At 48.4% G+C, this 140789-nt stretch overlaps 2 protein-coding genes across 3 annotated transcripts in view; both read left to right on the plus strand.

Moving 5' to 3' along the window:
- Positions 1–23381: 23381 nt before the first annotated feature.
- On the plus strand, positions 23382–89840 carry TOP1 (DNA topoisomerase I). The gene is made up of 21 exons (XM_009908652.2): positions 23382–23560; positions 24246–24270; positions 53200–53302; positions 64359–64485; positions 65049–65107; positions 67786–67881; positions 69023–69098; positions 70051–70148; positions 74486–74601; positions 77871–77992; positions 78643–78765; positions 80545–80732; positions 81345–81489; positions 82509–82652; positions 83906–84091; positions 85184–85252; positions 85874–85988; positions 86699–86826; positions 87889–87983; positions 88755–88904; positions 89268–89840. The coding sequence occupies exons 1-21, from the start codon at positions 23528–23530 to the stop codon at positions 89368–89370; spliced, it is 2301 nt and encodes a 766-aa protein (XP_009906954.1). The 5' UTR covers positions 23382–23527; the 3' UTR covers positions 89371–89840.
- Positions 89841–98695: 8855 nt separating this feature from the next.
- Positions 98696–140789, plus strand: part of PLCG1 (phospholipase C gamma 1) — a 53090-nt gene continuing 10996 nt past the window's right edge. For both annotated transcript variants that reach the window (XM_054173756.1, XM_054173757.1), the window contains exons 1-16: positions 98696–98974; positions 123291–123443; positions 125201–125294; positions 125806–125853; positions 131307–131391; positions 132134–132217; positions 133256–133278; positions 134027–134117; positions 135153–135254; positions 135995–136113; positions 137077–137162; positions 137454–137574; positions 138273–138441; positions 138883–139005; positions 139918–140019; positions 140224–140411. In XM_054173756.1, the coding sequence (XP_054029731.1) occupies positions 98773–98974; positions 123291–123443; positions 125201–125294; positions 125806–125853; positions 131307–131391; positions 132134–132217; positions 133256–133278; positions 134027–134117; positions 135153–135254; positions 135995–136113; positions 137077–137162; positions 137454–137574; positions 138273–138441; positions 138883–139005; positions 139918–140019; positions 140224–140411 (1790 nt within the window). In that variant the 5' untranslated portion in view covers positions 98696–98772. The remainder of the gene's footprint in view (positions 98975–123290; positions 123444–125200; positions 125295–125805; positions 125854–131306; positions 131392–132133; positions 132218–133255; positions 133279–134026; positions 134118–135152; positions 135255–135994; positions 136114–137076; positions 137163–137453; positions 137575–138272; positions 138442–138882; positions 139006–139917; positions 140020–140223; positions 140412–140789) is intronic.

Below are 140789 nucleotides of genomic sequence, written 5' to 3' on the forward strand. Positions count from 1 at the left end.
GACAGTGCCTTGCTTGAAGACGTTACAAAGGTTTCATTTCCTTTTGTGTAAAACTCCTCAAAGAGGTTTTGTTGAGGTTTGATTTATGGTAGCAGAAGGGGAGGGAGCAGGTCTGCCTGTGCCAGTCCTGCCAGAGCCAGCAGTGGCACAGAGGGTGCTGCCAGGCTGGCCCAGACTCACTATGCTCAGGAGAAGCCAAAGAACTGACCTTTCCTTGAATGTGAATTTGTTTGAACACTGTGCAGCGATTCCCTTGGGTGAAGGCAGGGCAAATGCTTCCCTGGTGCCTAGCACCACTAACCCTGTGTAGGAAGAATGGATGTGTGTGGGTGATGGGATGTCAGAAACACTGCCTGTCACTCCTGCAGCCCCTCCAGCACTGCAGAGCTCAGCAGTGTGCAGCCCACACAGCAGCCTGCAGCCCTGTCAGCAGTGTGCAGCTGCATGGCACTGAGCAGGGTGTATGCACTGCAGTCTATGGTGCCACGGGCCTGATCCTGTGCAATACCTTTACTGACCAGGGGATTGAGTCCATTAGCAGTAAATTTGCAGATAACACCAAGCTGAGGGCAGAAGTTGATCTGTCAGAGGGTAGGAGAACTCTGCAGAGGGACCTTGACAGTCTGGACAGATGGGCAGAGTCCAACGGTTTAGGAGGAGGCTCCTGTGAGACCTTATTGCTCTCTACAGCTACCTGAAGGGAGGCTGTAGCCAGGTGGGGGTTGGTCTCTTCTCAAAAGGAACCAATGACAGAATGAGAGGACACAGTTTCAGGCTCCACCAGGGGAGGTTTAGGCTGGATGTTAGGAAGAAGTTCTGCATAGAAAGAGAGATTGGCCATTGGAATGTGCTGCCCAGGAAGGTGGTGGAGTCACCATCACTGGAGGTGTTTAAAATAAGACTGGATGAGGCACTTGGTGCCATGGTTTAGTTGATTAGATGGTGTTGGGTGATAGGTTGGAGTTGATGATCTCAAAGATCTTTTCCAACCTGGCTGATTCTGTGTAATGTGTGGTGGGCAGAGCAAGGAGAAGTTTGTCCAGCACTGTGCTGGTCTTGGGGCAGGGCACAGCATGCACAGCAGTCCAGCTTGTCCAGCAGGGCACAGTCTATAATGGCACTGTGAGATCATAGAAGCATAAAATCGTTTTGGTTGGGAAAGACCTTTAAGATAACTGAGTCAAACCATTATCTAACTTCACCAAGGTATGGTAGATGTACAGCAGTGTGATGGGGTTGCTCAACATGGAGAAGAGAAGACTCCAGGGTGATCTCACTGTGGCCTTTCAGTACTTAAAGGGCACAATAAGAAATATGGGGACAATTGGTCCTAGCTGAAAGAAGGAGATTTAGAGTAGACAGGGGCAAGATATTTGTTACAGTGAAGGTGGTGAGACACTGGCCCAGGTTGCCCAGACAGGTGGTAGATGCCCCATCCTGGAACCACCCCAGGACAGGTTGTTTGGGTCTCTGAGCAACCTGCTCTAGTTGCAGACGTCCCTGCTGATTGCAGAGGGGGTTGGACTAGAGGAGCTTTGAAGTACCCTACCAGCCCAAACCAGACTCTGATTTTCCATCCAGCAGTGGGATGTACAGCGTGTGCCGAGCACACTCCAGCACGGTCATAGCCACACGGTGGTGCTCGGAGCTCTCTCCTTTTTCCCCCGCAGCCAGAGCCGCTGGGGCTCTTCCCATTTGCTCAGGGATTTCTCTCACTTTCTTCCTGAGTGAATGGAGAGTCTCAAACATGGAATCACTTCCCTCTCATGTTCTCTCTGGTTCTCCCCGTTGATGGACCCCAGTGCAGCCCAGGGAGGGGTGAAATTGCCGTGCAGCAGTGTCTATGGCAAGGGAGCACACTGAGCTTTAGGGTGACAGTGCCTCAGTAAGGACATCTGCTGAACCCCACAACGTGAGGGCACCCATCCTGCTACATCCCAACCCTGCTACCCTTTGTGTCAGATGCCCTTGTGCCCTGGTCTGGGAAGATACAGTTACAGGCACACCACCTCTGCAGACTGGCACAGCCCTTGTGCACTCACACTGTTCACATGTCTAGTTTGGGACTCTTCTGTTGCTAAATGCACTGTCCTGAGTTTGGGCTATCTCTACACCTTCATGCAGCAGCCAAACCCCAACGTTCTGTAGCTGTACATGAGATTAGAAACCTATTCATCACCTTGCTACAAGCATGAACACTGGATCTAGAGGAATCTGGGTGAAGACAAGGCTGGAGATTTTCTCTGGAGGTCATCTCACTCAGACTCCCCTACAGCATGATCAGCTCATTGCCAGGACTATAGACCATTATCCAACCTGATAGCAAAGCACACCACAGCAGAGCTAGTCCTCAGCATCACTTCTGCCACTTCACTGTCTTCATCAGTCAGATAAATCTTTGGACTCTGTGAATCCATCAGGTCTTGGTCCTAGAGTAAGAGGGCAGGCAGCCAGAGAGTGAAAAGTAGGCTTGAGGAGTGGTGAAGCCCCATGTTAAGTGTGTCCAGGAACCCCCATCCATCACTTCAGTGCAAAAGGAAATGTGGGAAATTGCATCCTTTGTGTGTGTGTGTGTGTGTGTGTGTGTGTGTGTTTGTGGGTTGTTTTTTCTCAAGTAGAAAGAGTTTCCCTTAGTAGAGAGTTAGTTGGCACTGGGGTCTGGCACTGAAAAGGCCTGGAGTCAGAGAGCTCAAGCTCAGTGCATCTTGCTGGCCTCCTAAGCAGTTGATTTAAGCTGTGTTTGAAAAATAAAGTGTGTGCAGTCAGAGCTGAGCAGCTCTGCTCTGCAAACAGGGCATGTCAGGCTGAGCCCTGGTATAGTTTTGACAGATGTTCACACTATGATGGGGCAGCTCATGGCTACAGGGGATGGGGGATCCAGTTAAAGCTGGAAAGGATCAGAGATGGCTTGAGTGGATCCTAGGGCACTGATCTTCAAAGGAAATAGCAAGCATTAGGTGTTCAAAGCCCCTTGTAGCAGATTTAAACATCTGAGTTCATTAAACTGCAAATATTCTCTTAAGTGATGAAAAAAAATCATGATTTTTAAAGCCAAATCTCACACACCTAACATTCAGTGATTATCTCCTTGCTGGGGCAGGGGAAGAATTGCATGGGGAAAATATCATAGAATGGTTTGGGTTGGAAGGCATTTTTTAAAATCATCTATTTTGCAGCCCCCTGCCATAGGCAAGGACACCTCCCACTAGACCAGGCTGCTCAAACCCTGCCAGAGGCATTTGTATTCCTGCCAGCTTTTGATCCAAACAGCTGAACTTCAGGTGGGCTTGGAGTGAAACCAGAGCCCTCCTCCAATCCGTGCTGGAGAGAAGGGTTTCAGCATCATACCAAATCCACTTGTGGCCGGTGCTCAGATTAACCAAACCCTACCTGGCAGCAGGCAAAACGCCAGCTGTGAGGTGATGACTTGAGAGACGTCCACAAGGGAGCGCAGGCAGCGCTCGGTGAGGCTCTCGGGAGGGTGATTGCAGCCAGCCCCACTGTAGGCAAGATTTCAGAACAAAGGCTTTTTCTCCTGAGTTAGCAGAAGCAGTGCTGGCTCTTCACAATTTATGGCTCCCTCATAAATTACATTTTTAAAGCAGGGATTCTGTGTCATCAGAAAAGACACGCTTTATTTTTTTATGTAGCATATTTAACACACACTTAAGGAGAATCATGGTGTTGTCAGGGGCCTGGGGTGATGGGGAGGATGATTTTTTATCTATTTATTAAAGCCCTTAAAGCTGGGTGAGGGGAGTCACAGCAAATAGATTCAAGCGAGGAGGCAGAGATCAAAGGAGGAGTGTGGGGCGCAGAGATCGTCCATGTGTGAGAAGAGCCATGGCAGATCTGGCCCCTGGATGTCTCAGGCTCTGTGTGTAGACCAGAAAAGTCCCTACCATGGTGTTAAGGTTTTCTTCTGCTCCCTGTCCAGCCCTTCACTCAGCTGTCATTTGAAAGAGCTCCAGGGTTCAAGCTGTGTTTGGGTACCAGGGGCTGTATCACCATGAGATGGTCACATTGGCACTGACAGGTTCTGCCTTGATGTGAGATATGGTCATTAGGTTTGCCTCCATGGACTGCCCAAATCTGATGTTGGGTCACCCAGGACTCTGGTCTGTCTCTGCAGGGACTCTGAGCTCTCTGTGGCCTGGGTCCATGGGTTGTGTAAGAACTGCAACTTTGGTAGGTTTAGACATCCTTCTTCAAACTCAGCAGCCACATGCTGCATCCTGGTGGCTCAGAACCTGGGAAGCAATAGCCTAGGTATGTTTAAAGTGACAGTGCTCTCTCATGCTGCAGTGTGAGCCTGATGATGTGATCACTGGGGATCTATATGAATGGAGCCCAAGACTTTTTCTTCCCCTGAGATTCCAAGATGATTTGAAAAAGCATGGAATTAACTGAGCAAAGATGCATCCATTAAACAGCTACCTTTTTCTCCCATTCCTCTCAGATTCTGTCCTTATGAACTAGCACATGGCTTATTCTAACCACAAAGAGAGCTGGTTGCTGATTACCAGTCCCTCAGCACATGTAGCCATGACTTCTGGTTCAGATTTTCTCCTAGGACTGAGGTAACAATCTCCCTAAGATCATTGTCTTTCACTCCAGAGTCTTCAGGGAAGCAGCTAGGACAGACAATGACACAGTGCTGGGATCAGTGTGGGTGCAGGTCACCTCACAACTTCCTGGGGACACTCCGAGCAGCAGATGGGTGTCCCACTCTCCTTTGGCCTGTCCCCTTCCTCCCAAGGGGCTGAACCTGCCTCCTGTGCCCTGCTTTGCCTCCTCCACGCAAGCAGATGGCAGCCTCTTTGCAGCCCGAGTCTCGACAGCTGGGGGGTGCATCTCCTGTCCCAGCAGAACTTTTGCAAGCCACGTTTGCAGAGATTCATTTTCATAACATCTCCTGACTGCGCCGCAGGTTGAAGAGCTCTGGAAGGGAAGGAGGAGAGGACAACGTATTGGGTCATCTCCATGGGAACGTCGGGAAGATTGATACATGCCCCGAGAGGCAAGTGCAGTTATTAGCATGTTCCAGATCCTCTCCTGCTGCCTTTTTGTTGTTGTTGTTTGGGGTTTGGGGGGGGGGGGGGGGGGGGGGGGGTGCGGGTGTTGGGTTTGCTTTGTTTGGTTTTGTTTGGTCGGGATTTGTTTGTGTGCTTTTTTTTCCTTGCTGAGGGGGAAGAAAGCAAATACCTGAAATGAAAGCACCACCACAGCTCCTAGCCCTTTGCAGCAGCAGGTCTCCATTACCTGCCACAAGCAAGCATTTGCCAGGGTAAAGCTGCAAGAGCTCAGCTGCAAGAGCTCCAGCAGCTGTCAAGACCGGAAGGAACTGGGTCAGTTTGCCCAGGAGAGCGATGGTGTTTGGCAAGGCATGGGGAAGGAGAGCTGGAGCAGCTCCTTGTCTGGTGGTCACAACTACTTGGTGCAATGAGTGTCTTCTCCTCTGCTCACTGCCCCACCAGCCCTTTCCTTTCCACATCACAGCATCATCCCAGGCATCAAGGTGGACTCAATTTTAGCTAAGAACAGACCTAAGCACCCAAATCTGTCTGGTGCAGTATTAGCAGGGGAGCTCAGAGGAGATCAACTAATTTCCATGTGCCTCAGTTTCTCTCCAAAGCCCTGTTCTCTTTGGCCAGCACTGAGCCTGCCTTCACACATGCTAACTATCTTCAAGAGTGATGATGGGCTGAAGACAAGCCCTTCAGTCTTGCTGAAGCCAAGAATGAAAGACCAGATGGTGCATGACCTGACAAAGCCCCCTGTGATCTTCTGTTTGTTATTCTCCTACAAGCACATTGCTCTGGGAAAAATCCAAGGGTTGGTTTCCAGGACCCAGACTCTTCATGTGCAACAACAACTGCACCTCCTCTGGCCACACGTGTTGCTCACACGTGGCACACACTCTTGCTGCAATAAGGGTTTTGGGTGCAGGAGGGCCAGGGAGGTCTAGAAAAACCATGGTTTAGGTCAGCATTCAGCTCCTCCAGGGCATGACTGCACTTATCCTCCTGCCCCATGTTTGTAGAGTACCTAACAAGCAAGAATCTCAGTCATGAGAGTCCTCCCATGGGTGTCCCTCCAAAATTACTAGCAAGAAGAATATTTCTAAAATAGAAACCTCTGCTCTGGGCTAAGTGGTAATTAATCATTTAAAAAATCTCAGTGCTCAGGAAGAACTTTAATGTTGCAAAGCTGATTTTAAGAGCTTGTCCAAATGGGCCTGAGTGCAGAAGTGGGTCTGCAACATGCTCCTAAAGCAGAGGGCGTCTGCTCCCCTCCCACCCCAATTAATTTCCGTTGGACAATGAAATGTGGATGGCAAATCTCTGCAGGGCAGGAGATTAGTCCCAGTGTCTGGGTGCAGCGTGGTCATGATTGGAAAAGAGCAAGGCTTGCCTTTGCAATAACAATAACAACAACAATAATGTCCCCAGAGTGACATTGCACATGCAAATGAAAAGAATGAAAATATCAGTTCCTGTTCTAACTTTGTAGCTGCTGTATATAAATCCAAGCAAAGACCTGAAGCTGTCCCCTCTGCCTGGCCACAGAGCTGTGATTATCTGTTTATTTTCATTCCTAGTCTGAGTGGACAAGGACTCAGCCATGAGCTGAAGAGAAAGATGAGGAGGAGCTGAGGCTGAAGAGAGACAGCCTCATGGTGACACTTCCCAGATGTTAGTCTAGTATCTGGCATGCAAAGTGAGAGGTGACAGCAGCTATGTTTGGTGTGACTAATAATTAACCCACCACCCTGAGCCCTGCAGTGACCCCTGGGACCTGCTCTGCTCTTGGTGTAACATGCTCCCACATCTCCTGCCACTGGCATTGGGATGGGAAATGCCTGTGGCCTGGACCCAGCAGGAAAGATCCCTTGCAGTTTGGATTTCAGTCAGTCGTAACAGGCGCTGCTCACCTGCACCACCCCATTGCATACCTTCTCTCTTCCTGTGTTAACTGACCCAGCTTTCTTTCCTGCAAAGCTCATAGAACAGTCTTGGGTTGGAAGGGACCTTCAAAGGCCATCCAGTCCAAGCTCCTGCAGTCAGCAGGGACATCTGCAACTAGAGCAGGCTGCTCAGAGCCTCAAACAACCTGACTCAGAATGTTTTGTGGGATGGGGCATCTACCACCTTTGTGGGGAACATGGGCCAGGGTCTCACCACCCTCAGTGCAAAAAAACACACATTCTTCCTTCTCTCTACTCTTGAATTTCCCTCTTTTAGTTTAAAACCGTCAACCCTTGTCCTGTCATATCAGCCTCTGCTAAAAAAGTCTGTCCCCAGCTTTCTTATAGACACCCTTTAAATACCAGAAGGCCACAGATGTGAGGGTGTTGGGTGTCTGCAGGTGTGTTTTGGTGCCTTTGCACAAATGCACATGATATATATATATATATCATTCAGCTTTAGTTTTTCAGGTAGAAACTGTGCACTGTTTGTGTGCCCTTGGAAGAGAGAGGGACTGGAGCACAGTGATTTGGGCTGGTCTGAGCCCAGTGCCTCCATCCTGTACACCAGGCAACCTTCCCATGCACTGCCCCACTCCTTGCTCAGACACTTGAGTTTTCTGGAAATCCAAAAGCATGTTTGTTAATCAGTTCATTAATTGCAAGAAGAAGCCCTTGGATATTTACCACTTAGGATCAGAGTTTGGCTAGCTGTGGGAGAAACTGGCAGCCAGGGAGCACAGGCAGGATTTACAGTCGCAGGGTGCATGGAGGTGGCACCTATTTGGGCCACGCTCCCAGGGAGGTTTCAAACTGAGACAGAGCTCTTTATCTGAAGACACATTTAATTTTTGCAGCAGAGAGATTGTCTGAGGATAAAAAGTGATGATTTTTTTTTAAATTAAAAGACAAAAAACCCCAACAAAGATGGGGGGGAGAAAAAGGGAATTGAAACTCCATAGGCTATTTTCAGCCCCCAAGATGAATGAAACGTAAAAGAAGACAAAACAGGTTGCAAGTTCTGAATTCTAAAAAAAAAAAGATCCATCTGAAATCACCTGGGAAGCCAGCCAGCTCCAAGGCTTGGCTTTTCTGGTGGCAAATAGTGGAAGATCTCAGCACGCACACAGGACAGCACAAATCTGCTCACCTGCAGGGCTCCTCGTTTACCGGTGGAGACTCTGTGACACCTTAACAGCTTTGCTGTGGCTCCTTATTCCTGGCTCCTGAGGCTGAGGCTGCTGCCAGGGAGATTAGACCTGCAACCTACCAAAGACTGCACTAGAGACCAGCAGAAAAGGAGTTAATGCATCGAGGGGGAGAAGGCGACCTGCAGCTCAGCCCTGTGACCCCCATGCACATCACCATCGTCACAGTCTGCTAGTCCTTCTGACTTCTGCTATCGTTTACCTCAGCATGAAGCAGGGAGAGATGATCAAGGTGAGAGGCAATCAGGGCTAGAAGGAAAGACAGTCTCTCCAGTGTAATATAACCCAGAGATTGCTACTCCCCAGGTCTGCTGCCCTCTCCCACAGCCCCCTGCACCACTCCAAAAGCAGAGGCCACAAACAATCATTTGGAAAAGATTCTGAGCTGCCCATTTCAAGGTGTTGCCCTGAAAATTCACTTTCTGCCACACAGCACTACTGTGGGACGTATGTGGAGAACTGGGCAGGCAGGACCTGCTGAGTGCTGAATGCCTTGGTGCACATAACTCACAGCTGACCCAGCTCTTGATGGCATCCGCAGCAAGAAGCATCTGCTCCAGCACCAGCAATGGAGAGGCAGCACTTACCCAATGGCAGCAGGTGACAGCCAGGCTCAGGGCTCTCCATTTTCACCTTATCTGCCCTTCAGCACTCTCAGCAATGGATGGGCTGCTCCCAGGGAGCCAAGGATGGGTTGTCCCCTCAGCTGGGAGATCCAAGGCTGCATCCCAGCTGTGGACTCCACATTTGACCTATGCTGCAGCACCTGACCACCAGAAAACCAGTGTGTGGTGCTAGCCTCTCCTCAGGGTGGTTCAAGCAATGGCAAGTTAATCATCTGCTGGGTGCTGAAGGAGAAGTGAAGGCAGCTCTGCTGCAGCAATGGCAAATTCCTCTTCAGAGGGTGGGCAGAAAAACATTCAGACAAATGAATTTGGGGACAGCTGAGCTGGCTCTGCACTAAGGTCCCTGCATTCCCTGCCCACATCTGGGCGGACAGATGGTGGCAAGCCAGGTACCAAAGACTCAGCACTGAGCCTCAGCTCTTCAGCCTTGTATGCTCAGGCAGAGACCTTGCTGCAGAGCCACTCTTCTGTACCATGTTTCCAAGCACTTTGGCTGGGACTGCTGCAACCCAGATGTTAGTACAAGGCTGTTCCTATCTATAACCCTTCTAGCAGCCAAAAGCTGACAGCAGGCAGACACCTCCAGCAGGCAGCAGCACTAGGACCCTGAAAAGCCCCTTCCAGTACAAAGCTCATGCTAATAGGAGACCTGAGGCCCCAAAGGTCACCCAACCGAGGGCTGAGGGGATTTCCAACTGGCTGCACTTGTATGTGGGGCATCTCCTGCCTTTGTCGGTGACTGTGACCGTCAGCTGCTCCCAGGGCCAGATCCCAACCCAGTGCCTGGCCATGGGCAACCCCCATCCCTGCTTAAGGGAAGTGATGTGATGGGAGACTGGTGCAGTGACACTGGTACACTGAAAATGCAGCACCCATCCTCCCTGCTTGATGCTCCCTTGCTGGGACACGCATTTCACTCCGGTGGAGCTATCCTAGTTGAAACAGGAACAGACTGAACAAAAAAGGGCAGAAGCAGATTTTCACCCACAGATTTGGGTTCCTGCTCAGAAGCCAGCAGAAATCCTTTTCTGGCTGAAGCAGAAAACCTTTCCTAGAGCCCTGCCCCTTCTGCTCTCTTGCTCATAGCAGTTTGGACTGGTGCTGTTCAGCTGCATGATGTTTCAATTACCTGTCGAGCAATTGCCGTGCATGGTCTTAAGCAACGTGACCACATCTGCCTGCCCCAGGGGTGTCTGTATCACCTGTATGTGCCCACACTGATGGCACTGATGCTTTTTGCCCTGGTGACCACGCAGACACACAAACAGAGCAGCCAGGGCTTTCAGGGACCTTGCTGAGGTTTATTGGCTCTTATAACGGTCATGAAAATAATTGGATCGCAGACACGCACCAGCAATTTGGTACAAAGGAGCAAAAAAATGAGGCCAGATGAGGTGTAAATCAGGAGTAACTGCAGAGCTGCTGCTCTGGGTTGAGCAGAGCAAGGTGAGCTAGAGAGACAGAGTGAGATGAGCCTTGGTGATGACATGATGAGGCTTGGGAAGGGTCTGTCCTTGGTGCAGTCTCACAGGTGCCTGGCCCAGCTCTGTGAGACAGGGCACAATGCTGAAGTGCCTGGGGTAGCTGCTGCTCCTAGTACCTCCCCCAGTCACTCCATTCACATGTTGTGAGTGTCACACCAGCACCCTAGATACTTGAGTGGGTCCCTTGAGGCACTACTGGCACTGCATGATGGCCGTGGGCACTGATAGAGCTTGCTCCACTGTCTGCCTTCCTTCCACAAGCCATCTGTCAAGCTTAGGGCTGCTGGCCTCTACTTGATGGCTACTGCACCAGCTATGACCCTCTCACTTTGCTCAGCACCCATCCTCACCCCTGCCCCAGGGCCAGTGCTGCCAGTGGCAGGCTCTTGTCCTCTACCAGGGATCTTCCTTCTGATGTGCTCCAAGGAGATCAGCATCATCCCATTCCATTTTGCACGTGGGGAAACTGAGGCCCAGAGAAGCAACCTCAAGCATGCAAGCAGTCAGAAGAGCCTGTGGTCTCTGGGACTTTGTCCTGTGTGCTGCCCTAAGGAGGTTTTCCCAGCCCCATTCCTTTCTGTGAGCCCTTCTGCCAGGCCTGCACCAAGGTGAAACAGGGGAGAGAGGCTATTGGTGTGTGCTGAGCAAGAGCAGGGGCTCTGGGTGCTGCTGGGAGTCACAGATGGGCTGAGCCACACCAAGAGCTGTGCAAGGAGCGGCCAGCTGGCACCTTTCAACCACAAAGCCACAGATCCTTTTTCCCCAGCTCCCTCCATATACATGTGCTCTCCACACCAGCTCCGTCACAACAAAGCAGCTCCTGTTCCCCACTCCATCCCCAGCTCCTCCCCAAGGCTTGTCCCAGGCAGTAGTGGATTTATGAATGAGTGCCCTGCCCCGGTGACATCAGGATCTGCCAGCCCAGGGCAGCTTGCTCCACGGATGGAGGCGCAGCAGGATTCTGCTGCTTTCAGGAGCAGCACATGGTGGGGAAGGCAGTGACCTGGGGGTGCACAGCCCTCACCCCACAGAGGGCATGGTGCCATGGTCCCCTCGCAGCCCCAGCCTGGCCCCATGCCCATCGGCTGGGGACTGTTTTGGATTATAACTCGTGAGCTGCCCATGCCGAGTTGCCAGCTGGCACGGCTCTACGGGAAACAGCTCCTGAGCCCTCACGTCCGCTTCCCTCCCTCCACTGGAAACTGGCATCGGCGAGCTGTGCTGGGAGAGAGGCATCCCCGCCGCAGCGCTGGGACCTCGGGCAGGTGGGCAGTGCCAGCAGCTGGCCTGCAGCCCATCCACACTGCCATGCTCAGCGCTTTGGGGCTTCACTCCTAATTAACAGAGCGCAGCTGAAGGAGGGCCGGTCTCAACACACTGCCTGCAGAAAGAAGACACAGAGCTGGCAAAGCGCTCGGCGGCGTCACCTCACGTCCAAGCAGCAGTGACAGCCCGTTCCCCTGCCCAGTGCCTTGTGTGCCATGAGCTCTGCCCTGGAAAACTCTTCCAGCACCTCCCTGAGCCAGGTCAGTGCTCATCAGCATCCAGGCACTAAGCTCTTTTATGTTTCAAACATTTTCTGACAGAGTTGACGCCCAGCACCCACAGCCTCCCAGGAGCCAGGATTTTACCCTGTGCTCCAACCACCTTGCTCCCTTCACCTGAGCAGCAGCTCTCTCGACTGTCCCCTTCCTTCTTTGAGTCTGGCATTGGATCCTGTCCTGGAGCCTGATGAACTGCAACAAACCTTTCTCGCTGGTTTCAAGTGGCTGCAGGTCAAGCACTGTGCCAGTAGCTGGCCAGGATATTTGTGCTTACTTCTTTTGCATCTAGATTGCTCTGTGTGTGATTACCAAGACTCAGTTCCCAGACCTCTCTCTCTCTCTATGCAGATATTTATTAACGCTCCAGATAGGTGTGAGGTGCTCACAAATCTAAAGCTCAGGGAAGGGGACAACATTCTTTTTAAAATACAAAAAATGCAAGGGGGAGAAAAAAAAATCACTATTTTTAAAACCAGTCTATTAGATATTGATATTAATGATTTGGATTCTTGTTTCCTTATAAAGTATATTCACCACTTCCTCCCTGACAAAATAACTTTAAAGCAGTTATTTCTACTTGAGGTTTTGGTGGGTTTTCCTGATCAGGGGTTCACCCTTCAGGCTTTCATAGCTCTGTTACAGTGCTACTATTGCAAGTTATTTTAGGAATTGTTTCTGTTGCTGCAAAACCCACAATAAATAAGTTAAAATCCAGTGGATCAAATGTACAGCTTTGCTCAGATTCACTCCAAGTGTGGCCCTTTAAACTCTGGTTTACAGAAGTCAATCAAGAAGCTGAAACAGCAGCTCACTGTGTTTTCAGAGCCTTGGTCTAAGAGCAGGACAGTGCTCAGTGCTAGGCTTAGACACAAGCAGCTCCTGAAAATCTCTCCAGCTTGTTGTGACCCTGCTGTGGATATTGCATCCCACTGGAACATCACATTCATGACTGGCACCTGTGGGTGCAAGTGCTGCTGCCATGTGGGTTTTCTCTGCAGGGTGACCCCTGGCCACCCTGTCCTAAATGACCAACGTCTGCCTCTGCCAATGCTTTGGTGCATCTTGATAAAGACCTCCTAGCAGCCTTCCAATACCTAAAAGGAGGTCTACTGAAAAGCTGGAGACTTTTTGCAAGGGTGTGTTGTGATAGGATAAGGGTTGATGGGTGGCTTTAAACTGAAAGAGGATAGATTTAAACCAGACATAGGAGGAAGTTCTTTACTGTGAGAGTGGTGAGGCATTGAAATAGGTTGCCCAGACAGGTTGTGGATGCTTCCTCCCTGGAAGTGTTCACAGCCAGGTTGAATGGACCAACCTGATTGAGTGGAAGATGCTCATGGCAGAGGGTTTGGAACTAGATGGTCTTAAGGTGCCTTCCATACCACTCAGTGATCCAATTTTTAAGCCAAGGATTTGCACCCATACTGGACCCAGGCATAGCCTGATGGGCTGCTCTTGGACTTTGAGGTGGTGCTGAGGTCTAACTCACTTCCAGGGAGAGAGTGGTCCTTAGCAGACACAACCTTGAGCTATCTCTGCTCTGTAATGTCACTATTAATCAAGCCAGTTAGTTTAGACCTGAAAATACCCTGATTCCTTTGAATCATTCTCACCTGATCAGCAGAGGACTGCTCCCACACTAGCATTTCTCACCTCATCACCTGTGCTGCTAGGGAGGAACCATGGGCCTCATTTGCCAGATGATGCACAGATGTTGAAGCATAGAGAGGTTAAAAGCAAATATTTGACTGTTTAGTGTGGTGGGTTTGTAACCTCAAAGGTTTCTATTTCAGCTTTATCAAGTGTTAATGTGTAAAAGACCTTCTGGATGATTGCTTTGTGCTGAGGAGACCAGGTCTTCACAGAACCTGGAAAGAATCACAGAAGAGGACAGACACTGTGTCTTCCCACTGCAATTTCACATGTCAGAAACCCTTAGTGCTGCAGTTGAGAGCCTAGGCACCTGGTAAGATCTGCCAGTGCCAGTATGGCTGTCCAAGGACAGCAGTCTGTGCTGAAAAGGATGCAGGACAGGACCTTCACATGTCATCTCCTGACTAAGGCATGAGCAATTCATGCTTCATTCAGGCTTTAAAGTCTGAATACACACAAGTTTGGTCAGGTTCCCCTCCAGCCTGCAAAACCAACTAGCAAAAGGGCAGTTGCCCACAGTCTGGGGGGTTTCTTCCATTAAGTTATCCAGCCTAGGCTAAACTTAGGGTATCTCAAAGCTCTCAGGCTAAAACAGGTCTTTGGTGTAGGTCAGTGTTGGATGGGAAGCTGTTCCAAGAACCTCTGATGAGTTTTCAGCTCTTGCCACCAAGATTTTTAAAGGCTGCATTTCCAAAGTGCTGTTGGGTTTAGCAGGGGAGGTCTCTGGGATACATCTGGCCTGGCGCTTGGAGTGATGAGTATCAGAGCTCCTGTAGCTTTTGGATGGGTTTAGGCTGCTTAGATCTCCTGGAGCTAGGCCCAGCATTCTTCATGTGGCACAGCTCCAGAAATGGAAGCACTCCAAGTGAGCAGTTTCTTTCCCAAAATGGGGATTCTTCTTTCCTTTGGATGAAAAACACTACAGACAGGGGAAGTATTATCTCACTGCACTGTGAAGGAGAGCCATTTATTAACTGTGGGTACCAAATTTAACTCTGAGTATTTTTTTAATAGCAGTTCTGATATGAATAGAAGTGTCTGGACCCTTTCCTTGCAATGTCAGGAATCTGCCTCGCAGGATTATGCCAGTATGTGAGAAATAGCAACTGAAATCAGCTGCAGGAGGAAAAAAAGTTAAAGCGGCTGAAATGGGCTAGCTTAAATTCAAGATAAATTCATTCCAGGGGCACAGATTATATGAAATGTCTCCATATCTCAGCCATATATGCAACACATTAACACTCAAAAAGAGCCATCCTATTGCCTCCTACACTTGCCAGGTTCTGCAAGGGTGGATTCTCTCATGTGCTCCAGGGCTCCAGGAGCACCCACGCTCTGCTGCTGGGCGATGGGGTAATCTCCAACTCCAAGGCACTGCTCTCTACAATCAGACGATCAGACAAGAAGGATGGGCTGAAGCAAGGTGCTGCTTACAGGTTTCTCGTTGCTTCCTCAAGCAGGAGAGTTGTTTTTATTCACCAGGAGCAGGGAGGCAATGTGGCAGAGTAGAACACATATGCCTGACTGCAGTCAGCATCAGGCACCAGTCATACAGCAGATGTGCATGGGTTTGTGTATGTTAGCTGGCTCCAGGAGAAAATGCAGTTACAAACTCTTTAGATTATGATCCAAATGTTCTTCTTTCCATTATACCAACTTTTCTGCCACTCCTAGCTCCCTTAACTATAGCAAATGAAGACATAATAAAGTTCAAGTGATATCACATGTTGTTTTCTAACTAATAATTGCTCAGGACCTCTGCAAGCTTCTCCTGTCCCAGGTGAAATTTGGTAATTAAGACTGACCTTTGAAAGCTCCCCCTTACACTAATATCTGCTGCTTCTGCTTAATTTGCTCCCATCTTACATATAAAACTGTGAATAATTGCTGCAGTTTATTAAAGTGGAAAATAAAGAGCTTTCAAAGCACTGTGATCGTTTAGTTTCAACACATTTGACAGTACATAATAGGTCTGAGTGTTGTGAGCAAGTAATCCTAATGAGAAATGAGAGGGGAGTCATATATCTGACTGCTCCTGTTTTGTACAAGTGTCACTTTGTTCTAGTGACAGCAGGTTTACAGGATTACACCGACTGGGAATCCTGCACATCACACAGGCCTCTCTGGCTGTGATAAAAGTGTAGACTAGCAATGTAAGTATCCAAACCATAGCTTTTACAGATGAGCTAAGACTCGAAAACCATGACAGGCTTTTAAAAATGAGGGTTTGGGGGTTTTGATCTGTTTTGTAACTGGGCCTTTGTTACATACTCATCAGCAGAATGCACTTGCTTCATATTCAGAAGTCTTTCCTTAATGTATTTTTTTTTCCTAAGAAAATGTATTTTTATATATGTAATATATATGTGTAATATGTATGTTTATATATACAATGTATTTTAATATATTTCTATACTATTTGGTTATTATAGTTATATTTTACTTATTAATATATTACTTAATAGCTTTATATGCTATCTATAAAATATATCACCTTTTTTTTTTTTCTCCCCCTTTAATGTAACTTGGATGTGTGGGACTGATAATAAAACTGCAGGACCTGACAATGGTGTGTTCTTCCACCTGCACTCTGAAAGAGGGTGAAACACATTTGATATTTTAATCAAAAATATAGATGCATTTAATTACCAAAGCTGCTCCTCTCTCAGACTTGAAATGCATCACGTAATACAATTGAATATAGAAGAGATTTACCTGAAGGAACAGAATATGTATGGCTTGGAAAGAGGGCTTTGGTGAGTTTAAGGGTTTGGACTGATAGGTCCAGCACCAGAACAAGGGGACACAGTCTCAAGCTGCGCCAGGGGAGGTTTAGATTCGAAGTGAGGAGAAAGTTCTTCACTGAGCGAGTTGTTCATTATTGGAATGGGCTGCCCAGGGAGGTGGTGGAGTCACCGTCCCTGGAGGTGTTCAAGAGGAGATTGGCCGTGGCACTTGGTGCCATGGTCTAGTCATGAGCTCTACCGAGACAGGTTGGACTCGATGATCCTTGGGGTCTCTTCCAACCTTAGTTATACTGTGATACTGTGATACTGTGATGTCCTGTATTGGACCTAGAGCCTCACCTTCCAGCTTCTTGGGCCTGGGACAGCATAGCCTTGTTTTGGCCTGGGCGCTGACTCCATGGAGGCAGCGCTGTTTCCAATGAGTGGGGAAGGCAGGAGTTCTGCTTTTGCTGTATGAAACAGTGTACAGCCTTTGGTGTCACCTTTGACAAGGTCTCTCCAACTGCTGCATGAGGGAGGCAGGTCTGTGGAAGCTGTTGCCCCCTGAACTCTCTCCTCTGTCATCCAAAAAGAAGCAATGCACAAGTGGAGGCTGGAGGCAAGCCTGGGCTGGCACCGGGATGCCCACATTTACAGACCTCATCCATGCACAGAAGAGGGAGCAAGGTGCAAGATCCTATCCTGACACGGGACTACAAAGCTGCTCAGGAAAAAAGCACACCCCTCCCTCTCCCAAAACAGGCACCCTGAGCACAGCAAGAAGCCCTGAGTATGCCGCGATTAAGAGAGTTTAACCCTTCATGAGTATACCAAATAAATCAAATCTCACGATCCACCAGGATCAAGAATTAGAAGGTTTCCTACAGGTTTTATATCCAGGACGATTTATGATTTAATTTAAACACGTAGTTTCCAGACGTTTCTTTTTGCAAGCAATCACCTAGGCTACATTAAGCCGTTGGTGATGTACAGCAGTCCCAGGGAGCCCCAAGGGAGAAAACAGCACTTAGAGGTGTGAACTTCCCCCATTTATCTTGATGGGGTGCTCACAGCCTCGCCTGGGAAGCAGGTCCAGGCCTGTTAACCAGTTCACTGCCAGCATTGCCACTGGAAGGGCTGGGTACAGCAGAGTGTCCTGTATGGGCCACTCCCTTCCCTTGATAAGAGCCTCCCCAGCAACAAAGGATGAAAGCTTGGACAGGGGATGAGGCGCAGAGTGCTGGATTGTGATGGTGCAAATGTCCCTGTAAGATCACATGTGGGTCTGTTGGGCTTTTTTACAGCCTGTTGCAATAGATGTGGCCACACAGGTGTTACACTACACTATACTGCTAAGCAAGTTACAATCTCTCTGTCTCTTGGGATCTAACAGCAGAGTAGAGGCTCCCTGCAGGCCCCACTTAGGTCCCAAGCCAACCCTATGGGAGACTGGAGACAAACTGTGGAGTAGGAAGTGATCCTTGAGAGACATTTCTGCCTGGTTCAGGCATGGATGTCTCAGCTGGAGGTTTTCCTCATTACAGGAGTGGTATTTCACAGTGGAGGCACAAGGTTTTGCTTGTCACTAATGATCTGGCTAATGAGCGGCTCCCACAGCAGAAGGGCCGCGGCCTACAAGTGCCCAGGGACACCCTCGGGCCAGCATCTTGCAATGCTGTGGCGCTGACAAGGTGCCAGCTGGAGCTGCCTCCCCATGTGGGACCCCCTCCCTGCCCTGCTCATCTCCCCCTGCCCCAGGGTGGCCCTGCCGAGCACCCCCAGCCCACCAACACGGAGCAAGTGGAAACCACAACCGGGCAAACCCCACCAGTGCCCAATGCAAGGATGAGACAGAGCCTGGGTTTGGAAAACAGAAACAAATATATTTATGGAGAAAGAGAAACAACTGTATTTACAGAAATACAGAAACATTGCTGCTCACCCTGGAGAAAAGAAGGCTCTGGGAAGACCTTACAGCTGCCTTGCAGTACCTGACACAGGCCTACAAGAAGGCCGGGAAGGGACTTTTGACAAGGGCTTGTAGTGATAGGACAAGAGGCAATGAACTCAAGCTTGAGGAGGGCACATTTTGACTGCATATGAGCATGAAATTCATTACAGTAAGGGTGGTGAGATGTTGGAACTGGTGCCCAGGGAGGTCACGGAAGCTGCCTCCCTGTCGGTGTTCAAGGCCAGGCTGGATGGGCCTTGAGCAAGCTGGCCTAGTGGAAAGTGTCCCTGCCCATGGCAGGGGGATTGAAACTAAATGATCTTTAAGGTCCCTTCCAACCCAACCCCACCGAACCCGACCCAACCCAACCCAATCCAATCTGTGAAGCTATGAATCTACAGAAAGACATCAAGAAACATATTTACAGGAAAATACAAGCAAACATATTTACAGGAAGATACAAGCAAACATATTTACAGGAAGATATAAGCAAACTTATTTACAGGAATACCTAAATAAATTACTGAAGTCAACAACAAAGGCAAACAAACAACAACTCTTCCTAAAACAACCTCCTTCGGCACCGCACTCCAGAACTCCGACGGACCTGGAAGCAAAGCCAGCAACAGAGCCGTTGGCCCAACGAGCAGAGCTGGGGGTTCCTGAGTGGCCCAGCTGCAGGTTGGGCTTTGTCCTGATGGGCACTGGATGTGCCACAGCCCAGGGACACACTGGCAGAGCAGGACTGTGCTGCCAGCACTGAGCCCCACTGGCCTTTGGGTTACACTTGGGTTGCTGAGCCCTAAGGAATCGCTCCCTGCCCAACGTGGGTGGCTGCTCAGGGCAGTGCAATGGTGGCAGCGGTGCCACCAGGACAAGGGGACAGGGTGCTGTGTCCCTCAGTGGGGACCACCCACCCCAGCCACACCCCCAGCCTGGCAGTGGATTACCCAACCCAGCTGTGTGCACAGGATGGGGAACACGTGCCTGTTGTTGTGGGGAGCTCTGGTCCACCTCCATTGACTCCTCTCCATCCCGATCCACTTCCATCTCCTCCAAGTACCGATCCACTTCCATCTTCTTTTCCACCACCACATCTACCTCCATCTGCTCACTACCATCCCCTTTCATTCCTACTTCCATTCCTCCTACACGGCTTCTTCTTAGGCGCATCCTAAGCCAAAAGTCAAGCAGGAAAGTTCATTGGTCCTGCCCTGGCCAGCCAAGCAGACCTGTGAGACAGGGGTTTAGGCACCCCTGCCCCCTTTCGGTGCTTGGCAAAAGCCATCAGGCAACAGGGACCCTGGGCACATCCCCAGCAGGAGTTTGCTGGAGCTTGGGTGGCTCCTCCACCACCAGCACCCACCGGCAGTGGCCAGCTCGTTTCTCCAGCCACCTTGTCCTCTTAATCTCCTTCCTCCTCATCTCCTTGGAGAGCTTAGAGCTCTTCTGGATCTGCCAGAGCAGAGAGGGCAGGGGTGAGTGGTACTGCTCACTGCCCTGTGGGCCCCTGGGCACAGACCCCGGCTCTGTGCCTGCCTTGGCACTCAGAAGCTCCTTACCCTGCACTGGTGGCTTCTGTGCTGTCTCTTGCACTGCGGGGAGGCCTGGGATCCTGAGGGTCCAGCCTGGAAAGGGGCAGCAAAGACACCAGCTCAGGCTCTGGGCAGGAGGCAGCTGCTCCTGGCAAGCTTCCCTGGGCCATGAGCCCAGGACACTCAGGGCTCCTACAGGCCCCTACAATTTCCCCAGAGGAGAGTCCCCACCCCATGCCATCCCCAGGGTGCATGCTCAGGCCTGCCCAGCCAGCTGTGAGGTGCCCACCTCCAGCAGTGCAAGCTTCCTCTTTCTCTGAGGCGCCATCATTCACTGGGACATTGACAGGGAAATGGGGAAGGTGCTGGGAGAGGTGAGAAGGGCTGGGTGTGGGTTTGAGGCACTGGGAGAAGAGAAGAAGGACTGGACAAGGAGCAAGAGTGAAGGGCTGCACCGGGAGCAGGGCAGAGGGTCTGTGTTGTGCCCGTTGCCAGGCACCGGCAGGCGCAGCTGGCCAAGGCAGTCCGTTACTGGCTGGCCAGTGGGGATGGGCACAACACCTGAGGCAGTTGCAGCTTCATGAGGAGCATCAGGGAACTTTTCCATCACCCTCAAGAAGGATTAAGCAGAGTTTTGTGCTTTAATTGATGTGTTGGGCTTGTGTCCTGCAGGGTTTTCGGGGTGAGGCTGATGCTATGGCACAGCTCAAACTGGACCTGCCTCTGGCCAAGGCCAAGCCAATCAGCACCTCTGAGAGGACAGCAGTGTCCTGCTCTGGTTGAGTTTGTAAATTGGTGCTTTTGTGTAAATTCAATTCATTTTCTTTCCCCAGATCAAGGCTGTCTTTTCCCCAGGACTATATCTGGGGAGGGAGCCCTCCCTGCCCTTTGTCTCCAGCCTCTTCTTGTATTTTCTTCTCCTCATCACACTGCAAGAGGCTCATTGGGAGAGAAAGCAGGCAGCTGTGTGGTGCCTTGGTGGGGCTGGAGGGGCTTAAACAAAGACAGTATCAAACAAAATGGAGAGTTGGGCAGAGTCCTGCCACCATCAACGGTTCTTCAAGGAGGCTTGAGAGATGTGTCACAAGCAGCTCCCTTCTATCCACTTGCTCCAGCACCTGTCCCTGAGTAGCACTTCAGACCAGCCCTGGGTCCAGCCCCTGGCCCAGCTCTGCTGCCCAAAGGTGGCCCCTGAACCCTCCTATCCCAAGGAGGCTGCAGGACAATGTTGGGGATGCTTCTGCTCCTGACCCAAAGGAAACCCCACTCCCTTGCAGAGAGTCCTGCTGGCTCTGCCATCCCTGATGCCAGCCAGCTTCACCCCTGCTGTGGAGAGGGCCTAGCCCACTGCCATGGCAATGGGCATTATCAGGACCTAAGCTAACAAACATGCAGCTCCCTTTGCCTTCAAAGCTCTCCTGTCTGGCTGTCAGCAAGCTCTGCAGACAGCACTGTGCTTCTCAGGTGCCAGTCTGGAGGCTCTGGTTTGCAACCAGAGCTTGCAAACATTTGCTCATGAAGATGGCAGCTGCTAGAAGAGATAGTGATCCTTCCCTCTGAACAGGGCTGGCTGCAGCTGCAGCTGGTGGCGGTTGCAGCAAGTCCCTCTCTTGTGGCAGCGCAGCTACCTGAGTGAAGCTTCTTTGGGGAGACAGAGAGAAGATTTAAAGTGAAATTGCTGCTTCAAAGAAAGGGCTTTCAGGAATTGCTGATGCTGAAAGCTGGAGGTGCCAGACTGCTTCCAGGCTGTCCCACAAAGGTGGACACAGCCTCTACACTCCTGGCTGGCAGCGAGGAGGGGCTCAAACCCAGAGCAAAGCCACCTTTCACCTAATTCTTCTGAGCCAGAGGCAAACACCTCATCCAGCAAGAGAGGTGTCTGAAACAGCCCTTTCATTATGTTTATATTTAAAAATCTAACAGTGACTAAAGCAGTTTGCATAATAAACAGCTCTAGAGCCAGAAATATTTGCCTGCTCTTGGTAAAAAAAAAAAAAAAAAAAAAAAGAAAGAAAAAAAGGAAGTCCTCAGATCCTCTTCTGAAGACTGTAAGAAAGTGACTGAGTTTTCCCTTTATAAGATATAAATATGCAGTGCAAATAGGTGGCTGCTGTCACTGCTTACATTTTGATGTATCTCTTCAGATACCCTGGCAGCACCAGATTATTTTAGCATCAAATCAAAGCTCTGGTGGTGTAAAGGAGCTGAGGAAAGGTACAGTCTGTGTTGCAGTGCAGGATGGAAGCTCCAAGAAGACTGGAGGCAGTCCTGAGAGACATGTACCAGCCATGCATACTAAACCTGCCATTTCAAACCCCTTTAGTAGAGCTGCTGCAGAGAAATAAATGTCTTCAGATTTGAGTTGGGGCAGAGGTGTGCATTTCCAGGGAGGTACATGATTAGTTATCACATTAGCTAGAATAAAATAAAGCTTTTGTTTCCTTTTTACTCTCCATTTGCTTGTAAGATAAAAATTAAAGGGGTTTGTTTACACTGGAAGAAAAATCTTGCTGGCTGATCCTTTTTTAAAGCAGAAAGCTCTTATTTGCAACACACCATTGCTGTCCTTATTAGTCAACACAAAGCTGCCCAGATTGCATCCTCCACAGCATCGCTCTTTGTCTGGATGCAGGGTAGTTTTAAAGCATGTAACACAGTGTAATCTCCTGGATGCAGTGCAGTTGTACAGCACCTAGCACAATGGAATCTCTGCATGCCTACCACGGCTTCTGTCGTTCAGCCCAATACAGCAGTGCAGAGTAAGAGGTCAGCCACACACTTGAGTCTCAGCAGGACAGATGTGCACACCATGCTCAGCTCCTTTTAAAATGCTCGAAATCAAACTGAATCAGGCCACTTGTGCTAATACAGGTTCTGCAGGTGTGTGACTCAGCCCAGCTCAGTTTCTCTGTGCAAAGCCGGCATACGGCTTGTGAGGCCCCAAGGCCCCTCTGGAGGGAAGACAACCCAGGTGGAGTCACCCAGCCTGGCCACCATCATCCACGTTTCCACATGCTGCAGCCCTGTCTCGCGTTGACCAGGATGCCGTAAGCGTTGCCATCACCAGTTCCCGGGCGCCGGGGCTGCTCAGCTACCGTGAGCAGACGTGCCACCCATGTTCATAGATAAAACCTGCCGAGGGTCGGGGCACAGGCCTGCCAGGCCCGGCTAGGCGCAAAGGCGGCCCCGAGGAAACCCTGCAGCCCATTCCTTTAATAGACGCTGCGGGGTCTCGCACGGTGATCACGGTGTGACTGTGCTGGGGGATCGAGGGGACCCAGGGGAGACCCGGAAAGGGGCCAGCACACCAATGGTACAGCCCGCTCAAGCGCCGCCATGCTCCCCTCAGCGGAGTAGGCAGGCCTTGGTATGCAAATTAAGCCGGTAGGGCGGGCATAGTGCATGCGCAATGCGGCGCACGGGTCCTTACACAATGCCCCGGGTGCCTTCAGTGGCGGAGCTTAGTATGTAAATGAGGGCCGACTTCTCCGTGCTATTTGGTAAACGGGGAGGAAAAGGCGGGACCGGATATGTAAAAGACGAGTCGGCGCAGAGCGGCACGATTGGGATGCAAGTTCGCCTGCGGCCGTTGCCCAAGTCCCGCCCCAGCGCTCCGCCTGGCGTCGCCGTGGCCACGCCCCGGCAGTAAAAGGCGTGGCGCCTGCGCAGTTGTCCGAAAGCGGGACTTAGTCTGTTACGCAACTGCGCTGCAGCCAGAGGCTGCGCTCTCTGTCGCGTCCAGGCTCGGCGCGTCCGCGGCGGCGCGTCTCGGCTCGGCTTTCCTCAGCTCTTCTCTCCTGCTTCGCTCCGTTAGGCTTCCCGCAGCCTCCGGTATGAGCGGGGATCAACTGCACAACGATTCCCAGGTGAGTGTCCGTTCATCTCCCTCGGGAAACCCTCTCCCGGGGGACCCGGGTCCCTCGCCACTGAGGCCGCAGAGTTCTCGCTTCCCCTCAGTCCCGTGGGTGCTCGGCTGATTCCTCCCCCCCCCCCCCCCCCCCCCCCCCCCCCATTACCCTTAGTGAGGGGAGAGGTGCGATGCTGCTGCTCCCTATCTGTCCCCGCTCGGGGTAACCACCGCGTGTGGGGAGAGCCCTGTCAACCCGGCCTGCCTCCCCGCGTCGTCGTTCTGGGGAGCCCCCATCACCAAGCCGCGCACTCCGGGACCCGTTTCTGCCCAGATCGGGGGCAGTGGGGCTGAGTGCGCGCGTGTGTGACTGCCTTCCTGCCTGGGAGAAGGGGAGGGGGACGGCTGGTCGCCTTCCCCTGGCTCGCTCCCCTTTTGAGGTGGGGGTGTCATGCCGGGAGCTGTGGGGATGCCGGGGGACCGTTCCTCCTACACCCCGCACCCCCTCTGTGGAGGGCACCTTCTGCATCGCGCCGGTCATTTTTCATTTGGTATTTAATTTCTCTGGAAATGTGACGGAAGGAAGAGGGGAAGGGAAATCCAGCACCCCTCGACAATAGAAAAATAAAATAAAATAAAAAACAGAATAAATGCCCGTCGGGACGGCGTTGCTGACGGTCTCTCCCTGTCTCCTCTCCCCACAGATCGAGGCGGATTTCCGAGCGAACGGTGAGTGTGGCCCCGGCGCGCCCCTCGCCTCGCCGCCGCGCCGGCCGCGCACAGACATGGCGTCCCAGAGACTAAGTCCCGGCTCCTCGCTCACCGGCCCCATTGTTCCCATCGAGCTGCCAAAAGCGGCCCTTTCCCGGGGGCCTCGCCCCTCCCCGACCCCCGCCTCCACTAGTGGGGGCACCGGAGGCCCCCGATCCGAGCTCATCGGCTCTCCTGGGGTCCCCTTTGGGCCCCGATTCCTCCCTGGAAAGTCGCCTTGTCGACGGTCGGGACTTAGTCTCTGCGCCATTTTCTTTTTCTCCTCTCTTCTGTGTGGCTTTCTCTCCTTCTCCTCCTCCCAGAGCTGCCGGAGGAGCCTTCTGCAGAGGCACCGGGCAGCGATCCCCGGCCACAAACCTATTCTTAACGGACAGAAAAGCAAAGTTTTTAGCTAAAATAAATCCCCAAGCATTTTTTTTTTCCTGTTACCTTTTTTTTTTTTTTTTTTTTTTAAATTGCAGCTTCCCTCCCCACCCCCCACCACTGCTCCCCGTCTCTGTTCCTTTCAGGGAATTACTCCCTTCCCCTAAAATGAAAGGTGATTGCAACATGTTGCTCTTTAAAAGAATCTGCTGCATCCATTTTAAGATCGGGCTTCTTTCTTTCCTTGCTATTTCATTGATGTAACTTTACCTTGCTGGGTAGGGCTTTTAAATTAAAATACCCTACCCACACGTTTTAGAAAAAGACTAAAAACACAGCAGTGTAGACAATTCCAGAAGGGCAGACAGCATCACTTCAGAAAGTTTGTGAGCTATGTGTTCATTTTGTTCAGAAGCATAATAGGAGTGCTGTAATTTTATGCATTTGTATATATTTATGTGTGAACGTATAAACTTTTATGCCTTTATATATTAGTATTTATATATACACACATAAAATGTTACCTTTTCTAATTGCCTGATGGCTGCTAACTTTTTCTGATAGTTTATTCATTTTTCTAGGAAGTAAGCTAATTGCAGCCTCCCCCCCCCCCCCAAGTTGGTAGGTGTCAAATGCTTAAGCAGGGTGGAGGGGAGTTGGTGACATGCAGTCTGCCTTTGTAGTCTATGTGTTACTGTCACTGTTTGGGAATTGTAAGGACCTCTGAGCTGTCCTCTGACTGGTGAGATGGGAAAGGACCAAAGAGTGGTTGAAGATATCTGTTTGGCTTCTAGTTATACTGATTTTTAACATGCTCCTTCTGGATGTCCATGTGCCTGGCTGCTTTGTAGGCTACCGTGTGTAAATATTTACAAGTCTACGTTTGGGTGCACCTTTGTTTCTGTCAGCCCATTGGAATGTGATTGTGTGTGTGCAGCAGGGGCATGCCATAGAGAATATGCAGGATTTGAACTTTTATTTCCATTCTGAATCTATAGTAGGGCTCTGAATTCTTAGCAGAGAAAGGGGTGCAGTGGATTTTCCAGGAAGTGTAGGAGTAACACTTGAAGCAACTTAAATATAAGCATGTATTGGAATATTTGTAGTCTTGTGCTGGGAAATATTTGCCTGAACATCATCTTTATTTAGGGAAAAGTACTCCCTGGTAAACTTAAGCTATGTGCTGGTTTACATAGGGAGAATGATGCTTCCAGAGGACCTCTTGGAGGCAATTTTCTCCTCTATTGTGAACTTGTGTGGTTTTATTCTTCTAAGGCTTTTAGACATACAGCACTTAAAACTCCTCCAGTTTTTATTTCTACCATGTGTTGGAGGAATTCAGTACAGAAATTCAAAGTATGACACCTTGATGGAAAAACTGAATTCCTGGTAACTGAAGCATACCCAAAAGATTCATGCCAGTGTAGGTACCAGCACTCTTCTCCTCTTTAATTATTTCATGGCAGTCATGTAACATCATTGTGACTGGTCAGAATCCTTTTCAGAGCTGAAAGGTGCATGTAACCCTGTTAGTCTGGTAAAGGGAATAATGCTGAGTAGATGCTGTCCTCTCTGACCTTGCGACCACGACTGATCTTCCTGAAAACCTGTCACCTCTGCTTGCTCCATGTCTTGTTCCCTCGACGCAGGAGTTCTTTGAGCTTCTGTGTTGGGAACCGTCACACGTGGATCTGAGAAGAGTGGTTCTCATTTAGGCATAGTCATGAGGCACTAGCTCTCATATTCTTGTTTTGATCCTGTTTAGTAGCAAAGGTCAGGAATGGGTGGTAGGAATCTCAAGTACTTCTTGGGGTTTTTTGTCCAGGAGTTTCAAATTGGTTTGGACTTTGATTATTGGTAGGCAGTGTTCAGCAGTAGAGCCAAAGTCTCCTTTTAAGAGGAAGCTCTACATTTGGGGGAAGGGAAGTTTCTCTGGAAGCTGATACTGACTCATTCTGGATGTTGAATGTACCGGCCATAAACATTTCTGTTAATAAAGAATGTTTGGGGTGTCTTCTGGATAATGTGTCAGTAATAGAGCAGCCACAGCACTTTGGAGCTTCCTGTTGTTATTGATATTCATATCTGGGTCAATGGACATCCTACCTCAGGTGGTGATCACACAAGTTGTTGCAGAAGTGAAGTGGATGGGGGTGGATCTGCTGATCCATTGCAGGTCACCAAGGAGCACCCTGGTTGTAGCTGAGAACTTGGATCTGATTACGTGTCCATTTCATTGATAGCAGGGTAGTGTTAGGTATGAGAGAGGATGCCAGCAGAAAATACGTGTTCCTGGCTATTTCTTGTCATTAAATAGCCAGATCACTCAAAGTAAGAGTGTCCTGGGCAAATTCCAACTTGGGTAATTGCATTCTGTCTCAATATCCAGATTCTTCCTGCTGTTTGATTTGGCCATAGGGGGTGGTTTTTTCCACCTTAACTGTATTTTTAGTATCAGTACACACAGCAAAGAATTTTCCATGTTCAGTCCTAAAACTGCCTGTTTGCAAACCATCCCGAGAAGAATATTGTGCTGAAACAACAAGTCTTTTTTCACAGGTGATGTTCTTGCAGCCTTCAGCTTTGTAGAAGGGATATGATAGTCTTAACCTGTCATTGCCAAGCACAGTTTGGTCATTGAAAATGACGCTTTCTTCACAGATGTGTGTGCTGGCTCACAACTATGTACTTGGGGAGAGAATCATTTGGATATTTTTTCCCTATTTAAAACTGCACATCACTTCAGATGCAAAATCTGTTTGGATTCTATTGAGATTCACCTTTCAGAGCTTTGTTATTAAGGTTAATTGTAACAACCTCTTACTACTGAGGGCAATGTTGAGACTCAAAGCAGTTTATCTTGTCTTTTAGTTCTCTCACTGTTTGCAGAGTGCAGTAGATAAAAGTTACTTCTGTTTGCAAAATAATGAAATTGTATTCCAAACTGCTAAATTCTATTTACTGCTGTTAGTGTCTTGGCTGTTCACAGGGCTGTGATCAGAACTGGTCTGTATAGGTCTAAATAGGGTTGTTTTTGACTTTACTCATACTGTTAAGGTGCAATTCAAGGCTGATGACACTGTGGTAACCATTCCATTATATTAACAGAAGTGTGAATTTGATTGGCCAGTGTCATGGAGCTGGCTTCTGGAGGTCAAACACACTTGAAGGAGGGGTTTGCTTTAACTGAACTTTTTGGGAGGAAAAATTAAGCCCTTGCTGCTGCAGCATCTTATCAGAAACTGGCAGGTTTTTTTATGTTGGCCTGAGCACTCGTGTGGCACCTCTGTATGCATCGGGTGAAGATATGAAGGGGAATGGGCAAGAGTGCAGAGCAAATGCCCTGCAAGTTAAGGAATCGCAGCACACTTTGTGTTTCATTTTAAATTCGTGTTTCATGTGTGATTGAGCTGCCTGCCTAGAAGATGGGGGTGAAGTAAATGCTGACAAACTGAAAAGTAACACAGCTTTCCTGAAGATTTTTCAGTGGCTGAGAAACAGTCTGTTGGAGACCAGATCTGTTCTTTCATGGCGCTGCTTGTTGCTTCCTTCTGGGTGGGTGAGAGTTTCTGGAAACAGCGCAGAAGGCCCTGTGTACCTTATTTCTGTCATTAGTGCCACAGCGCTGGACAACCTCTGTGAAGTTAGGGAGATGGAAGGTGAACTCTTGTGCTCTGTCTGGGTCTTGTACACAGCTTGTCTTTTAAGTTCCCTTGGAGCACGTCATCAGCGCCTTTAAATGTCAAATGTTTGGCAAGGGATCCAAACTACAAAAGGTGGTTAATGGTATTTAGATGCAGATAGATATCTCCACTGAAAATTTCCTTTCCCTTTTTTGTGATACATGGAAATGTGAATCGTGAAGAATGTCATTTGTTCCTTCAAACGCAAGCCTGGAGTCACTTCCCCTTCCAGACTGTGGTGCTGGGTGATGAGCCTGCATTGTGAGAAGTGCTGCCCACAGTCTTAGAACAATGCTTGGGCTAGTTTTAAGTCTGAAACCACTTAGTGTTTTTTTCATTTTAGAAGTACCAAGACGCCAATTGCTGCAAAATTTCTTGATTTAGTTTCCACATTGATTTTCAATATGCTCAGAGCAATCTATTGCAGGCCTTGGAGAGCAGAACCCTGTGGCTTTACTATAGAAGCCTTCAGGTTGTTAAGAGTGGGGGTCCTCTGGTCACTTACTACGCTTCCCAGAAACGTAAACAAATCTATTGGTGGCAAACGGCTCTTAAATACCATGTGTTACAGAAGTTTGCATCTCTTTTCCCAGCAGTACCCTCAGAAGGGCTTTACCAAAGACCTTGAGGTCTAGTTGTGTTAATTGTTCTGACACATGCAGCATTCAGGTTGAAACTTAATGGGTGTCTTATGTTGAACGCATTTCTGTTCATTGCAGCCAACTTCTGTTTTTGTTAAAACTCAGCAGATCTACTTCAATGTGCTGGAAGATGTGTTTTGGGGGTTAATGGCCTGTGTGCTTCCTCCTCCTGACAGATTTCCTTACGATGTTTTTCCTTTTACTACAGCATTAAGCACTATCTGTTATTGGCGTGTTATCAGGGTTGGTTGTTTGCTTTGTAAAACATGAAATGTTTGTAACCAGGGGACCAACGTGAAAGTGCAGGTGTTGGCTTGGGTAGGGTATTTTTTTTTTTCACATGTCTTCACATAAATTAGGCACACAGCTCATAAATGTGATCGAATACAAATCCACGTTTAATTTCATTTACAACTGCGACTTCAGAGATTTGTTAGATAGTTCATTGGATTCCAGCCTCCTGAGTTGCCCAGTCAGCAGAAACTGCAATAATAAGTAATTATAGCAAGTACTTAACATCTCATTGACTCAAATTCCTCTGTTAATGATTTCACTGGATTCCTGTTAAAGTAATACCTGCTGAAATAGCACAAGCCACTGCCCTGTTCCAGAGAGGCTCCCGGTCAGGTTCTTCCTGGTGTTGTAAATTGCTCTAGTTGTGCTAAAATCAGTGGAGCTCTGATGTTGTCTCTGCTGCTTTGTTATTGGACTGTAGGGATGGTTTTTAATGATGCACTGACTGAGTAAAGGCCAATTTCATGTAAAAAAATGGTGTAGATTGTTTTTCTGTAGCTTTTCAGGATGGGGCAGTTTTGAGTCTGCTTGAGGTGGCTGTGTTAATGTATTTCACATATCCTTGTAAGATATGCAGTCATTCAAAAGTATTTATTGGCTTATTAAATTGAATTGTGTTTTCAGCTACTAGTTTTACAGAAACTGCCCCAAGTTTTATGGAAAACCTCACATGGGAACAAAATGCTCTTTAGTGTTCTGCTCCTGCCTGAAGCTTTGAAGGACTGTCTCTTAGGTCTCCAGTCGTAGCAACGGGTGTTCATCACCTTGCTTTTCTCTCGCCTGAGGCAGCAGCAGCATATGACAGATATGTAGATGTGGTGCTGAGGGACGTGATTGAGTGATGGAGATGACAGTGTTAGGTTAATGGTTGGACTCAATTTTTGAGGTCTTTTACAACCTTTGTGGATCTGTGTGCTCAGGCATACCTTCTCCCTGCATGACTCTGTTCTGAGCTGTTTCGCTCTGTCAGCGTTTAAATGCGAATCATCAGGAGATTTCAAAATGCTTCCTCCTGTTGAGAGAACCAGCAGAAGGGTAGGGACTGGTGGTTGTTTCAGCAGCGAGTTTGCTGCTGGAACTCCTGAAAGGACTGCTAGAAAATCAGTTTTTGAAACCCATTTCTTGGCTACCGTAGGATTATACCTTTTAAACAGCATTCCCAGTTGCCCTTACTGTCTGCTGTAGGATGCTCCTACTGCAGTGTGCCCTCGGTGACTTCCACTGTGTCACTGGCTGAACACTGGAATGAAGTGCTGTTCTGGGCAGAGCAGAGAGCCTTTTCTGCTGCAGGCTCCAGCTCTTCAGTAAGTAGTTCAGTCAAACCAGTTGTAGTAGTGGTTTCCCTGTGTGGATGAGACTACAGTATTTTTAGCAGAGCATTTGTTCAAAATGTCCTAGCTGACATAAATACCAAATAGTTCCTGTGGATTTAATCAGATTTATAGTTAGAAATATTTTCATCTCAAATGCTTGCTTTTTAAACTACTGATCATGAAGAGTGAACTGCAGTAGTATCTTCTGGTGTCACAGTAGGAGTTAAAGCATTAGGAAGGTGATGTGAAAAGAGTTAATTCTGTGCTCTTATGACCTACAAGGTATGAAGAGCAGTAGACAGTTGCTGCTGGCTTTAGGCACCTGAGCATACATGCATATTTGCAAGTTGAAATTTGGTTTCTAAATTTGATTTCTGTATCTACTCAGCTGATGAAGAAGTGAGAGCTTCAGACTTGAGAATGGAGGTGGAGAGTAGGGAGCTGCGGTCAGACTTCCTGAAACTTGTGCTTTTGTAACACCTGCTTCATATAAATGGTTCTTGCACTACTTTGAGCTAAAAGTAGGATTTTGTTAAACCTCATTCTGTCTGTAGGAGTGGTGATGTGAAGTACAAAGTTTTGTGACAGTCTTTAAAATAAACAATATTCTTGGGAGAGCCTCCAGCACAGCTGGTGAAGATCAGACTTGAGGCTTTTGGAGAAGTGAGAGAACCTGGCAATTATTTCCCTATTAATAGCTGATGATGGAGATGGAGTCCTGTGATGAGGAATGATGAGTAGAATAGGGACAGTGATTCAAATAGGAATTGCCTCACAAATGTACTAGAGTGTTACCATAAAGTTCTGGTGATGTTTTCTATGGTTTCAAGGCCTGCTTGTCCACTAGAATAACGTAGCTGTGCCTGAAAAAGATGATGTGGTTGAACAGCTCTGGTGAATACTGCATTTGATGCTGTTCCTTCACCCTGGGGAAGATTCCTTTGTTCACTGCTGTTACTTAAATCTCCACAGCTTCACTTGAAGATGGTTGCAGTGGTAGCCCACTTTAGGTCATTAACTTGTACTGACAGCTGCTATGTGTTTTGAAACCGGCAGTTCCCAGCATGAAGGAGTCACAAGGACAGACAGCATTGAGCGTGCTTCACTCCTGTCTTGGAAAGCTTTGGAGGCGGGGGCTGGAAAATGTCTGAAATGCAGATCTTGATGGGATGGGGGCAGTGCAAGCTCAAATATAGGAGGCACAGCAGGGAAGTTAGTGTAGGTGCTTGTCATTCCGCCTCAGCAGACAATACCTCATCAAGAAAAACAACCCATGTCTCCACCTAAAGTACTTAAATCCCTTTTATAGTTAGGAGATGGTAACTTCTAAAATTGGGATGATTGGAGGGCAAAGAGGGATAGCATCAAGCAGTTGGGAAATTGTTTTATTAGAAGGCTCCTGTCAGTGTTAGAGCCAGAAGTTGCTTCCCACAGAGCTTCTGATCTGTAGATCTTCATGGATTCCTTATCAGTATTTTTGACGACGAATGTATTTGTTCATGATCACAAGCTTTGTGCAGTTGTGAGCTGTGTGGGTGTGCATGTATGTATTTTTATCTTGCACCTTCGTCAGAGCAGTGGATTTTAGGGAGCGTTGTAAAGACAATGGCTTCCTTCTCTAGCAGTATTGCAGAGTGCTGAGCTTCGTGGTGCCCACTAAAAGATGATTTGCTCCTTCACAATTCTGCCCAGCGTAGATGGCTGTGTGTTAAAGACCAGTGGATACTCGTGGAATTCAGTGCTGCAGCAGAGTGATTCTGCAGCTGGCTGTATCTTTCCATGACTGAAGAGAGATTGATTTCTGCCTCGGGAAAGCTTGGAGTGTACTTGTAGCTTCACTGAAATGTTTTGATCAGCCCATGTAACCCATCTTTGACTAGGTCATGTCTGTGTCCCTTAAAGACGTGCCGGTGGTCAGGGTGTACTAGCTAAATGCCCGTTAATGGCTCCTCAGCTGCAGCACACAGCTGACAGTCTGTTACAGGCACATGGTATTTAGCAGCTAGTACAACTTTATCTGGGGAGAAACCTGTTAGATTTTCAATGAAGACATAGTTCTGAGGCTTCAAAATGTCTCTTTTTCTCCTGTAATGCTATTTTCCAATTATTTGCTCGAAATAAGACCCTGGTGACTTTTACCACTTCCTGCTCATTTTGAAATCCCAGTCGTCGATGAGCAGTCTTACTAATTTTTGCAGCAAGCATCTGGGAGTTCACTAGTAGAGCATTTTGCTGTGCTAGGGAATAAATGTTAGGAACAAATGAAATGTGAGGTGTCATGTTCATCATGGATAAGACTGCATACAGCTTGTCCTGTCTGAAGCCCTCTGCATGAGCACTGTTTGTCTGGCAGCTCTGGAATGAGTTTTACCAAATGCACTGTAATTCCTGAAGCGTTGGGCTCACTCCACTACTCAGTGTACACAGCATGGCATTGGAAGCTGTCTTGTTTCCATCCAAATGCCTCGTTAGCTTGGTGCAGCTAAGAGATGTGCAGCAGTGGCTGCATAGAGTGATTCTAAGAATTTCATAGACCTTTTTAGACATTGACCAGAGATGTAACTTTGTGGTAAAAAAAAGTCACAAAAATAATGAATAGGAACAGAGCAATACCCAAGCACAAATAGAGTTTTCATTTTTCCTGGCATTTGTCACTTACTCTGATCTATTGCCTAACACTGCTTCTGACACATGAGAATATGAACTTGCGGAGTGCAGTCCAGAACATTTTTTTCCCCTTCTTTTATTTGTGACTTCTGTGCACCTTTCCAATTTGAACAGTGAATTGGTAGTTTTTCCTTTGCATGTAGCATGGAATAGATGACCTGTGTTACAGGGCCAGAGCAATGTACTTTAGTTGACCTTTTTATTGATGCCAATGTATTACTGCTCAAAGCTTGGATTCCAGTATTTGAACAAGGGCCAGGCTTGTCAAAACAGCTGCTGATCTTCCTCGGAAGCAGCAGTGTCTTGGTTTGGAGAGGTGGCCTAAAAAGGTCTTTTAGGGGAGAGGCTGAGGGGAAGGTGGGCTCTCACCTTCTGTAGGTTTTTTTGCCTTTGAAGTATAGTAAGCATTTGTGGCAGGTTTTTAAGTAGCTGGAGATAGAATTGAGGAATATGTAGTGGTCTTCTAACTGCAATGCAGAGATTTCTGGAGTTAGGGTAGCAAAATTAAGAGGCTTCTATTTTCGCGGTAAGAGTTTGGACGTGTAAAGCACTGGTGGTTGGCAGAGGACACCCTGCTATATAGCTCCTGACATAAGATGGTTTGGAGACCTGATAACCAGGTAGGCCTGTCTTCCTTCATCTGCTCTGTGGTGGATGGAGTCCTTTCTGTCCTTAGGGAGATTAGTAGCTAAGTGAGATGGCAATTATTTTGTGTGATGCTGTTTTTCCAGCTATCGGCACAGTCTGTATTGCCCTGGTCAGGCTGTGTGGAGATGAAGGGTTGAATGTGAAGAAAGATTCTTTGAAGCTGAGGACAGGAAGCACTGGGGAGGAACATTCTGTTACACACAGACACTATGCTGGGGATTAAGGTCCTTTGTGCTGTACAGTGTTATCCTGTCCTGAGGCCATATTGTTTAAATGGGCAACACAGTGGGGACAAGAGGCAGTACTATGCTCCCCTTAGAGGTGCAAGATCAAGAGCAGAGTGGGAGTGATTTCTTTCAGCACAGAAATAGATACAAAGCTGTCTGGCTAGGACTAAGATTCAATTCTAATCTGGACATTTGTTTTAGATTTTTAATTCTTTTGTCAGCTGAAGACTGAGGTGATTAGCAAAGGGCAGTGCAAAAAAAGAGGTGGCTTCTGCAGTTTTAGCATATGCTACCTGTTTTTCTTAAATGCACAACTCCTCTCCAAAGCTGGAGTATGTATTTTCTTTTCTGTGGTACTAAATACTAAAATGTGTGCTGTAGTGAAATGCACAGTCAGGAGATATGTGGTTTCCTGGTCTGTGTGCAAGGATCTGGCACCAAGTGCTTTACAGGGTAGTCTCTTGTACCATGCATGCCACCTTGCTCTGAGTGTCTCCTGACTGTGCCTTGAGCAATAGGAATAGCATATTATGTCTGTGCCAGTTTGTGAATACTAGCAGTGTGTGAGTAAGATCCATTATTGGAGAGATAAACAGCTGGGATGGGCAGGTACCAGTTTTGACTTGCCCCAGAAGGTACACTTACAAGTTAGACCAGCACTTGCCGTTTTAATCTAAGCCAGTTTGGGAAACTGGAAGCAGGAGCTCCTTGGAAATCCATGTGAGGGTATGATTCATTGCAACACAAGCAGCTTCTACAAAATGGAGGGATGGAGTAGTCCTAGTGACGTACTCTGAGGTTTGTATTCTGGATTTAATGACCACCAGATGGGGAATAAAAGGCTGCCTGCTCTTCCGAGGAGCGAGAGCGTCATTGAGGCTGTTAAAATGAGCTCCATTTGATGCAGTGCTGCTTGTGCACCGGAGACCCCTTTGTGTGTAAGTCATCGTTACGGGTGTTACACCTTGACACTTAGTTTTTAGCTTTGGTTTTGACTGAAGATTAGGCTCCTTCTCTTTGGCAACAGTGCACCTCAGGGATAAAGAGCAAAAAGACTTGAGTCCTTTCTAGCAGTAGACAAAATAAGGTACAAGTTGTGTTCCAGCACACAAATGTAGATCACCAGATCCAGAGGCAGCAGGCTCATGTGAACACAACTGCAGTGCAAGAGATGAACTCTTAATAACAGTGACCTTGATTCACGTCTTCATTGACTTGCCCAATCCTGTAGTAGGTGTCAACTTGATCCATCTTTTTTAGAAATCACTGGTACAGAGCAGAGTCAGGATATCAGTGCTGTTACCTCTGATATTTCCAAGTTGTCACATCGGAGTGAGTAGGTGTTGGGGTTGCTTGGTCTGGCTCCAGTGGACTGGAACATCTCTCTGGCTCTCTAAAATAGCTTTGGAGATGAATGTGGATAACAAGCATTTTTCAAGAGCCATTTTCACTTTGCTTTCTTATGTCCTCCTGTGTTCTTCCTACTGCAAACCCAGGGAGCCTCTCAGAGAAGCTGGCATCTTGTCTGAGTCATAATATCATAGCTGTGTATGTCACCTGCACTTCATTAGGGAGCCAGAAGCAAGCTGTCCTTGAAATACCTGTTTTTATGAGTAGATACAGTCTTCTAATTTAAAATATGCTGCTCTCTGGAGTTTAGTAGCTGTCATAAACAATGTTTTTCTTTTATCATCAAGTAGGCTTATTCAGCATCACTTGCATCTAAAGGAAGCTTCTTTCTGGGCTGCAGACTGTTCTCGTCATCTACATACAAGGAGGGAAGCGTGGTGTGGCAATTGATGCTCTGTACATGGCTTCTTTGATTGTCAGCATGTGGTCTGGGGGGAACCCAGCACTGGGTAGTTTTGTTTGCCCCAGTCCCTAGCTTGTCTGGCAGTGAATGGAGCTGGCCATAAACTGCATATTCTGTTAATTTACTTCTTAAACTGAATCTTAGAAGCACTTGACTGGATGAGTCCCTCAGTTTCCTGTTTCATAAATTAAGGTGTGAAGCTGTCATTCTTTGAGCATTGCCTCTGTGTCTAACAGGTTTGCCCCTTCCCTCCATCCCAGCTCAGTTGTTGAGACTCTTGTCCATAATCTTTGCTTTCCAGTTTCACTATCCATCACTGTCAATGTGTGGCAAGAGAAAGTGAAGTTATTGTGGAACTGTAGCCTGAGTTGAAATGTTCTGTCTTGCCCTGTGTTCTCGAGCAGGTCTCTCACAGCAGTCATCCAGGGCAACGTTTGCCCCTTTCAGAAATATGATAGATTTTTTCCTCAAAGTCACTGGTGTTGCCTTTGCACACCAGCTGAATTTGTTCTGTGTGCATTTGAGCAGACAGGTTATATTTGGTGCTGACAGCAGGGATGGCTGGTTCAGGAAGGGGTTGGATCTCCTAGAAACTAATCTGTGCTTGGGCTTTGCCATCACCTATTGGTAGTGCTTGGTTGGAATGAGAAACCATGCTAATGCCCTGGCTGCGTTTCCAAAGGATCCGGAGCTTTAGCAAGTCCTCGTCAACTTCAGTTCAAGTGTGTGTTTCTAAACAGATTCCTTTATAGAGGATGGAGCTGTGGAGCATTGTTTTGTGAAGTCAGTCCCCTGTAGCTGTATTTCACAAGAACATGAAACAGTGTTCAAAACAGATGTGAGCCTCATTATTAACAGCAGAATTTGTTTTTAATTTAAGTTCTTTTTTTTCCCCCCTCTCTTCTGGTGAATACCCCACCCAGGCACGGGAGCCTTATGCTCAGACTCTTATCCAGACTAAGAAGCCATAAAGGCCAAAGGGAACTTGTTGGTGTGGTAGTTGCAGGAGTCCTCTTTGCATAATATTAGTGTGTTTGTGTTTTGGGAGGAACATTAAGCAGGGGAAAGGAAGACTTCACAGTTTCATTTTTATTGAAGTCCTCTACTGACTTGCACATGGCAAATATTTACTTTGAGTGGAGCTGAAATAAAAATGCTATTTGATTTTCTTCAAAGGTGAGTTTTTGTACTGTGTTTTTGTGTGTATGAACAGTTTAATCTCAGCAGAGCTCTGGAATCAGCCTTTGGCAATGAGCTCCAGAGGAGAACTGAGGCAAAGCAGCTCTCACTTTGTTTTTTCCCCATACTGGGGAGGAAAAAAAAAAAAAGTATTTAAAAAAACGTGAAGTGCATGGACTACAAAGAAGTCTAATGGTGATTTTTATCATAGGTACTCCAGAGACTGGGAAGGTAAGTTTTCTGCTTTGCTTTCAGTTCAGATGAGACCTCATGTTCAGAAGGGCTTTCTGCTAAGCTTCCACAAAGTGTTTGGGTGCTTTTAAAAAATGAATGTAGATTTCTCATAGCTCTCTTATTTCCATGTTCTGAAGTCAGTGTCATTTGGTCACAAAGTGTCTGATGCTTGCTCAGTTCATCTTCCCACAAGCTATTTCTTCAGTCTGAGAAGGCAGTTTGTTCTGTCTCCTCCCCATCACAGCCAGTGATCCTAGCAGTTTACTGTAGGCTGTGGTTAGTACTTTGCTAACTGCAGGAATGTGACTGCCTAAATCCTCTGATACAAATGGGTTTATTTACATACAGAACTAAATTCAGGTCAAAACACTTGAGGAGGTTGGTGCTCCAAGTAGGCACCAGAACAACAGAAGCAGGTTGTCAAAAGTCTTTGTACACCAGGAGTCAAATGATGTTTCCTCCCTGTTGGTCACTGAAGTTTACCCTTGCACTTAATCAAATCAGAGTTATTCTTGTCTGTCAGATGTGCCTGGGGTTCATACAGCAACTTCTAATGCACCCCTTGATGGAACAAGTGCTGGACTTGACACTTAACTGCACACTTATCACTGCAGCGGAATTAGATTGTTGAGAAAATGGGATGCTTGATCTTAGCAGAATGTCTGCTTGTTCTACTTGTCTGTGCTCACTGCTTTCACTTAAAAAAATAAATGCAATTTCATATCAGGGTAGCTTCTTTGTGTAAAGTGCTGCAGCCAAGATTCCAGTACTTGTTACAGTGACTATAGCAGCAGAAAGGGTCTTGGTTATATTGTGATCACAATTACTTTAAAGTCTTTTATGAAAACCTGTGTTGAAATGTTTGTTTTTCTGTAGTAGTCAGAGACTACTGAACGATTTCACCTCTTAGAGATGCAAACAAATGTCTGAGGAAACCAGGTTGAACTTATATAATCTTCTGGAGTATTTAGTATTCCAGCACTAGAAGAGAAATGTGGTTGTTACAAGCTGTTCCCTAACTTTCAATTTTGTGATACTCCTTCCTCCAGGAGTATCTTGATCTGTCCATGCAGCTTCTTAGGTTTGGGAATGGCATGTCCTGTCATTTGCTGATTTTTCAGAAGAGGTTATGCACATTCATTCTTTTTATGGCATTAGGGCTACTCATCACATAGTTTTCCCATTTAAAGGCTTTACTTAGTACCAGCACTATGCACTGGTGAAAGCTTAATGCTCTAGTGCTGGTGGCTTTTTACCTCTGATAATATCAGGTAAAGCTGAGCACAGGTTGCAGTTGTGATCTCAGGAAAAAAAGAGGGAGTGTTTTTTTCTGGTCTGCTAGGGACTGGAGTACAGGTAGTAAGATAAATGCTATTGAGAAAAGATATCTGTGCTCAAAAATAAATTGGTGCATTTTAGAGCTTGCAAAACATCATCATTGAAATAGTACAAAGAAGGGTTAAAAGCATTCAGGAGCTTGTGGTTTCAAAAACATGCTCTGTGCAGCTGACGCAGGACATACTCTGAAGGGAGCAAGCTTGTGTTCTGCCACTGGGTACCTGGATGGTGCTTCCACTCCCAGCAGGGCTTTTGTCTCGCACAGGCTTGAAATACTTGGAAGAGGGAAGGAGGGAGCAGTACAGTTGCTGCTTGGGGCTGTTTGTGTGGGAGAAAGCTACTACATCAGCTGGACTGACTACAACTTGCAAGGTGGTATTAGTCCTGTGTGTAGAATTTTATGGATGCATTCAGCTAATTTGGACTCCAGTAAGAATTGTAATAACCTTTTAAAAATTTGTCTCAACATACATAAAACTGGCAGCCAAGAAACTTGTAAAAATAGTTTGTCCTAGTCTTAGAGTTGAATCATTCAGGAATAAATTATCAGGTTGTAAATAATCTTAGATGTTCCTCTTGTTTCCTTTGCCTATTTCTGCTGTCAGTCAAGTGGCATGAAATACTTCTTAATTTTTTTTCCTTTGGAGTAATCTTGAAAATAAGCTCTATAGTTGGTGAGGGTTTTTTCCTCAACTTTGAGTTGTATTAAAGGGGAATAACAAAGCATTGAATCCCTGTAGTTGCATCTGTAGTGCACATCAGGTTTTTTGGAGCATGTTTAAAACCACCTCACCAACCAGCCTCTTAAAATCTTTAAATAATGCTAGGCTTCGTGTTCAGAAGACTTGAAAGTAGAGTGTGATCTGTCGCAGCAATTAGAAAGCAGAACCTCTGATCTGATGGAAGTCATTAGTTAAGCACTTGGGAGTTTGAAGTGTGGTGATAAATGAACTTCTGATGACTCTGCACCTGCAGTGTGTTTCTCTCAGTTTTAACAGTTCTTTGTGATGGTGGAAGCCATTTGAAAGCTGAAAAATGAAGGCTGACTTTTCACACCTAGTTATAGCTGTTTAAGTGAAGAAAGCACTACTCTTAAAACTGAGGGAAGGGGTAACCAGAAGCAGTTGGTTAAATTCCTTTTCCAAGGATAGTGCCTGCTTGATTTTAATAGGCTTTAGATGTGAAACAAACAAGAGTAAATGTTTTTCTCCACTTCATGTCTGCCTCATTCAAGGCAGATGTGAACTTTGTGTAAGGTGAAATCTGAAAATTTGTTCTGTTTACTGAAATTTTGATTTCCATCCAAAGATGTAAGCCAGTAGTTAAAAAAAACCAACCCAAACCCACACAAAAACAACCCAACCAACCAAAAAAACCCAACAACAAAACCCCTCACCAAACTGATAATTTGTTGTGTTGAGCTTTCCTAATTGAAGTGACTTAATAAGAAAGTAATCATAGTCCGTTGCCCTGTATTACCAGGTTACTTTTTGGTTTCAAGTGCCTGTATCTGTGATTTAACAGTTGCCAGCTAGTGAGCCTTGACCTGGATTTAACAAAATGGAGAGCACAGGTGCATAGCTGTGACTTGAAGTAACATCTTGTGTCTACTGATGACAGTTGAAGACTTCCAGTACAGTTTCGTGCACCGTATCTAGGAGCTGTATGTGCTAGTCACTTAAGTGTTGCAATCACATCCTTATTTGAAACCTCACTTTTAAAGCTACAGTGACCCACACTTCTGTGGTGATGCCTCTTTTTATGTCCTCTTCCTTCCTTTCAGCAGACTCGGGAGTCTTCTGTTGGAAAGGTAGAAATCTCAACTGTCATTAAACATTTACTTTTTGTTTACTTGCTCCTGCCTTTTAGCCTGAATCAGTTTCCTCTGGTATGGTAATTGTGCTAATGTTCCCTTCAGGCAGGGGAATTGCCTTCCCTCCCTTGTCTCCAGAGTGGGACTTGTGGCAAAACAGTTTCTGGTGATAAGGTGCTTGCAGACAACCCTTGGAATGGGCCTGACCTGGGCAAGGGATCACTTAACTTGCCCACAATGGGAACAGAGGTAAAATTGGGCTGTATCCATCCAGTGCAGCCCTATACTTAAAGAAATTATTGTAGATAACAAAGCACCAGCTGGAATCAGTGTGGGAGTTGCTCATAGTGAGGAACCAGCTTGAGTGTGATCAAAATAATTTCAAACGCCTGGTCATCTGAAATAAAGTTTTTATGTCTTTGGCCATGCTTCCCCCTTCAGTTGAGCTTAGTAGGCATCATACTAAACAAGTAGTAGGAGAATCATCTGACTCCAGCATGTGAAACAGTGGCAGTGCTTGGCAGAGGTGATTTAAATTATTTACCAAGCATTTATCTACTTGCAGACTCAAATTATGCTCTAATACTGAGGATTGTGGAGGCCTGATGTTGTTCCCAAGGGTGCTGCCTCTTCAAGCCCTTCCTCCCTACAGCAGGCAGGAGACCAGCGCTGGCCAAAGCCACATCATGTGTCAAGGGATGGTTAATGAAAGGCTTTGAACAAATGCCATTAGAGCCTTGCCTCTGAGGACACTGAGCACAGCTTGTACCACTCCCATGTGTATGAACTGTGTGTGATCCTGACTGCTGACAGGAGGCTGCTCATTGACTGCTGCAAAGAGCTTCAGTGCAGCTGCTATTTTTTTTTTTTCTTCTCCATCTTGTGTAAAATTTTTGCTTGAGGGAAGCCCTTGTTCGGGGTCAAACCCGGGATAGTCAAACACGTCAGCCCTGTTCTCATGCATTGCTGGTGCAAATACAGCCTCTGTGTGATCTGCTCTTGAGACATCACTCCTGTGCTGAAGAAGTCTCAGAATTTCAGGGAGCCTTTAGGAGCTTCTTTTTAGTGAGTCCAGAAATGCTGCTCATCGAGACAACCAGCAAGTGAAAATATTTTCCTAGCTGACGTCACTGCAGTGTAATTACCCCTGACAAGGCAGCAGTTTTCCTGTTGTCTGGTGTGGTTTTTAGCCGTGAAACTTTTCTTCTGATGCCCCAAAGTTAGATCAGTCTCTTTTATTTTTAGATATAGCTGAAGTTTCTATTGTCCTCTCTAAGGACTAGGAATTATAGTTGTTTGCCCCTGTTCTCTCCTGATTCACCTGTCGTGAAAGTTTGCAGGCAGTAAGCAGCTGTTGACTCCGTCTCACAAATTGTGTTCTTTGCACCTTTCTAATGATGGTGTAAAGAGCAGTCGGAGGCGGAAAAACCTTCTGCTAGGGGCACTGACTCAGTCTGCTGATGGAGAACAGTACGTGAAGTTCTCTGTCTACAGTGTGAATTTGTCACAGACTGCACTAAAAAATCCTTCTCTGCTCTTGACCCGGTCTACTGAAGTAACTCTCAAAGCTGTTTCTCGGGCAGTTCTTTGTCAAAATTCGCCTGAAGATGATTCAGCCCACCTACCTGTGACAGCCGTGCAGGCAGCAGCACCGTCACCGCGCTCCTCGCTTCAGGTCTAAGCTTTATTCTTACACTACGTTTAGCGTTAGCTGAGGCTCTCTGAGCCATGAAGCAGGCAAGGAGCAGAAGTTTCCCTCCTGTTGAGTGCGCTTGGTGGCTAAGCAAGAGTGTTTTCCATCCACCCTGGCTTGCACCTCCTTCATGACAGGGGATTGATGAAAAGCAGCATGTTGTCCTGAAGATTTTGGAGCCAGGAACTCCTTAAGGGAAAAAGTTTCCTGCAGAGCAGGACAACAGGGGTTAAGTGAACCATTTTTCTTCAGATGGCATTGCAGTAAGGGACAGGTTATCTGAGCAGCCCCTGACAGCTCTGAAGTCTAAACATGACTGTAAATGTTGCACTTGCCCCACTGCAGCAAGCACTTTGGAGAAGCGGGGCAGAGGGTTGTGCGCCTTCTGGATCTCACTCTTGAGTGACTTGCCAGTCACCCTGGGCAGTTCTCTTTGTCTTTGTCGCCAGTGCAGCCAAATATCTCAGTGTGGTTCCTACATCCCTCCCTTTTGTCTCCTCTGGAGAGAAGGTTGTGTGTGACAGCACCGCGTGACAGCTCCTGTGCTAAGCCTTGGATCTGTGCTAAAGGTTGGCTGCTCCCTAACTCTGAAAACAGGATTAATCCCCCTTGCATTATCGATTGGAATGCCCTTAGAATTTACCTTTCATAATTCTTAAACTAGTTCTAAGCTCCTGGATGCTAGACTGGTTTGTGAACGATTGTCCAGGCTTTCTCAGTGAGTCTGTGCTTCCCACTGTGCTGGGTTTGTTAACTGCATCTCACACAGTGGGGAGGAAACTGGTATGAATCTGGAAGTACCTGAGGTGACATATTCTAGTAAAAATTGTCTAGTATTAGTAGATCTAAAAGAAATTGGCAGAGAACCTTCCTGTAACTACTTTTTTAATGCAAAATTTTCCCCTGAGCTGTGTTCACTTTATATACCCCCAAAGTCCTCCATGCTCTCAGGATGTGTCCTTTCTTTCACATCCATACAATCCTCTCTCTATATATGTTATTAGCAAATGGAATACACACAGATGAATTTAGTTGCAAGGAGTGTAAGGCCTTAGAAACTTGAGAGGCAATGAAGCTCAAGCTTATCATGGCTGTCCTTTGTCTGCTCTTACCTTTTGCTTTTTGGATCTGGCTGTGATAATCAGATACAGGCAGAGATGGCTTTAGAAAGAATCACTGGCTGCTACAGTAGCCTGGCTTTCCACTTTTCTGTCTGTTCAGATGCCTTCACTGGCTGTGGAAAGTAATTTCGTGCTAGTCTGAGGTGGGAGAAGGAGGAATAAGTGCCTACTGAAAGCCAGGCAGTTGTTGGATATGACCACAGCTAGGAGTGAATTTGGCAATGACCATATAAACTTGCCTGTACTTCTAACATGCCTTTATTTCTAGAGTGTCCTGGAGCATTCATGTATTGTCCCAGTGTTCACTGTAGGTTCCAACCTGGATCCTGCTCTTGACCTCAGCCTGGCCTCCCAATGTGCTGAGATGTGATGGGCCTTGGCTTTGGAAACTTGAAGAAAAATGTGGCTTTGGATTTGCTCCTTCTAAAGAGATGTACATGCAGTATGTAGCTTTGTTTATTCATGTGGCTGTAGACTCATAAAGCACAAGAAAAAAATACTGAAACTATTTCTGCTCCAGTAAAGGAAGTTCATAGGCAAGGTATTCAGGTTCTGAATGGAGGGGGCTATGAAACATGAATGCTTCTACTCATTAATGTGTAGCCTTGTAAGAATAAATATTGCCAGGAACAAGAATAGGGTTGCTTTCTCATCTCATTTCCTCAGAGACTCTCTGGACTTTTCCTCTCTCTATGCCAGCACAGCAGCATGTTTATCTGAACACTGATGATGGTCATTTCCCTGAAGTTTTAACTTGGTGTTCTGTTTTGTTCTGCTTTGTTTAGTGGAAACATACTAATGGGTTTCAGTCTCTGACTCTTACTCATACAATTACAGGAGAATGTTTTACATCTTGGGAATCCCTGGAAACACATGTTTCTTTTCACAATGAACTTTTTTTGGTTTTGAATGCAAATAATGGATTGAAACTTCATTGTTGCCTCTCAGTCGGGAGCCCTTTGGCATGTGCAAGAAGCAGCTATTAATTTAGCCTTTCTGTGCTGATCAAACGTGTTTTCATGCTTTATAAGGCATCCTCAGTCTTCTCCTTTTGTGTAATATCATCTACTGCAGTTCCCCTTGCAGTGCCTTTCCGCATTTGTTACACAGAACCAAGATCTGCAGAATAGGTGATGTGAAAGTGTCACCTCTTTCAGAAGAGACAATGTAAAAGGCACTGGCAGGTCATTAACTTGCTGCTGCTGTCTACATCATTCGTTGTTTTTCAGCAAAATACTTGCAGTGTAGCACTTTCTTAAGGTCAGCATCCCTTATATATACCTCATAGCTGTCTGAATTGCTTAAGCATTAATTACTTGCAGAGTATTAGATACTTCCTCAGCAGGTGAAAAAACAAGGTGCACAGAAAAGAAGCCATTAATCTAGTGTGGCTGAACAGAAATGTGCAGTAAAGAGCATCTGCCCTTCTCTCTGTGAGCAGGCTTTTGCAGTACATCTTGTTTACCTACCCAGCTTCTGCAGGTTGGTTTAGATGGATTAAATGCCAGCGATGACATTGGCTTCAGGTTAACCTCATGTGCCCAGAGGCTTCAGTCACACAAGGTGGGAGTTATCAGTCTGTGGGTTTTTTTCCTGGCCTCCTTAACCTATCTATGATAAGCTTTCAAAGTTTAGGATGGAGAAATGAGTCTACAGCATGGCATGTAGACTTGGTCCTGTGCCCACCATGCTCCCTCACTGTTAGCAGTTCTGTCACATTGTTTACCCCTCTTCCTTAGATTGAAGTTGCCACGGGGTTCAGTGGAGCAGAAGGTGCTTCGATCTTGTTTTGCAAACTTTGTGTTTTTAAAAAGCTGTGTGAGATCTTTGCTTGCATAATAAAGTTGTGCTGGTGAGCAAGTGGAACTTCTCAAGAAGTTGGCAGGAGCAATTCTAAAGGACAGAGAACGGCTGGAGACATCTATCTATCTATCTATCTATCTATCTATCTATGTCTTGTCTATTTGTCCCCATCAAGCTTCATTACTAAGTGCTTCCATAGGTTTCTTCAACAGAAAGGAATATGTGGCCTTCAAATTGCAAGATTAATGAACAATGTGATAACTAAAGTGCCTGTCTTGTTCTGAAGCCAAGTTTCCCTGCACGATCCTTTTGAGGAAAGAAGACATAATACCTGTCCGGCCCTATAGTTTCTTTTGCTTCAAGTAGCTGTTGAAGTGTGGAGAGGGGTTGTGAGGCCATTAGTTTTACTCCATTCTATCCGAATTACCAAGTTTTCAAGCTTTGGCAGAATTGGGTCCCATGTGGTGAGGTCAGTTCTGGCTCAGCTTGGAAGGAATTTTGTCATGGAGTTAACTATAGCCTGGAAAATAGGTTGCCTCAAATCTGTTCACTAGTGATATATTTCTTCATTTGAGCCCTTAGAGGAAAAACACACTTCAGTGGAGACTCACCTTTATTACTAAAGTTCTTGCCCTAGAAAGGATGAAGTGTTTGGTTATTTTGCTGTACTTTTCCAGACTCCCTCTTCATGAAGCTTTGACACCTTTTGGTTTTCCTCTTTCTCCCCTTGTATAGAAAAGGAATGACTGAGGTTGAGTTTCACAAAAAAGAGTTAATTGGTTCGTTTTTCAAACAGCAAAAGCTGCTGTCTTTGTGCTTATTCAAATTTTATTTTTTTTTTTTAAATTTAAGTAAACTATAAAACTCAGATTTTATTCTAGTGTATGGAAGGAAGCACTGTTGAAGTATCAAGCTCTGTGAACTGAGGCATCTGACCCTGTGGTGCACCCAAAGTGAAATGAGTTTGTGATAGCACAGTAATCATACTGCATTTGAATGTGATTTAGACAAGGATTTTGAGGATTTAGAAATAGCTTTCTGTAGCAATGTTGATTGTGGAGATGTCTTTCAACACTGCTAAAGGATTGCATGTCAAACTGCTTTTGAAAGGTGTATCTGTGCTGCTAAGTATGGCACTCTGAATGAGGAAGCAGAAGCCTAGCAGTCTCATTTCAGGATCATTGTAGTTTCTTTCCTTTCTTGTCACCTACTGAAAACCCAGGTCCCGCTTCTCTTACTGAATTTCATGCTCAGGTTATAGGGACACAAATCATGGTTTTGCTGTTTTGGTCACTCATTTCAGGATTCCAAATGTTTTGCAGTCAGCTATTGGAAAAATAGATCAGCCCAGCAAACAGACCTGCAGTACCTTTGCTGTGTAGTCTGTAGTTGTGTAAATAGGGCCATTATGCCAGTAAGTGGCATATCCAGTTTCACATGGGAAGTTTATTTTAGATTATAGTTTTCTGCTCCAGTATATTATCCACAATGCCATCATCTCTCTCAACAGTGCCTTCTGGGTATGTTTTTCTGCTTTTGATGCTTCCGGCTGCATATAGATGTCTGTTTTCTTCCAATCTGCCCTACCTTACTGGGAGAGGTGTTATTTCTGATACCTGGATGCAATTCTGTTTTCTGTTAGCTTTCCCCCTCCTTTTTTTTTCATTGCTTCAGCAGTGGCAGTCCATGTAAACAATCCCTCAAAACAACTGTTCAATTACCGGAGCACTGTGATCACACTGTGACTTCCTCCAGTTGGAATACAAATATTTTTAGGGTGGTTTAAACCTCTTCTGTACTAGTTAGATGGGATTATTGTACTCTAAAACTGTTAAATCAAAACCTGTAAAGTCATTTGACTAAAGTCATGACCTGTCTGACAGCTGAGATCCTGATCCCCTGTGCCTCAGACCACGGCACTTTCTTCATACCGTTGCTTTTCTGAGCCATGTGAGGTCCGCAAATGAGCTTTTCATCTCAGCGCAGTAATTACTTTCTCAGGTGAACATCTTAGAAATTGACTAGAACCTCACAGAACAACCTTCACATGTGGGATTACCATTGCCTCTTTAGCTGATCTGCTAATCCTGTCACCATTCATCTCAAAGATCTTGGGATAATGACTAAACGTTAGTCTTTCCACTCACTAATAGAATCTGTGTATTGTGAAAGTTTGTGCAACACTAAAGCCATTGATCAGATGTCTGAGGCAAAAATGTGTGTTCTTTGCCAGCTATTTTAGACACCTTAAACCACATTCATGTGTTTAAGAGTTCCTAGCTCTTCTTGGCATTGTTTCAACGATTGAATCTTGATATTTTTATTAGTAATCTTTTAATAAGAAATTAAATGTAACCAGATTTGGCAAAATAAATAGTAACATGATGAAATTTGAGTCACTTGAATGTAAGAGGCTTTCTCTGATAATCTGCAGTCTTGAGATGACTGCTTTTGAGGAGAGAAGAAAAATCAGTAAAGTGGTTTCATTTACCTTGCACAGTCTTTTTGCTTTGCTTGCTTACTCCTCACCTGTTGTGATGCAAACAGCCTAAAGACTAAAAAGGATGTGGCTGTGGTACAAATGGTCTAACATGGAGGTAGAGGTTGTTTCACTGAGAACCAGTCCTCGTGTGAGAGGCAGGCTAATGAGAAGTTTTTGAACTTGGCCATCTTTTGAACCTAATCCAGTCTTACGGAATTACTTCTGAGCTGCATAATTTAGCAGCAGAACTGGAGAAGTCTTGAAGACCTTCCTCTCCTTTCTAGAGGAGCAGCTGAAAAGACTTCATCATACATGTCCTGCTTGTTTTGTCATATGTGTCCTCTGTGCTGATAGAAAAGGGCTTTGTGCTCATGCTTTATGCTCAGGACAGCTGAATATGCTGGCAACAGAAAGAGCACCGTGCTCATACAGACCAGTGACCCTGAAAGTCTTCAGAGCTTCCACGTTTCTCTTGTAACTAATATCAAGACATTGGACTTAAATTGAGCAGAAATTCCAGCCACTCACCTGAAGCAGAAGTGTTACTGGACTAACAAGAAGTTTAAAATGTTTTTCTTAGTTGGTAACAATTTTTCATGCTGTGTCTTCAGATTCTTCAGTCCTAAGAATCAAGTAAGCTTAAATCTCCTTTCTGGACCATCAGTCTAGAGAAACGTGAAGATGAGGCTTTGAACAGATAAAATACCAGCATGTGTACCCACTGAGGTATCTCTACACTGCAAGGAGAAGCAGTTGGGGTGTTGCTGGAACCAAAAGGAAAAAACACAAAAAGTCCTTATCCCCCAGACCTAGTAAAACACTTCAAAAGAACAAAAATCTCTGGCAGCAACCTTTTGGTAAGCAGGTTAATGAGGTTTTCAAATTGTGCCCACAGAAACTTAGAAGAAGGTGAACTGAAAGACAGCGAGGATGGAAAGCTAATAGATTTATCTGGAAATGCTACTGTTGAACAGAAATTGGGGTTACCAGGTGTTAATTTGCCAGCTATCTCACTTAATTTAGGAGAAGTGAGAAGGATGGGATTGTTGCTCACATCTTTTTCCTCAGTTCTTAAAAAAATTCTAATGAAAATAGGATAACATGGAAATGGGGTAAAATGCCTTCTGTAGCATCCTGTACTGACTGGGCATGCAAGAACTCTGGGAGTTTAGTGTTTTGTTGAAAAAGTTGAATGGCCAAACTGAAATATTAATACAGGAAGTAGAGCTGCTTCCCTGGATTGTGATATGTAAGCAACCTTTTCTGGAAGGTTGTGTGGAGAAAGCTGTTCAGAAGCATTATAAAAGCAAATTACTTTGTCCCACAAATGAAAACTGTATAGTCCCACATAACTGTTTTGTCAGCAGACTAATCTGTTAAGCTTGTGTTGTCCCCACTGTGAAAGGAGACTGCTCCCCTTTGCTGTCCCTTTGTACTCTCTCTCCAAGTGACAACTGCTCACTGGAGGAGGGTTGTCTTTTATTGCTTCTCTGCTCCTGTTGTGCTGTAGCTGGAGATGCCTAACCTTTAACAGCTCTGTTCCTGGGTGAAGAGTAAAACTGCACTGTTCCAGCAATACACATACACAAGTATTGCAAATAGGGTAATGACTCAGCCTTTCCCCTGAGACTTCACGGTGGAGAGAACGCAACAGAGCCACAGACTAGAAGTGCTTAGAATTTCCCATCCTTAAATCAGGCGTGCTTGTAATTAAACAAGAGCTGAAAGATGAATCAACAGACAAAAATGCAGAACTGCTCGTGATTGTTGGAGGTACAAGGGATGGCAGGAATAGTAAGAGGACTGCAGTAATCTTTTGGAGACATACCAGGCTCAGCGTTTACAGACACAGATCCAGTGCCAGAGACATCAAGCTTTCTAGAACAGAAGAGATGCCAAAAGCCCTGTTTGGGTTAGAGGATACTGAAGGGAGAGCCTCAGGGGTAATGAATCCTTGCCCAGTGAGCATAACCTCAGTCCCCACTGTAACCTTGGTGCTTGGATGAGACGCTTCAATTTCTGAAACTCTGAAATACCAGGCGAGCTTTCAGGGGTTTGAATTTTGCTCGTGGTAGACAGTGGATTTTGCTAATGCTTTTGGAGAAGGAATAGTGTTCATCTCCTTGTTTAGCATTAGAGGGAGCAGACATGCTTCATGGAAGACATAAAAGGCAGGAAACAAATGTGAATGTGTGATGGTGTCTGACCTCATTCTGCAGCTCAGGAGAGGCTGGACCTAGTCAACTGCTAATCAGCTGCAAGCTGGGAGAGAGTTACCGGAGGCTGGAAGATTCTTCTAGGAATCAGAATGCTAAATAGATCAAAGAAAATTTATTGCAGACAGGAGCATTTCTGTTTGATTGCTTCTGTGTTGATGGGGTTTGATGTGAGGTGGCCCACTGTGTCTTAGTTTTGCTCCCAATTTGGTCACTTATTGCCAGTGTAATTCAGTTGGAGGTGATGCTGTATTGGTTTCTGTGGAGTGGGTATACTGGAGTGAAATGGCTAAACTTGTTTCATGTCAGCTACCAAATAACCATTAACTTGGAGTCCTAGATAAAGCCTGTCTGGAACAAAGCATTTTTGTGTGATATGTCATGAAGAGAACTCTGTCCTTTCTAGTGATCTAGTCCCCTGAACTTCATCCAGTTCCACCCACAAGGAAAAGGAGGGGGGTGGAGGGAAAAAAGGGGGTTTAATGCCTTCTGAAGGTGTACATGTCAGCTGAAGATTATTTAGTAAACTCTTTTGAAGTCTTCATCACTAACCTGCCTCATGGCATTGTGTCAGAAAACAACACTGTTGAGTCTGAACACTAGGCAAATACTCTGGAGTAATCCTTTAGGAGACCTGTCTGGCAGGTGCCCTGTGGAGGTACTGAATTTAAAAGCGGTGTCCAGTGCAAGAGGCCAAGTACCAATCCAAACTCAACTGCATGTGGGTGAAAGCTCTCCTGCCAGTTTTACTTTCTGGTTTTGAGCTCATGCACACACCCTCCTGTTTCCCAGCCCTTGTGGCCTGCCTTTTAGCCAGGACACCTCAGTGAAAGACCTTCCCGCTAGAAATCTTTTGGTAGAGAGTAAAGGAAAGCTGAGTGATGACAAACACTAGTGAGCAGAGCTAGTTGAACAAGTCAGGCGCTTTTTTTTGCTGCTGAACCAGGCTTTAATTGTCTGAAAATACCAAATGGTTGTTAAGCAGTGCAGGGAATTGAGGAAATAGATGTCTGACTCCAGTGTTTCCAGGGTATAGCCCTAGAAGAGCCTTCAAGAGCAAATACTAATTTCATCTGAAAAGTCATCTGGAAGGGAATTTGGTGATCAAGGTGAAAAATTGTTCCATTTTCCCCTTTTTGGTGAAAAATAATCTCATGTTCCATAGCTATAAAGAGAACAAACAGCATTGAGCTCAGTTGCATGGTTTTCCAGCGATTGGCTGGAAGGGAAAAAAATGACTCCTCAGAAAGCAAGTACGGTATAAAATGAGTGTACATAGTTCTATGTATAGCATCATGATGGGTTTTCTTGCAATTTACCTATTCATCAAGTGTAAATAGATGGCTGTAGTAAAATCTCTGTGGAATAAACCCCAGGCAGTTTGCAAACAGCCGGAGCTTCTAGCTCCTGGCTGAACTGAAGACTCTTAAGTGTGAAACGCACTGTGAAAACATTTTTGCCAGTGAAATGTGTGTTGTTCTGGTGGGAAGAAGGGTACTGAGAAATTGCTTCTTGGCAGTTCAGAGAGTGTAGGTGTCCGGTCCCCGCACAGTTTGCCAGCAATGCCTGCAAAGCTTTGCCTGCTGTGAAATAGTTTGCTGTGTAGGTACATGAAACCCTTTAGGTGTTCTGTGCTGCAACACCGAATGTTCCACGTAACCTGGCACGTGCCTGTAGATCAAAATACAGGAAACTAAATCTTGTGCTTTAAGTGTATATACTGAGTACAGCAAAGCACTAGAGAGTGTTACCACGTTCAGGAGGACTGAGGACATGCAGAAAGCAAGTTGGAGGGTTCAGTGTCAGTGTTCATACATTATTTTATGTTGTCCTACTGCAGGTGTCTGAAACCAATACCTGAAGTTATAGAAAGCAATCGATTAAAATCGTGTTCTGTGAGTGTGTTTCAACTAAAACCAGTTGAATGTTTTGAGGTTAGAAAAGCTGGTGTCAGTTAAGGAGAAAAATGAATTTGTGGTGAAAGAGTTGCAGTCGGGAAGATGAGGCTTCTGCCTGGCTCTGCAGCATGTGACTCTGAAAGTCACAAAATCCTTGTGTTGCAGTTTCCTATTCTCGGTGCAGGGGTAGTAGCCTTTTTGGAGACACAGTAACATCTTTACAATTAATTAAACCTTTTAATACCTTACATCCAAGATCTCAGGTGGAAATTCTGCTGCTCCACTCTGGAAATGGTTGCCAAAGTCAGCACAGCCTTTTAGGTATCTCAAGAGGCTTATTTAATTTTACTTGTGTTAAGAATTTAAATGTAAAACAAACAAGTCCCAGTAAAACTGGGGGGGAGTCTTTGGGCATGCACATGTTCTTTCCAGCACTGCAGTGACCTCGTCTATAAATGACAGTGGCTTTTGAGGTGCTAACTCAGCCTTGGCTCCTTTTTTGATCTACAAATAAATAACATTTAAGGTCCTAAAGATGCTTGTAAATAAGTTTATTTACAGTTCAACTCTGTTACTCTTTTTCTACAACACATCTATTTCCTAGGTGCTTTAAAGGACTTTATATAGTACAGTTGTCACTGAGGATGGGAAATGTCACTTAGGGTGGAAATTGATAGCAATAAAATGACTGTGTTCATGTAGATTCACTTGAGTGCCATCTTCCATTTCTGACATGTCACTTAATTTGGACCAGTCCTAACCTGTGTAGGTGGGTTACCACCAGCACATACTCATTATAGCTGTCATGTTGGATTTTCTTGGTGGGGCTATTATTTGAGGGAGGTGTCTCTGCAGAGAGGAGGAGGAGATAATTCCTGATCCTCTTTTCACCCTTCCTTTTTCCTCATTACTCCCCCTTTCCTGTGTTGTGTGTCTGTCATGTGTTGTTTGGGATAAGAATAAGATTATTTTAATTTGAGAGATTGGGGTAGGGTGTGCTTTGTCTAGACAAGATACTTGTGGAAGCAGCAGTGTAAACTCTAGGATTCAGCAGGCTACCCTTTCAGCTTTATGCTCTGTTCCTGTATCCTTCTGATCTGTTTGACATGAAATACTTAGAGGCATAGGAAGCTAAGTTTCCCATCTGCCAAACGGGATTGAGCTTGCAATAGCCATACCTACCTATTTAACAGCAAGGGTTGTGTTTCTTCAGGGTCTGTAAAGCATTTAAAGGTCATTGAACTGAAGGCCATATAAATGCAGCTGTTGCCAAGATGAATCAACTTGTGCTCCAGGAACAATCAGTTCATTCGGGACCTCTGAAACTAAGATTTTTCTTACAAGTTTTGAATCACAGAAAATACTGGTAGGGGGTGGGGAAAAAATGCAGAGGTTCATGAGGGAGGCATGGAGTTTTCTCACAACTTCATTTCTTAATTGTTTTTGCCTCTCTGCTTGCAGATTCTCACAAACACAAAGATAAACACAAAGACCGAGAACACCGGCACAAAGAGCACAAGAAGGACAAGGAAAAAGACCGGGAAAAGTCCAAGCACAGTAATAGGTGAGGAAAAAGCTGATGAAGTCCTCATAGGTTAAAACACCATTGCACATGGAGCCTTACAGGAATTGCTCTGATGATACATGAGGATGGAACTGCTGCCTTTTCAGTGTGGTTTATATGAGTGTAGGTGCTTTAATCCTGACTTTTGGCACTGCATGCGTTTGCATATGGGTAGCTGAAGCTGTGCGTCTTGCAGATGTGAGCCAATACCAATATCCAAAAGACTGTTGTAGCTTAGAGTTATTCCAGGCATTGAAAACTAGTGTAACCCTGACTTCAGGAAGGTTGATCAGTTTTGTTTATAATCTTTTTGTGTGTGTGATTCCAATTGTTTGTCAGAAACTTCGATCTCTCAGGAATGTTGGTGTAAACCCCACTGATGTAGCTCTGGTGAACCTGATGACGCTACTCAGCCTCCTAATAACTGGAAGTAGCTGGAAAGATTATTGCCCACAATGATGGTGATATTCTTGGCCAGCTACCACAGTAGCTGGATATCTCAACCCTATGAGGCAGTGTTAGGAACTTCTGCTGGGTTAGATGTTGAATCTGAAAGGATTGCATGCTGTCATCTGATGTGATTGATGTGACTTTGCTGCCACAATGTGGGGAAGGTGTTTCATGCCTGTCACCTGCTGTATCATCTACACTCCACATAAACACTTATTTACTGTGATGACCAGTAGCTCTGGAGGTGGTAGTGAATTCCACAGTTCTAGCCTAGGCTGTGAGATACAAGAACCAGGATATGCAGGTCTGTCCATGGTGATTTGGTGTGACGGGGTAGGGCCAAGTATGTCGCACACAGGATGTTACTCCAAAAAGCTTTCCTAGTTGTAACTCCTGCTGTGCAAGTGCCAAGGGGCATACCTTGACAATGAAACTTGCCTAAAACAGTCCCTGCAGGGTAAGCTTCTGTTGTGACACTTGGAGAATGGAGGAGAGTGATTATGCTTATGCAATAACACAGTCTAAAACTGAGTAATAAAAGCTCATGTTAACAGTGATTTCTATTAAAAAGAGGCATGGAAAGAAGGAGGGATTCTATGCCGAGCAGTGGGTTTGTTTTATTGGGGTCACACTTAGTAGATTTTTGTGACCTTTTGGGTAGTTACACAACCTTACTGTTCCCTAATACATTTCTTATTTTTATTTTGAAAGTAAATGCTCATACATCTACACTGCCTTGATTTCTGATTGTCATGTTTTTGACATCCAAGCAGGCACCCCAAAACTGACTCTCTTACGTTTCCAAACACTCTCCTGCAGCCGTCCATCCTTTTGTAAGAAGCTGTGTAAGCGCTGTCTTTAAATTTTCAGGATTCATTAATGATTTGGCTGTGTTTGTGTAGGAGTTGGAAGTGGTCAGTGTATTTTTAACTGGAAGAACTAATTATGGCTTGTAGCTTGAAGCTGCACACTACTGATTGTGTAAAAAATGAATACCAAAACAATGGGAAGGAGATAAGAATGGCTAATATGTTTTGTGAGGCCTAGCTCATGAGATGTCATCGTGCTGTGCTTTATCTTGGAGTAATTCCTTCCTCCCTGCAGTGATGCTTTGAAATCCCTGTATGAAAGGCACGTTTTCTTGGCACTGTGCCTAAAGCCTTCCAGTCACTTCAATTATCTGTTAAGTTTTCATTTGTCCTTTGAGCACAATATCCTGTAACTCTTGAGTCCCACTTGGGATACACCTACGTGGATGGTGTGACTGAGTGCAAATGTGCAGGGCTTTTGTTGAAGGTGTGTTTTGAGTAGCAATTGTGTAATCATAGAATGGTTTGAGTTGGAAGGGTCCTTGAAGGTCACCTAGTTCCAATCCCCCTGCCATGGGCAGGGACACCACCTACTAGACCTGGCTGTCAACACTTCCAGGCTTGGAGCTTACACCGCTTGTTTGGGCAACCTGTTCCAGTGCCTCAGCGCCTTCATGGTGAAGAATTTCTTCCTTCTCCTGCTTTGAAGCCATTGCTGCCCCTCATCCTTGTCCCCTCATCCCCTGCTTCTGTAAAAAATGTCTCTCCAGCTATCTCTAATACTGCTCTGCTTCTCCACAAGGTGGGACTTCACTTTCCTAAGCTCAGTCCACAGCTTGTGAAAGTTTTCCGTAGTGTGTTTTCTGCCGTTCAAAGCTGATACTTCAAAAATGAATGTATAACTAAGCTGTAGCGTGAGATCTGGTCTTGAAGGTGGTAGTGAGGGAAGATCTCTCTGGTGCTCTGGTTGGATCTCTCCTCTGGTAGTGATCTAAACCCTTCTCTGTCCAGTTCATGCTCAGGGTACATGGCTGCTCACTGTGTAAAGCCAGCTGACTTCTAAGGCAAACATTTTAGAAGTAACTGACCTTGTAATTGACATTTAAGCATTTCTGCCCCAAATTCTTTAATTTGGCTGTTATCCCCCTAATTGCATAAACATAAGTTTTCTGTGAGGATTAGGGTTTTTTTAGGTAGCTATTGTCTTGTGACAGAGATAGCCCAGCAGTTCACAACGTGGAGGTGGAACAGTGGTGGAATTGCTTAGAGGGGAGCTGCTGGAAGGACCTGAATGGAACACGTGCTTGTGCGCAGGCGACTGCCAAATGTTCATGTGGAAGGTGTGAATCCAAGGGTGGCAGAAGCCAGAAGAGAAGGACTGAAGCAAGCTGAGTTTCAGTTTGGTCTCCATTACTACAGTCACTGTACCAAAACACTTCCCTGAACAGAGCCAAAATGAATAAGAAGCTTGAATTTTAGAACTGACTATGTGACTGTCTGGTGTCCGTCACTGTCATACTGCCAAGCCGATGTGGTGCACTGGGTGTTTGATCACCATTTTTAATAGCCTTTAATTTGACCAGCAGTGGGAAGGAAGTGAATTGCTTTGTGGGGAAATATTAGAGTATATCCACTTTTAGAGGGGCTCTTAGCCATGATACAAGACGACAAAAATTCTTCTTGGGGAAGGAAGAGTCAGGGCTCCGTGTTTGCCTGTGCTTCATTAGTTCAAAAATCTTGGCTTAGCCCTTTATTACAGAGCCATTGAAAGGCCTGGTTCTAGGTCCAGTTTATTTTGATACTTGATTGTAGTTTTTCATTGCTGAAAGATTCTTCATTCATCATGTGGATGCAAATGGAGGCAGTGCGTTGTTGGCTGTACCCCCTGAAGAGGGATCCTTATTTTTCAAGTCATCCACTACTTAGGCAAAGGGTTTTCCTGGCACTGAGCTGGTAAATGTCCATCTTCTTTGGCATCAGCCAGTGGTGCCTGAGAGGAACATGAAGGGTGTTACATTTTTAGAGTTTTAGCAGGTGAGTTCTCAACTCATGGAAACTCTTTGCTTGGAAGATTTTCAGATAGGTTAGAAAACAGTTTCCAAGTTTTTGATGTGTGCAGCTAAGGAAACTTTCTCACCATGACACACTTACCTTGCTTTTGGCAACAAAATCCCCTACCCAGGGGGGTTTTTGCCCCTCTGTCTGTTTCGCCACTTTCTTTCCAAAAGCAGTTACTTTTCCCTGTTGTTCAAATGGCATCTTCACCTTGGAGGGACACCTCAAGTGTTTGGGGTTTTTTTGCATAATATCTGCTAGGTAGCATACTGCTGACAACAGCTGGGCACCAGCAAGTTTGCAGTGCTTGTCTTTTTGTAAAAGAAAAATCCCTCCTGTAAGTTTGACAGCAATTTAAGCCCTTTGCAGCAAGACCAAGTGGTGAGCCTCTTGGGTACTACAAGCAATTTGTATGGTCACTCCTGTTGTAAAGTATTCACTGGGTGGAAAGTTTTGTTTTTACAAACAGAGTTGACAAAGTAGCCATTCCAAAACGTCCACACTGGTGTCACCATGTTACTGTTTCTATACTGTGTCCATCCAGCACCTCCCATCTGTAGCAGAAGCATCAGCTGAACTCAACTGTAGAGGACTGCAGCAGAAGCACGAGGACTGTGACAGCAATTTTGATGAGGACTATGTGTCCACAGAGGAACTTTGCAGGAAAAACCTCCCTTTTTGTCCTAAAGTTTCTCCTTCAGCAATGAAAAATGAGTGGAAAATAGTTACTATTCCATTAGAAATTAAACAGAAAAAGAATTCCAGTGTGGGATTTTTCCAGTGGTTTTTTACCTGTATGGGGAATTTTTAAAGCACTTGATTAAAAACTTGTGACCTGTTGCTAAAACTGAAAAGGAATCCTTTAGAGAAGTTCACCTTAGATTAATAGAACTGCACATAAATCTTGGGAAGAATCTGTTGTGTGTTGCAGGAAAGCTGCTGTCTTATTGCAAAAGATGTGCTGTATCTTTGGTAATTCTCAAAGAGGTTGAATGGTGCTTTAGCAGAAGTTGGTGGTGGTGTAGCATGAGTTTGTACCTCCGTGTGATGTTGTAGAGAGTGTGGGAAGAGACCCCTGATTGCATTCATTGGTCAGTGTGCACACTTGAGAGCATTGTCTGCTGCTGTTGGAGGCAGAGCGTTTTTATGTCTGTCTGTAATAGCTTGGCAATTTGATTTCCTGCCCTGTGCTTTAAAAAAAGGCTTTGAAGATAAAACCTGCATCGGGAAGACAGAATTCCAGTGCAAGAGAATAAATGTTTCCTGTACCCAGACTTTGAAGGATCCAAACTGCCAAGATAAGTCTCAGAAATACCCAAAATAGATAATTATGATTTTGTGTGGCAGAAGTGTGTGGAGTATAGAACTTCTTAATTTTGCTTCTTGCTTTCCTCCTCTCCCACTCACAAGATGACACTTTTGTGTCTTAACCACTCATTTACAGCTGTAGTAAACTGGGAGAGAACATTTGTATGCCTCAGTCTCTATCACCCCTCAAGGACAAAATGCAAAGCCCACTGAAGAAAGATCCATATCAAAGAACAAATCCACATCCCTATCAAGCAAATCTCTACCAAGCAAAGTTCCTTTTTCCAGCCCTTTTCTTCCTAATCCCCAAAAGAAAATCTAACACACACCCATTAAGTGCAACTGTCAGTGGTTAAAAAAAATAAACAAATCTGAGGTGGCAATAGGTTTCTGGTCTGTGGGAGATGAGTGTTTCAAACAAGGAGACCATGTCAAATAATGAAATCATGGGCCCTTTGAAGCCAGGGCTTGTTGGAGATAGGGTTAGAAGCGCTCACAGGAACAAGTGTCTTTCTGCCAGGTGTCTTGGGCTTTGTGCGTGGAGTGTGGGCTGCCAGTAGACTGCGGAGTGCAGAAATGGCTGTGACAGGGAATGGGAGTAAAGAGGCTGCTGCTGCAGCACTGATCTGTGTTGTCAATGTGACAAGCAGCTGAGCCGCGGGAAGAAAAATCTTCTGTCAGATTGCATATTTCCTCCATTTGCTGAATCTCTTCTGATCACAGCTTGAGATGAGGAGAAGCATGGAACACATAAGGGATTTATAGACCCGATCTTCCCTGGCATCCTCTGAGTTTTATAGTTTTGCTAGGAAAAACACAGATTCCAGGCATTTGCTAGTCGTGAATCAGGATCAATTTCAGTTCAGGCTTCTTTCATACCTCCTGATTTATTATGTGATCCTAAACTGTGAAGGATTGTGTGTACTGAGGGGCATAAAGAGGCAGGGATACCAGACATGGCAGGGGGAAATCAATTTCTTCATAATTTCAACATGCCCTGCTCCCTAGTGTGGGTGGTTTTGTTCTCTTTCTCCATTTGAGTTCACCTTGATCAGCTCTTTCTCATGTGACACTCACTGCCTTGCAGTAGTAACAATTTTTGCTTTTCCTTTGGTAGCCTGATTCTCACACATCCATAGAAGGTGCTTGCTAAACCTGATCCTCCTTTCAATGAATATAGTTCTATTTTCTAATATTTTTATCAGCTGTTGATGAGTCAAGCTTTGTATCTTGTTCCTCTTGCTGAAGACTTGATCTATATTATCTGTGAAAACTGGTGAAAGGACACCTTTTAACTCTGGGAGAAGCGGTTTCAGGTTGTGTGGTTTTTTTTTCCCCCTTGTATCTCTGAAATCCCAGCAGAACCATTGAGGCTCACGTGTTCGCTCCCTGCAATACCATATGATAAACCTCTAGCAGCGAGCATAAAATACTGCAAGCCAGCTGAAAACTTGTCCTTTGCTGGTGTGCCTTCTGTTTCTGAAAGGCTTCCTGCACAGTCAGCCGTTCCTTGCTATGCCTTAGCCTGAATCTGTTGATGGTTTTCCATTAATACTGTCTTACGTCAAAGGAGACATGGGCAGCCTAACCTATGCTCCATCCCCATTGTGTTTTAGATTTCACTAAAATCACAGCTCGCTGTTATTTTACGCTTCAGCTACACCGCCGCAGCTCCCGAGGAGGCAAGCAAAGCTCTGCTTGCAGCAGGCGCTGGTGCCTGCTAGTAGCAGATTCCCAGTCACGACCTAATTGCAGCTGAGAATATGAGAGAGAGGAAATAAGAGACACTTTAGATAAGGCATCCTTCCCAGCTTGTGATTGTGAAGCTGGAATGGAAAGGGCCTGGGAAGGGATTATTAACGTCCATAAATGGCACCTGAAGAATGCGGTGTTAAATTACTGCGAAGCTGTGGTGGTTTGAAGGGGGAAGCTGCGATCTGCACATCTGCCGTGCTTTGGAAACACTTTCCACTTGTGACTTCCCCATGTGATCGCACCCTGAGCAGCTGCTGCCAGGTGCCTGTTCCCCCGTCCTCTCCTCCCCTCCCGCTGTCCTCCTGCAGACATCCTCGCTGGGAGATAACAGCCATGCTTTCAAGGGAAATGGCTGCTACTCTTGCATTTGCTGCTTCATGTGCTTCAGTCTGAGCTTTCCAAGGCTTCCAGATGCCCTTGTTTCACACTAACACCCTAAATGAGAGGCACTGAACAAGACAGCAAAAAGGTTGGAGTGCTTTAGGAGATGCATTTCTCCTCAGCTGGCATTGTCTGAGCTAAGGTAGTACCATGATCTGTCTCTAAGATGATGTAATCCCTGGACCCGTCTGTATTCATACGGTGTCCTGCTGTACTTTACTACCTTTAAAAACCAAACAGTGCAGGTTGCCAGCTTTGAGTACCTTGGAGTGCTTTTGCAGTGGTTCGTCTATAATGGTCTTATTTTGTCAGCAAGGCTGAATATTTCCAAAACAGATCATTGGCAACTGTGCTGTGAGCCAGTTGCCTTCTTTTTAGGGCTAACCTGCACTGAAGCTTCCCTCTGTCTTACAGGGGTTTAGCTGCCCAAATTCAGTGACTTCAAGCTGGCCTTGTTGGCAGAGGGTTATGTGCAGGAAGGGTAACAGAGGATCCAGTGCTCCAAGAAGTGAATTCGGGACAAAATTGTCTGGGTGTATGCATTCTTGAGAGCTTGTTGTTTGGCTTCTTCAAAGAAGAGTGACTTTCGGTTTTGAATCAACCAGTAAGACAGACTTATGATCTTTAAATTGTTCCAAGTGCTTCCTAATAACAGCTTTGGTGTTGTCTGGAAATAGCTTTCTGATGGAAGGCTGAAAGTCCTTCTTCAGGGTAAGGATGGCATCCTGTCATCTTCTCTTTTGAGATTAGTGTGGTGGTTCAATTGCATTCCCCCTGAGGCTCGCTAAGTATCTTAGCCAGATGAAAGACCAAAGCAGCTCAGCTTGCCCGCTGAGGTTAGTATCTGAGCAACTTGCTTTGCTGGTGGAGCAAAACAAAAAGTTACTCTTGTCAGGATTGTTGCACAAGGCCTTTGTTATTGGCATGTTTCCAAGTGAGCTTTTCTGGGAGATGGAGATTTCAGGCCCTCTTAGGGAAGAGAGGCACATGCCTTCATCTTTGCATGTGTCAGAAAATTTTGGACTGAGTTGTGGAAACCAGAGCTGTAGTCCAGTACCTGGAAACACACAAGGCTGACAAGCAGCCTGCTTGCAAAGCAGGGAAAGAGATTTATGCTCTTTCTTTACACTGGAGTCAGTAGCACATGAAATTAGTTTTTTATCTGGGGAATTTCTTCCAGTCACACCCCAGCAGCATGCAGGACCTCAGGGCCTAGCTACCAATACTGTTGTTTTGAAAATGAAGCTGCAGAGTGAAACTGGAGACAGTTTCCCTGAGTTATCTGAGCCCACATTGCTTTGGTGAGAAGTTTATTGCTCGCTACAGAGCAAAGGGGAAAGATAGTGTTGTGATGCAAAACATGTAAGAAACACAACATCTAAGACTGAGGTAGGAATCTAGACTTCTTGATTCTGACTGCAGTGCTGAAAAGCTTGAGCTTTAGATTGTGTAACAGCTTTTCACTGATGGCAACTTAGTCTTCTGAGAGGTACGTCATCTGAGCTTCTGCTTAAGCAAGCCTGAGGTTCTAAGCACTTTTTTAATTCCAGATGTAGCCTGTAAGCATTCAACACAGAGAAATTTGTCACTGCTTCTCTAGGCTAATAGGATTTTCTGCTGTTTTCAGTAGTCACTTTGCAGCTGTAGATTGTTCCCTATTAATTTGCTTTTAGTCTTTTTTGTATGTCCCAGGGCTCCCAGTTGCATACTGAAAGCTAGTGCAAATGTGTACAGTCCCTTTGAAAACTGAAACTTCTTTTCCTTTGCCATTCCAAACTCCCAAACAACAGACACAGCCATGAACTTTACCTTAGAGATCGACTGCAGTGTGTACTATGCTTAGAGATGCAAATTGTTGTCTGAGTAAAACATGTTATTTCAGGTAGGATTTAAATAGCAAATAAGAACGAGTCGGAAAATAGACACAAGCAGACTTGCAGAGAACAAAATGGGTCTGAGCCTTGTGTGCTTGTTCATTTTGGATTTTCCTGTATGATGATAAACCTTTGTAACTGTAAAACTCCAGTTGCTGGCAAATGTTATCTGTCCAAAGCATACAGAAAACAGCACAAGATACAATCAGTTTCCAGACCTTCCTACGGTATGTGTGAGGTTGTGCTTTCAGTCAGTGAATCTAATTGAGTAAATGAGAGTAAAGTAAGCGTCTTGAGTCTGGGATACTGATGAATAAACCGAGTAGAGAGACTTGGATGTCAAATCTGAGCAGGAGTAGCAGACACCTTGCGGGTTTCTGAGATCCAGTGTCAGGGCGTTCTGTGTATGTACTCGCGTGTCCTGATCACACTGTACACAACACGATCTGCTGGGTAAGAATAGTCTGCAGTTGTTAAATCTTCCCTCATGGGTAACATGTGGTGCTGGGTGTCTTTATCTACAAGAATTTCTAGAGTGCCATTTGCCTTTTCATGTGCAATACTCCTTTGCAGCTTTATATGTGGTATAAAGAGGCTGCTGGAGTGATAAAATGAAACTGCCTTCTCTTTTTGCTGATCTCTTCTAATGCAACATGAATCTACTGATTTCCTCCAGAGATGGATTTTTCATGCTTTAGCTGCTTGGGCTTGTGAGGCTACTGTGCATTTATGGGAGTGTATGCTACTCTGAGCTTGAATAATTTAGGCCTTTTGCAGGTTCAGGTCCATTCGTGCTAGTGTTACGTGAGGCTCTGAAACTCTCCATGCTGAACTTACTCTGCAGCTCTCCAGCTGGGTGTGGGCTGCTGTATTTGTTACTCTAGTTGCCTTCCTCTTAATCACACAAGCTTTATAGGAGCAGGTTAATCTGCTGCTTGCTTTGTGGCCATCAAACATACAACCCTTTTGCAATCCGTGTTTTATAGCAGAAAAGAAACTTGAAACATATGTTGTTCTTAAAAGTCATGCTCTTACCTGGCGTTCCCAGCTTGCCATTTTTCAGGGTTGTGTTCCCCCAGATAGGTTTGGGCTTGCACTTGAGTGTTGAAATACCTGGAATAAAGAGGCTGCTTATTTCCAGTAAAGCCTTGCATTGCATTGTGTAGGAGAAGCAGAGTGCATCTCAGAGAGCAGTACTGACGGGAGTCAAATGCTAAGGAAGGAGGAGTGTGAACTGCTGGGATGAGGAATGCAGCTTAAATGGTTCCTAGCAGTGCCCAGTAGAAGAGGGCCTGATTTTCAGGCTCTTCGGCATTTTAAAGCCCGGAGTGACCTCAGGGGGCCCATACAACTTCTAAGTGTGTATTGAAGGCCTGTCAATTGGACAGTCTTGATGCTTGGCTATCCACAACAGTGCTGCAAATCCTTGTAACCTCTTCTTGTAGCCTCTCTTGTCTCTTGAGAGCGTTTCCTCACTTTCTGGCTCTTGAGGGTCAAGTCATTCCATGAGATAACTCATTTTCATTTCAAAACAGACATGTGCCTCTCTGGTTGATGAGAAAAACTTGGAAATGTGATCCAAATGTCTCAGAAATCAGAAAGGGGAGGAAACAGTTTTTAAAGGTTGCTTCTTTCTTTCGCCCCCCCCTCTTTCTCCTTGGGGACATTTTTTTCCCCCTCTATTCTGACTAAAGAATTTTGGGTCTAGAACTCTCAATGCTGTTACCTGCAGCAGCAGGTTCTGCATGGTTGCAGACCAGATTCTCACTTGGAAACACCTTTGAATTCCTGCCCTGCATGGCAGGGTCATCTCAGCCAAGCAGAGCTGGGGTGGCCGTGGCGGTGAGGCACAGTTAAAGAAAGTGCTCTGGCTGAGGACTGCAGCACTATTCCTGCCTTTTCTGTTTGACTTTGCATAAACACAAGGACACTGCATATCCTGTTTGCTCCGGTTTTCCCATCTGTTTGGGAATAATAGAGATCAGCGGTTTTCTCTTTAAGTTCCAGTGATGAGAGCTGCTACAATGACAAACTGTTGTCTGAGCAAAAGCTGACAGGGGCTCTGACAGACTCGCGGCTCTATTCCAGTGACCTTTTGCATGGACTAGGAAAAAAAGGAAAAGCAAAGCCAGTGGGAATTCAGCCTAAAGTGTTGAGCTTTAAGTGTAGCAGCTGTGGATTTCCTCAGCAATCCAGGCTGATGGGGTTTTCCTGAATTAGAGAGCTTGGTTTTGTGGTATCTTCCTCCTCAGCAGAATGGATGCCTTGTGACAGGAGACTATGGTGGATATTCCTGTTAAGGTGATCCCTTATTTTGTAGGAATTGCAGTCATCCAAATCTGTGACTTTTTATTGCTGGAAGTTACCTGTATTAGTCAAATCTCCTTCTGTTCCCCTCTGCAAACATACTCTCCTGTCTTGCAGTGAGCACAAAGATTCCTCGGAAAAGAAACACAAAGACAAGGAGAAAACAAAACACAAAGATGGCAGCTCAGAGAAACACAAAGACAAACACAAAGATAAAGACAAGGAGAAGAGAAAGGAAGAGAAGGTAAGTATCTCCTGGAGGAGAAACAAAAAAAGGTGGTTCTGGCTTCTAACTACTAAATGGTACAAACTCAGTGGGTTGGGTGTAGCTTATACTTCCAAGTTCTAATCGACCTGGAAACAATTATCCCAGTGCTAACCCAAAGTCTAGGTCTGTGGAGTGCTTGATTTTTACCTTGTCAGGGCTTTATCTGCAGGTATTGTGAATGGAAACAAATACACAGGGGAGCTGTGTCCATTGGCTCCACATTTTCTCCCTTGATACTTTTCACTTCGCCAAGCTTAGATTCAGAGACAAGGGAGAAAAATCAATCAGGTCACGTTCATTCTGTGCAAGAGCAAACTATTCACTTAACTCCAATCTATTGAAGAAATTGGAGGGCCAGCAAATGCTGAATTCAGTAAGTACAGAAAATGTTGCCTTCTTGTCTGTCACCAAGGTCTACAAGGGATGAAGATACAGTCACAACGCCCTTTGTCTCCTTCTGCACGTTAAATATCTTTACTGCGTGTCATGTAAGGTGCTGTGAGCAGTGCTAATCAGCTCTGACTTTCTGTGTTTTCCAGATGAAATCATCTTCTGGTGATATAAAAATAAAGAAGGAAAAGGAAAATGGCTTTTCCAGGTAAGAAACCAGATCTGTGATCTGAAAGATAAAAGTAACAGCTTGACTTTTCTTAGGTCTTGGGAAAAAAAGGTAAGGCTTTTGCCTCCATCAGACAGTGTATTGTTCTCAATTACAGGAACTGGCAGTTGATCTACTTACCTAGTAACTGGAGATGGGAGCTGTTGAATACTTGGTATCTGCCTGCACATGCTGCCTTTGTCCAAGCATTAAGTAGTTGAATTCTGTTGAGAACAGATTGAACTATGGAAACATTTGTAACTGGAGTTGAAAGCTGTTGTAAAATGGTACTTCAACCCTGCAGGCAGTCTTCTGGAGACAGAACCTTGTAAAGACAGTCCAGATTGCCTGAGTGTCTGCTCTAAGTGACTACAGCTTAAAGCCTTTGCAGAGGAGTGATGAGTAAGGAGGATGCTTGTGTAAAATCAGAAATACCTTCAAAAAAATACCTGGATGCCCTTCCTGCTCTATAAATTTCTGCTAATAATAGGGCCTCATTCACTCACATGTTGGATCAGTCATCAATAAGCAATCTTACTAAAAACCTGAAGTGAGCAATTGCTGGAAAAGTACTTTTTCTTAATCAGCTCAGATCTCTTGTGATGTTTAAAATCCAGCCATTGGTTATTTTGCAGGTCTGTGGTGTGGTGGATGCATGTGTTAGGCAAGCTTTTATGAATCCACAAAATCCTTCCTGTCTCACTGTGTTGTGTGGATGCAGAGGGAAAAGACACCTGTCTAGACCCTTCCTGTTACTTATTCTCTGTGTGTTTCAAATGTGTCCTCTTGACAGGAGTTTCTCCATCTTCATTTCTCTACCCCCGTTTAAAGATGCAAACTCAGTAGTTAGGTTTGGCACAGGGAAGAGTCGCCCTCTCCAGGCCCTTTCGGGGATGCTCTGGAAATAGAAAGCGATGGCATTTAGGTGTTTCACGACGTAGGAGACAGCTAATAGTAACTCTTGCTAGCCTCTACTGTTCAGCAGAATTGCTTGCATGCAATTGCAGGCATCTGCTAATCTTGCCTTGGGTGTTATAATATCAAGGCACTGGATCTTCTAGGTCCAAGAGTGCTTTTTAAGCACTTCTTTCTAAGTGTGTTTAAGGAGAGTCTGCAGGAGGGAGGAGCCATCACAATTGTGCCTTCTTCAGAATTGAAAGCTGGCTATAAATAAATTAATTATTTTATTCTTTTTCCTGCTGATTTTTTTGGTGTTTCTTTTTTTTTTTTTTTTTAACAAGTTCATCAGAGAAAAATGTCCCCACTCAGATGATTTTCATTTTCTTGCTTAAGACTTGGTAGGATGAGCAATGTTACAGTCCTGGAAGCAATGCAAGCCAAGGTTCAGCTTGGTCATACAGCTCCTTTCTTGTAACATAATCACACTTTACTCCCTACTATTACAAAATGTTGTGAAATCCTTCAGTGTTAAAATAAATTAGATAAAATTCCTAGTAACTTAATAAACAGTAGTTCTGCATTTCTGCCTGGAGGGGAGAAAGAATTAAATGGGGAAAAAAATCCTCTTTTTCCATAGATGTGTTGCAACTGTCTATGTGCTGCAGGCTTGTGTCTCAGTTAATCACAGGCAGTGTGCCACAGAAATGGCTTCTTACAGCAGCCCATATCTGTTTCTCCTGAGTTGCCTCTGCCAGCACTGCAGTGGCTTTACAGCTGTTGAAGAGCAAGCTGCCTTGTTCTGCTTCACGGACACATTACCAGCTAAAATAAGACTCCACAATGTCTCTTGCTGACAGTGATCTACAAAGCAGAATGCTGGTGGGTTGTTTCCCCCCCCCCCCCCCAACCAGCCAATTGCAAAATCCACGTGTTGACTTGGAAACTGAGTCAATTTGATCTAGAAATTGCTGATTGAATATGAATAGGAAAGCCCAGGATGGCACTGTTACCTTTTCTACCTGATTGGAGCAGCACTAAGTGCTTCAAAATGTAATTTGGGACTCTTTGAGATGTCTTTTTCTTTATGAAGATAAGTGAAATGCTGCTGTGAAATCTAAAAATAATGAGCTGGTTTAAAGGGATAGACTCTCTTGCACTGATACTCCATTTTTCATTCTTATTACTGATATATTGGGACATTATGGCTGAAAACATTGAGCCTAACTTAATATTTGTGGTCTGTTGAAAGGGAGGGACAGGATTGTTTACTTCCAACAGCTTGGATAGTAAAAAGACACTGATCAGTTTAACTTTGCCAAACCTTTGTTTCCTTTTCTGGTTTTCACATGCCTCAGTATTTAGCTGGCCAAAGATTCAGGGAAATAGCTTTCAAATCTTTGTTTACTTGATGATTTTTTTCTCACTTATTAGGCTCAATAAGTATATTGAATTGAAACTAACCAATGTCTGGCTGCACATGCACATTTCAGTTTTCTTTTAAGTGCTGGAAGCTACAGGTTTTACTCAGAGCCTCAAAGACACACAGTGAAATCTAAGCAGTTGAAACTGATCTTGATATTGCTTGAGAAACAGTAAATATGTAGTGCCTGAATAATTCTCTCCTTACACTGTGTGTGAGTATTCAGAGAATGATAGACCTCAGGTTTTGGGGGACCAGAAGACATGACCAGGTGGTCATGTCTTAAAACACTTCATGCTGGCTTCCAAGAACCTTCCTCTTTGAAGTAAGAGCACCCTTTTCTTGCTTCTTTTTGTAGTCCCCCACGTATTAAAGATGAGCCAGATGATGATGGGTTTTATGTATCTCCTAAAGAAGACTCCAAACCCCTGAAGAGACCTCGAGAAGATGATGAGTAAGTGACATGGGTGCTGGTGGCTTGGATGTTTGCCTTTCTTGTTAACATTGAGGGAGCAGGTGGGATTTCAGGTCATCAGCACAGACTTGTTCACATGGGTGACTGGAAGTTTGAGACCAGATTCCTTGTGTTATTACAAGATCTGTGAGCCAGGCAGAGATAGTGCTTGTGGTGTCCAAGGCAAAATGCCATTTCCTGCTTCTGCAGATATTGCTGAAATGTTGCAGAGCTATTAAAAGAGAGAAAACCCAGAAGCTAGGTAAAGACAGCGGTGAAGACTGTGGAACATAAATTTGAGCAAGTGAGGTATTGATGCTAGCTAAGAGGCTGCAGTGGTTTCTGTTGGGTGAAGAAAACTGCACAAGAAGGAGAAAATGCATTGTCAGCCTGCTTGGGGGCTGAGGGGAGGTTTGCCTGCACTGCTTGGTGTGGTTTGCCTAGAGTCTAAATATGCTGTGGGTTATGCTTCGGACTTTTGTCTCTAAATCTGGTGTTTGCCTGGTGTAGTAAAAGAAAAGGTCAGATACATCCCACTGTGATCTGTCACCATCTATGTACATCCAGCTCTTTAGTCTGACCTTCTTAGCAGTATGGAGTTAAAGGCTTGGAAGGGTTTTCCCATAGTGGCTTTCTGTCCCTGTGTGGTATTTCTCAGTTTCCAAGAGCAATGGGTGTGACATCTTTTCTTTTGTGTAATCATTTGCTGCCTTCTGTTAAGTTTTTGTGACCTCCCATCTCATGTCTGCAGTGGAAAGATTAAGAAGTTGCCAGCAGTCAATTTTGCTATTGTTTGAACTAATGGGGGATGCAAAAAAAGTGAGCCTTGTGGGCAGATTCCAGGCTGAAGATCAGAAAAATAGTTGGGGATAGAACAGACCACTAAGTTTTAGCCCATTTGTGTCATCCCAGGTAATCACTGGGTGGCTGCTACTTTGGAATCCGTTCTTCATCAGAGATGTTGAGTTCAGCAGTCTGACACTTGTAGAAGTTGTTTTGCTGTATAGGGATTGTTCAGTCATAGCATGCCATAAACATTGTGAACATGTGCACACAAACTGTGTGTGGCTTCTTGATATGTTGTTTTTTTTTTGTACTGGAAATTTGCTTGTTTTCATCAGTTGGTCTTTTGTTCTTACAGCGTTGAGTACAAACCCAAAAAAATCAAAACAGAAGACATAAAGAAAGCAAAGAAAAGGAAACAAGAGGAAGAAGAGGTAATGTGAAAGATGAGTTTTGTTTCTGTGATCAAAACAATTTGGTGTTGAATCATGTAGAGCAGGGGCTGTCTGATTCAAGGGTAAGTAGGCCGGGGCTAGTGTGGGCCAAAGCTGTGTGTGATAGATCCTTGGCTTTGTTGCAGGTTAATTTATTTGTGCCATAATGTATAAAAAGTCAGGGAAGCATTCTCTCCTACTCCTAAAGCAATGGATGAAGATGATACCACCAAGATGTGAGCTTCTGTAGATCACAGAGGGTGGAGGAACCTTTCTGACAACAAATGGTAATTGCACAGATGATGTGGCACAGTTCACAAGCAGAGGAGATGAATCTGAGATCAGCTGCTAGGAAGATGCTTAAAGTTTTTAGGTGGAGCCTTGAGTGGAAATTTCTTTGAGGAGGGACTTGGCAAAGAGAGAGAAGCCATAATTTGAGTCTCCACTCCACATCTAGCAGAGACACCTATGTGAGCTGCATGTTGCAAGCACCTCCTGGCAACGTGGTTAATTCTTTAATTCATTGGAAGTGTCTCTGGTGAGCACATACCAGTGTGTTCCCAGAAGCCACCTCAGCAGTGTGAGTGTGCTCTGAGGCATCTGCCAGACTAGATACAGCAGTGCAAGCCAAAAAGCATGTTTCTCTACAAAATCATGTTACTCTGGCCCAGATTTGCCACTTACCAGGTGAGGCAGAAACCTGGCTTTTTGCACTTAGCATGTCCCAAATGTAAAGTAAAAGAATTTGGCTTACAATAGAAGTGGGACCATAAGCAGACGTTGACTTAATAGGATGATCTCAGAGCACATTTGTGTAGTGAGGCCACAGGAATTCAGTTCTTTGTGGTCGAACTTACATACCCCAAGAGACAGTTTATAGTTTTAAAACCTCTTTTCATGGAAAGTGGGAAATACAGCAGCTTGTCCTAACAGATTCTCACTCATTTTGCAGGACAGCAAAGCAAAGAAAGCTAAGAGCAAAGACAAGAAAGTCCCTGAAGCAGACAAGAGAAAGAAGCCGAAAAAGGAAGAGGAGCAGAAATGGAAATGGTAACTATATGTCAGTGCTGTAGGTCTGCCTCTGCACCTGGGCTTTCCCTGTTACCCCCCAGGCTGACTGAATAAGCACATCTGGCCTTCTCTTCTGTTGATTCATGAGGATTTGTTCTCAATAATTGGCTTACTTTCTGGTAAGCTCTAAATAAATAGCTGATTCACTGTGTTCATCCTCTGAAGCAGAAATGAAATACCTTTTCTGATAGGACTAATGCAAGAAATAAAGGGGGTTCATGGGGTCATTGGGATTATTTTTTCCCCCTGATCTCTAGAATGTAGAGGTTACTTAAAATGATCAGACAACAATATTCTTGCACCCACAGCCTGCTCCTTGCTGACACTCTCAGAGCAATATCAAATCTTGTAGGCATTGGGGTATCAGCCAGAATATACAAGTATGTGCAGATGTATTAGCCAGACTTTAGTAGAGCTTACCTGTGTATATAGAGGGTAAACCACAGATGGGTTTCCACCTTTTTATTCTAGCTGGATGCCTACTGTGTGCCTCTCAAAAATGCTTCTGCCTCTGGCACAAAAATGAATGTTGGTTAAGTAACCAGTTAAGCTGGGGCTGTTTGGAAGATGAATTTTGAACAGAAGTTTTGAATGGAAGACACTTTCTGTCTTACCCAAGATGCTAAAGCAACATGGCTGAGCTCCTGAAGCTGTGCTTTCTACCACTCTTCAATGTTTATAGAAGCTTTTTGAAATAAATCTGAGCTCTGTGGTTCATTTGGAAGACAGGCCTGTGCTGTATCACTGGAGCTCTGTGTAAGAAACTGCTGCAGCCTTTGCAGCTTTCTACAGCAGTCTAACTGTTGTCACTGCCACATTTGAGAAGCTGTTACTGGTGTGGTTTGAAGTTTAGCCCTGGTACTTCCTTCAGTTTAATGTCTGTGTAGTTTTCAAAAGCTTGTGTGTTTTCTGCACTCCTACAGTCTCCTGTAATGTATTTTTGTGCCCTTTTGAGGATGTTTCTGTGAGCATTTTCTTCCTTCAGATCATTTGGCTACTTTTGTTGGGGAATGCCTTTGCAGTGTTCAGTCTTTTCAGATTGTCTTCTACCCCTTTATTGTCACTCTTATTGATTCACCTTAAAGACAACAAATTATTCTGTAGTGTTCATGGTCTTTGCATATTTCTCTTTGATTGTCACAGCTTCTTCAGAACATCAGCACTTGGGTATTTTTTCCCATACTTTTACACTCTCTTTGGTATTCAGGCCCCTCCCAAAACTACTGATTTTTTTTTTTCTTTCTCTTTTTTCCCTGAGCAATCCACTTTTTTCTTAGTCCCTTTGACAGCACATTTTTAATGTGCTTTGACATTAGCAAACTACAGGGACGTGAAGCAGCAGGGAGCTACAGAAGGTCTCTTTAAGCCTTAACGATCTGTTGTCTTTTTGGCTTTGTCTCAGATGCCCTTGCTGGTTCTGTCTAACTTAATATTCTGTTATCACAACTCCCTTTTACTGTAGTCTGCATCCTTCAATGGCAAAGCTTTACTGGAAAGCTGTCCTGTTCTCCCCTCACCTGCCATGGCAGCAGAGTCCCAGGTAGCTGGCTTAAGCTCTGTGGTTGGTGCTTACTGCTGAGGAAAACTGCCTTTGAAAGCATGTTATGCAAAATTTGGCAGCAGGTAACTGCACCCTTCTGCCAATGTTCCTGTCATCCATCTGCAGCTCTGTGTAGTGTGTCTTTGGACAGGGTTTCATCTACACTTCAATTGTGTCTCTTAAGGGCATTTTGTGTTCCATCTGAGTCAATTTTCTGAACATCTGATATCTTTTTTTGGCTGTTTCCTCAAGGGCTTGCTGCCTTGTGCATTTTCATCCTCACTTATGTGAATACTTGATGCTAGACATTCCCAAGGCATTGGCCTTCTTCATCAGCATGTGGAGCTCTTTAGAGGTCATTTTCACACCCTGTCAGTGTGTGAAGAATGTGACCCAGAAGTATACCTTAGGAGCACTTCTGCCACCTTGTAGCAAGTTCATTTCCTTGAAGTAACCTATCCCTGAAGTGTATTGTGGTTTTATTCCTAAGAGTCTTTCCTATTTGCATTCCACTTGAAAACCCTCCCCTGTCTACCTTCGTGGCATTCTTGGACAGGTTTGATATGGGATTTAATTGAGGAACACATGTGATTCATTAGCACAGTTTCTGCTAAAATTACTAAGACTGTTTTCCTACTAGGCAGCATTCTCCTGACTCCCACAAAATCATCTGTAGGACATTGCTTTAGGACCAGGAGCTACCTTGGGCAGCACTGATTAAATGCTTTTTTGTTTTAAACAAAAGAAGGATGGAAAAAATTGACTAACCTCAGGAGGCTCACTTTTACCTTTTGTCTGAACACTTATGTACAAGGTTTAGGAAGAAGGGGAAGGTGGGGTTGGGAATGGTTTGTGTTCTTTTATGACAAGCACTTTGGTAGCTTTGGACTTAGAAACCACCCCGTGGATCCTGTGCTCCCCTTGTAGCCCTCCCTGAAGGCAGAGTGTGCTTCAGCTGTCTATTTAAAACTGCTACCTTTTAGTACTCCTTTTACATGCAGCCTTTCTAAAAGGAGAGGAACAAGTAGAGGAACAAAATTTCTCATCAAATAACTACCAGGGGGATAAATCTTTAAAAGCCACAGCTGAAAAGCAAGAATTCTTGACAAACCTGTTCTGTAAAGTCATAGCTGCTGTGGATGATTCCCCTCAGTGTCAGAGAGGATAACCTTTTCCTGCCTGGAAGCAAAAGCCAATGATTTAGATTTATTTTGCTAGAAGGAGCTTCTGGGTGGAAGAACCTAGACCTATGTTTGACAAAATATTTAGATGTCTAACTTTTAATTAGTTTAAAAAACCACCACCAAAACCAACAATCATTAGGAATGTAAATATTTGGGATCTAAACTTCAAATGTCAATATTAGTTTCTTCTATCAGCATAGTTTACTCAAGCTTTCTTCCCTGCTGATACCTGGCATGTGGGCTTTGTGCTGATGGCTGGGTTGTGCATTTTGCTGTTCAGGATGTTGCTGTGCTTCACGTAAGACAAAGTCAGGTCTAGTGCTGTGGGCAAAGGTGCTGCTACAGTACAGCACCGTGTCCCATACAGTTGTTGTTCCTAAACTACTGTTGTAGTGGCATCAGTGAAGCCTTTTGAGTGTCTTCTAGCAGCAGCTCTTTGTTTCTGTGCGCAGTGCTTATCTCCTGCACAGTGACCCTGCTGTCTCTGTAGGGATGAAGTGATGTGAATTTGTGCAGCACAGCTCTGAGATGCATGCAGGACACGCACGTCCCTTCTCAGCTGCTCTTGCACCCAAAATGGAACTGCTCCACAGGGCTGACACTAGAGGGAAGCTTAAAACTCTTTTGTTTTTTTTTTATTGTCATGGCTGCTCAACATAGTTGTCTGGAGGCCTGTGACGGGTTAATGGTCTTCCAGTTGATTGATCACTACAGTAAAATAGCCTTTCTCAGCAGGGAATCCTGTGCCAGCAGCATGATCTGGTAATCATGAAAGAAGTGGAGAGGGGAGGAGAGGAGTGTGGAGTCAGTGGGGTGGGCACAGGGTAGTGGGAACTGGGGGGAGGATACTGGCCTGGTGGGACCCCTTTTCTCTGTAGATGAATTGCTGCTCCTGTTCAGCTGGAATGTGGGCTTGGTGGCGCCTGCCTTGCTGAGTTCTCATACCTAATGCATCATTGGCAAAACATTTTTATGGAGGCAGCTTTGCTGTTTCCCTGTGCTCCTCTGGTTTTCCTCAAGTACACTTTTCTTACCCAAAGAATTGGAATGAATTTAAGATGACCGAGCAGGTTTCAGTCTTTCTCTGCCAAGCAGGTTTGTTCTCATTTAGGTTGTAAATGAACATCTGTTTCTTTATCTCTGCCCTTAATGCTGTGCTTGTCCACATCTGAAAGCAGCAGTGTAATATAGTGCAATTGTTTGGCTTTGCTGAGCAGGCATCCTGGGCCTGCTGTTAGATCACAGCTGACTTGAATTTGGTGTGATGATCCCTCCTCTACACTGCTGAATTCTTCATTTTCTTAAGTTCTAAACGTTTTCAGCTGTGTGATTTTGTGTAAAGAGCAGCTAGTGGCAGATGAGGGCAATGGTCCCATCAGATATCCCCTGGCCCAGGGTGTCCTGTTCATGAACATGGCCCTAAAAAAAGCTGGGGGGAAAGAAATGGTGACAGTGCATTGAGTGTTTGTACTTGGTCTGCTCCCAGCAAAGCAGTGACTGCTGATTTTCTTTAGCATACTCTTGTACCCACATAGTATTAAAATGAAGATTAGGAGCTTAAAATTGTATCGGTTCCTATTTCTCTCTTGAAGGTGGGAAGAAGAGCGCTACCCTGAAGGCATTAAATGGAAGTTCCTAGAGCACAAAGGTCCTGTATTTGCTCCACCATATGAACCTCTGCCTGAAAATGTCAAGTTTTATTATGATGGTGAGTTGATCTATGTTTCCACTTACCGGGAAGAGAAATAAACATCCTCAGAGTGCCATGGCATTCTTCTGGGGACTGAAGAGATGAGTAGGTGGTTTTGGTTTAGTGGTTAGCTTTAAAAGAAGTTCCTCCAGGGCCAAGCAAAGGGTAGGATCTCTAAAGGAACAGCCTGCTGTATTCTGCTAACCAAGCAGAGGAGATGGACTTGTTCTCACTCTGTGGTGGTAAATCTCTCAGGTTTCTTAACGGTATGAGAGTGTCTTAGACCTGAGACTAGCATTATATAACTGGTAGAGAACTTAATTGTAGCTCTTCATCACTGGTCACCTTTAGGCTTGCTCTCTTTTCTTTAACCTTATGAATTGCAGTTTCCATCATCTGTGATGAAATTCATGATCATTTGTTGACATGAGTGAAATAAAAGACAATTGAATTTGGACACAGATGAGTAGGATCTTGTAGGAATGCACAGGATGACCCTAGCCCCAAGGACACAGCCCTCTGGTGTAAGTCACAGTCCCACTCACCAACCATTGTGTGTGGTAGAACTAATTGGTGTGGGATTCTAATACGCTGGGCTGACTAGTTGTTAGAGGCTCATGTGGAAGGAATTATATGATGTGATGCCTGCTGGAGACCAGATTTGATGACCCGTGTGTTTCCTTTTAGTCCTGTGATCATGGTAAATGAAGGATCAAATTAACCCAGGATTGGATTAAGTGGGAGGCTTTTGAATGGATGAAAACATAATTTTTGGTGAAGGGGACATCTGGGCATGGAACTCTTCCAGGAGCAGTGTGCTGTTTGCATGTGACACGACAGAGTGTTTTTAAATACTGAGAGATGACATTCATCTCGGCAGCAGTGTAGTGACATAAACATATTGCAGCCTAATAAAGGCTGTCTCCAAGCAAGTAGCACAGTGATCAGGGATGTCTATGAACTTCTGTCTTAGGGTTTGATAAGGACTCAATGTAAAGTTGGAATTTTTCATCTCTATAGAAGAATGTGTGCTATCTCTCCTGCTGTCTAGAGAAAAGGAAGGGCAGCTGGGCTGTAGCTGTCCCTTTGGTGCAGGCAGCAATAAGCTCCTTGTCTCTCTAGCCATCCATTTCCTGTAACCTCTAGGAAATGCAGGGATGTTTTCAACCTCTTGTGGCAGAAATTCATCAATAAGCCCCACAATTACAGGGTGGGCAAGGAGGTCTGGCCAATAAAGCAATCACATAATTCTTCCTTGAGAAGCTAGGCAAAGAATCAGCTGTCTGATTTACACAGCAGCTGCTGAGAGCTGCTGTCTGTGCTCACCAGGCATCACCTCATTTCAAGATTATCTTGGGATGATTTGTGGGGTTCAATAATCATGCCCTGGCTGGCCAGCCAGCTGCCCTGCTGCAGGCTCTCACTGGAGGAATCTGTCCCTTGCCTGGGGACTGCACTGTGGTGAGACTGCCTGTTTTCATCTGACACAGTGACTGCTGGAGCTATTGTTAGCACCTACAATGCCAGGCTCAGTGTGGGAGCTGGAAATGCCAAAGCCAACTTTTAGGCCTTGACTGAAGCTACTGCTGATACCCCAAAGGTGGCTTGAATTTGAATGTTCTTCTGTCAGTGGGGCAAGGTGGGAGTGTAGATGATGGCAGATGATGCATTTCAGTCACAGCCATGTGATCTCTTCTGCTCGTGACATCCTGCAGTTGTTCTCTGGCTGTCAGTCTTTGAGTCAGGTAACTAATAGTCACGCTTCTGGGAGAAGTCTTTTTCTTACTTACAAGTCCATCCCTGTCTCTGAAAACCCCTTCAGACCTTTGTGGAAAAAAAGAGACTATTGAGTCCAGTGAAATATATTCTGAAGTGATTCAGTAAAGGCAACTGAGCCTTCAGCTCTCTGGGAAAAGAGCAGTCATTCTAGCCTCAAACATGTTCCTACCTCAACTGCCTCTTTCAAGCTGGACTTGCAGCCTGGAAAAACGGTTTCCCTCACTGTCTCTCCCTTCCCCCATTTCCTGTTACAAGCAAACAAATGCTGTATTTTAGGTTGCAGCTTAAAAATTGGCAGAGTTACTGTTGGTTTAATTTAAATGTGGAATCTTCTCAGATCCTTGGGAGGACTTTTTGCTAAGCCCTCTTTTACGAGGGTTTATAGATCTTAAGGCTGACTCCCATGCTTTAACTTTGGAGATGATGCAACTTCTTAAAGCACATAGTAAATCAAGTGTGGTATTTTTCCAAGAGCACAGAATCAACAATCAACAGCAGTGTTTCTTGTGTTCACTTTTGTGCAGCAAAACAGTCGTTAAAAACTCCACAGGTGTTGACTGTCTGCCAGCCCATTGCGACTTCAGATAGTTCTTGCAACAAGCTGACGATGTGAGCTGCATGCAAAACCCTTCAGAGGGATCTCTGGCACCTCACATGTCATCAGGAATGCAATCTGGACCAACAAGACACTCAATAGGAATGTTAGATGGTTGAATCCACAGCTTCAATGCTGCAGCAGCCTCTTGTCCCTTGTGTTTTCAAGCCTTCCCTTGCAGCGATTCCACTCTGTACTGCAGTCTTGCAGATGAACTGAACTGCGACTTCTTCATTCCCTGAAAGCTCAGGCTTTCTCAAAGATGACTAGCTTTGAGTCTGATTTGGAGACACGGGAGTGTGCTCCCACAGCAAAGGCAATGATGAGCAGCATCCTGACATGTTTCCCTGCAGTGAAGGAGAGTTAAATATTTGGCATCGCTTTCCAGCCTATTTGTGGTGTATCCCTAGGAAGGGCTCTTCCTGGCTAGAAATAGCTAATGCCTGGAAGAGGTGTTCCAAAGTGGAGTCTCTCTGTGAGTAGAAGAGGAATACAGAGGCTGTGTTTCCCATATCTTGAGTGTTGTGAACCCCGTCATCTCTTCCACTTCAAACAGCAGAATCTTCCCCAGGACCGCACACACTGCTGGGGTGTCTCAGTGTAGGGTTTCCTGCAGGAGGCCTTTTCCCCTTCCTGCCCTGCGCCTCGCAGACCTGTCTCACATCACATTGCTGTTGATTTTTGTGATGTTTAGATTCCAGAGGAAACTTTTTCCCAAATGTTTATGATGAAAGTCAAGCAATTGTGCTCCACTGCTTCCTTTGTCCATCCAGTTTGCTGTACTGTGTAACGTTTTGAAAGGAAAACTTCCCTGTGGTAAAAACACAGCGTCCTTTACGGTAGTCACTGTGGCCTCTTTCTGGCTTCAATTGCTGTTTACCATTTTCTTTAAAAAGAAAACCTTTCTTCATAGGTAAAGTCATGAAGCTGAGTACCAAAGCAGAAGAAGTTGCCACATTCTTTGCAAAAATGCTTGATCATGAGTACACTACAAAGGAGATCTTCAGGAAAAACTTCTTCAAAGACTGGAGAAAGGTAGGCACGTAGTGCTGGGCTGTGGTGACTGCAGGCATGGCCAGTGCCTCCTCAGTGCTGGGCAGTGAAAAGGGGCAGCAGCATCAGATTATAGCTCTGAAGTTTCCAGTTTATCCTGTAGTTTCACCAGGAAGGACCCTATGATAAATACCTGTCTAAACCATCGAAGTCAGGCTTCTCCCAGCCAGGTTGCCACTTACAGCATGGTAGGGTATAGCTGATCTAACAGTTGCATGCCTTGGTGAAGAGCCAGCTTTATAATAGAAGGAAACCCCTTGCAAAGACCTAAGCTTCAGAACTTCACCTCAGTCATCAGCCATAAGATCAAACCTTTAGATCAGTTGCAGTTTTCCTAGATGGGTTACTGGGTTTTTCCCCCTGTCCCTAGCAGTCCCAGCCACTGTTCAGGGTAAGACTGGTGTGGGAACTGGCACAGCATTGCCCAGTGCTCACAGCGATAAGCCCACTGGAAGGCCAGCACTCCATAGGCTCTGCTGCTTGTCATTTTGACCTCATCTGGGAGAAGCATGTGCAAGAGTTTGGGGTTCATTGGGAGAACCTGTCTGTTGTTCCTGTTGAAACTGTCTGGGGTAGGGTGAGTTCTGCTGTGCATGAAAACTTACTTAATTGCCCTACTTTCTTTCTGCAAGGAAATGACCTCTGAAGAGAAGAGCACTATCACCAACCTCAGCAAGTGTGACTTCACCCACATGAGCCAGTATTTCAAAGCTCAGTCAGAAGCTAGGAAACAGATGTCCAAGGAGGAGAAGCAGGTACCCGAGGGAGTTCCAGGAGACTTCTTGATTCTTAGCTGGCTTGTAAACATCTTTGTGTAACCATCCTTCTGCCCACCTTGCTGTTTATAAGTCAGTGTTCACTAGCTTTCAAATTGTTACTTTCATGTTAAATGAGGAATCTTTACTGATCAGCTCAGGTAGGGCAAAGCACTGTGTTTACAGCTGAATCTTTGTCCTGATTTAAAGAGATACTAATAGGGCTAAAGCTCCCGATCCTACATAATGAAGGGAATCAGAGGTGCTGCTTCCACGGGGGTCTTGGTTGCTGGCCAGTGATGTGCTGTGGATACTCACTTGAAGGTAGATTTCCATTTTAGATGCTCATGGGGTTTGGAGGGCAAAATTGGGGATGATGGAAAGGATGCAGCAGTGAGATTTTCCAGTATCATGACTGCAGTGGCTTGTGGGGAGAGAATTCAGTAGTTTTAAGATGACTGGAGTGTACTGCAGTGGAAGTTGCAAACTTGCCCCAAGATCTCAGTTGGTCTTTTGCAATGCTGCAGTGATTGTCCTTTTAGTGAGGGGCTTGGCAGCTTGGAAGCATGGCCCTTTGGGGTCAGAAGTGTGCTACTAAAACAGAGCCCACATCTTGCTGCTCTTTCCACTTGGTAAATATGTGGGTAAGCCCTTCTCAGTTCCCTACAATGGAGCAGAAGGAGCTTTTTCTGTTAGTTCCTTAGCTGGCACACCAGTGCTGTCTGTGGGTCAGATGTTTTATTTTGAGCTACAGCGTTTTTATTTTTTTTCCTTACATGCAATTAGAGTTCAAGCACAGAAGTATGCAGTGAAATCTCAGCACATTTTTACTGAGGAGATTGTGTTCTGTTTATGAGACCCTTTGCTGACACAGGCTTGACATGTGGCAGACTGGAGACATTCCTCTGCCTACTTTCTGATGCTGAGTTCAAACACAGAAGTCTGAGTTTTTCTACATAAACAATAAGATGTAAAGTGTGGTGGTCAAATGCTGACTACAGACTACAAAATACCAGTACTGTGCTGGAGCTGCCCCCGTAGCTGTGATATGTGGATAGAAGTAAATGCCTATTTGTGGCAAAACTGTAGGTGTCTTCACCAGACCTAATGAGTTTCCCTCAAATACAAGTTTTAAGAGTCTTTTCACAGATTCTTTCACTTTTTCCAGTTCATTTGTGCATTTCATGAATGATTTTCTGCTCTGTGTGTTGACACAGCACTTGGCATGGTGGAGATCTGTTGTTTGAGCATTAGAAGGTCTTCAGCTTCAGATGGCTGGAATGCCTCTCCTATCAAGAAAGGCTGAGAGAGCTGGGGTTGTTCAGCCTGGAGAAGAGAAGGCTCTGGGAAGACCTTATTGTGCTTAAAGGGGCCAATAAGAAATATAGGGACTGACTTTCTACCAGGGCCTGTTGTGACAGGACAAGGGCTGATGATTTGAGACTGAAAGATGGAGATTTAGACTGAATAGAAGGAAGAACTGATGTATGATTAGGGTGGTGAAGCCCTGCTACAGGTTGCCCAAAGATGTGGTAGATTTCCCATTCCTGGAACCATTCCAGGTCAGGTTGGTTGGGGCTCAGAGCAACCTACTCTATTTGAAGATAGCCCTGCTTTTACTTCAGGGGAGTTGGACTGTATGAGCTTTAAAGGTTTCCTCTAACTCAAACCGCTCTGTGATTAGTGTGGCACAAGTACAAAACCAGCTTTAAACCTTGGCCCTGGGAGAAGTGTGTGGTGCTGGATGCAGCATTTCCTCTTTACTTTTGGCTTTTCCAGAAAATCAAGGAAGAGAACGAGCGGCTATTGAAGGAATATGGTTACTGTGTGATGGACAACCACAAGGAGAGAATTGCCAACTTCAAAATTGAACCTCCAGGTCTCTTCCGAGGTCGTGGGAACCATCCCAAAATGGGCATGCTGAAGAGACGCATCATGCCAGAAGACATCATCATTAACTGCAGCAAGTGAGCACTGGATGCTTCACACCTTGGCTCTGCTTTCTAGCTAGGACAGCTTCCTTTAAAAAAAAAAAATCCCAGAGAGGTTGATACTCAAGCATGTAGAAATGTGTGCTGCTTATCTTCTGTGGCTAAGAAACTGAGTCATGCAAGCAAAGACTGAACAAGGCTATCACAGGTTTCATGTACAACTTTGTCAACGTATTTTCTTCCTCATGCCCACGGCCTACGTCTGCTCAAAGAGCCTTTCCTGCTAGTATTGCCAGAAACTCATTTTCTTTTAGGTAGTTTGTACTATTTTGTCTTCCTTTGTGTCAAAAGCTAAGGTTTGCTGGGCTTCTCTTCAGTCTCCTCCTGATAAGTGTCTGCACTATTGCAGTGTCCACAGATCAGAGCTGTTGCTAGCAATGTGTTCCCAGCTATAGTACAATTCTTCAGCAGGTACATGCTGATAGCAAGTACCTTTCTCATCTTTGACTGTTCACTTGATTTCCTGCTTGTGGAAATCTCACCTCAGTTTTACTCTGTGCTTTCTTTGTGTGCTGATCCTCATTAACTTCTCTGTTTTGATGCTGTGAAAGTCTTAATTAGTTGGGGTTTTTTTGCAATTCTCTGCAGGGATTCCAAGATCCCTTCCCCTCCACCAGGACATAAATGGAAAGAGGTCCGGCATGACAACAAGGTTACCTGGCTGGTGTCATGGACTGAGAACATCCAAGGCTCTATCAAATACATCATGTTGAACCCTAGTTCAAGAATTAAGGTAAAGATCTAGCTAAATCAAACAAATCATAGTAGTCATGTCTTCAGGAAGCAAATGTTAGCTCTTGGCTGGGAGAAAGAAGGGAAATAAAGCTGTTGTGCTGTTTCATCTCTCACTGAACTGAAAACCAGGGAAGGTTCTGTGCTTCTCTTCCCCCTTGGGCAGGAGAAATGCAGTTACTGCACAGGAGAGCAGATGAGAGCTGGAAAATGTTTGCTGAAAATTATTATTGTGTTACTCCTAGCAGGAATCCTTTACTCTGTGTAAACCCAAAAGGAAACAATTTATCCAAGAACGGACTTGCTCTGGTGGATCTCTTACCTACTTTTGGCCCTAACTTCCCCTGCCTAATCATGTAATGTAGTTATAACCATGGGTTGCTAATTAGCCAGTTGTAAAACTAAAAATGCAGCCAGGCTTCTGGCTGAGAAGCTTGATGAGGAGCTCATCACTGAAGGCAAACAAACCCTGCTGTGGGAGCAAGTAACCAATCAACAGATCAATTCCATAAAGGCAATGATGTTCAAAGTCTTCTCATGACCTCTTTAAGAGATTCTTTTTTTGCTCCTGAGTTGAAAAACAAGGGATTTGTCCTACAAGTGTAGAGGAAAATGTCTGTTCCCTGTGAATTCATGCCCTCCTCTTGCCATGCCTTGAATGTATAATAATGATGATGAACTGTTGATGTTGCTTTTACATTTTATGGGTGTTTAATTACACAGCTGAAAGAGCACGTGTCATCTGAATAAGGCAGAGGAAACCATTTCTATGTTGAGAAGCATGGAAGACATAAAATCATTTCTCTTTATAGTTGCTTCTGTGGAAGCACTTAATGTGGAGCTCTGAATTACCTACAGCTGCCTGGCAGCAGAGTTTGAAGCTGAGCTGTTGGAGCAGCAAAATCTCAGTGGTTTAGTACAGCGAGAGCGTTTGCCGCACACAGACTTGTAGAGCCTGGAGATGCAGATTGGAGCTTTGCCTGCTCTCTAATGCTGGTTCTGCTCCACCTTGCTCTGCAGGGTGAGAAGGACTGGCAGAAGTACGAGACAGCCCGGAGGTTGAAGAAGTGTGTAGATAAAATCCGAAACCAGTATCGAGAAGATTGGAAATCGAAAGAGATGAAAGTGCGGCAGAGGGCCGTGGCACTCTACTTCATTGACAAAGTAAGGCTGCTTCCCAACCCTCCCAGCACCCTCCCTGTCCTGCTGGCAGCACTTGGCAATGCTGTCTGTCTGTTCCTAAGGCAGAATTGAGCTCAGTTACTAAGGTATCCTGAGACTTCCTGGTGGGCAGGCTCCCCTCTCCTTTTCCTTCCCATTACCTGGAGTCCAGAGCAATGAGCTATTGTACTGAACGTGGCTATTTCAGGCTGCATTGTTTTACTTCAGGCAAAACTCACAGCCTGGTTCCAGAATTGCCCAGTTGGATCACTGGGAAGTTTTTGTGGGCCTTTTGTCTTCAGCTGTTTCAGTTTTCCTGCTGGGAATTTCTGCTGGTTTGTCACCTCTTTAGCTTGAGGTCACAGCCATGAGGTTTCATAATTACACTGATTATTTTTTTCCCACCCCAGCATAAAGATAACTGCAGTTTTATCAATGCATTTAAAGCTACTTAAAACCAGTTCCCAGGGAACTGTTGCCCTGGTGTTTGGTGTCTTGGCCAGCTGAGTTAAAAGGCATTGTTCAAAATGGTTTGGGTAAACTAGGGAACCTTGTGTGGAATAATTCTGCATTCCTATGAACACACACACACATACACAGATAAAAGGTAAAACCCTGTGGGATGAGGTAAGGAGAGTTTAATGGAACAACACAACAAGAAGGGTTTTCCTCAAAGATTGGAAATGAGTTGTGCCAGTACTGTTAAAAAAACACCTTATATGCAGCTAACCATGGCCTTTAGGTGAGTTTATGTAACCCAAAGTGTCCTGTGTGCTATTTAAAATGTAATTATTTAGCCTGCAGTGAAGGTTTTGTTCAAACTGGATTGGTTAAACTAGATCATAGAAGGTGAACACCTGAACTTCATGATTTTGGTGTCGGGCTGAGTTCACCTGGAAGTCAGTTTGATTCTTCAGAATGGATTTCCATTAGTCAGAGCTGCCTTAGTTGGAGTTGCTGAATGAATAAAAGTTAACTGGTAACAATGGTAACACTTTTTGCTTTAAAGTTCTCCTGAACTGTTTTGGCAGGTAGGTACATCTCTGACTTTAGGGTTATTTAAAACAGATTTAAAGAAAAACCCAAGGTTGAGTCCTTAGAATTTTGTGTCAGTTTTACCCACTCAAATGAATTTTCCCCCTTTCCCTTCTCCTGTGGACACTGCTGATTCGAGGCCAGTGTCTGAAAGCTTCCAGCGTCCGTGTTAACTGGGATGGCTTAAAATGCTTACCTTTCTTGTCTTGAAATAAATGTAGCTTGCCCTGAGAGCTGGTAATGAGAAAGAAGAAGGAGAAACAGCTGACACTGTGGGCTGCTGCTCTCTGAGAGTAGAACACATCAAGCTGCATCCCGAACTGGATGGCCAGGAATACGTGGTTGAGTTCGACTTCCTCGGGAAGGACTCCATCCGATACTACAACAAAGTCCCTGTTGAGAAGAGGGTAAGGCATCTCCACAGGCATACACAGGCTGAATCCCAGGAAGATGTGGGCAACACAGGTTTCATGGTAATAACAGGGCCCCTCATCACTGCTACCTAGCCAGAAAATAAGTCAGTTCATGTTCCTCCCTTTTTACTGACAGCGCCAGGGAGTATAAGCCTGCTGGTGGTGTGGCATCACCCAGCAGATGAGATACTTCAACATCTCACTGCTCTCCCCTCTGGTCACAGTTTCAAGAGTTGGCGTAAGACAGCTGTAACAGCTGTTAGATGAGTTCCTTAGGTCTCATTCTGGTCAGCAGAGCTGGTTTTGTCACCTGGAATTCTAGGCCCATAAGATGAGTAAGAGTTCTGAAATAGTGTTGGATGGTACTTTGGTGTGGGTGTAAGAGCTCTGCATCTGGTCCACGGCTCTGCAGGCCCCAGTTTGTGAGACACTGCATATATAGTGCTGTGGTAGCTAACAACAGTGGGCAGTAAGTGTTGGCTCCTTGCAGAGCAGAACAACTGAAAAACCCCAAACTACATGGGCTGGATTTGCTACTTCCTTGCTTAAGGAAGAAGGCATTTTCTTGTTTTCCTGTTGGTGTCTCTTCAGTGCTTACAACAGGGAATTGATTATTGTGGAACTGGAAACCTTTGTGTATTAGGTGTCTGTAGAAGAAGAATTTGTGTTGTAGAGAAGATGGGAAGTGGGGATTTGTAGCACACAAAGCTGGGATTCCTGGTCTCTCTCTAATCCAATATGCTTTGATTATTCTCCCTATCCCAGTGAGACTTCTTTGGGGTGGAGCTGTACAAAACATTTAATGAGAAGGGTTAGGGTTTGGTAGCTTCACTCCATGGGAAATGGCACATTGACTGGAGTAATAATGGAGTGTGAGGGAAAGCTGCTAGCTTTGGGGTCTCTGTCAGCTGGGGAGGAACCTTCACCACAAGAACTGCCTGCTGGGAAGTGACATCCACCAGCAGCATCACTGTTGCCTGAAAACGGTTTTAGGTGGCCCCCTGGCATTGTTGCTTCCTGTGTATTACTGCTACCCAGTGCTGTCTGGCCTGTGTGCCTGAAGTTACTGATTTTCTTTTCCTGCAGGTGTTTAAGAATCTTCAGCTGTTCATGGAGAACAAGCAGCCTGAGGATGACCTCTTTGACCGCCTCAATGTAAGCACACCACTTACTGTGAGGAATGATGGTAGAGCACCATAGGCAGGCTCGCTCTGCACCAGGCACTGACAGCTGCTCTGATCCAGAAATGGTTTCAGTGGCAGTTTTCTTCCAGAGCTGGCCTGAGCAGCTGAAAAGCATCAAGAGTCTGTCTCAGTCTGGTGTCTGCATTGTCCACTGTGCCCACAGGTTCCTGAAGTGATGGGCTCTGTTCCTGGTCAGCCTGGCTGACTCTGACCTGGGGAGGTTTTTAAGAGCTTGGAGGTGATAAATGTGTGAGGTGACAGATTTTCAGATTCCATCCCCATCTGCACTTTTGGCCCTCTCAGAGCACTGTGGTGGTTCTGGCACCTTCCCTGGGCTGGGACAGGCACATTTCTATGAGTGGGGAACCAAAACCTCCACAAAGAAGAAAAGCTTTTTTTGACCACTTGTGGTACTTGTTCCAAATCTCCTACTTGTTGGTTCACTTTCCCTGTGGTTTCAGTAACGTTGTGGTCAGGTCTGAGTACACCAGGCTTCAGCCATGAGCTCTGTGTTTTCATTGGCTGTATGTCCAGAGATTTCACAGACACTGTGGTCAATTCTAATGCTGTCATCTCCTTTCTGCTTCCTTAGACCAGTATCTTAAATAAACACCTTCAAGACCTAATGGAGGGACTGACAGCCAAGGTATTCCGTACTTACAATGCCTCCATCACGCTACAGCAGCAGCTCAAGGAGCTCACTAACCGTAAGTCATGTCCTTGAAACTGTGGGGGGGAGTAGATCTTACCCTGCAGTACAGACCTGGCTTAGCCACAAGCCCTACTGCTGTGCATGCACCACTTCCTCACTGCAGGCCTCACAGTGCAAGTGTCACCTGAGGTCTGAGCAAAACATTCTGCTGCCAGACAATTTTTTTGGGGATAGCTGAGCAGCCCAGCACTGGGGCAGGGCAAAGCTGACTTATGAGCACAGCAAGTGTGCCTGCTGGTTTATGCCTGTCCTTTGCCATATCTCCTTCTGCTTTCTGTTAAATTAAGTGCTCTAGGTGGCAGGCAAGGCAGGTGGATCTGTAACAGACCTACCTTCTTGGCTGCTCATTCACAGCCTCTCCATCGAGCACTGCTGACTTGCACTTCAACAACAGAGTAGTGGGTGTGCTGGATCTGTGAAGTGGCTTGAGCAGTATGGTCCTGCTGTCTTCTGCTCTGGATGTGCTTCCCCTCTCTTGAGCAGCAAATGGTGGTTTTATTGCTACCAAAGAAACCATCCCAGAGTTAGGGCCCAGGATGGATACTGTCATGCTCTTAGGACTGCAATTAACAGGCAGTGTTGAGGCTAGCCCATCAGAGGGGAAGGTCAGTTCTGCAGTGGCTGTGAGCTTGCAGAGTTGGTGGAACACTGGCTGGGGCTGCACTGACCTGGGAGCTCACTGGTTGACCCTCCTGTGCTTTGCAGCGGACGACAACATCCCGGCGAAGATCCTCTCCTATAACCGTGCCAACAGGGCGGTTGCCATTTTGTGTAACCACCAGAGGGCTCCACCCAAGACCTTCGAGAAGTCCATGATGAACCTGCAGAGCAAGGTACCCCCACCCCTGCCCAGCTCTTGGCCTGGGGCAGGGCTCCAGTGCTGCATCTTGGGAGGCACATTTCCTTTCACTTGGGGTGAAACAGGAGCAGAGCTTGCTTTTCCCTGTCAAGGGCTGGTTAGTGCTGTGTCAGAGATGGGCCTGCTTGGACAGTAGTGAGCTGAAAGGGCCACTTCAGTCTGAGTCACTTTGCTTGTAAAGACCAAGTCCAGACCCTTTATTTGCCCTTCATCCTTTAGCTATGTGTTCTGCTGCCACTGAAACTTCAGAGCAGCTCTCTCTAACTGATTTCTGTCCCTTAAAGAACACAGAGCAAGCATCCACTCCCTTCTGACTGGACCTCTTCCTTTGCAGATTTTCTGGTAAAGGCTGTGAGGTCCAAAGGGGTTAGGTCTGTTCCTGGTCTGGCTGTAGAAAACCTTCCCAGTAAGAACTTTGGTTTAGCATTGCAGTGTTCCCTGCTTCTGTAACAGCTAACGTGGCTGCCTTCTCCCTAGATTATAGAGCTTGGGGGATGTTTAAGGGGAGTGGTTGAACAGAGGCTGCAAAATGCTGGATCTCCATGAATCTTGAATTTACTGGAGAACTGCCTGAAGCCTTAACAGCTTTCAGCCTGTAGGATCTGGGGCAAGAAATGATTCCTGCTGGGGTGGGGGTGGGGGGTGAGGAAATCATCCTTCTGTGTTGCCATTAGAGAGTTGGTACTGGTGGGATACAGTGGAGGCAGAAAAGTTGCCTGGAGGGGCTGCTGGCCAGACCCAGACCAAGGCAGTACCTTTGTCTGCTTGATTGTAGCTGTGCAAAAAAGCTCCCATCACCACCCTGCCTTTGGAAATGAGCGTGGCCCCGTTTTCTGAGGGGGAGATATCACCACAGTGGGCTTTGCAGCAAACTGAAAGGCAAAACAGCCTAACTGTTCTGCAGAAGGGTCTCTTACTGCTGCTAGATGCTGAACATGGTCACAAACTCACTCCCTTGGTCATGTTGCCCAGGGGTGACTGCCACAGTTGCCAGCAGCTTGTTCACAGTACTGCTGTCTGGTTTTGCCTCTCCTAGATCGATGCCAAGAAGGAGCAGTTAGCTGATGCCAGGAGGGAACTGAAAAGCGCCAAAGCTGATGCCAAGGTCCGGAGGGATGAGAAGTCTAAAAAGTAAGGCTGGTGTTACTAGGCTGTGCATTGCTCCCAGTGCTCTCAACTCTACGTGGGTCCTTCACCCTGTATTCTGTTTTTCCACCCTATAATCCAGGAATACTTCCACAGGCTTTCTTTTCCCCTCTCTATTCTGTTCATGAAGAAATGGCCTTCAAGTTGAGGACTGCAGGGTGGTCTGATGCTGCAGTGGCTGGTGCAGTCACTAGCATCAGTTGCTGCTGTCTCTCAGTCTTTTGAGCTGAAGACCAGTCAGTGGGCCACCAGCCTGCTGCCCAGGGCCAGGCACAGCACAGTGTGCAGCACTGTCATCTTGGTGGAGAGTTACACAATTGCACCTGCACTTTGGGGTTCTGCTCTGGTGGAAGCCCACACCACAGATGATGGTCTTGGACACTGTGTGGGCTCTGCAGATGGCCACAGGGGTGCTGAGTGAGCGAGCTCTGACAGGAGAATCACAGCATGACTATTAGAGAGAGAGAGCTGGGCCGCTTCTGCAGTGTGCATAGCATCAGTGCAGTTCAGGCTGTTGCTTCCAACCCTGTAAAACAAAACTGCTGCTAAAGATTTCACCTCTGCCTCTTTGAAAAATGTCAGTTCTTAATTGCATGTGCTGAGTGTTCTGTGTCACCATTGGTGCTGGCACAGCTGCCCTTTCTGGCTGGTGGCATTGCTTACCTTGAGCAGAGTCCCTTTGGGTTCCTGCAGTGCTGCCATCTCAAGCCTAGCAGGGCATTAGGAATTAAATGCTTTGATTCTTTCCCACTCCAGGACAGTGGAGAGCAAGAAGAAAGCAGTGCAGAGGATTGAAGAGCAACTGATGAAGCTGGAGGTTCAGGCTACAGATAGGGAGGAGAACAAGCAGATTGCTTTGGGCACCTCCAAACTTAACTATCTGGATCCCAGGATCTCGGTTGCTTGGTGAGCATCTGCCTGGGGGGTGCTGGAAGGAGCCATCCTTGCATTGCTTTCTGGTTCCCCCAGTTAGCAGACAAGGGCTGTGGCTGACAGCAGTTCCCCTGTGTCTGTCTCTTACATCTTTGGCTGGCTTCAAGGAGTTAGAAAAGAGCTCCTTGAGGCAAGTGTAACGTGCCAGCCAAAGCCAGCACCGCACTGGAGTGGCAGGTGGGGTCTTAATGCTTGTGAGGCTGCTGGTGCCCAGCTGGGTGATGTCTTGTGATGGAGCAGAGTTTGGGAAGGTGCTGGGGGGAGAGCAGGGTGGTTCTGCTGCTCAGCAAGGGTCAAGTGTCTGTGCTGACTCTAACAGTATCTCCTCTTCTGCAGGTGTAAGAAGTGGGGAATTCCTATAGAGAAGATTTATAACAAAACCCAGCGAGAGAAGTTTGCCTGGGCTATCGACATGGCAGAGGAAGACTATGAGTTTTAACCTGTTTTTAATGAGCTGAATTTTATGGGAAAATAAAGGGGGAGTAGCCTGGTTTTTAGGGAGATTGATAAACTGTGAGCCTTACTTGTCCTTGGATGCTGGGGAAGGGGGAGGAAAGGGGCAAGTGAGCATCAGCTAAAACAGCCAACATCCTGCAGAAAGCCTAACCTGGAAATATCCTAAAGGAGCTGAGCCAGTTGTCCTATGGACAACTTATTTAAAAATGTTTCAGAGATCCAAATTCTAGCTGTCTGGTTTGTGTGGGTTTTTCTCTTGAGGCAGGGCAAGTGGATGGGGGATTTGTCAACCTTCCGCCAGGCAAATTCACCATCACACTGAGAGCGTGGGAATCTTTAGCTACTGTATACAAACTCCAATTATATTGGTGCGTTTTTACAGTTAGGGTTTTGCAATAACTTCTATATTTTAATAGAAAATGGACTCCTTAACCCCTGCCCTTCCCCTCCCCCCCCCCACTCCCACCCCCATTTCAGAATTCAACAGAGAAGCAAAAAGTTTAAGAAACCCAACGCACCTGTTACAGCCTTCACTATCGCCATGGGAAACCCCAACCCCAACCCTCCTTCAATCTGTCACTGCAAAACCAATCGTGGCACTGGGGAGACGTGGATTGCAAACAATCCACCACCCAGCTTCGGAGCAAAGCCTGATGGGAAAAGCAGCCCTCCCCGACTCCAGTGTTCCTTTCGGTTTGCTGGGCTGGGGTTGGGGTTGAGGGTTTTGGGGTTGGGGTTTTGGTTTGGGGTTGTGGGTTTTGGTTTTTTTTTTTTTAATGTGAATTTTTTTGTTTTTAAATTTCTTTTTAATTATTTTAAAATATTTAAACAGGTTTTGGGGTTGGTTTTCTTTTTTTTTTTGGGGGGTGGGGGGTGGTGTTATTTTTTGGTTTCCCCCCTTCTTGATCTTAAAGATCGCGGTGGGGGTTTGGAGGGCAATTGGCGACAGACGACATTCCCATCGCTCTTTGTTCTGAGCACGCTCTGTACACTTCAAGAAGATCTACTACTTCTTAGGTTTGTCAGACTGTTTGACTCTTTATATTTTTTTTTTTCTTTTTATTTCCTCCCATTTTGTTGTTTGGTTTTTGGTTGTGGTTTTTTGGTTGTTTTGTTTGTTTTTTTTTTTTTTCCCTAAGCCCCTCTCCCCTCTTTTACTTGAAAGATTTTTATGGTGTAAAGAAAAAAAAAAACCAGAAGCCGACGTTTCACAGGTCAATAAATTCAGAGGGAGAGCAGCATTGGTCCAAACAAAAAGAAAAAAGGAAACTATTGGGAGATTTTAGGGCTTTTTATTATTTTTTTTTTTTCCTTTTGTAATTGTGTAAAAAAAGCAAAAATCTAAAAAAAAAAAATAATTAAAAAGCAGAATTTTAATGTGAAACTTTTTTTTTTTTTTTGGTTGGTTTGGTTTGGTTTTGGTTGGTTTTTTTTTTTTGGCTATAATCATTAGTCTTAGAGGCATTGTTAGCGTAGTGTGTGTGCGAAGACCATTTCCTGCAGCCTTTCCTCAACAAGTATCTTCTATTTTTATCATGAATTCCCTTTTAATCAGCTGTAGGTTATTTAAAATAAATTCCTACAACTTAACTGAGTGCTGGTGTCTGTGTGTTCTTTCAGCTCAAGCCCGTCAGGGCCACGCGGGCCCCAGGTTGGTGGGGGGGGGGGATGGTGGGCCTGGCTGGCACCTGTGCTGGGCGTAGCTTCAGCCTTTCACGGTATCACCAAGGTTGGAAGAGACCTCAAAGATCATCAGGTCCACTCCGTCACCACAGACCTCCTGACACATCTTCATTTCATTTACAGTATCACCAAGGTTGGAAGAGACCTCAAAGATCATCAGGTCCACTCCGTCACCACAGACCTCATGACACATCTTCATTTCATTTACAGTATCACCAAGGTTGGAAGAGACCTCAAAGATCATCAGGTCCACTCCGTCACCACAGACCTCCTGACACATCTTCATTTCATTTACAGTATCACCAAGGTTGGAAGAGACCTCAAAGATCATCAGGTCCAACCCATCACCACAGACCTCCTGACACATCTTCATACAGTATCACCAAGGTTGGAAAAGACCTCAAAGATCATCAGGTCCAACCCGTCACCACAGACCTCCTGACACATCTTAATTTCATTTCCTCCTGTCCTATTGCTGGTCACCAGAGAGAGGAGATCAGCATCTCCCTCTCTGTTCCCCCAAGAGAATCATAGGATCAATAAGGTTGGAAAAGACCTCAAAGATCATCAAGTCCAACCTGTCACCCAAGACCTCATGACCATGGCACCAAGTGCCACATTCGATCCCCTCTTGAACACCTCCAGGGATGGTGACTCCACCACCTCCCTGGGCAGCACATTGCAATGGCTAACAACTCTTTCTGTGAAGAACTTTTGCCTCACCTCAAGCATAAACTTCCCCTGGTGCAGCTTGAGACTCTGAGCTCTTGTTTTGGTGCTGGTTGCTTGAGAGAAGAGACTGACTCCCTCCTGGCTACAACCACCCTTCAGGTAGTTGTAGAGAGCAATGAGGTCTCCCCTGAGCCTCCTCTTCTCCAGGCTAAACAATCCCAGCTCCCTCAGCCTCTCCTCGTAGGGCTTGTGCTCAAGGCCCCTCCCCAGCCTCGTTGCCCTTCTCTGGACACAGGGCTGCACCAGAGGATGTTGAGGTCATGGCAAGGACCAGGTGGGCTGGGATTGAGCCAGCAGCTGTCATCATTAGGGGTGAGTTGTGAGCATGGAGGTTTGTGATGATGCCAGGGATCTGAAGTGAAGCACCTGGGCATGGGTGGCTTGTGGAAGCCCCAAGGCTTTCCACAGTGCTGTTACCCCTGTGTTTGAATAACTGTCACTGCTGCTTGCTTGTCTTGAGCCATGGCAGCTTTGTGTTCTGTGTTGTTGTGTAGCCAGGTGCTCAATGTGTGGAGAATTTGCTCCTACAACTTAACAGCATGGTGTGTTCTGGAGCACTGGTAGGGCATAAAGAGCTGACCAGGCTGTCCCTCCAGCCTGCAGTCCTGCTGCTTGCCTTGTGAGCTCCTGTCAGTGCCTGGGCTTCAGGTGTCCATTGGCTCACCTGATCCCCAGATCCCTCCGTCATCTGTGCTCCCCACATGGCAGCAGTGTGCTTGGTTGGGTTGATTCGTGCACCTCTGGGGTAAACTGCCATGAGTAATGCAGCAGCCTGGCCCTACAGGCTGTTTGAGTGCAGAGCTGCCCAGTCCCTGATCCCAACACCAGCAAGAAATGCCTGAAGGATTTTATTCCCATTTAATAAGAAGCTGCTTGTCCCCTGCTGGAGCTGTATCCATGTGCAGTCTGTGCAGCAAGCCCAGGAGCCTGCCCTCACCCTGAGGGGTAGATGCAGATGCTGGATAAATATCCTTTCCGGGACCCACTGGCTGCACTTGAGTTCCTGGGAAGAGCTAGGACGTGCTGCTGTGTGTACCAGGAACCACGGAGAAGGTCCTCACGAGTGTGGGAGGTTTCCTTCACTGAGTGTAGCTGATGGGAATGTTCTCTGCATTGATCTTTGTGCTCAGACTGTAGCGTGTGCTCAGGAGCCTGGAAGCCACATCCCTGCTCTGCTGTGAAAGCAGGTCAATGGCAGCACAGTGTTCCAGCTAGCACAGCAGGGATGGCTGTGGAGGAGGAGAAGGCAGCTGGAGGCCAGGACAGCGCTGCTGGGACTGGAACTTCATGCAGAGGATGCTCTGGGGTGTTGGGAGCAGAGGGTGCTGTGGGGCAGCAGGTCTGCTCTTGGGTGCCCAAGCACTGCTCAGCTCAAGGAGCTGGAGGGTGGAGAGGTGAGGGCAGGGTCTGGTCTCCCTTGTGCCATACATGCTTGGCTGCTGCAGGAGAAACAACAGGCCCCAGGAGCTGGCAGAGAGCAGTCCTGTGTTCCTGCCAGCTGGGAAGGATGTGACATGTCACTGCCTTGCTCAGATCCTTCCTGTCTCACCCCTACCTGACCTGTGGTCTGGGTTTCTATGTCAGCCCACCTCTGCAGCAGTTTGCTTTGCTTCCCACCTGGTCACAGAAAACCCCCTGCCCAGTGCAGCAGAGAGCAGGGGCAGTGGGATGCAGTGAGACCTGGGCTGCTCTTCCTGGTGTGGTTTCTCTGCTGCCTTCTCTTAGCCTACAACCCTCGGCAGGGATAAGGATGGAGGGTGAGCAGCAGCTTCTCTCCCATTTGGGCTAGGAAGGGACACACAGAATGATGCTCATGGAGGTATCCATCTCCCTGCCACTGAAGAGCAGCCTAGGGCTGGGTGTCCTTGGGGAGCCTGGAGCAGACACAGGCCCTGGCTCCTCCAGAAGTACCTCCCTGTCACTGCCATGCTGGGGCAGCCCTTGCTGGGCTCCCAAACCCCACGAGGGTGGCTGTGGGGTTGGCACAGGCAGTCACAGGAGCCTCTCACAGCCAGCCCCGAGTAGGGCTTCCTGCTGCCCACTGTGAGACGCCCGGGGCTTTGTGTGGCTGCAGACCGGCTTTGGCAGGAGGCAGCACTTGGCAGGAGGTTCTGCTTACCCTTTGGAGCCTTTCTAAGGTGCAGCTGAGAGAATGCCAGCAGAGGGGGAAAGGGGCTGCTTGTGGTCCCATCCTGCCCATGCTGGAACGATGTGGCCCATAAGAATATGGTTTCTGCAGCCTGCCCTCCCTCCCCACACTCAGACTGGGATGAATTAAATTCCCCACACTGCCTAACTGGGAAATGTGCTTCTGCCCCAGCCCCATTGAATGCAGTGGGGTGGGATGTGTGGGGAATCCCTTACCCCAGTGTCACTGCTGGCAGATCAACTTCTCCCAGGCATTACAGGGTAGCCCAGGCCAGGCTGAGGTGTGTGGCTCTTAGGCCATGCTGGTGTCCAAGGCTGGGGTGGAACGGAGAATGTTGGTGCAAAATCAGGCCTTGAAAAGCTGCTCAGCTCCCTCAGAACACAGATCTTGTCCCAGGCAGGGGGCTGGAGAGAATTCAGTCTGCATTTTTGCCTGTGGCACAGCAGGATCAGGACCACACATCCTGTGCTTTAAATGGAGAATTCCCAGCTCCCACCGACTCACCGTGCAAACAGAGCAATGGCCACGAAACATGCTGCATCCCATTCCTCATCCCACCACCACAGCACTGGGGTTTTGCCTGCCCCAGTGCCACTCTCCCAGTCTGGCTTTCCTGCCCCACAACAAGGCTTATGCTTGGCAGCAAGGAGAAGCCAAAGCAGTGCTGATGTGACCAGTGGAGGAGGGTGAATTTAGGTTGAAACTGGATCTTGTGCAGGCAGAGCCAATGGACAGGGCCCAATGGCCAATAGGAGGCTGTAAACCCACGGGGTGCAGCCCCATCCCCCTTGAAGTCTGACAGGATCCAGAGGCTGGGAATTGAAACCAGGTGAATTCAGGATATCAGAAACATGTGTGCTCCCCAGGAACAGCAGTGAATGGGGATGCTGGGGCATGGACCTGAAGTGGCTTTCCTATCAGGTGGCCATTTGTAATCTAGAGGGATACTGCAATACCTGGAAAAAGCCAGGGGGTGACAGCCCTGCCTGTGGGCTCAGCCTTGCCCCAGCTCCTCAGTGAGCACAGCCAGCACCGAGCCAGCGTCACCAGCAGCTCCAGGCAGCTCTGCGATCCATCCCAGCAGAAATCCACCCTGTGCTGCTCTCGGTCTGCTGACACCACCCCGGGGCTGGAGGCAGCTCAGCACCACGTTCTCTGTGGGTTTTCCAGCTCTTGCTGGCTGCAGGGCTCAGGGAAGCTTCTCCCTGGTGGCAAAGGGGGTAAAGCACAAATCTTGTGAGGAGTGACTGAGGGAACTGGGGTTGTTCAGCCTGGAGAAAAAGAGGCTGAGGGGAGACCACCTGTCTCTCTATAACTTGAAAGGAGGTTGGAGCCAAGGAACAAGTGATAGGACAAGAGGAAATGGCCTCAATTGCACCAGGCGAGGTTTAGGTTGGGCATGAGAAAATTTCTTCCCTAAAGAGCTGTCAAGCCCTGGAACAGGATGCCCAGGGCTCTGGTGGAGTCCCCATCCCTGGAGAGGTTTAAAAGACAGGTAGATGTGGTGCTGAAGGATACAGTTCAGTGGTGACCTGGTAATGCTGGGTTAATAGTTGGACTTGATGATCTTAACAGGTAAAATGATTCCATGATTCTATTCTACAGTTCTCTCCTGGAGGCTGCAAAATGCTGAGGGCTGCTCACCCAGATGAAGCTCAGGCACCTCGTCTCAAGGCACAGTCCCCAGCATGGGAGAAGGATGTGTTCATGCCAGACACTGATGTCAGAGGGATGCTGGGCTACAGGGACCCCCAGTGCCAACCCCTGAGGTGGCCTCAGGCCTTTGTTTTCTTGGATTTTGCTCCCCAGCCCTTCAGTAAAGCCAGGGGCTGTCCTGAAGCTGGAGCCTGCTGCCATTCCTGTGTGGAGGACACAGCTGCTCCATGAATCCTGCAGGATACAAGAGGGATGGTGCTCCATGCTTTGGAACCGAAAAGGAGGAAGTTCCTGGGGCTGCTCAGAGGGGGAAAAAACCTTGTCCTAGGGTTTGAGGGGTGACTTACAGAGCCGCCTACCCCCCACAGCTGTATGGCAAACATGATCCAGGGAATTTCTTCCAAAACAAAACATGTCTGACCTGCTGCAGAACACAACCTGGGCAGGCAAGAGCAGGATAGGATAACAGGAATAGGATGGAAGTTTCCACTACCTGAGGGGCCAGAGGTGGTTGTCCACAACCTGGCTGCCTCTGGAGCTGGGAGCAGCGATGGAGGCTGGCAGGAAGCAGACAGAAAAAAAGCAGTTTCACGTTCTGTCAAACCAAACTGAAATCCCTCAGCATGCAGCACTGCTGACATGGAGAGCTAATCAAGGCTTGAAAGTGATTAGTCAAACTCAGAGAAGAAAAATTATCCATCACAGACACCTCATCACAAACCACCTCCTCCATGTGCTGGCCACTCAGGGCTCTGGGGCTGAGGACACTCTGTGCCAGGTGCTCTCCATCAGCATCAGCCCACGGTTCGGGGAGTGAGGGAGTTACCTTTCCTGCTTCTTCGATGGCCACACTCCCTTCTCAGGTTTTGCCCTCAAAAACAAGGGTGTGCCCATAATGCTCAGCTATTTTAAGACCACTGGGAGCTGGCTGCTTCCTGCCAGTCCCGAGCGGGGCTGTTACACAATCACGGAGCCACTTCCCCGGCAGCAGCTCACTCCAAGGGTCCTGTGCCAGTCTCACCCCAGGGCTCCCACCAGCAGGTTCCCAGCAGTTCTGCCTTAGCTGAGCACATCCCCTGTGCCCCATCACCCCTTAGAGTGCTGCCTTACACCAGTCATTTTTAAAAGGGCAGCTTTAGGTTCTTGACCTATTTGTCCTTGCCTTTTTGGTGGCCAGATGTTGGGTAGGATCCTAAACAACCATGAACATTGCAGGGCTCCGTGTGTGACCCTTTGAAGGTGTGTGGAGCAGCAGGACAGTGGCAGCTGCTCACATGCAGTGGTGGTGCCTCACTTAGATGCTCCTTCCAGACCCACCCACCAGCTGGAGGGTGAGATAAGGGCTGCTCAGCCACGTGTTGCCATGCTGTGGGGCTGCTGACACACGTATGTGTGTGTATAGAGCCTAGATAGACAGCTGTGCATTTATAGACAAGGGTACAACTCCTCCAATCTCTCCCTTTCACTGCTCTCCTGCAGTGGGGCCTCACTCACCCTCAGGCTGGCCAGCTCCTGGACAATGTCTCCTGCTGGGGTGGGTGGTACAGTCATAGTGTTGTTTTGTTTTAAAGAGACCTCTAAGTTCATCGAGTCCAAACATTGACCTAACACCACCATGTCCATTAAATCATGTCCCAAGTGCCATATCTACACTTTTCTTGAACACCTCCAGGGATGGTGACACCACCAAGATGGATCTAACACTGCACCCTGGAGTTTCCATCATTCCCGGGACACCATCCCCAGACCAGAGCAGCCTGAGGCCCCATCCCACCCTGGGTTGCCCTGAAGGGGAGGAGGGTGGCAAGGGAAGCCCAGTACAGTGCAGAAGAGGAAATTGCAGGCTTTAGCTAGATGAATGGAGCAAACCACCCTGAAATGCTTCCCAATTCAACTGTTTATCCCCTCTCTAGCCCTGCTTTGTGTGGCCTCTTGCCAGGACTGAAGAGCTTCCCCTGACCCCCAGATCCCTGCACCTACCCTGGGGATGGGATGCTGCCTGCCACCCCACAAACCCGATCCCGTTTTTCATGTCAGCATGAGTCGAGTTGTGATTTATGGGGAGGAAGCTGTGCTGGCTGCAGGCCTGACTCAGTGAGGGGCAATGTCATGGTACCAGCAGCAGACAGAGGGGACTGTCCCCAGGAGAAGCCACCCCTCTTGACCTGTTCCAGCACAACAGGGCTGAGGATGTCCCCAGGAGAGCAAGGAGAGAAGAATCACAGAATCATAGAATGTTTAATGTGGAAAAGACTTTTAAGATCACCAAATCCAACTTAACCCAGCACTGCCAGGTCACTGCCCAGCACTAAACCATGTTCCTCAATACCACATCTACACTGCTTTAAAATCCTTCCAGGGATGGGGACTCCACCAGTGCCCTGGGCATCCTGTTCCAGGGCTTGACAACCCTTTCAGGGAAGAAATTCCTCCTAATGTCCAACCTAAACCTCCCCTGGTGCACACCCAGGACCCCATGCAAACTTTGCTGTGGGTGCAGGGCACACTGAGGACCTATGTGTGCCATGAATGTGGGCTACAGGGTTATCCCCAGTGCTGTGGGGTTCAGAGTACAGCACGGACTTAGGTGGGCCATGCACGTGGGAGGCAGGGTACTCCTAGTACCCCAAGAGCGTTGTGAAGTGCAAGGTACCCCGGTACCCCCGGAGCAGCGTGAGGTACAGGATACTCCCCACAGTCTAACAACGCCATGGGGTACAGGGTACCCTCGGCGCTCGCAGCCATGCTTCGCGATGCAGGGTACCCCCACACCGCAGCCCTGCTCTGGGTCAGGAAGCAATGGGACCGTCCCGAGCTGCGGGCCGCACTCCCGACGCCGGCACACCACGGGAAGCACTGTGACCGCCCTGGTGCCCCGCAGCCAGCAGAGCAAAGTCCGCGACCGACCCCCGCCGCGGCTCACGCTCCCCCGCTTCGGGCCATGCCGGGGGTTCGCTCCCCGCCGCTGACCCCGCGCAGGCCCCAGGGCCCGTCCCCCCGCTCCGCCCCTCTCCCGTCCCTTCCCTCCTCCTTCCTCGCTCCTCCTCCTCGTTCTCCTTCCCCCCCTCCTCCTCCCCTCCCAGCTCGGGGCTCGGGGCGCGGCGCTGAGCGCGGCGGCGGCGGCCCCGCTCCGGGCGCTCCCGCTCCCCTTTGTTCGCGGCGCTGATGGCGGCCGGGCCGGGCAGCGGCCCCGGGGCTGCCAGCGAGGCGGAGGCGGCTCAGCTCTGCCGCAGCCTGGAGGTGGGCACCGTCATGACCCTCTTCTACTCCAAAAAGTCGCAACGACCCGAGCGGAAAACTTTCCAGGTGAAGCTGGAGACGCGGCAGATCACCTGGAGCCGCGGCTCCGAGAAGATCGAGGGAGCCGGTGAGTGCTGGGTCGCCAAACGACCGGGAAACCGGGCAGGAAGGGGAGGAAAAGGGCTCCGGATCCCTCGGGGCCATGGGTGCGGGGCGGCCCCGCAGCCCTCCCGGGGAGCCGGTGCTTGGCGGCGTGTAGCTCGGTGCAGAGGAGGAAGGGAAAACAAACAAATAAACCCCCCCAGGTTGCCCAGCACCTCCCCCTGACCAGCCCGGGGTGGCGGAGGAGGGGTCCGGTTCCTCTGCCCAGGCCGGCTCCCGTGACCGGCTGCCGAGGGGGGATGCTCGGGCCGGTACCGCCGCGGCCACCCACAGTCTCAACTTTCTGCATCCCTCTTGGGCATCAGAATTCCCCTGGGATAAACCAGCTGCTGGTGGTACCTCGGCTAACGGCGCCTGAAAGCCATTAGGAGCCTCTAAAGGAGGCAGGGTTAGTTGGGAACCCTTTTGGAGGTTGCGTCTCGAAGCAACAAATGAGATGAAAGAGCAGAAAAAAAAACCAAACCCAAAACATCGCAATTCCCTCCTCTGCCCTTCTCCCCTGTGTGCCTTTGCCCAGGGATGGTGGCACGGGGTCAGTGGCATTCGGTCAGTGCGGGGTGGGGGTGCCAGGGTGGGGGCAGTGACTGCAGTTTCCCGCGCACTGTGGACCTCCACTGAGATGCATGAGAAATGCGAGTGTGAAACCACAGCGATGGGTGGGCAGGGAGAGGGCTGAGAGGCCCCACGCTGGGAAACTTTGAACCTCAGTGATGGTTTCCCAGGTTACTCCTGATTCTCGTATGTTTCCTTTCCTGTCCCCACTCACCCCAGCATGAGGACAGCGTCCCTGTTCAGTGCTGCAGGTGAGGGAGAGGGGACACATGAAGGCAGTGTGATGTAATTCCCACTGGCCTCCCTCGTGTTGAGGGATCCAACAGGCATGCAACAAGGCCATGGAGGGATTCATCCCCCCTCATGGCAAGTGCTGCTGGCCTGGGATGGAAGGTGAATACTGCTAGTGTCATGAAAGGGCTTGGGTCAAGAGAGGAGGTGGTCATATCTCTGTGGCAGGACCACAAAATACCAGTGCTTCCACCCTGGTGCTTTGGTTGGCTTTAAGACCCTTGGAGGCCTCTAGCTTCTGCTCCGGCATTGCCTCCAGGCTGATCTGGAAGGAGCCTTGGGCTCTATTAGCATCTCTGGGATGTGAAGCTCCCTCACACCTTTCCCAGGATGTCCTCAAGGGGCTTTGGGGCAGTGGGAAAGGAAGGAGAGCATGACACTCCCTTGGCCCTGGAATGAAATTGATCTTAAACAGAAGCAAACCACCGGTCTGCTTTGCTGGCAGGGCACTGATCTCTGACCGTGTCTACAGACCATGTGGGCCTGTGGCACATGGTGGGATGGAGCTCTCCAACAATGTCTATATGGGCAGTTTTTCCTGTAAGCAGACCTAAGCATGTGCTGCAGGCCTTGGGAGGCTGGGACCTGAATTTCAAGGAAACTTAAAAGAACTTCAACTCCTGTACCCAAACTGGTGGTGACAATGGCAATAATGTCATAGCTGTGAGGACTTCTTGGTGAGATGAGCTCTCCGGCTGCTGGCCGTGGGCTCTGCATTGCCTGGCATGTGCCTGCAACCACAGGTGACATTCCTGCTGTGCTGCAGCCCTCCCTAGAGCTGAGATGTGCCATGCTGGAGAGAGGGAGGATGTTAGCCTGAAGAGCTGCCTTATCTTCAGCCCCATCTCTCTGACGCCAGACGATTTCCCCCGTGGCCTCACCCAGCTCTCAGTCACCTCCTCTGGTGTCACCCAGTACCCTGAGCAGCACCCATCCTCTTGCTCCTCTTCCTGCATGGGGCTGGGGAGTAGAGTTTTGCTGTAACGCTCACTGGAGAGAAAGGTGGGAGCTCCAGGTGGAAGCCCAGGCCTGTGTACACAGCCAGGGACTGTGTATCTGGGCAGGCGAGGTGCAGCCACGCGGTCGGTGGCCAGCAGTGCCGGGGTGTTGGCCAACTTCCCTGTTTTCAGCTGGATGCACTTTCTGAGCGGAAAAAGGATGCCTGGGGAAACCCAGGTGTGTGACAGCTTCACTTCACATGGCAAATACACTGATGGGTTCCCCTCCTGCCTTTGGCACCCAGGGATGGGGCTTCTACTGCCTCCCTGGGCAACCTGTTCCAGTGTCTCACCACCCTCATGGGGAAGAACTTCTTCCTAACATCCAATCCGAATCTACCCATTTCTAGTTTTGTTCCATTCCCCCTAGTCCTATCACTACCTGACACCCTAAAAAGTCCTTCCCCAGCTTTCTTGTAGGCCCCCTTAAGATACTGGAAGGCCACAATAAGGTCTCCTCGGAGCCTTCTCTTGTCCAGACTGAACAGCCCCAACTCTCTATCTGTCCTCATAGGAGAGGATCTCCAGCCCTCTGGTCATCCTTGTGGCTCTTCTGATGTGTTGGCCTTGACATGGGCACAGGTTGCCCAGGGAGGTGGTGGAAGCCTCATCTCTGGAGTTTTTTAAGGCCAGGCTGGCTGTGGCTCTGAGTGACATGATCTAATGTGAGGGGTCCCTGCCCATGGCAGGGGGATTGAAACTGGATGATCCTTGAGGTCCCTTCCAACCCTAACAATTCTGTGATTCTATGAAGACCAGGCTTTACTGGTGCTGCATTCACGTGGCAGTGGTGGGAACTGGAGGGCGAAACAGTCTGAAGTCAAGCTGATCTCTTTCAGTGCTGGGCAGTTTTAACCATGAGCAATAACTGACCTAGCTCTCCTCTTGAAGACAAAGTGTGCTAACACAGGGAGTAGGAGGCTGGGGCTGGCAGAAGGATTGGGGATTCCTTTTCATGGTGGTATTGGTTTGGCCCTAACTTGCAGTGTTAGTGATGCCATGAGCAGAGGAGAGCAGCCAGCTGTCAGGAGATCAGATGCTACTTCATATGGAACAGCATCTCCACCAGACAATGTCTGAGGGTCTGCAAAGCAAAGGCTGCTGTATGCATGGGTCAGTAATGAGTGTTGTGTTTCTTGAGATAAGGAGACCAGCAAGGAGCTTCAGAACCTGCTGGACACAAGTTAGTTGTTGAAGTAGGAATGATTCTGGATTTTTATCCATTTCAGGACAGGCAAGCATCCATGGTTTATCACACATGGAGGTCTCGGGGGGCATCTTGTGTAGATGGCCATGTCTTGGAGAGGTATCTATGAACACCTCAGCATGGAAGATCTGTGCTCCTTTCCTTGCACCTGGTGGGTTTTGCAGAAACAAGATGTGTATTTGTTGCCAGGAGGAGTGGGCAGTGCTGGGGGACCTGGTTTCATTGCCAGCCCTGTTGGGAAGAGCACAAGCTCTGTGGCTGCAGTTCAGGAAGCCTCCTACTGCATGGCAGGCAGTGCATAAGGGGTTAGAGGGTGAGCTGGCTCAACTCCAGGTGGCTTCGGGCATGTAGGCTAAAGCTGTGGTGTGCCAGGAGGAGAGGACTTCTGGGCACACTGACAGTCATCATTCCTTGGCATGGTGCTGCTTGTTTCAGAGCTTCAGCGTCAGTGAGAGTGCTGTCATGGAGCTGCCACCTCTCCAGGATCTGTGGCTGCTTGGCTGTCAGTACTTCTGATCTCTTCTGAACTCCAGGTGGTTGCAATAGTCAATCAATTGTTTGCCCTCACCTTCATGCAAAGCTGTGTTTTGGTGGTGCTTGGCTTTCTGGTGCCTCCTGACCTGAGCTCCCAGCCTGAGCAGGCTTCAGGTCATCTCACTGCTGGCAAGGAACATGTTTGGAAAAAGCTCCAGGGACCCCCCCATCCTCTGTACCTTTGATGCCTCAGCAGTTGTTGGTCTGACAGCTTTTCCCTGACTGAACAGATGTGTGGCTGCCAGCTCCACTGGCCATGCTGCTTGTGGTCAGAGGTGAGGGGACATCTTTTATTTTGAGTTAGTTACTGAAGCACTCAGGATCTGAGCTGGCCTCTGGAAGGAGCTTTTGCCCCGTAAGGACAAAGCCCTTATAGTGTTGAACAGCATCTCCTAACAGTGCTGAGGCTGGACCAGAGGGATGCAGATCAGGGAGCAGTTTGTGGTTGATGGATTGGGTGGCATCACCACACATGATATGCATGCAGAGGCAACCAGCCAGCCTTGTTGGCCACCATCAAACTGCCCAGCCTTGCTTTCCTCTAGCCTGCACCTCGGAGATGTTGAGGATGATTAGAGGGCTGGAGCACCTCTCCTATAAGGACCAACTGAGAGAGCTGGGACTATTCAGTCTGGAGAAGAGAAGGCTCTGAGGAGACCTTATTGTGGCCTTCCAGCATCTTTAAGGGGGACTTTTTAGGGTGTCAGGTAATGATAGGACTAGGGGGAATGGAACAAAACTAGAAATGGATAGATTCAGATTGGATGTTAGGAAGAAGTTCTTCCCCATGAGGGTGGTGAGAGACTGGCACAGGTTGCCCAGGGAGGTGGTGGAAGCCTCATCCCTGGAGGTTTTTAAGGCCAGGCTGGGTGTGGCTCTGAGCAGCCTGATCTAGCGTGAGGTGTCCCTGCCCATGGCAGCAGGGGTGGAACTAAATGATCCTCGAGGTCCCTTCCAACCCTAACAATTCTCTGTTTCTCTGTTGGGGTTGTGGTACACTGAGAGGAGTGGGGAGCTGTTGCTGGTGTGACAGCCTTCTCCTTCGTCCCCTGGCTTTGTGACACTTGTGTAGCGCTTTGTGAGCCCTGCATAAAGAGTGACCTTGTGTGCTCATCCTCAGCCTGTGTCCCTCCACTCCTCCCCTCCGTGAGCCGCTCTGACTCAGCAGTGGGCAGAGCAGGGGCTCCAGCCAGCTGGGCTCCCAGATGAAGAACCTCTTGTGTTGGGAAGGACCCATCTCATGCTCTTCTTCAAGCTCTTCAGCTCGCTCTCCACGAGCAGGACCAGCTGAGGAGCGAGGAGGAGGAGGAGGGAGCAAACCTGTCCATGTGGGAATCCTTCTGCTTTGAAAAGCAGCCCCCTCCTTCTGCTGCACTGTCTCGGAACTGAAGCTGTGCCGAAAGCAATCTTGGTTTGTGCACGAAAAAGAAACAAACAAACAATAGTCTTTTTGGTCAATTCCTGGAAGTTTCGATGCGGGAGGGGCTCGGCCAGCTCTAATTACCACTGCATTGATTTCTTGCTAATCAGCTCTGCCGAGGGCCTGGCTGGCAGGGTGGGAAGAGCTCTAATAATTTCCCTATTCTTGTTGTTAATCACCCAAAGCGAAGCAGAGCTGATTCTTCCCATCAGTTGTCTTTGATGCCTTTATTACTATATCTATCTATCTATCTATTTCTACACTTCCTGTGGTGCCTAACTCTTTAATATAACAGGGTCTTGCATTCATAACTCCACATGCTGGGGGGGGAGGTTGGGGTGTTAGAGGCCAGCGTCTAATTGAGCTGTTTTGCTTTGGAACACATCAGAAAACTCAGAGTTTGCTCAGAGAGTGAGCTGAAAATTCAGAGCAGATGTTTGGTTTATAGGGAAGAGAGGGGGGGGAGGGAGGAGGAAAACCTCCTTTGAAAGAACCCTTGGTTGTGTTCTTGCTCTCAGTCAGATGAGCTCAGCCCCGTGGAGGTGGAGAAAAGCCTGTGCAGAAGAAAAGGCAGGAACTGTGAAATATTAATGCAGAGTGACTCTGAAGGGTGGCTCTTACCCACCTCATCCTTTCCAGCTACCTGCCTCTTCCCTCAGTCTGCTGAGGCACAGCTTATTTTTTTTTCCTGTTAATTTTACTTATTTGAGGCAATGTGAAGAAGCTGAGAGGTTTGGAGCTCCTGAGTAGTGAGCAAGCCAGGAATGGCTTTCAAGGATAAACCGACTTCAGAGTCAGATCCTCTTAGATCTGGCAGATCCCCATCCTGCTCCGCTGACCACACTGCAGGTGCAGGAGGTGGCCCCACACTGTAGGGGCCTGGAGCAGAGGGCTGCACAATTTGCTGCTGTGGGGAGGTGATAGCATGGCTTGAGACCCTTGCAGGTTTCAAGCTTCCCCTGCTGAAACTCTGCTGTGGGGTTTTCTTGAGTGAAGGGGCCTGTTGTGTTGTTACCCTTCCTGATTACACAGAGTGGTTTGGGTTGGAAGGGACCATTAAACGTCATTTAGTCCAACTGCCCTGCAGTCAGCAGGGACATCTGCAACTAGACCTGGTTACTCAAGAGTCCCAGACAGACAACCAGACCTTGAACAGTTCCAGGGATGGGGCATCCACAACCTCTCTTGGCAATCTGTTCCAGTGTCACAGTAAAGAATTCCTTCCTAATATCTAATCTAAATCTACCATCACCCCTTGGTCTGTCCCTGCACTCCCTGATGAAATGTCACTCCCCATCTTTCCTGGAGACTTTAAGCACTGCAAGGCTGCTCTAAGGTCTTCCCAGATATTTGTGTTAAACTGGGAAAAGTGAACAGGCTCTGCTCTGCCTTCACCTCCAAACTGCAAGAGCTTCTTTCTCTCTTTACATCCCTTTGCCATCTCTTCTTCACAGCAGTATCTTCCAGAAGGAACAGGTTGGAAGACCCTTACTCATGCAGCACTAAGACACATCACAAATTACCTCCTCCCTTGGCATGTCAGCATCTTATCTACAACCTAGAGAGCAGCTGGAAATGAGCTGCTGGGAGCCCTGTGCTTGCTGTGCACCTATGTCGTCCATCAGCCTGCTCCCTTCGTTTGCAGTCAGCCATGTGGAAGGGGCTGGCTGAAGGGTTTTGAGCCCACTCATTACAACATGCTGGAGAGGTTTGGTGTAGCGTCAGACTGAGCACTTCTCACCTACACTCCGGGCCTGAGTGCTCCAAGTTTTTCAAGGCAGAGGCAGTGCAGCTTGGCTTTGTCCCTGCCTGCAGGCAGCCGTGTTGGCTGGACACCATGTGTGGTGAATAGGAACATCCGAGTAAGCTGGATCTGAACATCTGGCTCTGCAAAGGAGCACCTCATGTGCTCGGTGCTCCCATCTCCAGGGTTTGTGGTGGGCCTTTTGACGTGCCCCATCTCTGAGCTGAGCCAGCAGATGCCCAACCCCATCTGTGATCCTTTTACTGCCCTTTGTTTCGGCTCCCCTGCCTGCACCGCGGGGCAGCCCTTCTTATCGCCAAGCGTTTGCTCGGCTCCGTTGTTATCTAATCGCCCTGGTGTGCCCTGTGAGCACCCCGAAGACGCTGCTAGCGATGCCCATCGCCTGCCCTGCCACGGCAGGACTCTGACCTTCTGCTAATCTTGCAGACTTGTCTGCCCTCTCAGCAGGAGTCCGGGGGGATGCAGTGCTTGAAGTCCCTGTGCCTGAGCAGTGCGCTGGCAGAACAGGCTTGACCACCGAGTTGCCCCAGGGGTGCAGCCTTCGTTTAAGTTTTGTGATCTCAGGAGCTCTTCAGTTGGGACTTTGCTCTCCAGCGAGCACTAGGACCGTTGTGTCGCTTAGGAAGTGACCCAGGTGGCACCACCGCACCGTGATGGGCACAGGGATGTAAAACTTGCCACAGCTTGGGAGGGAGCAGCTCTGTGAGTACAAGAGCTCAGGTGAGGCTGCCTTACAGGTTTAGCTATGTCACACAAGCTTCTGCTGACGACCTGTCTTGACCAGCTGTAGCCACTCAGCCTATGGATGGTAACTTCTGAAGCTGCTGGAAGGGGAACACGTTTGCTTGAGTGCCCTTCTCCCCTCTCTCTGCCAAAGTGGGATCCTGCATTGCAAATGGTTTGTGCTGAGCATCTCATCCAGGCCATGAAACTGGCTGGCAGGAGCTGTGAGACTTCTCCCAGAGCAGCCTGCTGTGGAGCACGCTGATTGCCAGTCCTGCACAGGCAGCAGAACCACACCCTTGGTGGACCATAGTTCATTAGCTGAGAGGGCCAACACTAACTGTCTCTGCTTAACGACAGGCCAACCAAAAGCTGGGTTAGTGAGCTGGGTTCAGGGGTGTGTGACTGTGCTTCTGCAGCTGGGTGGCCTGGCTGGGGCTGCAGTCGGCCTCTTGTGCCGTGTTCTCATTCCTGAAGTGTTGGAGGTTCAGCAGGACCTGGTGCAAAGCACATGGCAAGGGAGGAAAAGCTTGCAGAGGGTGATGAGGAGTTGTGTGGCTTCCATCACAGAATCCCACGTGCAGCTCTGAGTTTGAACCATCAACTGAGCCTTGTACAATAAAAGAAAATGTGGAGAGGACTTTTTGTGTTTCCTAGTGTGCTCTGAGGTGAGAGGACAGCAGAAATCAGTGGGCCTTAAATTTTGAAGCCCTCAAAATGCCTTTGAAAATTCATCCCCCCCACATCTTCCCTCTTCCCCCTTGGCTAAAGAAGCTTGGAGAGTGGATGGTGGGAGATGATGTTGAAATAAAGCATCTGAAGGGATATCTGTCTAAAGATGGGTAAAAGAAGAAAGGTTTGTGTGTTAACAGATACTTGTGTGGAGGAAATGATTTGGTGTCTGGCAGCCAGGGATGCTCACAGAAACCTGCGACCATCCCTGTGGGGCTTGCTGGCTCTCCTGGTCGTGGTGTGTGCTGCTGCTGCTCTCCTGCCAGCACTGCTGGCATAGGAGACGGGTGTCAGAGCTGCACATCCTCTGCAGTGACTGTATCCTGCTGTGCACGGGGGTGGTGCTGAGCTCATGGCTTTTCCTCTGCTCTGGCCTCCCTGCTCATCTGTTCCAGCCAGTGTGGTTTCTCTGCCGGAGGTGTTACATCAGGCAGTGGTGGGAGGGTGTCTCCCAGGCTGGGGAGAGCCCTTGAGAGTGGGACACGGTGACAAGAGCCATTCCTGAAGGGACTCTGGTGCTGGAGAAAGCTTTCCTTCCAGGGGTTTGAATCTTTCCCTTTGAAGGACCTGCATGTTGTGCCAAGGGCTGTTTTACATGGACAGTGCTTTTTGACAGTGATTGAGAGGAGAGACATCCCTGTTGCTGAGAATTTCTGCCTCTCTGAAGATCCCCCAGCTCATGGAGCTGGAGGTAAGGATCTCTGCTTCTGCCTGACAGCTCTGCTGGGCTCATGCCTCCTGTCCCAGCTCTTGTTATCTCTGAGCACTTTGCTGCCTCTTGCTATCTCTGTTGCACATCAAACACCTTGATGGATCAGATGGTGGGAGGACACCTGGTCGTGGAGCAGCCTGAGCACCCAAAAGGCCAAGGGCTGGTGTCTCTAGCAGGAGCTGGCAACTCTAAAGCTGTAGAAGCCAGCAGAGCTTTCCAGCACTGACAACCCACACTCTGAAGGTCTCTGTGATTTTCTCAGCTTCATCTCTGCTGTCTGGTCTGGTGGTTCTTCAGCTCAATTTGGAGCTGGGGATCCTGAACTGGGCTGGCTGGAGAGCTGTGGAAAGCCTTCCAGAGCCTGAAATGGACTTCCTCCTTGCTTTGCTGTGCAGCTCCTATCTTCTGCTTGCAAACACTCGTGGTTCTGAGGTTTTGGTCAATCACACCTTGATTAATAGGGTGCCCCAAAGCATGCCTGGCCTCGTGCAGGCAGGCAAACTCACATTGTGAGTGGTTGTGGTCCAGCACGGGAGCTTCCGTGAGCAGGATGCTTTGCTGAGCTGGCACTGAGGATCTTGTCTTCTGGCCTTGAGGATGAAACAACTAACAGCCCCAGCAGAAGGGGCAGGACTGTGCCTCGTGGGTTGTTTCTCACCCCACCCTACTGCAAACACATGTACTTTTGTGTTCTTGGAAACTGACTTTCGTTCTCCTGCTTTGGCACATGGAATCATCACACCCAGAGCTGTGCTGCCTTCTGTTTGCAGCTCAGCCTCTGCTCACCGCAGCCCCTACCCCTACTGGTGTGTGTGCAGATCTGCTGCCTCCCCGCAGATGATGTGGTCGCTGCTGCCTTCCCACCCTGGCCCCTGAGGGAGGGTTGGGCTTTCCCCAGGGACTGAGCTTGCTTTGGGCTGCGTTTTTCCCTCTGGCTTTGAAACTGATCACCCAGGAGCTGGACACATGGGTACCCTGCTGAGGTCCATCTTGCTATGCTGCTGGGATGGTGGCGCCAGGAGGGACAAGTGCAGGAGTGCCACTGCGCTGTTGGTGGCACGCAGCAGTGCTAAGGCTCCTGACACCGTGAGCTGCTCCAACGTGGCAATGCTCTGCTCTCCATCTCTGCTGGAGCTTCTTTGACTTGCATCTTGCTCCTCTCCTCCCCAGCTCGCACTGTGCAGGGCCCCATCCTGCTCCATCTGAGCCTCTCTCTGCACTAGGGCCAGATCAGCCAGGGTTGAGAATCGTTGTCACTGAGAGGGGACGTCAAGGAAAGCTGTCACAGCAGGCTGTGCCTTGTGGGGACGCTGGGTAGAGCAGCTGCTGGAGAGGCTTTTTCCTGTTTACTTGCTCTGAGAGGCACCGGGTGCGCTGGTGATTAAAGGACATCCCCCCTGCCTTTGCTTGTGTGTCCTTCATCCCTCACCCTCTCCAGGGGCTGTCTGCACACCTGCAGTCCCCAGCCCTTAACCCAGGCTGGATAGCAGGGTGGCTGCAGGTGAGGGCTTGGTTGGATTGGGAGCACAGGATGTCTAAGAGGACTTTAAGCCCGTTGGCACCCTGCCCTGTAAATCTGCACCCTATACATCTGCTTTCCAGCTGGTGGAGAGGTGGGGTGGGGGCTGGCTCGGTTTGTTTGCTGAGCATTTGCGTGCTGCCTGACGTGGTCCTTCTTGGTGTGAGCAAAGGGCAAGGCTCTTCTGCTCCTGGGCTCCATCAGAGCAGAAGCAGAGAGCCTGCTGCCTTGTTCCTCTGAGTTGCCCTGCTCGGGTACTTCTGCCAGGACCTGTCCCACAGGTGTTACTCGTCCACCTTTGTTTCCTCTGGCTGGGATCCTGGGGAAATTTGGAACCCCTCCTCCTTTGAGCCTGCCGTCCTTGTCCTGCTACTCCTTGCCAGCTCACAGCCCTCCTCAGCTTCAGAGAATCAAAGCCCATCAGCCTTAGGTCACAGAGCAGACCCTGAGTGGTGCCAAGCTTCCCAGGCTTGCTGCGCAGCAGGGAGGTAGTTCTTCGGGGACACAGCTTGGCTCTGTATACCAGAAAAATGTCAGAGGTTGTGCCAGCTCTCAAGGCCTTGCTGCTGGTTGGAGTATGGTCCCCATAGTCCCCAGCAGCTCATGCTCTGGGACGTGTTATGAACAGGCCTAGAGATGAGGGGGTGAGATTTTGGAGCACTGGCGCTTCGCGTTTGGTGTGAGCCATGGTGCAGGTCGGTGTGCAAGCAGAAGGAGGTCTCCAGCTCTGGGGACCAAATAAGCCCTAGGTGAAGACAGTAAGAAAAAAATCAGACCCAGGGGGTAGAGGAGCCTGGTGTGAAGAACACCCAAAGCTCCTGCTTCTCCCATGTCAGCTGAACAGAATGTCTCCTGCTAGGGCAATGTGTGGCTTAGGTAGTGTCTGCTCAGTGCCTGGAGACCTTCAGCTGGATGGTGCTGGAAGAAGGTGGCAGTAACTGGTTCTCAACCATACTCTGGTCTTGGTGGTGGAAGGTGAAGCCAGCATCTTGGGTGGTTAGTGCAGCCAGAGCAGAACTGCTGAAAAGGGCAGGTGCATTGTTTCCACTTCTAAGCACTGTGGGACAGAGCAGGTTTGATTTCACCAGCAGCTGCTCTGGTAACTCTGCCTCTTTCTCTGGCTCACAGTGTGGTGGGTGGAAGGGACTCACATGGAGAGTGAAGAGGAGGAGGTGTCGTGAGGAGGTGCCTCAGCTACTCCCTGCATGGTGGAAATGGTACAGCCCTCTGGGGCCTCTCCTGCAGAGGGTGGCTCGCAGGGAGATCTAGGGGAGGGCACACATCTGGAAACCACATCTGTGCTTTAACAAATACTCAGTCCTTGTTGAATCAAAACAGGTTTTGAGTTGAGCATGGTAGGTGAAGAGGTCAGCCTGTTGTGGTGACCTCGAATGGCTCTGCAGCAGATGGGGTCTTGATCCTATTCTTCTCCTCCCAACTTTACCCTGACACTGAAGAGCTCAAGCCCTGCTAGGACCAGGAACAAACCATCTCCCCTGTTGTCTGTCCTGGCCAGCAGTCTTTACTCAGCTTTCTTCTCTTTCTTAAGTGCTGGAAGGCTGCAGTAAGGTCTCCACAAGCACTGCTTGGTGCGTTGTGTCCTTTCAGGGACAAGCCATGCAGTGACAGCCACATGGTCACCCCCAGCCCAGCTGGCTGACACAGACTGTCCCTGCCCCAGGGCAGCAGAAAAGCCTCCAGGTGCCTCACTCCAGCAAAGAAGAACAATAGAAAACCCCAACCATCACCTTCCTGCCATTTAGACTCACAGAATGGTTTGGGGAGACCTTTAGAAGTCATTTAGTCCAACCCCCCTGCACTGAGCAGAGGCATCTGCAACTGCAGCAGGTTGCTCAGAGCCCCAGACAGCCTGACCTGGAATGGCTCCAGGGTTGGGGCTGTCCTGGCCAGCAGTCATCTTTGCTGTCAAGTTGCTGTCAGGGAAACTTGACTGCATGGTCTGCTGGGATGGCTGAAAGCTGAGTCGTGGCATCTGAACATCACTGGCATTTGCTGCCAGTGGGACAAATCTTTTCTGTCCACTTCTCACTCCTCACCTTTGTGCCCTGTCCTAGGGACGGTGTTTGGTCACTGTTGTCTCCATTTGCATTGTGGTGGGGCACGAATCCCTGAGTGTGGGAGCCTGTTGGGTGCAGAGAACTCCAAGGAGAGCTTGCTGCTGTTAGCCACCCAGGGCTTCCTTGCTGGCCCACCTAGGCCCCAGCTGTCATGCTGTGAGCTCTGCCTCTGACCACCTTGTGCACTCAGGATCTGCTGGATTGCCATGTCTGTCCCTCTTCCTGCTTGTTTCTTGCCAGTCTGCTTGGTCCTATCCTCTTCCCCTCCCACTGGCAGTGGGTAGTAGTCCTGCAGCTGTCTGAGAGCCTGGGGACATCAGTGGCCCTGCAAGCTCAAGGAGAAGGCTGTGGGGACATTACAAAGAAATGTTGTTCCCTGTTGGGTCTTTCGAGGGTCTCAGGGAGAGGAAGAGTATCAGAGGCAGTCTGGAGGAGCTGTGCTCACACATCTTCAGCTTCCCTCATCCTCCCTCCCTTGTATTGTGCTCCTGTAAGGCCATCGTGTTTCTCACCCAGGCAGGGCTGAGGGGGATGGAGTCCTTGATGCCATGCAGGAAAAAGGTCACCTTGAGGGTGGCTTTGTGGAGCCATCCCTAGACAGTCTGCCCAGGAGCACCAGTGCTGAGCTTCCCCTTTCCATTTGAGTCAGTGGAAGTGTGTGCCTCTCAAACAGACCAGGCTGATGACTGAAGGATGGCTCTGCAGGCTGCCACCAGCCTTTTTTCATCTGGAGAAGGGACACTGACTTCTGAAGAGCAGTGTCCATGCAAGCAAAAGTGGAAACCTTACCCTACCTGGAGTAGTTTTGCTTCTGTTTGGGGTGGAAACATGCTCCAGTATCAGACCCCAGAAGCAGATGCAACCAGCAGCCCTGGACTGGTAGAATCCAAAAATCCTGATACAGAACCTCACAGGTTCATGCAGATGAATTTCCATGGAGGGCAAGAGTCCCAAAGCCCCCCAGGAGTGCTTTTGCTGGGGCCCTTCTCTGATGTTTGCCATCTAACTGCCCGTCTCCATGAGCTCCCCGTGGCTGCCCTTGCAGGGCTGCGCTGGAGGGACAGGGTGATGTGTTCCTCAGGATCCCAGCAAGGAGGATGTTCCTGCTTTCCAGCTGACTGGGGGAATTCTGCACCTTGAATTGTGACTCTGCTTTCATACTGCAGACCATTCATGCTGCTTGGGGTTTACCTCTCCTCACAGCAGCTGTCCTAAAGTAAGTTGGGTGCTTGTGCCGTGCTGTAGATGGATAAGACAACCTCCAAGAGACACCCCAGACTGCACAGTGAGGGTATCTGGGGGCAGAATATCAAATGGACTCATCTTGTTCTTCATTCTTTCCACAATGCTCCCTACTGGCTGTTCCCAGAGATGAGGTAAGGGCCAGTTGTGCACTCTCCAGTAGAAGTGGAAGAGATGTGTCTCCTAAGAAGTTTATGTCACCTAGCTGGCATGTTTGTGTAGAACTGAAGTGAACATGCCTTCCTGGACTGCAAAGGGAGCACTGGTGACCAGCTTGCATGGCTACTCCAGTTCCATTGACATGGAGAAAGCTTGGGAGAGCCACTCGGAGCATAGCACAATGCATGAGAAGTTCATCTGCTGGGGAAGGAGAGCCTGGCTGTGGGACTGGGCCAGTGCTTGCTTTTTGCCTCCAGCAAGCCCCTCCATGTGCCCTGAAAACACCCCTGCCAAAGGCCATGCCAGCAGCAAAACAGCCTGAGAGGGAGGAGAGCATCCAGACGAGCAGAGAGCTGGTCCCTCTGAGGGGGTGTGGGGGTGTTGCCTGTAATAACCCTGCCAGTTCACTGCTGGCCATTAGCTGACTTGGGTAAGAGACATTCCCACTGCATCCTGTCACACTTTTCCAAGCATTTTTTCCCTCCTTCTCCCAGCTGGAGAGATGTTGGCTGCTTGTGAGACATGGAAGGGTTTGGGGAAGGGGGATCTCATGGTGCTTTGTCAGGGGCTTGGGCTGTGTCTGCAGCAAGTGGCCATGCCTCAGGATCAGTGTCCCACCTCTGCTCCTTTGCTTTATTTGCCCTGGTGGTTTCTTGCCTGGCTTTGGGAGGGACAAACCTGTGTGGCACTTGTAGGAGGAGAGCTGGGCTATGTGCTCCCCTGGTGACATGTTCTCCTTGTCCTCATGGCTCCAGAGGAGCAACCAAAGGAGCTGTGCAGGAGCAGCTGGGGAAAGGAGCTGGAGTGCTTTGCCCAAGGCCGTGCAACTCACTGGAAGCAGTGGTGGGTCCAGCACCACCTTCTCAGCTATGCTGAGGGCATGTACTAGTGATGGACACAGGATGTGCCTCAGACCAGCTGGGTCTGAGCCTGAAGGTGTTCCTGGGAGGCTGAGACCAGTGAGTGGAAACTGGCATCCTTTGTGCCCCCAGTTGTGCTGGGCTGGGGGCAGAGGCTGTGAGCTAGCAGCATCCTGCTTTGCTCACTTGGGGGATCAGTTTTGTTTTTCAACTTGTGTTTTCTTGCAGCTGAGAGTCAACAGGAGAGATGTGCTGATGATACAGGATAGGCAGCTGCCAGCCCACAGCAACCTCTGCTTCTAGCACTGGGAGGATGTTGGTGAGCTCCTGGAGGCCACCTGCATGAGGCTAAAGCTGGCAGAGCAGCAAGGTCTGGGTCAGCCTGGGGATAGGTCCACATTGGTCTGTAGGGGCAGAATGATGCCTGAACAGGACCTCTGTCTCCTTGCTCCAAGCCCTAATGTGTGCCTGGAATGGAGAGGGGAAGGGTTCAGGGCACCCTCTCTTCACCACACAGAACCATGCAGCTGTGTGACACCTCCTAATCTCCCTGCCCATCTCCTCAAGTTTCCTCTGCAGTTGATAAGGATTTGGAGCGGGGGAGAGGGGGGACAGGGGAGGGAGGAATGAGCTCAGAAGCCACAGGACACGTGGCCCAGGGGTGCAGCAGAGGCAGCATCAGCCCGAGCAGGGGCAGGAAGCGCCGGTGCCCGCAGAGCTGGCGGCATGTCCCTGCACGCCCCGCGTGGGCTGCCCGTGCCTGGGCAGAGCTGCTGGCTCCCAGGGCGGTGAGCAGGCTCCCTGCCAAATCCTTTTGCTCCTGCTGATTGACAGAGATCATTGAGAGGTGAGCCAGGATGTCAGGCAGGATCATAGAATCACGGAATTCTCTGGGTTAGAGGATGCCTTTAAGATCGAGTCCAGCCTTTAACCCAGCAGTGCCAGGTCACCACTAAACCATGTCCCTCAGCACCACATCTGCACAGCTTGGAAACCCCTCCAGGGATGAGGACTGCAGCGCTGCTCCAAGCAGCTTGTTTCAGGGGTTGACAACCCTTTGGGGGAAGAAATTGTACCTCATAGCCAACCTAAGCCTCTTTTGGCATAACCTGAGGCCATTTCCTTGATCCCTGCTAATCCGTGGAAGCTCCCTTTTGTCCCATCTCCAGCCCACAGAGCTGTTTTTCCAGTATCTCCTCTCCCAAGATGCTCTCTCTGTGGATGTTGCTATGTCTGGGGTAGACAAATGCAGGAGTTGCTTCACAGCAAAACGCAGTGGCTTGGGGCAAAAACTGCTGTTTGCTGATGCAGGAGCAGGTGAGATGAAGCAATTTGCTGGAGCAACCTGAGGCACAACTGAGTCTGGAGTGCTGGTTTTGGCTGGGGTAGAGTTGATTTTCTTCCTAGTTGCTGGTATGGGGCTGGGCTTTGGATCTGTGCTGGAAACTGTGTTGATAATTCAGGGATGTTTTAGCTACTGCTGAGCAACTTACAGTCAGGGCTTTTTCTGATTCTCACCCCAGCAGCAATAAGGGTAAGGGTGCACAAGAAGCTGGGAGGGGACTCAGCAGGGACAGCCAACTCCAGCTGACCAGGGGGATATTCCAGACCATATGACATTGTGCTCAGCAATAAAATCTGGGGGGAAGTAAGTAAGGGAGGGGGATGTTCAGAGTGATGGCTTTGTCATCCCAAGTCACCATTATGGGTGATGGAGCCTGGAGATGGCTGAACATCTGCCTGTGATGGGAAGTGCTGAATGAACTTGTTTTGCTTTGCTGCCTGGGTAGCTTTTGCTTTACCTGTTGAACTGTCTTTAACTCAGCTGAAGAGGTTTCTTACTTTTACCCTTTGGATTCTCTCCTCCCTGCCACTGGGGGCAGGGAAAGAAAAGGGGCAGCATGGGGCTGAGCTGCCAGCCGGGGTTGAACCATGACAGTGTCTGGAGGGGAAAAGAGCTTTACTTGCATCTTCTCCTGAGGCAAGAGAGGTGTTTGCATCTTACAGCAACAAGAGCAGTGGGATCCAACAAGCCCTTGAGCACTGGGGTGGCTGTGTCCCACCTTGGGACAGCAGTGGGGCTGAGAGAGCTTTGGCCAGGGTTTTGGTGCCTCAGTGAAAGGGCAGCATGGCCAGTTTGAGTTCCTGGAGGGTGCAGGATTTGCTGGGGCACAAGGCACTGCTGGTTTGGTGTTCATGTTGGCTTCCACGGATGCCTCAGCCATCCCTCCTGCCCTCTGAAAAAAAATAGTGAGGTTAAATGAAAGGCCTCAGCTTGTTTCTTCTTGTTCTGTCTGGAGAAGCCCTCTGTTAATGGCAGGGGACTGTCCTTTGGAAAGCTGATAGCGATGCACAGCAGCACCGACGGCAGCGAGCACGGCGGGAGGAGGATGCTGTGACCTCCTGGCTGTGTCTCTGGGCAGAGCTGCTTCATTCCCCATCGCACCCTCTGCTTTAGGCTTTAGATTGAGGGAGGTTTGAGGGGTTGAAAGACTGAGCTGTCGTCACTCTGGAGCCCTGCACCAACGCGGGGTGTGTGTGTGTGTTTCTGCCCGCAGAAATGTGTTTGTAATCCGTTGGGGTCGCCACGCCGCTCCTTGCCAAGGGGCTGCAAAGCGCAGGGCCCCGCTCTGTGCGCCGGTGTGGGCGCAGCCTGCCTTGTGCGAGAGCCACCGGCATTCTGACAGCCGAGCTCAAGCTCGGAGAGTTCCAGTCGGGATGGATGTGGGGCTGGGGCTGCGCAGGGACAAACCCGGGGCCGGCCCCGGAGCTTTGCAGGCGGAAGGGGCTTGGTGAAGAGCAGAGGGCAGGCGGTAGGGCTTCAGACTGTGAGGTGCTGAAGGCGCTGGCCCCGCTCCAGCAGAGCACTTAGCGCAGGCTCGGCTGCTCCCCTGCGCTCTCGGGGGAGTTTGAGTTGGGGTTTTGCTTTTCTTTTTTCTTTTTTTTTTTTAATTGAGTGGTGTTGGGTTGCAGTCAGCAAAGCTGAAACGTTGCGTGGGTGCCGAGCAGGGCTGAGCAGGGCAGATCGTGGGGGGATCGACCAGCTGGTGAGCCCCAGCACAAGGAGGATGGCTGCGGTCCTTCTCCCGATGCCCACAGGTCTTAATATCTACTGCTGGCCTCCACGTCCATCTCAGAGGCTTCCATGGAAATACTGAGAGGGAGATGTTGCTGCTTCACCCTCCATGCTGCTGTCATTTTTACTCACCTCTTGGCTTTTGCCCCCCCCTTTCCCCAGTGTCCTCACTGCCCAGTGCCCTTCAGTGATAGAAAGCCTGGGGATGATCTCAGGATTGTACTCTGGAGGATCCACAATGTTTTGTTCAGCCTGGGGAGGGGAAGGCTCTGGGGTGACCTTATTTCTTTCAGAATAAAGAAAATACGGAGGTGGAGATGTTGCAACCCTCAGAGCCCCTTCCAGGGTGTCCTTATCCCTGCTCATTACAACATCCAATCCATCAGTGGTGAAACGAGGCTTGGACACAGTTTGAGTTGTAGATGACTTTAAGGGTGGGTCTGGTTTGCTGGTAACCAGAGGGTAATTTGGTGGTTGGTTTGTTGTTTTCTTTGTTAAATGGTGTGGGGGTTGGCTCTGGGGTCAGCTTTTTCTTTCTGATGCAACCCCAGCTGAAAGGAAAGCTCTTTGCCCAGAAATGTGACCATGTCTTTTTGGGGCTTAAGTGCTGGGGGCAAGCAGAGGGACAAGCCTTTCTGCTGGTGGTTGGCTGAGGGGGTCTCTGGGAGGCTGTGAGAAGGGCACAACCTGCTAGCAGGGCCACAGTGTGCAACGTGGAAACATGAGGAGCTCAGAGCTTCTCCAGGCTGGGTGGGCTTTGCTGCCTCCTTCCCAGAGCCTCTCCTGGCTGCTGCCTGGGAGAGCTGGAAGATGGCCAACATGCTCCAGACCTCCAATCTCATCCACTGCTTGTCTGTCCCTGCTCAGAGATTTGAGCCCTGCCAGACCACAGAGGGGTTTATGTTCCAGTAGAGAGCTTCCCTCTACCTCTACCATTGCTGTGGCACCAAGCTCTTCCTCCTCTTGCTGCTGTCCCCGTGGGATGGAGCCCTGCAGTGACTGCTGCCTTCAAAGCATGCTCTGGGAGAAGGCTTCTTGGGGAGGAGGAGATGTGGGTCACCCCAGTGACAGGGTACTTACCTTTGAAGGGTTCATCCTGGATTGGCTGCCAGTTGTTCCCCTGCCCAGGCATGCATGTGACTTGTAATGCTGGGACCCCACCAGATGCTCCTTCCCTAGTCTTTGGCTGCATCAGTGGTGGTCAGATATCATTTTATGGAATCACAGAATGGGTTGGGTTGGAAGGAACCTTTAAAGCTCATCTAGTTCAACCCCACTCCTGCAGTGAGCAGGGAGCCTGGGCTGGTGCTGTGTAGAACTGGGACTGTGCAGAACTCCAGGACTGTACTGTGTAGAACTCCAGGACTCACAGCAGCTTGTGGAGCTGACATGAGCAAAACCAGCTAGAGAAAACCCTGGAGAGACCTGAGCTATGGCAAATGGAGCAGTGCCCACAGAGGTGGTGTGTGCCCCGTCTTTGGAACCATTCCAGGTCAGGTTGTTTGGGGCTGTGAGCAATCTGCTCTGATTGCAGATGTCCCTGCTGACTGCAGGGGGGTTGGACTAGATGACCTTTAAAGGTCCCTTCTGACACAAACCATGATATGATTTTTGTGATTCTAAGATGTCTTCATCTTTCCTTCTCCTGTGCATGGTGACTCCCAAGCGTGTGCTGGCCCAGGGGCTCTGGAGGGAGGAGCTGTGGTGGGCTGGTGGCAGGGGCTGGTGCAGGGAAGCAGCATTTCAGTGCTTGCTGTGTCGGGGTGGTGGGATCTGTGTTTGTTGTGCTTCCTGCTAAGTCATTTCCTTCCACGCTGCAGCGGGGCTGGGAAGGTGTTTTGAGTCAGTAGAGACAGTGGGGTTGGAGAGGCTGCTCTGCTGCTCTGCAGCAAGATGAGAGCTGCACAAAGCAAACCCTCAGCTGCCTTCTCCCCAGCACACACAGGCACGTTTGGGAGGGTGAGAGCAATGAGCAAGCAGCTGCAGGCATGCGTGGGCTGGAGGTTTTTGCCCTGCTGCCTCCAGGTGCGAGGCCCTCACCGAATCTGCCCTTCGCCCTAGGAATTCCCTGCATGCTTCTGCCTCTGCCAGGTGCCTGGCTTGCTGCAGGGCTCTTGCCACAGTGTGGATTTGAGCTATGCAGTTTGTAACAACAGCTCTTACTGCTTGCTTACTAACCCCCTGGTGCTCCACGCAGGGCATAGTCAGCATGCAGCAACGTCCCAAAGCAGAGAGCAGACCCCTCTAGCATGAGGCACAGTAGGGTCCTTCATCATTTGGCAATTTCCTTCAGCAGTTATTGCCTGGTGAGCTGCCATGAAAACCCAGCTGCTGGTTCTTCCCCCACTGTGTTGGTCAAACCCTGCATCCTTCAAAGACAGGATTAGTCTTCATGCCCTGGATACAAAGACCTTAACTATGATCTGGGTTTTTAAGAGCTAAAGTGATGTGCTGTGTCCTGAGGGTGTGAGCACATGGGCAGGTTACAGTGGGGTACATGGATGTTCCAACTTCCACCCAACTGATTTCCAAAGGGTAGGTGATGCCTTAAAAAAGTCTCACCCTTACTCAGGGGAACTTGTCTGTCCTCCCTCTGCAGCCCCAAGGCACTGGGTCTTTCACAGAATCACCTGGTTGGAAAAGACCTTAAGATCATCAAGTCCAACCATAACCTAACATTGTGTCCAGTTCTGGGCCCTTCAATTTAAGAAGGACATTGAGACTCTTGAATGTGTCCAGAGAAGGGCAACGAGGCTGGGGAGAGGCCTCGAGCACAAGTCCTACGAGGAGAGGCTGAGGGAGCTGGGATTGTTTAGCCTGGAGAAGAGGAGGCTGAGGGGAGACCTCCTTGCTGTCTACAGCTACCTGAAGGGAGGTTGTAGCCAGGAGAGGGTTGGTCTCTTCTCCCAGGCAACCAGCACCAGAATGAGAGGACACAGTCTCAAGCTGCACCAGGGGAAGTTTAGGCTGGAGGTGAGGAGAAAGTTCTTCCCAGAGAGAGTTGTTAGGCATTGGAATGTGCTGCCCAGGGAGGTGGTGGAGTCACCATCCCTGGAGGTGTTCAAGAGGGGATTGGACATGGCACTTGGTGCCATGGTTTAGTGGTCATGAGGTGTTGGGTGACAGGTTGGACTTGATGATCTTTGAGGTCTCTTCCAACCTTATTGATTCTATGATCTGCCTGTACACAACTGTGAGACCTCATCCAGATATCTTTTGAACACCTCCAGGGATGGTGACTCCACCATTTCTCTGGGCAGCCTGTTCAGTGCTTGATGACTCTTTCAGTGAAGAATTTTTTGCTAATACCCAATCTAAACCTCCCCTGCTGTGACTTGAGGCTGTTTCCTCTTACGTTATCACTTGTTACCTGAGAGAAGAGGTTCACAGCCTCCTTATAGCCAGCCTGAGCAACCCCAGTTGCACCTCACTAGATTGGTGTTCAAGACCCCTCACCAGCATTGTTGCCCTTCTCTGGACCCACTCGAGCACCTCAGTGTCCTTCTTGGCAGTGAGGGGCCCAAAAGTGAACCCAGTATTAGAGGTTTGGCCTCACCAGTGCCCAGTACAGGTCCTGGTCCTGCTGGCCTCACTATTTCTGATAGAAGCCAGGATGCTGCTGGCTTTCTCTGCTCTTGTCCTGGGCTGGTGAGCTTGGGAGGGTTGTTGCAGCGGCCTGGATTCATCCTCTGCTGGGCTGCTGTCATCTACCAGCGCACACCCGTGGTGCTGTAGGGTGTATCCTGCCAAGAGAGGATCCCACCTTCCTCACGTAGGGCTCATGAGTCCCCCTGGAGCCCAGCCCCGCGGCTGCCTCCCTGCGGTGCCGCTTTGCAGCGAGCCCTGCCTCTCCCTGCGCAGCTCGGGGCCGTGGGTACCGAGCCGGCCCCGTTGCTGTCTGGTTCTGAACTGCAGTAAATGGGAGGGAAAGGCGAGTCGATGCGCCCTGAGTGCAGTAAGTGGAGTTTAATGGGGATGGATTGCATGCCAGGTTTGCAGTAATCTCCATCCTACACTGCTCAGAAGCATCAGCTGCTGTGCAGACGTGACTCACAAATGTTGGTATTTGATTCCCCCAGCATTTCAGAAACCATTTTTCCAGGAAATGAGGATTCTTGGGTTTAGTTTGAGCTTTGCTGGGGTTTGGTGGGTTTTTTTCTCCCCTTGTTGCTGCTGTTGTTTTCTCTTTGTTTTATGGCACTGAGAGTCCTTTCTGGGAATTTCCTCCAGAGGGAGCGGCTGGAAGGTACTCCCTTACCAGCATCTCTTCAGTTCCTTCTCTTCACGTGGCGTTCAAGGCTCCAGCATACCCACAGCTGCCCTTTGCAGAGAAGCACAGCTCCAAGGTAGCTGGTTGGGGTTGTCTGCTCCTCTTTTGTGAGCCACAGCTGAAGTTGCCAGGGTGCTGCTGTAGCTAGCCCCACACTGATATTTGCCCTGTCATTCACTGCCAGGACCTGGCAGTCAGCTGTTGCCACCCTGGGCTGTCCCTTATGGTCACATTACTGCCTTATGCTTGGTCACCTTTGAACTGGCCAACCAGGGACAGCTGCTGAGTTATGACACCAAGCCTATGACCCAAGGAGTAGCCTCAGAATGATGCTGTCACTGTGTCCTAGAAGCCTGATGTGATGGTGGTGCTGCCTGTCCAACCCTAGCCATTGCCTGCTGGGCACCATGTAGGAGTTTCATCTGACCATGGCTCGGCTGCTCACAGCTCATGTTGCCCCCTTCAGACATTCCTGAAGGAAGCACACTGACATTATGGATGTGTGGGAGGATAATGAACATAAGCACAGCTCCCTGGAGCCACCAGCCCTGGCCAGGGTAACATGCTGTGGCAGATCCACACAGAGGTGATTGCTTCATCCCTCTTTGGCAAAGAGGGACAATGTTTTCTTGATGTAGATGACATCTGTATGAAGGCATGGACTGTGCTGGGAGGATGCCAGTGGGGCTGGGGGGAGATGCCAGACACAATTGAGGGTGAAAGTGGAGAGGGGGAAGGCAAAGGCACCATCAAATTGTTTAAACCAAGAATCAAGTCAGATTGCAGCATCAAACTTGAATTTGCAGAGTAGTGGATCTTAAATCTTCGGTGTTAGTAAGATGTGATCGTTCAAGAAGGTTTTCATCCAGCTGGGCAGGAGGCTGGGACCTCACAGGGTTCACTGCTGTAGAAAAGCTTTTGTTAAAAAAGGAGCAAGTTGCTGTCTTGAAAAACAAAACCAGCAGAGCTCAGTTTGCAGATGTGTGGTGATGGGCAGAGGAAGAGGAAAGCATGAGGTGTGAAGCTAGAGGGTGAAGGAGCTTGTGGCAGTGCTGCCCTCTGCTCATGGTATCTGGAGAGCACCTGGAGTGACACATCCAACCAAGGAAGCCAGTGAGAAGGGGCTGTGCTTACAGACTGTGCTGCACAGCCAGTGTGTGTGCAGCAAGAGGTGTGCAAGGCTGGTGATAACATCACTGTGCTGCTTTGAAAGGTTGAGGAGCAAGCTGGGGCTCTTGAAGAGCTTCTCAAAGGTGCGAAATGAGGGCACTTCTCTAGGAGGACTTGGGCACCTGTGGCTGCACTGAGGACCAGCCTGGCAGGGCTGTGCTAGAGCTCTGGATGCTTCTTCAGCCTGGGCCATCGGCAGTATCAGGAGAGCAGTGGGAAGCTGCTGTGATGGTCACCTGTTGCCTAAATGCAGTGAGACCCTCTGCAAGGCACCAAACGGCACCTACCTGCCATCCTCAGACATCTGGCAGCTCTCTGGTCCTGGGGCAGCCATCCCCTCCTTGCTTTCCAGCATAGCCAGGGAAGCACAGTTTGCTTTCAGAGCCTGGTACCCTAGTTCCATAGGCATGCCTGGGCCTGTCATCATAGAATCAATAAGGTTGGAAAAGACCTCAGAGATCATCAAGTCCAACCTGTCACCCAACACCTCATGACTAACTAAACCATGTGCCACGTCCAATCCCTTTTTGAACACCTCCAGGGATGGTGATTACACCACCTCCTGGGCAGCACATTCCAATGCCTAACAACTCTCTCTGGGAAGAACTTTCTCCTCACCTCCAGCCTAAACTTCCCCTGGTACAGTGTCCTCTTATTCTGGTGCTGATTGCCTGGGAGAGGAGACCAACCCCCACCTGTCTACAACCTCCCTTCAGGTAGGTATAGAGAGCAATAAGGTCTTCCCTGAGCCTCCTCTTCTCCAGGCTAAGCAACCCCAGCTCCCTCAGCCTCTCCTCACAGAGCTGTGCTCCAAAGCCATCCCCAGCCTCGTGGCCCTTCCCTGGTCATGTGGTGGGTGGTAACTCAGCACTGCAGATGACTGTAGCCAATTCATCCATGCCCTTCCTTCTCCACCAGTGTGGGCATTTCAAACTAGTTGCTGAGCTCCCCTTTTCTCTTTGCTTTCTCCCAGTGGACATTCGTGAAATCAAGGAGATCCGCCCGGGGAGGAACTCGCGCGACTTTGACCGGTACCAGGAGGATCCTTGCTTCCGCCCGGAGCAGTCCCACTGCTTCGTTGTCCTCTACGGCACAGAGTTCCGGCTGAAGACCCTCAGCTTGCAAGGTAGAGCCCTCCTGGGGCCGTACTAGGGCAGGCTTGGGCAGGCACCTCATCACCACAGGACCCAAACTTCCAATGCATCCTTTCATGAGGGAGCTGGAAGGTATCCCTGGGCAGATGCTCTTTCCAACACACAGAGGAGCTGGCTTTGGAAGAAGGTGACAGTGGTTGCCTGCAGGGTTCCAGTCTCTAGTTTGGTCAGTTAATTCACCCAGGAAACACAAAAGTTGGGTGAACTGAATCAGAGAATTGTTAGGGTTGGGAGGGACCTCAGGGATGATCCAGTTCCAACCCCCCTGCCATGGGCAGGGACATCTCACACTAGAGCAGGCTGCTCCCAGCCACATCCAGCCTGGCCTTAAGAACCTCCAGGGATGAGGCTTCCACCACCTCCCTGGGCAACCTGTGCCAGTGTCTCACCAGCCTCATGGGGAAAAATTTCTTCCTAACATCCAATCTGAATCTACCCATTTCTAGTTTTGTTCTATTCCTCCCAGTCCTATCACTCTCTGACACCCTAAAAAGTCCCTCCCCAGCTTTCTTGCAGCCCCACTTCAGATACTGGCAGGCCACAATAAGGTCTCCTCAGAGCCTTCTCTTCTGCACACTGAACAGCCCCAACTCCCTCAGTCTGTTGCTCTTAGTTCAAGTGTGTGCTGGAAATCAGGTGGTTTATCTCGGCGTGGCTTGTTGGTGTTCATCAGCTGCCTTGTGGTAACCAGCCCCACACATCCAGTGGTAACACCTCACCCACTTCTGCTTTGCAATTCTGGGTGAGAAAACACTGCCAGTGGCAAACAGTGACTCACAAATCCTCCATGCCTCCAAGGTGTTGGCCCTGGATTTCATCAATGCAACAATCTCTTGACTTGTGGCTGGGTACTCCAAGTCCAGCTTATGTTTGGTTGTTGAGAGAGAGGAAGTTCATGCTGTTGAGTGTCCTTCTGCTCAGATGGAGGACAGGCTCTCAGGCACTGGCTGTATTTCAGCTCACAGCCAATATCTTTGGCTAACAGCACACAGTCTGGTATCTTATTTAAACCCATCTAGTGGAGGCAGCCACGCTGAGTTAGAATCATAGAATCAACCAGGTTGGAAAAGACCTCAGAGATCATCAACTCCAACCTATTACCTAACACCTCATGACAACTAAACCATGGCTTCAAGTGCCACATCCAGTCCTTTTTTGAACACCTCCAGGGATGGTGACTCCACCACTTCCCTGGGCAGCACATTCCAATGGCAAATTATTCTTTCTGTGAAGAGCTTCCTCCTCACCTCCAGCCTAAACTTCCCCTGGCACAGCTTGAGACTGTGTCCTCTTGTTCTGCCACTGGTTGCCTGGGAAGTTTTTAATATCCATGGCAAATCTGCTTTCTGGCTGGTGCTTTGGGACACAGGGACAGAGACAGCACTTCTGCTCTCAGAAAGGACTGAGCTGCTGAGAGGCAGGTCATGGAGGAGCTGTCACACATTCCTAAGGAGGTGCTGGCCTGTCAGCCAGGGCATTACTGTTTGGGAACAAAGATAACTCCCCAGCTATCTGTAACTGAAGGGAGATGGGCATCCCAGGGGAGGGGAGCAGGAGTTCCACAAGGAGAAGAGTCAGCCAGGGCATCTGTACAAGAGGGAGCTGTTTTTAGACAGGGGATGGAGGAAACAGTAGGGAATATAAGATGCTGGGGAGAGTCCCAAGAAGTTTGGGTTGGTGATCAGCTTCTGTGTCCCTTCCTCCCATTTCTCCTGTGCACTTTCCACAGCCACCTCTGAGGATGAGGTCAATATGTGGATCAAGGGGCTGAACTGGCTGGTGGCAGACACTCTAAGGGCTGCTACCCCCCTGCAGATTGAAAGGTGAGGAACTTGTTCTTGTCCTGCACTTGTTTTCTTTTTTCCCTTTTCTGTCCTTCTTATGACAGAAATAGGTGAGCAGAGTGACAACATCTCCTCCCCTCTCCCAACTATGCTGACCTGGCCCTCCTGCCTCTGCTCTCGAGAGCCTTCATCCTGTTGACCCCAAGTGCTTACATCATTGGTGGCCAGAGTTTGATCCCACACACAGGGAGCAGGAGCTGTACCACAAAGCAGATGGTTTTATTTGTGTGCAGCCTGTGCTGTCTGTAGAGCCAAGTGCAGAAGAGCAAACCTTCGGTTTGTTTGTCTTCTCCATGGACTCGCCTCCAGGCAGAGATGGTTTTAAAGGAGACAGGTGGTCACTGGGAGAGGGAGCAGAGCCCAGCGGGCAGCAGGGCTGTGGGGGTGGGTGGTGTGGCACTGAGCATTTTCCACAGGTGGGAGCAAAGCAAGCAGGTTTCTTGTTGAGGAGCTGGGGCTAAGGGTGTCCGTGTTTGTGCCTCCCGCTCAGGTGGCTCCGGAAGCAGTTCTACTCGCTGGATCGCAACCGGGAAGACAGGTGAGAGGAGAGGGACCCCTCGCTGGCACAGATGTGCACAGGCATGGAAAGGTTGGAGCTGGAAAGTCTCACCTTTGCCTTGAAACCCCAGCCTTTGCTTTGGGCTTTTTGTTTGGCTCTTTAGGTGTTTAATTTTCATTTCCAAGGAACCTTAATGCAAGTCCCAGTACTTCTCTAGCTGACTTTTACTGAACTCAGAATTAACACCCCCAGGACTGTCTTGTTTCCCTGACCCATGTCCCTGCTGTTTAAACCCAGTAACATCTTGAGAGCCCATAGCCATCTCTTCACCCCCAGCTGGCTTCAGCCAAGGAAGCAGTCACCAAGGAGCAAACAATCACAGAATCATTAAAGCTGGAAACCCCCCTGTATGATCATCAAGTCCACCTGTCAACCCAACACCACCATGGCCACTAAACCATGTCCCAGAGTGCCATGGCTACATGTCTTTTGAACAGCTGCAGGGATGGTGACTCCACCATCTCCCTGGGCAGCCTGTTCCAATGCCTGAGCACTCTTGCAGTGAAGAAATTTTTACTAGTCTCCAATCTAAACTTCCCCTGGCCCAATGTCAGGCCATCTCCTCTCATTGTATTACTTGGTACTAGGGAGAAGTGGTTGTAACCACACCACCAGGGCTGAACTGCCTTGTTTGTTACTCTCCACCCTGTTTGGTTTCTTCTGCTCTGAGGTCCATGAAACCATGGATCATCCTGCTGCTTGGTTTCTAGACTGATGAACTGTAGCAGGACCATTGTTTGTGAGGTTCTTGGGTGAATGCTTAGTGGTGCCTGAGCAGGTGAAATGTCATGCTTGAACCTGTCATGAGGAGATAAGGGCATTGGGTCCTGACCTGTCATGAGGAGATAAGGGAGAGGACATTTCCCTGTTGAGAAGCCTCTGCTCTCTATCCCTGCTGCCATCACCTGCTTTCCTTGGCCACATGTCAGCTGCCAGTCTCCTCTTCCTGAGGAGACTGTTACTTTCCAGGGACAAAAGGAGGGGCACACTTTTCCCCACAGCATGAGCTGAGCCCATTAACCTTTCAGCACTGATTTCCACAGTCCTGTGCTCCTCTGGAGGGGGCAGTGCTGGAGACATCACTCATGCATCAACTCCTGCACCTAGGCATGAGGAGCACCCAGGCCCTGTCTGCCCCTTTCATGTGCTCAGGTGCCCAGACAGAGCTCACTGCAGGGCACTGGGCAGGTCTCTGGTCTCCAGAGCATCCTTTGCTTGGTCCCTGCTAACACCATTGGTCTGCTACCCATTTCCATGCTTCACCCTGAGCCCTGGAGTAATTTTTCTCCTTGCAGCAAGTTCCTGCCAAGAAACTCTCTCTGTGAACCTGTGCTGGGGACATGCCACTGGGGAACTGTGGGTGACCATGATCAGAGAGGTCAGTCCTGTGGATGGTCAGGTGAAAATCAATGCTCTGTGCTCAGCAGGAGTGAGCAAATCCTCTCATCCTGCTTTGGCCCCTGTGTACCTCCCTCCCAGATGCAGCCAGGACAGACATAGTGACTTGCTCTTGGGCTGCTGGGGGTGAATCCAGCCTGTCCACATCTGGGAGCAGAGCAGGAGTGTGTTGTGCTGGGGAGATCCTGGAGCACTGGGCATTTTTGCCTTTGCAATGATTTCTGTCATGGTATTGCGAGAGCACAGCTGGGTGCACAGGGATTTTGTGGAGGAGGGATAAATCCTGGCAGAGGGGGAAAGGGAAAGAAAGGAGCCTTTAAACTGTTGCAGCTGCTCTGCATGTGCCACACACCTTTCCAGTCCAGGCTTGGGGTTTATATGTGCTGTACTTGTTTGCAGTGGTGACCAGGCATAATAGTTCCCAACTCAGCAGTGGTGAGCAGTGGGACTGAGACAGGGGTGGCTGCAGGGGGAGGGTTGGAAGGCAAATGGAGAAAAAGTGTTCAAAATGGCTTCTTTTCCTCATGCAGTTGCTCTGTGAAACTGATGAAGTGGCATCCTGGCAGGACGAGAGATTGAATATATAGATTTGTCTGCCCAAGGCACGCTCAGCAGAGCTGGAAGCCAGCCTTTTGCATCTCTCCTGTTGGTTTGCTTTTCATCATCTTTCTATCAGCATTCAGAACTAAGCCAGCAAAATGCAGAATGCTCCTTTGTGGGTGTTGGTCTCTTCTCACAAGTCACAGCTGACAGGACACGAGGAAATGGCTTCAGGTTACACCAGGGGAGGTTTAGGTCAGACATCAGGAAAAACTTCTGTACCAAAAGGGTTATCAAAGACTGGAACAGGCTGCCTGGGGAAGTATCACAGTATCACTAAGGCTGGAAGAGACCTCAAAGCTCATCAAGTCCAATCTGTCACCACAGACCTCATGACTAGACCATGGCACCAAGTGCCACGTCCAATCCCCTCTTGAACACCTCCAGGGATGGTGACTCCACCACCTCCACCTCCCTGGGTAAAGTGATTGAATGCCCATCCCTGGGTGTATCTAAAAGCCCTCTAGGTATGGTGCTCAAGGACATGGTGTAGCAGTGGCTCTGGCAGAGTTAGATAATGGTTGGACTGGATGAGCTCGAAGGTCTTTCTCCATCCATAGTGATCCTGTGATTCCCTGTCCGTGAGGAGAAGGGGGCTCTCGGCAAAGGGTTGCTGCTCCAGCCTGGGCAGGGAAAAAAGGGCAAGATAGAAGTGAAGGGGGAATGCAGAAAGTTTTTTAGGTCTCCCCATTTTACAAGCATCCCTGTGCTTCCTGCCAAGTAGGGACAGCAGTTAGGAGGCCATCTCTTGGATGAAATCTTTGCTGTTCTGAGGCGTTCCAGCATGAGCTTTGGTGGTGCTGGACTCTTTGCTTTTGCAGAATGGGTTTGAAAAGGAGAAACCCAGAGAGTTGTGGTTGCCTTTTGTTTTAAACTTTTTAATTTATTGGGTTTTTTTTTGCAAACCATCCTTGGTCCTTTCCAGCAGGGGCAGGTTTTTGGCAGCTGAAGAAATGGTCCCTGGTGTTGCCGTGCCCCAGGCCCCAGCCTCCTGTGCCGGAGCCCTTTCCCCTCCGCCTTCTGCCTGCGCATACCTTCCAGCACGCCACAGATGTTGGCTGTTTTCACTGGCTGCTGGGCCTGTGGATATTTGTTTTTCCAAGGGAGGTTAGGTGGAAAAAGGAGGATAACAGGATGCTGGGTTTTTTTTTTCCCTAGCTGCTGCGGAGGAGAGTGTTTCACCCCAGCTAGGAGAGCCGCCCGTGGCTGGGAGCAAGTCGCAGTGCTGGGGAATGTTTTCCTCCCCTGTGAGAGGGCTGGCTCTGTCCTTCAGCCTGTTTGTCAGAACACCCTAAAAAACTTCCCTAGGAGAAATTAGTTTGTTTATTTGGTTTTTACTTTCTACTCTCAGAATAGTACTGAGCTGTTTATCCAAGGTCTCCAGCACTTTAACATTATTAAGACCACATGGTGAATAAAATCCTTCCACAACCCATCCTGCTGCTGCTGCAGAGGGGAAGTGATGGTCACAGCTCTTGTCTCTCCTGGTGCCATCACATTGATGAGCAGTGTGGAGGTCCAACACCTCCCTGTGAAACAGCCCAGTGTTACCAGAGCCAACCACTGCCTCCAGCCCACTGCTGGCCCTGCTGCTCAGCCCCTCCTGATCTTTCTCCCAGAGCTTTTCTGCTGTCTCAGCCTCTCACCCAGGGGAAATTGCTGTTGGGTGGCTCTGGAGATTCTGGGTGGCCCATTGGGTGTCCTATGGCCATGCTGTGGTCCTTGACGTATGAGAACATCTCTCAGGAGTGACCATTGTGCTCCTGACTTGCTGCCCCAAACACTGCCCCATTTCAGGTCCTGTCATACAGGACCCTGTAACTGGGACCCTTCTGCCTTTGGGGCTTGCATCTCACCCTGCACATGACCATGGATTCAAGGCATGCTGGAGAAGGGAAAGGGCAGGATCCCCTCCTCAAAATGCTCACCATGAGCCCCAGGGGTACCTTCTCCTGCTGGCGGAGGTGCAGTGGGGAGATAGCAAAGCTGCCCCTTGTGCTGAGACTGCATTGCTGGCTCTGTAGCTCACACAGCCAGGAGGGAAGGGGATGCTGGTGCCATCTGACTACTTGTTGGGTTTTTTTCCTGTCTGCATGGTCCTTGGCTGTCTGGGTGCTGGCCTTAGGCATGGCATGGCAGACAGGGCAGGTCCTGCTCTGGCCATCTTTGCATCCCAGTCCCCTCTGGCTCTCAGCCTGGAAACAAGGGCTCTCTGTGTCCCACCAGCTGTGGCAGCCCTGGTCTCTGCAGCACCTGACACCAGCTGGTTTCTCACACTCCTTGGGGCTCCCTCTGTCCCTGCTCCATCCTGTGGCACTGAAGATCACCCTGTTTCCAGGGGAGATGGTAAAAGAGATGTGGTTCAGGCTACCCCTCTATACCACTGCAGATGACAGTGTGATCCCTGCACAGGACACTTTTCCTGGCATGTTTGTATTTCTGTCCCAAAGCCATTCCCAGGGCCAGACCTGCCTTGAGCTTTGGGGGATAGGGGAGCATCCTGTAGGCGCTGGGCTCCCACCTGCTCAGTGGGAGGCAAAAGCAGTGTCTGTGATTGCTGGGACAGCCTTGGAGAAGTTGCTTTTAAGGCAGGAGCTGCCACAAAAAATAGGATTGCAATGCAGACTTTTCTGCTTCTTACATCCTGCCCAAGGGAGACATCTACCTTCCTCCTCACTGCAGGGTTGTTGCCCCATGGGGGGACAATGCCAGAGCAGGCAGGGGCAGCGCAGGGCTTCTCACTGCCTGTCTCTGCCTGCCTGGGTGTAGGATCCTGCTTGAGATTGGCACTGGAGCCCTCCCCAGTCTGGGAACTGGCATGTTTGGAGCAAAGGTCCTCATGAGGAGGACAGTCACACCAGGTGCCACGTGGCAGTGGCTGGGGGAGTGCAGCTGGGCACGACGTGGCAGCGCTGTGCCTGCAGCTAGGGGCTGACAATGACTTTTTTCCTCTCTTTAGGATAAAATTAGCAGGGACCAAACCACTTGCAAATCCTGCCCTCCTCCAGCAGACTATGGAGTGGGGTTTGAAAGGGATTTGGTCCCTTCCCAGCATCCGTCTTGGGGCACAGATACTTGAAAAAGTCCTCCTCCTTGGTTGTGCTTCAGCAGTAGGTGCCATGTGGCCATTGTGGCATCAGCCGAGGGTGCAGGGACTCACCCTGCAGTGCTGGGAGCTTGTTGGAGTGGTGTTTGCAGTTCCCTGTGGCGTACAAGCGCCTCTCTCTGCTCCCTGTGCACATCCAGAGATCATTGGGGTGCAAAACATTCTTCTGTTTTGCCTTTGGTTCCTACTCCAGCATCTTTCTGGGGTCATGTATCTGTTCTTGTGTGTGCCTGTGCCCCTTTGGGCATGTGATGTCCTGGTCCCAGGGTGAGACTCCTCCATCCCAGACCTCCTGAATGTGTTTCCCCTCTTTTCCCTGGTGAGCCAGGATCTCTGCCAAGGATCTGAAGAACATGCTGTCTCAGGTCAACTACCGGGTCCCCAACATGCGGTTCCTGCGGGAGAGGCTCACGGTGAGTGTGTGACTCCTCTGCTCTCCTGGTTCGTGCTGGGGACCCTTGGTAGCCTCTTACCTCCCTCTGAGCAAAACCTGGTGGTGATTAAACTCCCACAGTGTGTTTGCATATTGCAGAAGCTCCCAGCCTTTCCCGGGAGGGCCCCCACCCACAGCGGTGACTGAAGGAGTGCCAGCTCCCGCCGGCTGCCGCACCCCGGCCCCTTTGTGGCCACAACCCTCTTTTTGCCCCACCCTGCCTCCCCTGCTCCCCACATTTGTGCTGCCTGTGGTTGTGGGCTTTGTGCTGCTGGGGTAGAGTTCAGGAGGACAGGCAATGAGGCCAGCAGGTCCTTCATCCTGGATGCCTGACAAGCAGCCAACTGACAGCATCAGTCCAGGACCAGGAGTGAAGGCTCATCTCATGATGGCCAGCCACTGGGACCAGGGAATGATGGGTCTTGTAGCTTCCAGATACTTCAGATGCTCTCTGCATCAGAAACTTAAAGTGATCCCTTTGTAACTGTTCAAGCACTCAATAACTCTTCTGTCAGTGCTGTGGTGATGTGGGGCCTCAGGGAACTCACGTTAGGATGTGCCTGTGTCCAGGCACTATGGGGTCCCACTGACCAGAGCAGAGGTAGGAGGCAAAGTCTGGCCAGGCTTTGGTCTTTTCCTCCTCCTTCTTCTTCAGGAATTCTGGTGGGAGGAGACACTCCTTAGGCAGTGCAGTGTTGACCTCTGGTTGGTTTGTGCTGCAGGACGTGGAGCAGAGGAATGGGGACATCACCTACGGGCAGTTTGCACAGCTCTACCGCAGCCTGATGTACAGTGCCCAGAAAACGGTAAGAGCTGAATTCTCCAGGGCTGGGAAGTAGGGGAGAGACCACGTTTGTTACTGGGCAATCCCTCCTAATTGCCTTTTTAACCCTGCTGCCCTCACCTAATAGTTCTTTTCTCCTGCCTCAGAGCCAGGGATGACAGGGAAGTTCCTGCTTTAGGCTGGGTAGCACAGGACTGACAGGGATGGGGAGCTCTGTGTGTGAGCAACAGCTGTAGGAAAGCTGAGCTGCACAGTGCTGGTTTGCTGTCCTTGTCAGCTTCTCATCAATTTGTGCTTCCATATGCAGTAATGAGCTTCAGTGGGGCTGAAGGGATTGAGAAGAGTCCTGCAGAGAAGGACCTGGGGGTGCTGAGAAAGCTGGACATGAGCTGGCAATGTGTGCTTACAGCCCAGAGTCAGCCCTGTCCTGGGTGGACCCCCAGCAGTGAGGGCAGCAGGTGGAGGGAGGACATTCTGCCCCTCTGCTGTGCTCTGCTGAGACCCCACCAGCAGTGCTGGGACCAATTCTGGAATCCTCAGCACAAGAAAGAGATGGACCTGTTAGTGCAGGTCCAGAGAAGGCCACAGCCACGATGTGGGGGCTGGAAGCCCTGTTCTGTGAGGCCAGGCTGAGAGAGTTGGGCTTGTTCAGCCTGGAGAAGAGCAGGCTCCAGGGAGACCCTCTGGTAGCCTTGCAGTGCTTAAAGGGGCTCATAAGAAAGCTGGGGACAGACTTTTAGTCATGGATGTGGTAGTTTTCTGGTTACAACCCTAAGAAAGAGGTGATGGGTTTGAACTAAAAGAGGGAGATTTAGGCTAGATAGAAAGAAAAGACTTTTCACACTGCAAATGGTGAGACTCTGACCCAGGTTGGCCAGGCAGGTGGTAGATGTCCCATCCCTGGAAACACTGCAGGTCAAGCTGTTTGAGTCTCTGAACAAACTGCTCTAGCTGGACAGCTCTCTGCTGACTGCAGGGGGGTTGTACTAGCTGGCCTGTAAAGGCCCTTTCCAACCCAAAGCAGTCTGTGATTCTAACAGGTGTGGTTGTTCTTTTGCAGGTGGATGTCCCGTTCCTAGAAAGGTTGGTGACTCTCCATGTGTGTTGGGGCTGTTTGCTTTTACTCCATAACGTGTTCTGGTGCTGCAGCAGCATCCTGGGGAGGAGAGATGCTACACACCTCGTGCTTGCCACTGCACTGCTCCTGTTTTTGAACTGTGAATAAGCTGTAGACACTTCAGCTCAGGTCATTAAGGGCTCTCTCCCTCCCAGGCATCCTACTGAGATCCAGCTCAGGTCAGCCACCTCCTAAAATGGTCAACAATCACACCTGGAGCCATCTCCCAAAGGTTATCTCTATGCTTGGGTCTTTGAGATAATCAATTACAAACAGTTCCCTCCTGCATTCCTTGCCCTGCTTCCATGAGTCCATGTCCTCTGGATGCCTGCAGCCATGTCCTGTCTACAATCACCCCTTGACTGCCCTTCTCCTCCTTAGTTCTTTCCACTCCTGTACAAGGCAGGCCCTCTGTTTTGCACAAATCAGTCCCTCTGATGACTTTTGACACCCTTCATCAAAGTTCCAAGTTGTTGTACCCCTGGCAGTGAGAATCCTGGAGCAGCCCTTGGCTCTGAGATGGGGACATACAGTCTTAGCTGCTGTGTTGTGGCTGTCGTGCCCTCCTCGGCTCTCCCGCTCATCCTGCTCTGCTCTCGCAGCACTGCTTGCTTGGGGCACATCTTGCCTGCACAAGCCTTGTGGTGACTGCAGATGACATCTCACATGATGGTGGTAACAGCTGGTCATGATGTGCTGCATAAGTGACTGAAGCTTCCCTCTGCTTTTCAGGGGTGGAGAAAGGTCTGAGCACTTCAGGGTGTCGCTGCTGGACTTGCAGAAGTTCTTGCTGGAGTACCAGAGGGTGAGCTCAACACAGGCCCATGGGAGGGATGAGGGTGCAGGCACTGATATTGGTAGGGATCAGGTACTCCAAGGATGACCTTGCCGTGGAGCTGGGCTGATTTGGTCATCTCTGTGGCCTGGCACGGCCACAGCCTGAGAGCATCCTTCCAGGAGCAGGAGGTGAGGCAGGGAAAGCACTGCTGAGGGTAAACCTGGCCTCAGCCAGTCAGAAAAAGGAACAAAAGCAGAAGATCCTGAGGAGTGGAGATCCCGGGAGGGAGGAATTGGGCAGTAGAGATTTACCCTGTCTCTGTGACTTCCACTGGTACTGAGAGTTTCCAGCAGCTGAAATGTCATGGTTCATCCTGGCTGCCTGGGAGGTGCTGATCGATTCAGTTGTTGATGTTTCTATTTCCAAGCAATCTTAGGACATTCAGCAAGCACACCATGAACACTCAGCCATGCACATGGGTGCAAGCAGCACGTCTGTGGGCTGCACAGAGCCAAGCCTTGCTGGGCTTCTGTCTCATTGGTGGTCTCCTCCAAGAGAAGGGAAAGTGTGGGGCCTCCAGCTTTGCACCATCCTCCCCATCTCCTGCCACCATCTCTCTTCCCAAGCTGTGCAGCAAGCAGGGAGTTAACCAATGAAGGGACCCAGCTGTTTTCATGGCCTGAGGAAAGACATCCATGGAGAAAGAGAAGCAAAAGGAAGCTGAGCTGGCTTCTGCTGCTGAAGGAGCAGGGATGGCAGATGGGTGCAAAGGGGCTTTCAGAGAAAAAAAGTGCTTGGCACAGAGAAAATGAAGGCCACTTGGAAATGGGGCAGATGTCTGGAGTTGCATGTTCTCTGGCTGATGGTTGAATTCCTGGCAGAGGTGGTGGTCTTAAAAAACTTACTAGTTAAAGCTCTTAGTTGGATGAGTTGGACTTGATGATCTCAAGGGTCTTTTCCAACCTGGTTAATTCTATTCTATTCTAAATCTGAGCTGCTTGTGGGTTTGAATAATCCTTTCTGAAATGTTTTCTTTTTTATGGTCTCTCCTGGGGCTTGCAGGAGCTCTGGGCTGCAGATATCCTTCAGGTACAGGAATTCATGTTCAACTTTCTGAGAGACCCTCTGAGGGAGATCGACGAGCCTTATTTCTCCCTGGATGAAGTAAGACACCTTGAACACCAGCATGTGTGGAGGGGAGTGTGGCCTCCCCAGTGTGATGTGTGCTGTGGTGTGACAGCTCTGCTGCCCTCTGTCTTTGCTGTGGCATGGTGGTGCCTAAAGGATCGCAGCGCCTGTAAGCTGCAGTGCTGTCGGAAGCTGCAGTGCTGTAGGAAGCGAGTGTGGTGGGTCACTGTCTTGCACAAGAACTGGCTGATGAAGTGAGTGACTTCTGGGCTCTCATGTTGAATGTGTGCAGCTGGGAGAGCTCATCAGGCAGTTAATTTAGGGGAGGAAAGGGGCTGTGTTTGGCTTAGTGCCCCTTTTGGGGCATGTAAGGCTCTCTTCAAAGCAAGAAGAGCTGAAAACAAAAGAATGAAAACAACTGGAGATGACCATGTCACTGGCACTCTAGACCAGCTCCCACACAAAGGTCCCTTGACCCACATGGCCTTTGTGAGCTGCAAAATAAAAGGCAGAGCAATTCATCTGCCTCCAGCTGGGGCAGAGGATTTGTCCACAGATATCTGGCACAGCTCAGAGGAGAGGTGGCAGTGCCCAAGCCGTGGTTACTCGAGCAGGCTGGCTCGGGTAGCTGTGAGCTGTCCTGGTTGCCTTTGGCCAGTCTGAGCTGAGCTTAGCAAATGGCACCTGCCCCAGAGCTGCTGCCACCCAGGCTGAGATGTGTGTGAAGCTGAACCACTCCACATCATTAACATACACTTCTGTTTCTTCCTGAGCAGTTTCTCACCTTCCTGTTTTCCAAAGAGAACAGCATCTGGAACTCACAGCTGGACATGGTGTGTCCAGAGAACATGAACAACCCCCTCTCCCATTACTGGATCTCCTCCTCACACAACACGTAAGGCCTGGGGGATGGCTCACTCCACCTGTTTGCTCCTAGCATCCTCTTCCCCTGTGCCAGGGTGGGTTTCTCCTCAATTTGCCCAATCATAGTCTGGTTTGGGTGGGAAGGGACCTCTAAAGCTCATAGTCCTATGCCCCTGCAGTGAATAGGGGCATATTCAACTACAGCAGGTTGCTCAAAGCCCAAAACAACCTGGCCTGGAGTGTTTCCAGGGATGGGAACACCTGCTCATGGGTAGATGGGTCAAGCAGATTTTTCCAAACCAGGCTCAGTACATTGGAGACCTTCCTCTTGGTGCCCCAGTCCTCCATCCATTGTTTTACCATCAATGTTTTGCTCAGACCTTGTCAGCAGCATGCATCTGCACAGGCTGTGCTTTCCAGTCCCAGACTGGCACTGATGGTTTCTTGCCATTAGCAATGTCACCTTCCACACAGGACAGATGTAATAGAAACCTGGCAGGCTGAAATTGGCCATTTGCCATCTTTGCTGCTAGAAGAATCCTGCAGGAGCTGTTTGTTTGCAGACAAGCTCTGTCTCTGTTCCCTGTTTGTGGAAAGCAGTGGCAGCACTCAGCCCAGACCTGAAGGACCAAGAGCCTAAGCCAGCTGAGCAGGCTGGAGGGCAGGCAGCAAGCTCCTGTCTGCCTGCCTGAGCTGGTCTAACCCTGCTCTTGAGCTGCTTCTGCCTGGTACAGAGGGCTCTTTGTGGCATCAATGCTGATATCACTCTTTAAGGCTTATCTCAAGAGCCAGCAGCAAGGCTGGACCTCGGAGAAGTGCTTGCAGCACCTTGCAGCAGGAGCAGTGGAACTCCTCACTGGGGGCAGGTGGCAGGTCTGGGGGAAAATCCCTCTCACTGCTCCTTACATTGGAGAGGCAGGCCCATGCTGTCCCAGCAGACATCTCTGCCCATGGTGAGCATGCTGCCTTGCTGATATCTCCTCTCATCTGGAAGGTACCTGACGGGGGATCAGTTCTCAAGTGAGTCCTCACTGGAGGCCTACGCCCGCTGCTTGCGCATGGGATGCCGCTGCATCGAGCGTGAGTACCCTGAGCTGCTGCCTCTGCCTCTTTCATCCTGGTAGCTTGTGGTGGTCAGGGAGGGCTTTGCATGCCAGGCATGGGTAAAGGTTGATGTGGCAGGCTGTGCTGCAAGAGCTGGTGTTTGCTTTGTGGGACTGGGTGGGACATGCCCAAGCTTTTGGTCACCCAGAATGATTTGGACTTCCATCTTGCTCCTTTATCACCATCCAACATGTGCTTAGTGCTCTCCATCTCATGTCCATGTCCTGCTTGTCTTGGGGCTAAGTTTACCCCATGGGTCTCTTTCAGTGGATTGCTGGGATGGTCCTGATGGTATGCCAGTCATCTACCATGGACACACCTTAACCACCAAGATCAAGTTCTCCGATGTCTTGGTCACTATCAAGGAGCATGCCTTTGTCACCTCCGAGTGAGTACAGCAGGGACCTGGACTTCAGCTAGCAGAACTGCCAGGGAGGCTGAATGTGGCTAGAGCTGAGGCTGTAGCAAGGTGAAGCCCACCTTTACCCAGAGATCCAGCACAAGACTGTGCACCTGGGATCTGGTGGGAAGAAAGCATGTTGTTGTGTCTCCAGCCAAAGGCAGATTTCTCCCAGAAAAAGAATTGTAGGAGGGAAGCTTTGGTCTCTTCTCCCAGGCAACCAGTGACAGAATGAGAGGACACAGTCTCAAGCTGTTTAGGCTTGATCTTAGGAAGAAGTTCTTCACAGAAAGAGTGATTGGCCATTGGAATGGGCTGCCCAGGGAGGTGGTGGAGTCACTGTCCCTGGAAGTGTTTGAAATAAGACTGGATGAGGCACTTAATGTCATGGTTTAGTTGAGGAGATGGTGTTGGGTGATAGGTTGGACTTGATGATCTCAAAGGTCTTTTCCAACCTGGTTAAATCTGTGTAAACCTCAGTAAACATCAGTAGTCCTTCTCCACTCTATACCTTGCCAGCAGTGGTGGGGACACCCTGCTCTAGGTTACATTGAATGCTGAAGACAGCACAGGTCACTGTTGGTGCAGATTGCACGTTGAGAGGCTGTGCTTTGAAGTGAAGTTCAGAAGCTGTTGGTTCTATCCAGACACCATTCATGTTCTGAGAGCTCTTTCCCTTCTCCCAGTTTCCCTGTCATTCTGTCCATTGAGGACCACTGCAGCATTGCTCAGCAGAGGAACATGGCTCAGAATTTCAAGAAGGTTTTTGGAGACATGCTCTTGACCAAACCAGTAGATATTTCTGCTGATGGCCTTCCCTCTCCAAACCAGCTCAAGAGGAAGATTCTTATCAAGGTGAACTCCTTTCCCCAGCAAAGTCCTTTAAGTGGAGAGATAATGGGGGCTGAAAGGGGTGAGGATGTGGGACCAAGGGCATTCGTTTACTTCTGGAAGGGTTTGGCAGTGGCTGGGGTGGAAGTGGAGACCTGATGCTTAAAACAAAATGGAGGTGAAGAGCTCTCTTGCTTCAGAGCTGATGAGAAATGAGCTCATCAGCAGCTGGCTGCTGCCTTTCTTTGGATCTTGGGGACATTTGTATTTCTGATGCAGGAATCACCTCTGGGAAGAAAGGGTGGAACTTTGATCTCTGTGCCATGGATCTTACCTTAGCCCTTTTAGTGCAGAGGAATTCAGTGTAGCAGACCTGGAGTTTTGAGGTCATTCACCAGGAAATCTTTGCTGCTTTTTGGGCACCTGCTCCCCTCAAGGTGCTTGAACCACTCTCTCCTCCCACAGCACAAGAAGCTGGCAGAGGGCAGTGCTTACGAGGAGCTACCCACATCTGTAATGTACTCAGAGAATGACATCAGCAACTCCATCAAGAATGGGATCCTCTACTTGGAAGACCCCATCAATCACGTATGTCACTCTCACCATCATCCTGGGGGCTTCATCAGTGACATGGGAACTCTGTAAGGCATGTGTGGTGCTGAAAGGAAGGGCTGTGGTGCAAATGATCCAAGGGGCTGTTGGTCTGTCTTGTTTCCCAGGAGTGTCTGAAGGCTGGGGTGGGGGTTATGCTGGTTCTTTGGGATGCTCTTCCTCAGGCATCTCCTGTTGGCCCTTGTCAGACGCAGAAGGCTAAGCTAGAGGGAGCTGTGAGCCGAGGCACTGCAGCTGCTCTTGTGTAATCTCTGTAGCCTGCTAGCTCTTGCTGCAGGAAGTTCTGGTGGTGGCCTGCATTTCTAGACCTGCCTCCCACCGAGTGCCTACACACATAGCACACCAAACTAAATTAAAACAGGCACCCTGCCTTGTGAAGCACCAAGCAGCCATTGTCCTGTCTGCGTTTCCTTCTGCACAGCCCACTTCTTCAGCTGCATTGCAGTCATGTGTGAACCAAGCAGGTTTTAGGAAAACAGGAAAGTGCAGTGGTAAAGCTTCACAACCCCCTCTGATACCCTCACCTCTGAGAGTCCCCCGTGCTGAATCCATGCAGAGTGTTTTCCTCTTGTGTTGAATTGCTCTTCGTTTGGTCATCTCCTTCTAGTATGTCTTGAGGTGTTTGCAGCATGATCTCCAGTCCCTTTCTATGCAAGACCTGTCATGTGCTGGTTTTTCACTGCTGATAAATCCATGCTTAGGATCTGAGGGTTGACTTGGAAGCTTCTGTGACTCCACTGAAATCAGTGTTGCTGGTGACTATCCTTCACAAACTCAGCTGTCCCTCGCTGCTTGTGCTGATCAGGAGGCGAGGATCCTACATATAGTGGTGGGCCAGTTTGGTGCTTCCTCAGGAGATCTTCTAGCCCAGAGTTTGTCTCCTTGCAGGAGTGGAACCCACATTACTTTGTCCTGACCAGCAGTAAGATCTATTACTCTGGGGAGACAACCAGTGACCAAGGAAATGAGGATGAGGAAGAGCAAAAGGAGGTGAGGGCTGCCTTGCATGACAATGAGTTGTGGCCAAGGTACTGTGCATCTCCACTGGCAGCTGACTTGAGAGGGATGTCCTGTGATTGGAAGGGTGGGAGCTGCTTCAAGAACTCCCTGGTGCTGGTTGGAAGACCTCTGAGCAGAGCAGACACTACAAGCCTGCCATTGGTAAGACGAGGTGGTGGGTTTTCCCCCTGCCAGGTGAGCAACAGCACCGAGCTGCACTCCACAGAGAAGTGGTTCCATGGCAAGCTGGGAGCGGGGCGTGACGGGCGGCACATCGCAGAGCGGCTGCTGACAGAGTACTGCATCGAGACAGGGGCTCCTGACGGCTCCTTCCTCGTCAGGGAGAGCGAGACCTTCGTGGGAGACTACACCCTCTCCTTCTGGTGAGGGACACAGGTGTTAGCCTGCTGCTCCATGTTGCTCCTGGGCCAGCCTTCCTCTTGACACTGTCTTCAGTGGTAGGGTTCCAGGACACAGCAGCTGGAAAGTTTCTCCCCTTTTCCTGTGCCACAGCATCTGGTGCTGGACCGTGTCCATAGAAGGGCAACCAAGCTGGTGAAGTGTCTAGAGCACAAGTCTTGTGAGAAGTGGCTGAAGGAACTGGGGTTGTTCAGCCTGGAGGAAGGAGGCTGGTGGGAGACCTGGCTCTCTACAACTGTCTGAAAGGAGGTTGGAGCTAGGTGCAGTTTGGTCTCTTCTCCCAAGGAACAAGCAATAGGACAAGAAGAAATGGCCTCAAGTTGTGCCAGGGAAAGTTTTCT

The sequence above is a fragment of the Dryobates pubescens genome, chromosome 26, assembly GCF_014839835.1.
Source record: "Dryobates pubescens isolate bDryPub1 chromosome 26, bDryPub1.pri, whole genome shotgun sequence".
NCBI lineage: Eukaryota > Metazoa > Chordata > Aves > Piciformes > Picidae > Dryobates > Dryobates pubescens.

Coding starts and splice junctions, on each gene's coding strand:
- TOP1 (XM_009908652.2), top strand. CDS start 23,528: ATGAGCGGGGATCAACTGCACAACGATTCCCAG. Junction 67,882..69,022: donor AGACCTCGAGAAGATGATGA/GTAAGTGACATG, acceptor TTGTTCTTACAG/CGTTGAGTACAAACCCAAAA. Junction 81,490..82,508: donor ACCCTAGTTCAAGAATTAAG/GTAAAGATCTAG, acceptor CTTGCTCTGCAG/GGTGAGAAGGACTGGCAGAA.